This window comes from Homo sapiens, assembly GCF_000001405.40.
Source record: "Homo sapiens chromosome 3 unlocalized genomic scaffold, GRCh38.p14 Primary Assembly HSCHR3UN_CTG2".
Lineage (NCBI taxonomy): Eukaryota > Metazoa > Chordata > Mammalia > Primates > Hominidae > Homo > Homo sapiens.
The window spans coordinates 1-144,179 of NT_167215.1; the positions used below are offsets into that span (position 1 = coordinate 1).

At 38.9% G+C, this 144,179-nt stretch overlaps 3 long non-coding RNA genes across 26 annotated transcripts; 2 read left to right on the plus strand and 1 right to left on the minus strand.

The window, feature by feature from the left end:
* Window positions 1–96: 96 nt before the first annotated feature.
* Window positions 97–15,764, plus strand: LOC105379426 (putative ankyrin repeat domain-containing protein 20A2). Its single transcript, XR_001756105.2, has 6 exons — window positions 97–1,668; window positions 1,760–1,832; window positions 7,801–7,871; window positions 11,919–12,082; window positions 13,446–13,640; window positions 14,793–15,764. It is a non-coding gene; the product is annotated as a putative ankyrin repeat domain-containing protein 20A2 (long non-coding RNA).
* Window positions 4,089–80,038, minus strand: LOC101928669 (uncharacterized). Of its 14 annotated transcripts, none has more exons than XR_007068510.1 (5): window positions 79,828–80,022; window positions 79,228–79,420; window positions 77,753–77,811; window positions 73,798–73,857; window positions 4,089–4,543 (listed from the first exon to the last, which is right to left on the minus strand). It is a non-coding gene; the product is annotated as an uncharacterized LOC101928669 (long non-coding RNA). The 14 variants fall into 14 exon arrangements; XR_007068512.1 differs by lacking the exon at window positions 4,089–4,543 and adding an exon at window positions 13,900–19,406; XR_001756118.2 differs by lacking the exons at window positions 4,089–4,543; window positions 73,798–73,857 and adding exons at window positions 22,300–22,648; window positions 23,651–23,747.
* LOC124905316 (uncharacterized) lies at window positions 28,768–47,631 on the plus strand. Of its 11 annotated transcripts, none has more exons than XR_007068517.1 (5): window positions 28,768–29,504; window positions 30,841–31,061; window positions 35,683–36,597; window positions 38,228–38,706; window positions 47,594–47,631. It is a non-coding gene; the product is annotated as an uncharacterized LOC124905316 (long non-coding RNA). The 11 variants fall into 11 exon arrangements; XR_007068516.1 differs by lacking the exon at window positions 47,594–47,631 and adding an exon at window positions 43,642–46,710; XR_007068519.1 differs by lacking the exon at window positions 47,594–47,631 and having other exon boundaries at window positions 38,228–38,400; window positions 38,554–38,888.
* Window positions 80,039–144,179: the final 64,141 nt, after the last annotated feature.

A 144,179-nucleotide genomic window follows, 5' to 3' on the forward strand; every position in this document is an offset into this window, starting at 1 on the left:
GAATTCGTTGAGGAGCTTCTGGAAAGTGCACATTCTGACTCAGCAGGTATTGGAGTCTGCATTTCTCATGAGCACTTAGGTGATGTTTGTGCTGGTCCTTGGACACAGCTCTGAATAGCAAGGGAATAGCTTTCCTTTAGAGAAATCTGGAAAAAGAACCACTGGAGAGCAATTTAAAAAATAACAGAATCCAGGGAAAGCTTTAATTTCCTTTTATTTCTGAGCATGATTCTAGCCACAGGGGAAGGAAAATGAGATGAAAAAAGAGAGATTACAGGTGTATACTACTGCTGAATACAGATGAAAAAAGTGGTCACAATCATCCATAAAAAGCAGTTAGGAAGGGAAGCATCAGGATGACAGTTCTGATAATCATTTTTTCAAAGGAAGAGGGATGGTGAAAGGACACAAAAGGAGGAAAGAAGGACATTTGCTGGGGTCTTGGGAGTTAAAGCCAAGTAAACTTGAGACAACTCACTTCCAGTTGCTTCAGCATATGCCCAGTCTCACAAAAGAGGTTATTGCTGTGGAGAGTACTGGAGACAGGAGGGAGTGCTAGAGTTGGGGTAAACCACAGCAGCTCATTTCACTTGATAACTGTCAGGCCTCAGGGAGAGAAGTTTAACTGACATGAGTGAATAAGATATGATTAAGTTGCATATAGATGCTTTGGCGAAATTTTTTTGAGACAGCCAGTTCTTTGATATGATAGCTGTTTTATAAAAGTCCTTTACAGTGTAAGATAATATACCAAACTTAGTTAATTTTAGAAGTAATCATAAAATTCATTCCATGAAAACCAAAATTATCATTTTCAATAAATACTGCACTGATTTTGAAATATAAATATGTATTAATATCCAGCAAGTCTGTGGTCATTCAATGTTTTCTTTTTTGATAAATATTTTGATATCAGAAGCTTATTCGACATGGTTTATTTGATGTGTTTTATGGACCACCTTGCATGAGTGGATCAAGGAGCTCTAATTCAAGGCCAAATGAGGGGATAGGAGAAATGTAGGTGCTGCAGTAGCCCATGTGATCATGGGAAAAATGAGTAGTTTGATTAGCTGTTATTTCATAAGTGTGTATCCTAGCTGATCAATGTAGAACCCTTTCTTTGATGAGAGGTGAATCCCACATTCATCTGAACTGTCATCCCAACTGCGTATTTCCTCAGTGACAAGACAAGGGGAATTTATTTGTGCTGTGCTGGCAGCAATGCCTCTGGTGTGTGGAGTTAAAATACTCTGTACATTCACCATCAGCTTTGACATTGATTCTCTCAGGTTTGATTTGCCCCTCTGTTTAATGGTCCCTTTTCTCCTCATCAGTCCACGTGTTCACGGTTATATCAATGCTTTTCTATTTTAAGTATAGGCATTTGAAACATAATCTCACTAACGAAATGTAAACTGTGCATTTTGGGAATCCTATATTCCTATTTTCCTCATTGTGTTTCTGTCATGTTGCTGTCCTAGGCAATGAAAAGAAGAAGCCAAGAAGAACCCTCAAAACCTTAAGTAATTATTTTTATAGCCAGGCCTGAGAATTCAGCTCGACAGTAACACTGCATGAATGTTTGGTTGGCCCTGTCATACTTACATATAATTGATGACATATCCCCTTTGCTTTGCAGGGCCTCCTGCAAAACATCCTTCCTTGAAGTTAATTAATTATGTATATTTTTGAATCACTAACTCCATGTTGTATAAAATATATATGATTTATGAATCGTTTTCTTTTAAAACCCATTCAGCCTAGCACTGAAGTGGAAGATCCTGCTGTGAAAGGAGCAGTACAAAGAAAGAATGTACAGACATTGAGAGCAGGTACATTTAATGGAATACTGTAAATAAAGTACATTCAATGATTGGATGTACTCATATTATTCTTATTCCTAATTCTATTTGTTCAATATTGAACAGAAGGCTTTGACATAAATGTTATTGTTGGTATCCATATTTGAATAAAAACAAATTTAGAAGCATAAAAAAGATTTTAAAAATGTAAGCTTTAGGTCAGATGTTTCTGTTTTAATGTTTTGAATAGCATGAAGTTTTCAGTATAAAATTTTTATACTTGTCAGGGATTCAAAGCAGTGAATTTTGAGACTCTTAAGATATTTCCAGTGAGTTAAGTGCTAGTTGGAGTTCTGATCTTTACCTAGAGGAAAGCTTTACTTATTAAAGTGTCAGTTTCTGTTTTAACTTCAGAGGCTTGCTGCTAGTGTTATTACACTGATGATCTGAAGCCTATCAGATGTTCTAATGAGTAAGACTGTGTGTGTAGGTGTATATATAGATGTGTGTATGCGTGCGCTTGTGGCATCTTTGACTACTACAAATGATGAAAGTAATGATTCATTTATGACTGGTAGACACAGCCTTTTAAAATGGTGATTTTGAGCCTTTTTGGTGTTAAAGTTTTTAAAACATGATTGCATAGAGGCTACCAACATCATAAGTCGGTTGTTTTTCATTTCAATGCCCTTTTGAAATCTTTAACTACATTGTGATGCTCAGAAATAATATGCAGAATTTTTTGTGTCCTAAAATGGTATGTGAGAGGTTATACAGTTTATATACCTTTCTGCCACTTTCTTTGGTGTGTTTTGTATTATACTTTCCACTTGTACCCACATTGGTGTGATTATCTCTGGTTTAATTCATTTTACACTGTTCATTGTATTCCCTCATACCACTTTACCACATTTAGTTAGACTCTCCTGTTGCTGATAAATGAAGAAATAAAAAGAAAAATAATGTCAGATTAAGAGGGCTTTTCTTTAATCGGTTTGTATCTATTAGCATTTACTATATGAGAGTTTAAACCTGAAAAGTTCAGAATACAAGCATGCACCACCATATTTTATTAATGCCCTTAGAACTATGACTCATGAGCCTTTAGCCTATGAAGTTAGGACAATTCATTTCTCTGAAGAAGAATGCTGGGCTGTTCTCAGAAAAGAAAACTGAAAATAGCAAATGATATTGTCTTATTTTACCTCTTGGACATCCTTGAATGAAACTGCTACTAAAGGGATACTCGGATCAAAATTCAGATCTAATGTTTTGAACAGTATAGTTTGTGAATGTCCAGTGATCATGAGCCCTTGATGGGGAAATGACCTTTCGAGTTTCACTTTTGCATTTTTTGCTCTTTTCGTTGACTTGTCTTGAAAGCTTAAATTCAACTATTTTATTTTTACAGAAACCAGGAATATAACTTTTAAAATATATGTCTGTCCTGTCTCACGGTGTTGTGTACTCTTCAGATCTTGTATGAACATAGACTTATATGGGAACAATTAGGTTTTTTGTTTGTTTGTTTGTGTTTTTGAGGCAGAGTCTTGCTCTGTCACCAAGGCTGGAGTGCAGTGGCTCAGTCTTGGCTCATTACCACCTCTGCCTCTCGGGTTCAAGCAATTCTCCTGCCTCAGCCCCTCGAGTAGCTGATACTACATGCACGTGCTACCATACCCTGCTAATTTTTCTATTTTTAGTAGAGATGGGGTTTCACCAGTTTGGCCAGGCTGCTCTTGAACTCCTGACCTCAGGTGATCTGCCCACCTCGGCTTGTCAATGTGCTGGGATTACAGGTGGGAGCCACTGTGCCAGCTAAAAATAAGATTTTTAAGGCTATTATATTTTATACAATTCTTTGGTCTATGTGAATTCTGAAGGTATTCATGCATTGAGGGAAGATTATCTCAGTTTAATGAAAGCAGTTTTTAATTTAACGTATATTCATTAAATTTTTTTTGAAGTTTTTGTCTCTAGTACACAGAAACACACAATAATGTCATGGGTATTTGACCTTAATGTGTTTATGCACAAACTTAGTTATTCAAATATTTTCTTATCCCTGAAGAATCTTAATTACTAATAAACAAATTTCTCATGGAAAACAACATATATAACAGAGATGGTTGAGTGATTGAAAGTAAACTGTAGTAAATACCAGAAGCTTAGAACAAGTTAAGTAAACTTGTCTGAGTTAATAGCAATTACAAGACTTTTAAAATACATTAGACCACGGGGGAGTAGTGCATTTGTGGGGTAGAGGACAACATGGTACTGCTTCAGTGAAGAAAGAACTTTTACACTTTATTACAATTTGTATTATTATTTACATTCTAATAAATAAAAACTTTATTTTCAGATATTTTACATCATGTTTCTACTAGTTGAACCATCAATAGTAAGACTTTTCAAAGATTTGGGAAGTTGTGAGTTGATGATAAATATCTGTATCACCATCAGTGATCAAAAATCAGACAGCAACTACCACAGATTTTGGACACGCGAACTTCATAGTTAAAGAAAGGATTAATCTTGGAGCTGTGTTTCTATCAAGGAATTACACTCTTCATTACCTGTGTGAATCGCAGTTATTAGAGTAGAAAGAGAGCAAAGAAGGAAAAGAAGCATAGAAAATTTTATTGTAGATTACCTCGTTTGGCTTCATGCTACCGTAGTTCTGACTTTTAAAGAGTCATTTTGTGGTCAAATGTACTTTGTGTTCACTCCCCTTATGCAGCCTACAACCAAACAGAATGGTTCTTAGCAAGGCATTTGTATTCTTCCCTTAAGGAAAGCAACATATAAATAACAAAGAGAATGAGAAGAAAGAGTGATTTCATTGAGGTTGGTATTTAACATAAATTTGAGTGCAGGTACCATGATTATATTTAGAATTTTGTGGCTGGATGGGAAAACCAGCTAGATGTCTATAGATTTCCTACTCAAACAAAATGTGCCTTTGTTTTACTTTTACGTCTCTAATTTAGCAATTATTAGGTACAACTGTATGCAGTGTCACTAAAAATACCTCCCAAAACCAAATATTAAATAATGTCTATGGCTTTCTGTTTTATAGTGTTGATTTTCCCAATATTAATGGGAACCACTGAGCATTTGCCTTGTGGTGTCTCCTCAGCTGTATTCACATATTCCATCACCTTTTCTTAATGGATAATCATGCGCTATGAGTAAGGGTTTTCAGAAAAGCTGTGTCATTTAAAGATAACACAGGAGCATCAAATTTAATTCTGCTAGGACGCCTGGTCTACTGATTAACTGCAGCTAATATGAGGTCTACTTCACATCCAAGTTAAATTCAGTGCCCTTAATCAGTCATATGATGAGGTCAACAGTAATAAATTATGCAATATTTTTTCACCCACCCCTATAGTTTTAATTTCTTTTTCCCCTTGTGTCTGTGTTTAACATTTTGCTTTGCAAAACATGATGATAATCTTCTAGAGTAGTGAGGACAAGCTATAAATCCAAAGTTTCTTACCTATGCAAATGACTTGTTTGCTCTATTTTCTCATGAGCTTGGTAGATCCAGGAAACAGAACTTTTAAAACAAAATCACCATATGTTGCTGGGTGCGGTGGCTAGTGCCTGTAATCCCAGCACTTTGGGAGGCTGAGGCGGGCAGATAACCTGAGGTTGGGAGTTTGAGACCAGCCTGACCAACATGGAGAAACCCATCTCTACTAAAAACACAAAATTAGCTGTTCATGGTGGCACATGCCTGTAATTCCAGCTACTTGGGAGGCTGAGGCAGGAGAATCGCTTGAACCCAGGAGGCAGAGGTTGCCATGAGCTGAGATCACACCATTGCACTTCAGACTGGGCAGGAAGAGTGAAATTCCATCTCAAAAAACAAAAACAACCACAACCACAACCACAACAACCACCACAAAACCCAAATGCATTTCCTTGGCACAGTAAAACTGAAACAGAAAAAGGGTAAAGTAAATACAAGTAACTGAAAGAGTTTATGTATATTATTTTACTTCTCATTTGATTGATAAAATTTGTAAAGTAATGAGCGAGTGTATTTCTCCAGGGACCCAGATATATACATTTATTTATTCAATAGAAATTCATTCTTATAATGGCCACTGATACCTATATCCTAAATATTTCTGAAAACATCTCCTCAGGCCTGCATCATCTTTGCAACATTGCCTTATATTTTATCTTTGTTCATTGATTTATATGCCTCAGAATTTTATGCTCCTCACAGTATTTAGAGTGAATTATCCCTAATGCAAATAGATCCGTGAACCGTTCCTGAATACCTAATGTCCAAGCATCTTAAAGGTTTATATAAGGATTTCAGAAACTGACTTCTGGGTAGGGCACGGTGGCTCATGTCTGTGATCCCAGCACTTTGGGAGGCTGAGGCAAGTGGATCATTTGAGGTCAGGAGTTCAAGACCAGCCTGGCCAACAAGGTGAAACCCCATCTCTAATAAAATACAAAAATTAGCAGGTGGTAGTGGCACGCACCTGTAATCTCAGCTACTCAGGAGGCTGAGGCAGGAGAATTACTTGAACCTGGGAGGCCGGGTTGCAGTAAGCTGAGATCATGCCACTGCCCTCCAGTCTGGGAGACAGAGTATAACCTTGTCCCAAAAAAGAAAAGAAAAGGAAACTGATTTCTGCCCAAATCTCCATCTGTATCCCTTTCCCCATCTGCCTTTTTCTCTGGAATTACCGAGCTGCTGGTAATGGCCCCCTCACCATTCCTCTTCTGCAGAGAAATACATACTCTCTTGGAGGCTTCTTGTCTTCTCTTGTTGCTGCCTGGCATGTGCTCACCCTTTCCTGCCCTCTGCCTCGCTTAATCTGGCTAACCTCACTCTCTAAGTCTCAGCTCATGGATGATCTTTAGGAAAGCCATCCCCGACAGCTTCTATTTTCCTTCCTTATTCCCCAGTGCCTAACACTTAGCAGGAACTCAATAAGTAATTATTTAGCAAAATTAAGACTGTTTATACAAAGATGATTCAAAAGATTGTCCTCTACAGTCTAGCAGCAAAGGGGTCAACATGTAAAGACATGATGTGCAGGTCAGGTGGTAAAGTGACACTAGAAAAATTGACAAGGTACTAAGGGACCCCAACGAAGCAGACACCTGTGTGTGTGGAGAAAGATAGCTAGAATCAAGGAAGATTTCACAAAGCATTCTGAGCCTTTTTTTTTCCTCTTTTTGGAGACAAGTTCTTACTCTATCACCCAGGATTGGAGTGCAATGACATTATTGAGACTCACTGAAACCTCAGACTCCTGGGCTCGAGGGATCTTCTCATCTAAGCTTCTTGAGTAGCGGGGACAACAGGAACATATCACCATACCTGTCTAATTTTTTGTAGAGTCAAGGTTACCTATGGTTCCCAGGCTGGTCTTAAACTCTTGGCCTTGAGCAATTCTCCCATTTTGGCCTTCCAAAGTGCTGGGTTTACAGATGAGAGCTATTATGCCCAGCCTACTTTCTGAGTCTTAAAAGATGAAAATAAATTTTTCAGAATAGCAGGGGAAAACATTTGTGATGTAAAAAATGGGGTGCACACTAATTGAGGTATAAAGAACAATAATTTTGCAAATTATTAGTAACTGCCAACTCAATTAGTGTCTTGTTAAAAAGATACTGTTATGAAGTATAATAAAGCATTACATTGTATATTTTGACTGTATTTCAAATTTCTGTTTTGTTTCTAACAGTTTTGTTGACTTATGTTGGGTGGAACAATTTGTGAGTGACCCTGAGATTTTGCATGGCTTGAATCTGGTGATATCTGGTGTCTCCCCAAGTGGTTTGTTGAAGTTTTGGATAATTAGAAGTATTTCTTACAGAAGTAAATATTTCAGTAAACATTGTTTCATTCAAACTCTCAAAATATAAAATACAAAGAAATGTTATTCTCTATTTATTTTTATAAAGATTATAGTCTTTAACTCTTCTTAGTTCATTTGAACTAAATCAATGAATTTGTCAACAGAACAAACCTTACCAGTGGCTTTAGAGGAAGAGCAAGAAAGGTGTGAAAGAAGTGAAAAGAAGCAATCACAGGTATATGAAAATTTAAGTTCTTGTTTAATATTAGGTTTTTTGTTTTGCTTTACTAACAAAGCATAGTCCAAATGACATGACCTTTCAGACTATACCTTTAGAACCCAATAGATCATAATTTTATATGTAATTTTTAAAACATCTTAACCAGTTATGAAACTTAAGATATTCTTACTATCTCTAGTAACTATTAGTTATTCTAGTAATTCTTAGTATCTCTAGTAACTCATAGCTGTCTTTACCCTTGGAATTGAGGCAAGAAATTTTCAGAATTATCTTGCTGTTTTATTTATATAACCTTACTCATAATACACAAGGTAACATGAAGTATTGGGTCATATTACTGAGGAATAGAAATTATGAACAGTTTAACAACAATGGCCACTGAGTTAAACTAGTGTTAAAGGAGTCATCATTGCCAGTGCTTCAAATGTTGCAGTTTTATATTGCTGGTCACCAGTGCCGAGGTTAAAGATTTATTCTGTTTTGTGGTCACCAGTTGACTTCTGTGTCTGTGTTCAGGGAGTGAATGGGGTCATAAAAGTCAATGCAGTTGCCTATTAAGAGAATCCTACCTTGCAGAATGGGATCTTTGGTGTCAGGGTGTGAACAATAACTTTATTTCAACATAAATACATAGTAAACATTACTAAAATTTAAAAAATCCAAACCCTATCACTACCGGAACTTAAAATGTATTAGAAGCGGATATAAGCAGAAATTCTATCTAGATACATAACACTATCATAGTATATCATTTGAATTAGAATTTAAAATTTTGCTTCTCTTTCTTATTGGTGTTCAGTTTAGCTCTTAATAATTTAGTGTTTGCCTAGTGCTCTAGTTAATCTTCAGAAATAAACATGCACTGTAGGGGCTCACTCTTTCTGGTATGCTGAGGTAAAGTCTTTGTAAGAGAGGAAGCTTTTATAATACTACCTATCATCTTTGAATTCATTTCTGGTAGATTTTACACAAATGCATTAAGTTTAGTCCAAACAGACACTGAGAGTTCAGCTTGCTGGTTCATGTTTCTGTCCTATGTTAAGCCAAGGCAAATTATTTTTCACTTTTTAGTTACAATCCCATAATTTAAGAGTAGCAACACATAGATTAAGTTTCACAGTTAAATTTTAATTATTTTCTAATATTTCTTTGTTTATACTTGATTAAAGCTAATTTTAAAACATGCACTCTGACAGAAAAGACATCTGAGAAACAAAACAAGCAAATTTGTTTTCCATTTTGCACCTGCCCTCCACCAAAAAAAGTCTCAAGAATCAGAACTGGGTAAGAACAGTGATAAGGGGAATCAATCTATATATTCATGACTTTCTTTAAAATTCATTACAAACAAGTTCAAGCTGAATATTGGTAAAAGTTCTGAAAACTCCAAAATTACTGCTTGCCCTGAGGAAGAGCTCCTATATGGTAACTCTAAAGAGGGATGAACAAAAAAGGAGTGCCCTCTAGTCTGATGAATCATGTCCCTGATTGTGAGGAGAAAAATGTATCTGGAGGGTCTAGCTCTGTGGCAGTCCAGGCAGCGCCTGAACAGAGGAAGCCCATGTCAAATGTCTTTTTATTCCATTCACACTCCAGGTCCCTGAAATACACTTACCAGTCATCTTCTAAGCTTCATTTAAATTAAAATAAATCAGACTATAAAAATGATAACAAACCAGACACACAGCTTGTTTCTAACACAGATGATGAAAATTTTTGTTATGATATAGAAACTGAAAAGGTAAGGAACCCAGTAATTATGATTGAAATGAAAGATGATTAAGAGTTTGACATGCAAATGGAAAAATATATAAACCCAAATACCACTAATTGGAAATTAGACATTAGGCATTGGTCTCAGTCTAGAGATCCAGAAAGTCTTTTTGATTTGTGGCTTACCCACCCCAAAGAAATGAAGCATATGATTCAGATAGAAAGCCACAGTATTTCTGCTGCTACAGATACTTATAAAAACAGAAAACCAACACAATGCTTATTCCAGAAGCCACTGAATGACAATCCCAGTGTTAATAACTACAAAACCATGAATCTTGAATTATAAAATCCGGGTTATTATTTGCCACATAGTGAGAGAACATCAAAAATATAGCTAGAAACTTACAGCAAGATATTTCAAGGTCACTAACATAGCACATGTATACATATGTAACAAACCTGCACATTGTGCACATGTACCAGAATTTAAAGTATAATAATAGTAAAAAGAATGAGGTAGGCATGTTACAAGTAGAGTTCCTGGCTTTGGAGAAAGAGAAAGTCCAACTTCAAAAAGACAGAGGTTCACTTGCTGCTTCTTTTTTCTCTTTATCAATTATTTGATTTAGTCATATTTTCTATTCAAGAAAATCCCATGTGTACAGTTACAGCGGGGTTTTCTAAATGTGTAATTATGTGTCAAAGTAGACTAGTCCTGCTATCTAAACAACGGTTCTGGAGAATGTTCTCATAATGTTTGTTCATTAATCAACCTAATTCTCACTCTCAGTCTTCCAAGTGGCATATGAGCTGGGAAACTAATTCAGCCATATACCATGTGACCTTCTGAACCAGATCAACATAAAGAAATTGCTAAAGAAATAAGTTTTAGATTCTAGATTCTTTTTACTATAGTCATTTAGAGATGAATTACATTTATTTAATGATAGAATGGGAATACAATGGGAGGGAAGCAATGACTGAGATGAGCCACAAAAACACTTCTAGCCTTGAGAGTTGCAATGAATATTCCCAGCCAAATGAGTCTGTTTAATGTGTTTTCATGCATGCAAGTTTATCTGCTTAGCTCAAACTGTTTGAATTTATAGTTCCATCATGGTTATTTCTAATATTTTGAAAACAAATATATACTTCCACATATTTTAAAAAATCACCACTCCAATATTTCTGTTGAATCAGACCTTACATTATGTTGTTTAATAAAGTATGGTAAGTTTTGGCATGTATGATTTTTATCATGTAAGAAGCATAATTTCTTAGCTAAAAATTTAACCTTTGACTCTTTAGTAGAAAGTTGAGTTCTGTACACTGTGTTCTAAAGATAGACAAAAATCTAGAGATTTTCTTCTTTCAAAGTAAAAGTAGATGAGGCCTTTTTCCACCCTCTGAGGTGTTAAATTGCTTTGCTCAAGTTAGACTTTTAATATATCTGACTAATTTGATAAATTTATCTGGTAATTTATGTAATTCGGCAACATGGAATTGTATCATGTTATTTGGTGCCATGAAATGCTAGGGAATGCCGCCTCAAGAGCTCTGGATGAAACATTTCATATGTCTTGGTTGGTTTGACTCCCGTTTTCAGTAGATAATATGGCTTAAGTAGATAACTGTACCATATGTGTTCCACCTATAAACATTTGTGGTAATTGAATGTGAAATCTGGGAAGCATCTCGTTTTCCAGAATTCTGCACTAGAAACTCAGCAGTTTCACTCTGCTTCTTGTGTTGTGGCAAACAAACATTGGTTCCCATAGTTCAGGGAGAACTTTCACTTTTTTGATATCCCAGGATTCAAAAAAAAAAAAAGAGATAAAAGGCAGTGGGGAAAAGAATAGCTCAGTGCAGAAAAGGGAAAACTTCTTTACTGTTCTTGAAGGCCTACAAGGTTACATCCTCTTAATCTGGCTATTTCATGTAAAATCCATGTGGCAATGACAGAAGATATATGTTATGCCTGTGTCTTTTTATTTCTCTGTTTCTGCCAGTCAACTAGCATAAACATTTATATCAGATAGCAAAGAGTGGATGCGAATAAAAGCACAAAATGGAGAAGAGTCCTTTTTGAAATTTTGGAAAATTCTTCCATTCACTCAAACAGAAATGAGCAGACTTGACAAAAATTTCAATGATAAAATGATGAGTATCTTATAATTATTATGTATAATGATAAAATTAAAGTAAGCACAAAATACTTTTATCATTAAAATGGCGATAGTTAACCTGAATCAAGTTAAAAAATCAGGGAAAAAGTTTTTTTATTGAATAAAATAATAATTATTATTCATATTACTTTTATTAAAGGTCAAAGAAGGAAATAATACAAACAAAAGTGAAAAAATACAACTATCAGAAAATGTATGTCATAGTACATCTTCTGCTGCTGCTGACAGATTAACCAAAGAAAGAAAGATTGGGAAAACGTATCCTCAGCAATTTCCCAAGAAACTGAAGGAAGAGCATGATAGGTAAGTAAGCCTATAGCAGTTTTTTTTTTTTTTTTTGAGATGGAGTTTCTCTCTTGTTACCCAAGCTGGAGTGCAATGGTGTGTTCTCACCTCACTGCAACCTATGCATACTGGGTTCAAGTGATTCTCTTGACTCAGCCTCCCTAGTAGCTGAGATTACAGACATGTGCCACCATGCCTAGCTAATTTCTTGTATTTTTAGTAGAAATGATGTTTCGCCATGTTATCCAGGCTTGTCTCGAACTCCTGACCTCAGGTGTTCTGCCCACCTCGGCCTCCCAAAGTGCTGGGTTTACAGGAATGAGCCACCGTGCCTGGCCACCTATAGCAGTATTTCTCAGCAGATAATTGTCATTGTGCTATAAACTAATTCAAAATTGGACTAATGTTCATTATGATTAAAAAGTTTTATAGTTTTACCAGGGATATTTAGCCCTGCCTGGTAATCAGAAAAATGCAAATTAACATAAAATAAGATATATTTTGTAAAGTCATGCTGATATTGAAAAAGTAATTCCTACCATTGAAAATGAGAGGAAAAAGGCATTCTCATACACTGTTGGTATATGAAATTGGTAAATTATTTCTGAAGGGTAACTTAGTGCTGTTTATCAAAATTTCAAATAACCTGACATCCCTTTAACTCAACAACTCCACTTCTGGGACTAGATTTCACAGGAAAACATAACTTGTGTAAACATACACACACTTATTAAGGGCATTAATTATATATTACACATAATGAACAATAGCTTAATAAATATATAAAATATATGTAATAAGGTGAATTGGAAGTATTAAGAAAGAATTAGAAAAAGTGTGGGGTAACAGATGTTAGACTCTTTAGCCTAGTTTTAGATGACAATAATCTGCAGATATAGTTTGTGTGAGAGACATCTTACTCTGTAAATCATTTGGAGAGACACCTGCAATATTTCATAGAGATGAAAACTTATTTCTAGTGAACTTATACGCTTGTCAATAAATAGTAACTTTAAAAATTTAGTTGATTGTAAATGACCTTTTCTAATCAGGTAGTAATTATGACTGTGTGATTTGAAAAGGTAGTTTTGAACTTCTAACTATACTGAATTATTTCCAGTATCTTTTTGTATAATACATACTAGAGTGACTAGTAATAAAAACTTTAGCAGAATATTCTTTCCTTACTACTTTTCAAGTATATGCATTCGTTTGAAGATGTTGAAGTGAGAAATTAAATATTTGAGAACTACAAAGGAAAAATAATCCAGAACATAGAAATTTTACTAGGATGATAAAGAGCATCTGCAGAGGTAGATCACAGGATGATCTCTTTATTTTTTAACAAAATGAATTTTAAGATAAATGTCTTTGTCTGCAGATGCATCTTAAGACAAGAAAGTGAAGAAAAAACAAACGTTAATATGCTGTACAAAAAAATAGAGAAGAATTAGAAAGGAAAGAGAAACAATATAAGAAAGAAGTTGAAGCAAAACAACTTGAACCAACTATTGAATCACTAGAGATGAAACCGAAGACTACAAGAAATACTCCAAATCAGATAAATCAATCTTTGGTAAAAATTCTATATTTTAAACTTTATTTTATCAATGTTACTTATAATATCCTCTTGATTTAATATATAATATTTTGGTCTAAAACAAACCAGAAATGTTATCTCATTTTTAAAAAATGAATGATGACACTTACAGGTACAATTATTTTTATTATAAATCTTGGCATCCACATAGGATATTATTTTATTACAAAGAGCTTTTGAAAACAATAATATGCCATAATATATACTTAGTGATAACCTATTGATAAAGATTTTGTTCCCAGTAAAATTGTTCCTTGTACTTCCCGCCATTTCATATTGATTACTGTACCTAATACTATAAAGAGGAAACAAATTATTGCAATCACAAATAATCTCATGATATTCTAAGAAGAGCTCTATAAATTTTATCTTATTTACCATTGGTGTTTTGAAATAAAAGTTTTCTTTCGTATTGATACATTTACACCACAGAAGTAACTGTGATCTGTCAGAGAACTAGAAGTAGAGTAAGAAGTCCTGGGGAAAATCCTGTAGCTTGCTTATATTTTTAACATTTCTTTTTCAAATTTGTGGTAACTAGATGAGTTCATCAATGAATGTATATAGGAGTGACTAGTATAATGTCTAGATTTATGATTTAGTAAATGTAATTCTTTCAACTGACTATAAAAGTGTTAAAAGAGTCAAATTAAAATAGAATGTTATCAGTGAAACAGAACTGTAATAACTCTGGGAAATTTTATCTGTCCAAATATGTGTGAAATAAGGTTCTTACTATAGGGTGGTGTATGGGTTAGATATCAAAGTGTAAATGCAATTTTTGATATATTTTAATTTAGTCAAATTTGTTAATGCTTTAATTTATGCTTTTGAGTTTGTTGTAATTCAGGGAAAGGCTTTTCCAATTCTGAAATTCTTAAAAATTCTCTGGTGTGCGTGTGTGTGTGTGTGTTTACTTTTATAAATTCATTGACTTTAAATAAATTTCTGAACTTTTTGGAACTTATGCTCTATAAAGTACAAAGTTTTGCTTCAACTTTTTCTCCAGTTGGATATCCACTTACAGTAACCTTTTTAGTATATGGATGTGCAGGTTATTCTTTAACTTCAGAGGTAATCATGATATTTTATTGAGTACTAGCTAAAACTTTCTTTTGTTTTATTTAGGATTTTCATAATCAGGAAGAAATGAAAGATCTGATGGATGAAAATTGCATTTTGAAGACAGATATTGCTATACTCCGACAGGAAATATGCACAATGAAAAATGACAACCTGGAAAAAGAAAATAAATATCTTAAGGACGCTAAAATTGTTAAAAAAACAAATGCTGCCCTTGAAAAGTATATAAAACTCAATGAGGAATTGATAACAAAAACAGCATTCCGGTATCAACAAGAGCTTAATGATCTCAAAGCTGAGAATACAAGGCTCAATTCCGAACTGTTGAAGGAAGAAGAAAGCAACAAAAGACTGGAAGCTGAAATTGAATCATCAGTCTAGACTGACTGCTGCTATAAGTAAGCACAGTGAAAGTGTGAAAACAGAAAGAAACCTAAAACTTGCATTAGAGTGAACACAAGATGTTTCCGTACAAGTAAAAATGAGTTCTGATATTTCCGAAGTAGAAGATAAGAATGAGTTTCTTACTGAACAACTTTCTAAAAAGCAAATTAAATTCAATACCTTAAAAGATAAGTTCCGTAAGAAAAGAGATACTCTCAGAAAAAAGTCATTGGCTTTAGAAACTCTCCAAACGACCTAAGCCAAACACAGCAGCAAATAAAGGAAATGAAAGAGATGTATGAAAATGCAGAAGCTAAAGTGAATAATTCCACTGGAAAGTGGAGCTGTGTAGAAGAGAGGATATGTCAACTCCAACATGAAAATCCGTGCATTGAACAGCAACTAGATGATGTTCATCAGAAAGAGGATCATAAAGAGATAGTAACTAATATCCAAAGAGGCTTTATGGAAAGTGGAAAGAAAGACCACATGCTAGTAGAGAAAAATAAGAAGCTAATGAATGAATGTGATCATTTAAAAGAAAGTCTCTTTCAATATGAGAGAGAGAAAGCAGAAAGAGTAGTAAGTATCAAGGAAGATAAATATTTTCAAACTTTTAGAAAGAAAATTTAAACATTTGGTTCTGGATACATGTTGAACTTAGTTGAATATAAAAATCAATGGATAAAAAGTGTGTTTACCATACTGTATAATTCCATTTACATGAAGCATCCAGAAAAGATAAACGTATAGGGACAAAAAGTAGACTAATGTTTGCAAAGGGCTGGGGCTGAAAGCTGGTAGTGACTGCTAATGGGCGTGAGGGATCTTGCAGTGATGGAAATGCTGTAAAGTTGGATTGTAGAGATGGCTGCACAACTCAGTAAATGGACTAAAAAATCTTTTAACTTTAAGTTAAAACAGATACATTCTATAGTATGTAAATTATATTTCAACAAAGCTGTTTTAATAAAAAAAAGGAAAACCGTGTTTACTATACCAGCTTAGAAACGTGCCCCATTTCTAGGAAATAAAAGGTAGAGGTGAGAGATGATTTACTTTGAGAAAAGACATTGTGTCACCTATGAAATTTTATTAGGCACAGAGTCATATTTTAAGGTAGATAGTTCTGTACTGGTGAAATAATAATTTTAATGACTTTATGTTGCCACATGTTAAGACCATAATGTAAGTATAAATGGAAATGTTTACACCTGAAATGAGTATTTTCAAATTAAAATTTAATTGATTTTCTTTGACACTTAATTCTAGATTTCCCAGATGAACTGAAGTGTATTGCTGTGTCTTGTAATACCTTGCTTTAAGTAGCTTTTTATGTATTTTAGTTGGTATATCTTTGTTATTAATCATATTAATTTAACAAATCTGAAAATATGTCAAATTACATATTTTTATGACTATGTAATGTTTTAAAGGCACCTACTTGTTATAAAATCATAATTTAGGATACATGTGGTAATATTTAGCAAAAGTATATTTGGTTTAGTCTTCCCACTGGTATTTATAGTTTACTTTGAATATTTATATTAATAATTAGCTCCTAATTTTTATTTCAAGGCTCAATGGCTATCATTGGAATATAATTTTGTTCAGTACAAAGATACTTGTAGCTGCCTGTGATTTATGAGTAAGGCATTAGATCCCTATTTTCAGACTGAGGGGTGGCAGGCTTCACGTACAGTGGGAATGGAGTAATTACAGAAGGGAGTTGTAGGAGCTTTGAAGTCAGAGAGGGAGGTAGAGACCTGTTTACCTAGGACCTCAAAGGCCATTGGAATTTTACTTTTATTCTGAGATAGGAATCTGTTGGAAGGATTTGTACAGGTGATTGAATATGTGAGGAACTTTGAGGTTGAGTTGAGCTTCTAAGATGATTGAATGGTGGGATGAATCTGTTATGTAAGTAAGAGAATACCAATTTGGCAGGAAGAGAACATATTGTGCATCCCTCACTGAATTCAGTAATAAATAAAAATGTGTACATGTGATTAAAAGAAGGTGAATCGATATGTGTGGTGATAATTTTCAAAGTACGTACGTTAGAGTTAAATATTATTAACATAATTTAATAATAAGGCAATTTATAAAATCAGTAACAAAACTATTTTCTCAGGTGGTTGTGAGACAACTTCAGCAAGAAGCAGCTGACAGCCTAAAAAAATTAACTATGTTAGAGTCTCCACTGGAAGTATATCACATTATCACATTAATTTGGATGAGACACAGGTCCCAAAGAAGAAATTATTTCAAGTGGAAAGTCAAGTATGTATGGAACTTAGCATGTCAACGGTTATTCTGTAGCTAGTTGAATTACATAACATGTTTTAGGATACTAATTATGGCAGAAGCTTGATTTTTTATTTTCATTACAATGAATTATTTCCATTTTACTATCTCTATAATGTACTTATTTTTTTATATAGTGACTTTCATTCTACCATTTTGAAAAACCATTGCATACCTTTTCTTTTACAATATGTACCCTTGGAAAAGTTGAGAATTATACATCATTCCTCATAGAAAACTGACTTTTGTCCTGTTAAAACAGTATTTTTAAGTAATTTTTGTATTGCTCTGATGAGGCAGGCCAGATTAAATCAGAGAAGAATGTTTCATGGAATGTTCCAGAAAATTGTCTTATTTCTTCACTTTTGTGAGTGGACACAGAATCTGTGTCTATTTATTTCACAGATTCTAGGTTAACTTGTACAGAAAGGCCATTATACTATTCTTTTAAAAGTGCATGTTTTAGGTTAATTTACAAACTATTTGAAATGTTAGGCATTTTCTTTATCTTTTATTTAAAATATACTATAAAACTGTGGAAATATTTAAATTTGAGATAACATGTACATCAAAAATTGAGAGTTGAGAAAATTATCTTGATCCTGCCTTTGGATTTTAAAGACAGTTTCACTGAGATATCATTCACATTTGAGAGAGTTCAACCATTTAAAATGTACAACTGAGTATCTATTAGTATATTCACAGCATTTTCATCACCTGAAAAGCAACCCCACATCTCCTAGGCATGACTGCAGCCTTCCTCCATGTCCCTCCACCTACCTCTGTTGTAGGCAACCACCATCTATCTACTTTTGTCTCCATATGTTTACCTGTTCTGCTTATTTCATATACATAGAATTATACAATACGTAGTCCTTTGTGACTGGCTTTTTCACTTAGCATAATGTTTTCAGAATTCACTTAGCATAATGTTTTAGCACACATTGGTAGTTTATTTCTTCTTATAGTTAAGTGATATTCTATTCCATGTCTATACTGGTTTTCCATTCATTCATCGGTTGATGGACCTTTAGGTTAGTTTCCACTGTTTAGCTCTTATGAAAAATGCTGCTGCGAACATTCACTTACAGGTTATTATGTGGACAAGCGTTTTTATTTCTCTGCCATTGGACTTTATCCTCAGAGTTAATTGGGCAGATTTCAGCACTTGTCTTGCTCATGCTATCCTTTCTGCCTTCTCAGTTTCTATTCATCTAGCCTCATTCACTCAGACGTGGCAGACAATTTATTGTTTTCATGAAGCTTTCTCTGAGTGTTCTCTCATTGACCTCATGTGTTAGCAATCGTTGTCTAGTCTGTGCAGAAAAACTTAGTTCTTAATTTTACATGGCTTTTATTTTTTTATGGAAGATAGTTTTCTCTCATTATAAATTTGCTTAATGGGGGAATAATATATAATATGTATGCCACCTATCCTTGCATACATTGAAAATATTTTAGCTTAGAAGTTTGTAGCATACAATTCAATACTTTATACCATACCAATTATTTCTTCTTTGAGACCTTGACACAGTAAGGTTTGTATTCTAAGTGTGTTTTTAGCAATTAAATATCAAAGCCAACCCAATTAGTCTAATACAGGAGACTCGTTCAATCACATGTTTATGTTTTTCTCTCTATGAAAAATAATCTAAATTGGCCTTTTTTCACTATGCAGCAGAACTGTGTTTCTGGACTGGTACCAGTTTGTCAGCTGAACAGTTCTGGGTGCAGCTTGTCCGATGACGGATAGCACAGCCTCTCAATCTGAGTGCTCAGCAGAGTGCTTGTGAAGGCAGCACCACAGCAACAGTTGCTCAGAGGGAACGGATTCAGGAGCCTTGATTTAGCAATAGAGTCCAGGGTTTTCAGCTCAGTGTCTTTAGCCTGTCTCTGCTGGTCATGTCAGTTATGTACTATTCAATCCAGGAGGTGCTGTTTACATTGTAGTACATACATAGTCATTGCCTAATGAGTCATACAGAGAGAAAAGTAAGTTACAAATTATGTCCCCCATTTGCTGCAACTCTCAGTGGTAAGAATGATTCAGTGCAGCTATAGGAGAGTACTTCCATTGGCATGCCACCTGCCTAAAATACACAATTTTGTTAAGATATACAATAAAATTATTATGCTAATAGCAAATATTTTATGTAGCTCACTATGTTCCACGTAGTCTTCTAAGTGTTTCATGTTAGTCCCCAGTTAAACACCTGGTTTTGGAAGGCTGAAGCAGTAGGATCATTTGAGCCCATGAGTTTGAGACCAGCCAGAGCAATATAGTGAGACCCTGTCTCTAAAAAAAAAAAAAAAAAAAAAAAAAAAAAAAAAAAAAAAAAAAAATTTAAACACTTATCTGAGGCATGGTGGTGCACGCCTGTAGTCCCAGCTACATTGGGAGGCTGTGGTAGGAGGGTCGTTTGAGCTTGGAATATTGAGGCTGTAGTGAACAGTGATCAAGCCGCTGCGCTCCAGGCTCGGTAACAGAGGGAGACTCTGTCTCATAAATAAAACGTTTTGTATAGATTCCCTTAGAAGTGAGTTAGACATCAGTCATAGAATTATTAGCCACTTTGATGTCTACCTTGGGAGTAAAACATATAATAAGGGGCAGCGTTAAACCATCTCAATCACTAGCCTCCAACTTCTCAAGAAGGTTCTTATTTCATGAATTTCTACACAAAAGACTAACTGGATTAAGACATTTGGTGGACACCATTTTGAGATGAAGAATCTTGAGTGAGAAGAAGGGAGATCTCTACTTACTGAAGCTTCCCAATGACATAGTTAAATGTCCCCCAAAAGAAACTTTAGAACAAGACTTTCATCATGCCATATCTCTATGGAAAAGGAATTTCTTTAAAAGAAAACAAAGGCAAACAATTGATAATATGATTCTCATGGGAAAGTTTTCATCATAAAAGAAAAAGAGGGCTGGGTGCCGTGGCTCACGTCTGTAATCCCAACACTTTGGGAGGCTGAGGTGCGTGGATTACCTGAGGTCAGCAGTTCAAAAACAGCCTGGCCAACATGGTGAAACCCTGTCTCTACTGAAAATACAAAAATTAGCCAGGTGTGGTGGTGTGCACCTGTAGTCGCAGCTACTTGGGATGCCGAGGCAGGAGAATCACTTGAACCCAGGAGGTGGAAGTTGCAGTAAGCCGAGATGGTGCCACTGCACTCCAGCCTGGATGACACAGTGTGACTCCATCAAAAAAAAGAAAAAAAGAAAAACAAAAAAAGGGACAAAGTATACTGGTCCAAAAAAGAAGAAAGCAAGAAAAAAAGGACAAAATATACTGGTTAGTATCATAACAGTGAGATAGTCCCCCTTTGAGATTAGAAAATAACAGTATACTCAAAGTAACATTAATGAGAACCAACATAAAATAGACAACATTCACTATCTACAAAAGTAATCTGCACCAATTAGCAATGTATGAGCATGTGGTTGAGAATATTTTCTATAATATGGGTACTAGAAGGAAGAGACCTCAAGAAAATGGTCAGAGCTGGAAATGTAGATTAGGGAATCTAGGTCAAAGTTTTGAGATTTTAGGAGTCCTGAGAGAATTTAAAAAGAGAAATAGCCACCAGGCATGGTGGCCACACCTGTAATCCCAGCACTTTGGGAGGCCAAGGCAGGAAGATCATGAGGTCAGGAGTTCAAGACCAGTCTGGCCAACAAGTTTCTTATATAGGTAAACGTGTTCCATGATGGCTTGCTGCACCTATCAATCCATCACCTAGATATTAAGCCCTGTGGGCATTAGTTATTGATCTTGATGCTCTCCCTCCTGACCCCAACAGGCCCCAGTGTTTGTTGTTCCCCTCCCTGAGTCCATGTGTTCTTATCGTTCAGCTCCCACTTATAAGTGAGAAGATGCAGTGTTTGGTTTTTTCTTCCTGCATTAGTTTGCTGAAGATATCAGCTTCGGGTTCATCCATATCCCTGCAAAGAGCATGATCTCATTCATTTTTATGGCTCCATAGTATTCCATGGTGTATATATACCACATTTTCTTTATCCCATTATCACTGATAATGTCCATCTGTGTTGATTCCATGTCTTTACTATTGTGAATAGTGCTGCAGTGAACATGCAAATGCATGTATCTTTATAATAGAATAATTTATATTCCAACGTATGGTACTTTTAAATCAGTTTTGGTATTAAAAATCATGCATTTTGGAAAATATTGATAATGGAAAAATCCAAATTCTGCCAAAATATGTTGAGAAAATAGAGAGTAAATATATCTTTTCAAACTTTAAATGCCTCAGGCTCTTAGTTAATCTTCCCCAGATCTGGGAAGACCTAGAAGGGGAGATTGGGCTACCTTAATGAGGGCCATTTCAATCTCTTGGCCCTGCAGCAGCCATTTCAAAATAAGTCAAACAATATATTTGGGGGTAAATTATTTTGATTTCCTTCAGCTTCTTCTCTCTGTGATGTTGCACCAGAATCAGATTAGAAAGGAAGCCACATTATAAGTGTTAATAAAACCCATCTGATGAGATTTGATAGTTTGAAGGGTGTGTTTCCCAGACCCTTTAGATAGAAATTAGGGCCAAGGAAAACAAGGTTTTATTCCTCTATATAAATCTGTCAGTGCTTTAAGCAGTGAAAGAAAGATTTTTCATTGAATTTTACAGACTTGATACTAATGAAAAGGATAGCTTGTAAAATATAAATCTATTTTTTTATAAAAAGGACATGTTGTTGATTCTCTTAGACCTTGAACCCTGGCCAGTGATTTGAAACCAAGCAGTACCTATCTGCAGATCTCTAGTACCAAATTAATTTGGGGTGGGGGGTAACAGGTTTATTGAGAAATAATGAACACGCCATGCAATTCACTCATTTAAAGTATAGAATTCATTAACTTTAGTATTTTCGAGAGTTATGCCGTCATCATTACAATTAATTTTAGAACATTTTCATCACCCTAAAAACAAACCCCACATCATTTAGCCATCTTCACTAGTTTTCCCTTCCTCCCTCAGCCCTAGGGAACCACCCACCTTCTTTGTATAGATTTGCCTATAAGCCTCTGAAATAAAAAGCAAGTGGTCTGCTGGGACTGGCTTATTTCACTTAGCATAATTTTTCATGCTGCGTCTGTGCTGTAGCAGGTATTGATGCCGGGTTTTTGCTCCTTAGTTCAGCTACATCTGTGTTCTTCTCTCATGATCAGGAAAAATTAAGCCTGCAGACACATTGAGGAGGGCAGAATTTATTATGTGAAAGCACAGCTCTCAGCAAAGAGAGGGGTCCTGCAAAGAGGTTTCCACCTCACAATTGAATACCAGGAGCACATGAGCTGAAGCGGCCAGGCTCCTCATCTGCATAAGGTGTGAATTCCTGGTGACTCCACCCCATCCCCCCACTGCATGTGGGCCTCCAGTCTGCTGTGGGCATGTCCAGGCAAGACAAGTCCAGGTTCCCTTATCTGCACATAACATCAGGTGTAAACACTTGTGGGGCTCGTTGGAGATTCTCCGGGGACCCTTCCGTATCTGCCTAGGCATTTTGCTGTCTCCTTCTAATACGGTATCTGTACTTAATTTCTTCTTATTGCTGAGTAATATTCCATTGTATGGATACATCAAACATTTTATTTATCCATTCGCCAGGTGATGGACCTTTGGGTTCTCTCCCAGCCAAAGGTGACAGACGTTCTGGTTCTTTCCACCTTTTGACTACTATTAATAATGCTGTTGTAAACATTTATGTATGAGTTTTTGTGCTTGCGTATGTTTTTATTTTTCTGGAGTATATACTTATGACTGGAATTTGTGTGTCATATGGTAACTTCATGCTTAACCCTTTAAGGAGCTGCCAGTTTGTTTTCCAAAGTGGCTGCATCACTTTACATTCCCAGCGGCATTAGATAAGGGTTTTAATTTCTTTACATTTTTCCTAACACTCTTTTTTCTTGAACAAAGATTTTATCCTGTGGTGTGAAGTGATACCACATGTGGTTTTGATTTACATTTTCCTAATGACTAATTACATTAAGCATCTATTAATGAGCTTTTCCATCTTTATATCTTCTTTGCAGATATATCTATTCAAAATCTTTGCCCATTTTTTAAAATTGGCTTATCTTGTTATTTATTAATTGCAAGAGTTATTTATATTTCCTATATATGTAAGTCCCTTATCAGATACACACTTTTCAAATACTTTCTTCTACTTGGCGTCTTACCTTTTCATTTCTTCATGCTGTCTTCTGAGGCACAGCAGTTTTCAATTTTGAAGTCCATTGAATCCATTTTTCCTTTGGAGTCATAGCTAAGAAAACACTGGCAAATGCAGTCACAAAGATTTATGCCAGTGTTTTCTTCTGAGGGTTTTATAGTTTTAGCTTTTACAGTTAACTATTTTATTTTGAGTTAATTATTAAATAAGATATTTGGTCGAAATTTATTTATTTTTTGCTTATGGATACCCAGTTGTCCCAGCACCATTTGTTGAAAAGACTATTCTTTTCCCATTTTGTTCTTTTGTTAAGCTTGTATAAAATCAATTGACTGTAAAAGTGCAGGCTTATTTTTAGATTTTCAATTCTTAGCTTGTTTATGTCTATTCTTATGTCAAGGCCCAATCGAATTGAATGAGAAGTTTTTTTCAATCATGTTGCATATTACCAGTTGTCTTATGTCATAATAAAAATTAAATTTAGTGGAATGTCTGTAACTTCACCTTTTGTGTCACAAAGGAGTCTCTGGCCAGCTTATACCTTACTTCCTCTAAGACATGATCAGACGCCAGGCTTACAAGACACACTTAATTTCTTTTTTTCTCCATTCAAGCCTTTAGTCTCTTTTCCATTGCCTCCCACTATAGTTATATTTTCAGTAAGTTTTGGTTACAGGATCTGCTGACATAGTCTAATATTCAGTGCATTATGTTTTACTAACTCATTATAATTCATAGAACCTTCCATAGATGTTTACCATCTAGGAAGGAGAAGTTTAAGTCTGAGCCGCCAGCTTTCCTCAGTGGAAATCAAGTGAAGTCATCATCTTGCAGTTTACAGACCCTCTTTTCTCCTGGTAGCTGGTTCTCTTGGGTAGCACTGTGGCTAATCCTTTTATTAGTGCAGATCTTGCATTCTCAGAAACCACAGTTCCCTATATTGACCTCCTTTTACTGAAACAGAGATGCACAGCTCTGCTTTCTAGCTCAGTAGAGGATTCTTGGAATAAAACGTTTAACTCATTCCAAGAAAAAGTCTTAGGAGTGCAGCACTTCAAAGTCAGGTAAGGTTCAGGCAATTTATCAGAGACACATAGTAGATTAGTATTTTGACTTTCAAAATTTCAGAGCCAAGTTGTGTGCTATAGAGAAGCATTGTGGCGTAACATAGAGATGGGATGGTCTTAACTTCTCCATACAAACAAGCTTGGAGTAAGGTAAAGGAGAAATTGCATTTGTGTCTTAACACTCAAAACACACTATGCTTATTTTACTTCTGTGAAGAATAAAAATCATTCCATAATATTCTCCTTATTTCCTCATTTAGAAAAGAAAATGAAAATTGAATACTAGGTTGATTAATAAATACTCAAAACTTCTTCTTTTAGAATTTTAGTTAATTGAAATCAGGTAAATGTCTGATTTTGCCTATGTCACCCAGTATTTCTAGTTGTTTTTCAAATCATACATCTTCTTGCTTCCCAGTCTTACTTCCTAACCTGAGGGGAAATTGTAAGAAGACACCCTTGCCTTGTTATCAGCGTTCATTATTGAAGTTGTTTTAGGAAAATTCCTCCTCAGCAGCTTATGTCTCTCTCCTGGTTATCTACTGCTTCTCAATAATGTTTGACATCAATAAATAAATATCAACCTTTATTAGATCCTGCTTTAAAGGAGACTCTTTTCTGCTGCATAAGTTATGTTTCCTGTTGTCTCTTTTTAAAACTTATTTTCCTAACAATTACCCAGAGTCTTGTGGCTTGAAAGAAAAACATTTATTTTATTCATGAACCTGTGGTTTGGGAAAAACTTGGCCAGGACAGCTTGCTCTGCTCCCTTCAGCTTCCCTAGGAACAGCTGATCAGTTACGGAAATGGAATCCTCTGAAGCTTTGGTCACCCACTTGTTTGATGGTTGATGCTGGCCATCGGCTGTAAACTTGGTTGGGACAGGCAGCATGAACACTGACACAGGCACTTTCAGGCTCTCTTTGTGGCCTGATGGCTCTCACAATAGGGGCTGGGTTCCAAGGGAAAACAGTCTGAGATAGGGAAGCCACATGGTATCCCTTTCACTACATTCTACTCATTAGAAGGAAGTCAGTAAGGCTGGCCCATATTCTGTTTTTTAAATGGGATGAATGTAGCTTCTCTTTTGTTTTAATTGACACATATATACATAATTATGGGCTATAGAGTGATATTTTTATACACGTATATAGTGTGTAATGATCAAGCTAACTAGCACATTTACTACTTCAACCATTTTTCATTTCTTTGAATTGTGAACATTCAAAATTTTCTGGCTTTTTAAAAATATACAATAAGTCATAGTTAACCATATTCACCCTACAATGCCACAGAACACCAGAACTCACTCCTCTTATCTAACTGTAATTCTGTATCCATTAACCAGCCTCCCCTCCACTACTTCTGTGAGCTTTTTTTTTGTTAAGAGACAGGGTCTTGCTAGTGTAGTCTGGGCTCTGGGCAACTGTAGTCACCCAGACTGGAGACAGTGGTTTGATCATAGTTCACTGCAGCCTCAAACTCTTGGGCCCATCTGATCCTCACACCTCAGCCTCCTGAGCAGCTGGCATTATGGGCATGCACCATTGCACATGTCTGATTTTTGACTTTGTAGAGATATCTCCCTATGTTTCCCAGGGAGCTCTGGAACTTTTGGCCTCAAATGATTCTCTTGCCTTGGTCTTACAAAGAGCTAGGAAATTACAGGCATCAGCCATATTGCCCAGCCTTCAATTTTCCTTTAGCTCCCACACATGAGTAAGAATGTGCAGTATTTATCTTTCTGTGTCTGCACTTAACATCCATCAGACTGATCCACGTGGCCACGAATAACAGGATTTAATTCCTTTATATGGTGAATAGTATTCCACTGTGTTTGTGTGCCACAGTTTTTCATCCATTCATTTGGTGATGGACATGTATGTTGATTCCATACACAAGCTGTTGTGGATAGTGCTACAGTAAACATATGAGGACAGATATCCTTTTGATCTATTGTTTTCTTTTCTATTGCCTGAATACCCGGTAGTGGGGTTGCTGGATCCCTCGGCAGTCCCATTATTAGTTTTTTTGAGAAAACCTCCTGTTGTTCTCTATAGTGGCTGCACTAATTTACCTTCCCACCAACAGCATGTAAGAGTTTACTGTTCTCTGGAGCCTCACCAGCATTTGTTATTTTTTTTGTCTTTTCAATGACAGCAATTTATTCAAATTGAAGCAAGATTATATCACATTGTAGATTTGATTTGTATTTCCCTGAGGATTAGTGATACTGAGCATTTTAAAATTTATTTATTGGCTATTTGTATTTCTTTTTCTAAAAAAAAGTATAGTTAGATATTTTGCCCAATTTTAAACTCAGATTTTTTTACTGTGATGTTGTTTGAGTTTTTTTGTATATTTTGTATATTAGTCCCTCATTAGGTGAATAGCTTGACAATATTTTCTCCTATTCTACAGGTTTTCTCTTCACTCAGTTGTTTGCTGGACAGAAGCTCTTTAGCTTAATGTAGTGTCTTTTGTCTATGATTTGTTGTTTGCCTATGCTTCTGATGTCTTACCCATAAAAATCTTTGTGCAGACTAATGTCCTCAAGCCTTTTCCTTATATTTACTTAGAGTAGTTTGATAATTTTGGGCCTTACATTTCAGTCTTCAATCGATTCTGAGTTTATGTTGTTATATGGTGTTACATAGGAAGCTAATATCATTCTTCTCCATATGGATATTTAGTTTTCCCAGTGTCATTCATTTGAAGAGGCTGTCCTTTCCCCAGCGTACGTTCTTGGCATGTTCGTCCAAAATCAGTTGGCTGGAAATATGTGAATTTATTTCAGGGTGCCATATTCTATGGTCTTTACCCCAAGAATCATTACTTCTTAAAATGCAATTCAAATTAGCATGAAACATTTGCAGTTTAAGGAAAGGCTTATAGCATCAGAATCCTTAATCATAGATTTCATTATTTTGTGTTGTTTTTTGAGATAGGGTCTTTGTCTGTCATCCAGGCAGAAGTGCAGCGATAATAATTCACTGCAGCCCTGAACTCTGGGTACAAGCCATCCTTTTGCCTCAGTATCCCAACTAGCTGGGTCTACAGGCATGAGCCACCATGCCCGGGTAATTAAAAAAATTTTTTTTTTGTAGAGATGGGGGTCTCACTATGTTGCTCTGGCTGATCTCAAATTCCTGGTCTCAAGTGATCTTTCTGCCACAGCTTTTTAAAGTGCTAGGATTACAGGCATGAGCCACCATGCCTAATATAGAGTGTAATATCACTTTCAAAGTCTTATTCCTAGACCCATTTATTGACTTTGGCCTAAATAACTCAATATGATATCTCTGAAACTTTTTTTGACATACTGTGGGGAATGATAATGAAGGAAGGGGGTTAGACACTTTTTACTAGGAGATAACTTTGTGCCATTTAAGGAGGAACAAAAATGAATTATCAGAAAAATAAAAGTAAAATGAAGTACAAAAATTCTGTGGCAAAGATGATGATAGTAAAGAATATATTTTTATGACTCATGGTAGCTTTAACTTTGTTCTTAAAATTCTGAGTAATTTAAGGGTTCACATTTGAAGAATCTGCTGCATTACAGATAACATTTTATTGCAAGTAAATGCATTTCAAAATTTGCTATTGGTTTTGTATTAGATTATTCTCAGCCTACTTCATTATCAAGCTATACTATTTTATTCATGCAGTTTGATGATCTTATGGTGGAGAAGGAAGCTGTATCTTCAAAATGTGTCAATTTGGCTAAAGAGAATCAAGTTTTTCAACAGGAGTTATTATCTATGAAAAAAGTACAACAGGAATGTGAAAAACTTGAGGAGGATAAAAAGATGTTGGAAGAAGAAATATTAAATCTTAAGACACATATGGAAAACAGTATGGTAGAACTTAGTAAACTACAAGAATATAAATCAGAGCTAGATGAAAGGGCAATGCAGGCAGTAGAAAAATTAGAAGAAATCCATTTACAGGTGAGTTGTTTAAATCAGGTAAGTTTACTTGTAATGTGCTTTCATTTATTTCACTGCAAATTATATTTTGGAGATATATATATATATATATATATATAGAGAGAGAGAGAGAGAGAGAGAGAGAGAGATTACCTCTCTTGTAGCAATCTGCTTTGTAGAGTTCTAGAAAAAAATGGTATCTGTTTTTTCTTTTAAATATTTAAATTTCCATTATTATTATAACAAAATCAATCTTTCAGAGTAATGATTCTCATTATGGAGTAATTTGATGATTAAGACCAGTTGGCATAGGAAAAAATTGTGATTTAGAAATTATGTGATAATTATGAATTGGTCTTAAGCTACAGTGTTCATTGATCACTTTTTAAAACTATGAATGGATTCTATTACTTTTTATATGACCAGATTACATTAATACTAGCATAATTATGATTTCAAATTTTTACAAATCAGACTTAATTCTGAATTCAGTTATTAGTTTTGATATTGCTGAAATATTTTAAACTTCATCCTCTTTTTTAACATATTCAAAAATACTCTTTGAATCGCTGACTCAAAATGAAAGGCAACAAACATAATAATTAGGTTATAATTGTTTTAAAAGTGTATTCTTTTCCTCTGTTTTAGGAACAAGCACAATATAAAAAACAATTAGAGCAGTTAAACAAGGATATAATACAGCTTCACTAAATAAGAAGGAACTCACACTTAAAGATGTGGAATGTAAATTCTACAAAATGAAAACTGCTTATGAAGAGGTTACAACTGAGTTAGAAGAATATAAGGAAGCCTTTGCAGCAGCATTGAAAGCTAACAGTTCCATGTCAAAAAAATTAACTAAGTAAGTCAAAACATACACTCATAGAAAATGAATTAAGCTCATTAATTTGTTTCAAAAGCATAATTTTTATTGAGATGGCTTCAGATTAGAAGGAAGTGAATGCTAATTTGACAATGTAATTTTGAAAAATAATGTTAGTAAATAATTTTACCTTTAAAATGTTAGTCAAAGATAGTTTTTGTCTCTCCTCTCATTTTTTTTTTTTTGCTTTTGTATGGCTTTTTTTCCTGAAAAGTCTCATGTAATTAACCTGATCTGTTAGTTTTTTTCACTAAGTATTTTTGAAGCTTTATAATCAATGAAGTGACCTTGTTATAAAATTACTTGTCAGAATTTCCCTAAATAGAAATATTAATGTGTTTAATTTACTTTTCAGTGGATCACAACCTAAATGCAAAGTGGTACTTCTACTCTGGGCACAATTGTTTTTGATTGTGATCTTTAGTATTATCACCAGAGGGTGCCGCAAGAAAGACTATTTGTGTAACATATTCAAGATGTTACAGAAAGGCACCCTTGTGAAATAGGGAATAATTATCACAGGAATTTAAAGAAGTGTAATTCACAAAGCGGTTAAAAAATAACACCTTGTTCAGCCTGAAGCGGTGTGTGGAAGGCAGAAAAAACATGCCCCACCTCCAGGGCCTTGGTCACAGTGTTGGGGACTAATTGTCTTCAGAGATGCTTTAATTCTTTTTGATCACCAACCAGACAATCTAGTTCTCCCCTAGGAGTTGTTGCTCTGAATTATTCCTCAGTGCCAAATGTTTAATTGGTCCTAGATAATGGGTGAAATGTACAAGAGTGAAATCTAAAACTGGTTTACTAAACACAAGTGTTCCTAGATTTTTTTTCGTTCATTTTAGTTTTCTTAACCTACATTAAGGAGTACAACATGATGTTTTGATATAATTATTTCTAGTGAAGTGGTTCTTATAATCAAGCAAATCAACATATTCATTTTCCCACATTATTACCCTTTAAATACAAGTATTTCTAATGGAATCTTCAGAATCTTCCAAGTACAGCCATTTTAGAAGGCAGGAAGTTTTACCTGTTGAGCCATACATTACTGATAGCCATTTCTCTTCCCTGTCTACTTTGTTTGAACTGCTAGTTCAGTAGAAATCACCTTAGAAACAATGGTGCTTCTTTAGAATGATTTTAAAATTATAATTCCTTACAACAGGTATGCTCTTACACATCTTCTGTGTGAAAACACTATTTAGTGGGTAATTTGGTTTACTCTCAGGGTAAGTTTTTAAAAACTGCAAGTCATTAAGAATCATTTAAGGAAAAATGAAATATTAAGCATTTGTCTTTGCTACCTTTACAGATTGAATAAGAAAATAGCAATGATCAGTATCAGCTCTTTATGGAGAAAGAGCAGGTGAAATATTTTCTCAGCACTCTTCCTACAAGGCGAGGTCGAGAGTCACCTTGTGTTGAAAATCTTACTAGTATAGGACTCAACAGAAAATATATTCCCCAAATGCCCGTAAGAATTCCTACTTCAAACCTCAGACTTCAAATAACTGCCAGAACTACTTGACTGAGGTTAGTTATATGACCGTTTCTCTTTAGGGTTTCATTTCTCTAGCGTAATTCTTGTTTATAATTTGGTGAAATACTGAGTTGTTCTGTTGACTTTTGCATGTGAAGTAAAGATCATAATTAGCTGTGTTAACACAGAAAGGAAATGGGAACTTTACATTTTTTAATTCCCTGGAGCTCTCATTTTCAAGAGATATCCATTTGCTAACTTTATTCAATAAATGTGACTAAACTGACATGTTTGAAATGTCTTTAAAAGCTGCATTTAAGTTAGGTTTTAGAAATTGCATGTTATTGCCTGATAAGTGATGATATACTTTGAGATGGTCTGGCTTACTCTCTAATTGATTATAGTTTAGCTGTGGTTCATACCACATTTTTTTTTCTTTTTTTTGAGGCAGTGTCTCACTCTGTCACCCAGGCTGGAGTGTCTTGGTGCCATCTCCACTCACTGCAACCTCCACCTCCCGGGTTCAAGTGATTCTCCTGCCTCAGCCTCCTGAGTAGCTGAGACTACAAGCACCCACCATTACACCCAGCTAATGTTTGCATTTTTAGTAGAGACAGGGTTTCACCATATTGACCAGGCTCTTCTTGAACTCCTGACCTTGTGATCTGCCTGCCTGAGCCTCTCAAAGTGCTGGGATTACAGGCATGAGCCACCGCACCCGGCCCATGCCACTTTTAAAGTTTCTTTGCACCAGCCAGGTGTGGTGGCTCATGCCGGTAATCCCAGCACTTTGGGAGGCTGAGGCAGGTGTATCACGAGGTCAGGAGTTCAAGACCAGCCTGGCCAAGATGGTGAAACCCCAACTCTACTAAAAGTACAAAAAAAATATTAGCCTGGTGTGGTGGTGGACACCTGTAATCCCAGCTACTAGGAAGGCTGAGGCAGAGAATTGCTTGAACCTGGGAGACGGAGGTTGCAGGAGCTGAGATTGCACCACTGCACTCCAGCCTGGGTGACAGGGCAAGACTCCATCTTGAAAATAAAAAAAAAATTAAAAAAGTTTATTTGCACCATCTCAATTCTTCCCACCCATAATCACAACTGAATGATTAGCATCCACTTTGCCACATATGGATGTTTATTATTTAGTAGAATCCAAAATAATTGCATTTTATGAATTAAACAAAACACTAAAATGTTCATTTCCCTTTTTATTTTAAAAGCTTTGTGCTTGGCCAGGCATGGTGGCTCACACTTGTAATCCCAAAATTTGGGGAGGCCGAGGCAGGTGAATCACCTAACGTCAGGAGTTTGAGACCAGCCTGGCCAACATGATGAAACCTGTCTCTAGTAAAAATACAAAAATTAGCAAGGCGTGTTGGCAGGCATGTGTAATCTCAGATACTCAGGAGGCTGAGGCAGAAGAATCACTTGAACCCAGGAGACAGAGGTTGCAGTAAGCCAAGATCATACCACTGCACTATAGCCTTGGTGATGGAGACTCTGTCTCAAAACAAAACAAAAAAAAGGTTTGTGCTTTCTTTACATAAGAGTACATCTTCTGACTATAAAAATCCTGGAAAAAACCTAGGAAATACTCTTCTGGATATCATATTTGTCAATTAATTTATGGCTAAGTCCTCAAAAGCAATTGCAAGAATAACAAAAATTGACAAGTGTGATCTAATTTAGCTAAATAGCTTCTGCACAGCATGAGAAACTATCACGAGATTAAACAGAAAGCCTAAAAGAATGGAAGAAAATATTCACAAAGTATGGATATAGCAAACGCCTATTATCCAGAATCCATAAGAGACCTAAACAAATCAACAAGCAAAAAATAAATAAGACCATTATAAATGGGCAAAGGACATGAACAGACAGTTCTCAAAATAACACACGTAAGTGGCCAACAAACATTAAAAAATGCTTACCATTGCTAATCATCAGAAAAATGCCACACAAAACATCAATGAGATACCATTTCACACCAGTCACAATGACTTTTGTTAAAAACAAATAATAAATAAAAACTTAAAAAAGGATGTTGGGGAGGCTGTGGAGAAAAGGGAACACAAACGGTTTGTGGCAATGTAAATTAATTCAGCTACTATGGAGAGCAGTTTGGAAATTAAGTACTAAGAATGACTGTTGGATGCAGCAACCCCATTACTATACTAGGGGTATACCGAAAGGACAATAAATCATTGTAACAAAAAGATGTATACACATGTATGTTCATTGCAGCACTATTCACAATAGCAAAGACGTGGAGTCAATCCAGGTACATCCAAGGTAGATTGAAAATCCAAGGTAGATTGGAAAATTCCATATATACCATGGAATACTATGCAGCCATGAAAAGAACAAAATCACATCATTTGCAGCAACATGAATACAGCTGGAATCCACTCTCCTAAGCAAACCAACGCAGAAACAGAAACCAAATATCTCATGTTTTCACTCATGTGGGAGCTACATATTGGGTGCACATTGTCATAAAGGTGGGAATAATAGACACTGGGAAATAAGAATGGGGAGGGACAGAGTGGGCCAGGGTTGAAAAACTACTTCTTGGGTCCTATGCTCACAACCTGTGTGATGGGTTTAATTGTACTGCAAACCTCGGTATCCCTCAATATGCCTTTGGAAGAAACTTACAGGGGTACCACGTTAATTTAGAATACAAACTAGAAAAAAAAGAGAAAAGTTTACTATAAGTAGAGAACAGAAATTTCTTTTTAAGATAAAATTTATTGAAGTAAAAAATGGATTAAACTTTTATAAAGGGCAGAGTTTTCTAAGAATTTCAAAGCAATGCATTCATTGCAAAAGATGGCTTTAATTACTTAATCTTTTTTTTTTTTTTTTTTTTGTGAGACAGGGTCTCACTCTCTCACCAGGCTGGAGTGCAGTGGTGCAGTCTTGGCTCACTGCAACCTCCACCTCCTGGCTTCAAGCAATTCTCCTGCCTTAGTATCCCAAGTAGCTGGGACTACAGGTGCACATCACCACGCCCAGCTAATTTTTGTATTTTTAGTAGAGATGGGGTTTCCCCATGTTGGCCAGGATGGTCACGATCTCCTGACCTTGTGATCTGCTTGCTTTGGCCTCCCCAAGTGCTGGGGTTACAGGTATGAGCCACCATGCCTGGCCATTGTTTAACCTTTGTACTAATAAAACACTACCTTTCTAAAATCATGTATATGCAATAGATCAATATTAACTGCATTTTTGTCAGATTACTCTAAACAGCATTACACATATACATCCTCTGTTATCTAAACTTAAAATAAGTAGAAATTTTATTTTATTTATGTGATTATTTTTCTATTTAAGCAAACTTCAAGTTATGTCTAGTCACTAAAAATACTAAAGGCCACATTTTGTAAGTGATACATGATTTTCATGATAATGTTTCTTGTTTAATTTAGACATTATTATTATTTTTACTTATTTTAGATGGGGCTGGACTGTGTAGAATAAATAATTAGAGAAACAAAGAGAAGTACGTTGACAAAATTTATTAATTAAATTTAGGTTTATTTTAGAAATAAAGTGTAAATAGCAAATGGCATTCCTTTTCATTCTTGGGTTAGTAGATACTACATCAATATTTTTTTCTTACACACATCTAATGAAAGATGTGAAAACAAAAACTTTCACAGAGAAGACTGTACTTATGCACCATAAATTCATCATGTTCCTAAGCTTAAACAGTTCCCAAGAAGTCTGTGCATCTCTTTTTCACTGGCTCTACAGTTTCTTAAGTTTTGCCATCCTCATGGAACTGTCAGCCAGCACACTGAAACGATTCTCAGAAAACAAAAGCATCATCAAGTTCTCAGGGTTTCGGTAGAGATTGAAGGCCAACAGACCTAAGACTCATTCAGAAATACTTAGCTGAGCAATAACCCTTCATAAACAGTCACTTGACAGGTGACATTTTAAATCTCCTCTAATTTACTGTGTCATTGGCTTACACTTGTTCTCAGGAAAAGTTCCAAATTTTTCACCATGAAATAAAAACACCCATGTCAATGTAATTCTTGCCAAGTTACTCAGCCTTGTTTCTCACCACTTACTGCACTCTGCCCTTTGCTCTAGCACCAAACTGGATGGAGTGGAACTCTGCAGGGCTCTTCCTCACCTCAGGCTCTTTGTCTTTGCCTCTTTCCTCTATCTGGGAAGCTTTTCCTTGTCCTTCAGGTATCAACCTATGTTATCTCCTCCACCAGAAAGCCCATGATATTGACATAAAAGTGGGTAGATGTCCCTTCTCTGTGTTCCAGTAGTGCCCTGCTGTATACCTGTCACGGTATCTATGACTCTATATGGACATTGCCTGCCTGTCTGTTTTTTAGGTTATAGCTTATGACTGTTGAGAGGTGGACCATGCCATCTTCATCTTGTAATTCCAATGCTGGTTCTAGTACCTTAGCATGTGGCTGTTGATTACATGAATGAAGACTGAAAAAGTTCTGATATTTAAACACAATTAGAATTAATGCCATGTGTAAATTATTAAATAGTAATTTTGTATTGTAAATGTACATACATATTTCTCATTCTTATTAACTCTGATAAAGTTCTCAAGTCTTTAGTTTTTAAACTCACACTTAGTTAACTGAAGTGTTTTAGGTAAAGAACAAAATTCTTTATTTTTCTTTCCAGCTGTTGCTGTATTGGACACTTGCTCCCATCTACTTTCTTCTCTAGAATCCACGGGTAAGCCACATCTAATGAAGAGAATATTTAACCATAAAGTCTTAAGGAAAAATTCTATGATGATTTAAAAGATTATAAAACTTTATTACTGGGCTATTTACACATTTTAATTGTTTCTCATAAAATATATAACATTCCAATATTTACTGAAGTAGGATATTTTTGTATCATATGTATGATTATAATTTATAGGGTATTTTAAATGATGTTTTTTGGCCTCCTTAAGTTTTAAGTGGATCTTGCAAATGAAAACCAGTATTATTGAGTTTGACATACTCAAATTGCCCAAATGTCAGCTGTTTAAACAACCAAGTCATCACTGATACTTTAGTAAAGGTTAGTAAAGGTCATCGAAGGCTTATTTGCATTTTACAGTTTTTATTACTTAGGAGAGTTAAGGAGTACCTGCCAGGTTTGTCCATGCTAATGTTACAATTTTCTTTTTGTAGTTCAACTGTATTTTGTATGGAGATACTTTGAGGCTCTGTAAATATCTGGTTACTCCTCAGAACCCACTAGATTTAGCATTTCATGGATGACTTGTGTTTGAACAATTATTACTATGATGGTTACCAGATGATTATTTTCTTATTCTCTTCTTTGTTCTACATGGAGAAATAAAACCAATAAATAAGGGAGAAGGAAAGCTCATGATTCTGATGCTCCAATTCCCCAAGATTAGGCCAGTAGTAGACATTCCAAGCTGACTTTATGTCTCTTTGATTTGTCTCCATTACTCTGTCGGCACTTTTTTACTTTCTGGCAGAAGATGTTCTAAGCTCAGCTTGTATTTTCTCTGCGCCAGCTCTGGAATGAGTCATTTTTTTTAGAAGCAGAGGTGGAGCCACTGAGGAAGCACAGGTGAGCCTTCCCCAGTGTGTACTCACTGGTCCCCAACAGAAGAACCACTGCCACATCCACTGAAGTACCAAGAAACTAGCAAAGGGCCTTCTGGCTGTCTGGGGAGAGTCCTCATGTGGTCCCTGGCTGTCTCAGAGGTTCTGGATTAGTCTTCCTGTAGCCTCTGTGTTCTGTCTTTAGATCGGGGCTCTGTGGGAAGGGCCCTGAGAGACCCAACAGCACAGCGTGCCTTATCTGCCAAATGTCCCTCCCTTCCTCACACCCTGACACTCAGGAATAGGGTAGATGGTGTGTCCAGGCAGTATCAGGCCACCTCACTTTCTCCTTTGAGACGGGCCCAGAGGGCCTTTGGGGTGAGTGTGGAGCTGGGAACCTGGAGCCTGAGGCCAACTGTCTCTCCCTGTGTCTTGGAGGAAAGGCCACGTCCCAAAAAAAAACCCCAGGGCCTGACCTCTGGGCACACATGCAGGGAGGGAGGGTCTATGAGCTGAGGGGGACATTGTAATGAGACTTTGAACCCCGTTGCTCCGGGGCCTGGTCAGTGGACCATGGTCAGAGATGACCTGGTCATCAGGACCTGGTCATTTGGGACCTGATCAGCAGGGGCCTGGTTAGTGGCGGCCTCCTCAGTAAAGGCCTCATCAGTGGGGACCTGGTGACCTAGTCATTGGAAGCCTGGTCAGTGGGGGGACCTAGTCAATGGTGGCTTTATTAGTGGGGCCTGATCTGTTGGAACATAAACAATGAAAAACTGGTTGGTGGGGCATACACAATATATCATGGGCCTGGTCAGTGTGGGGCCTTAGTGGCTTGGAGCCTGGTCAGTGAGGGCCTGGTCAGAGGGGGCTCAGTCAGCTGGGTACTCGTTCATGGAGAATTGTTCAGTGGGGGGTCGGTTGAGCAGCAACCTGGTAAATTGTGGTCTTGTCAGTGGGAACCCTGTCTTGTCAATGGGGACCAGGTCAGTGGAAAATTGGTCAGTGGGGTCTGGCCCATGAGGCCTATTAAGTGTGGGCCTGGTTAGGAAGACATGGTCAGTGGGGACTTGATCAGTGGGACCTGGTCAATGGAGGAGTGGTCATTAGGGGTCTCATCACTCATCACTGGGAACCTGGTCAGGGGCAGTTTGTCAGTACCTGGCCTGCTGGCCACTATGTGACCTCAGGCAGGGGGGTTGTCTGTGGAGTCTCCTTGCCTCCATCTGCAGGGAAAGTGAGTCGGGGCACCCTGGAGGGTGGCTGGAAAGAGAAGGTGAGAAGATGTGTTGAATCCAATACTGCTTGGCAGACCTACAACTTTACAAATGACCTGTGTTCCACCTAGAGAGGGTGCCAGCCCTCTCAGCATTATGCAGTGCCCCTCCTCTGTCTGCATCCCCAGGACCACCATGGGTGGGGAGGGCAGAGATTGGGGAGCACCTATAGAGGCTCTAATGCTCTAAGGTGACAGTGATGAGGACCTGGGTGCACCCATGAGTGGAGAAGCTAGGCCTGTCCAGAGAAGCAAGACAAACACACACATACACACTCACACACACACAGGCACATATGCATACACAAATACATTGCATACACACATGTCAGTTCAGGGGATAGAGGACACTGACTCTGGGCCCTGTTGACCCAAGCAGACTCCCATGGTGGTGGGTTGTGTCACCCCACAATGTCACTGTTGCTGAGTCCCCATCGCCTCTGTGTTGTGGAGCAGTTAGAGACACACAGCAGTGTCTGTGAGTAGCTCTGCGTGAAGGACCATTTTCTAGATGAGAGGCACATCTCAACACAGCTCACTGATCAGATTCAGGTGAGTGGGACCTGCTCTTTTCTCTTCCTTCTGGCTTGGGAAAAGTCACTATCAGGTGGATGGTTTTGGTCTCTGGGCAGCTACTGAGGGTAATCCCTGAACACTCACCAGCTGCCTGTTATGTGCTGACAGTCATCTCATTCATCCTCGCAGCAATTCCATTCTGCATCTTTTCTGATCACCTCCGTGACCACACAGGACAACCCCATCAGGGCCCTGTCACCAGGCCCAGTCTAGCTCCATGATAACCAAGACACAGGCCCAGAGACAATCGTCCTACATTGTGCCTGCATCTGACACCCCTTGGTAGGTAGTGACCAGCACAACATGGAAGAAGCCAGAGCAGCATGCAGCCAGCTGCTCTGCAGCCCCAAATGGCTCCTGGGCCTTGGGAAGTCACTCATAAAGGGGAAGCTGGTCACTTTGAGGTCCCTGAAGGGAAGGGTGAACGTGCATCCCAACAGCCCTGGCAGCCAGCAGCATGCCATACATATTTTCACCCAACGTGTGTGACAGAGGTCCCCTCCTGGGGCACAAGTCCCATACCTAAAGCATCTTTTCCCAGTCGGACCTCATCCTGAGCCCTGGGAGGGGAGGGGGAGCATGGGCCCCCCTGCAGCAGCCAGGATTACCACCCAGGGGACTCGGCCTTCTGTGGTCCTGGCCAGACTTAGAATTTGGCCCAAGACAAACTTACTCGGAGCAGCTTCTCAGTACCTGGGGCCTGTGCATACCAGGCAAGGCCAAGCTGGCTCAAAGAGCAACCAGCCACCTCTGCAAGGGTATGCCAGTAGCAGGTGGAGCAGTCACCAACCTCACGCACTCAAGGAAACAGGGATGGCCAGTTTCCCACAGTCTGAGTGACCACCACCTGACAGCTGATGGAGTGGAGGCCTGAGGAAAAGCAGATGGCACTGGGGCTCCACCTCCAGGGCAGAATAACTGATTTACCCTGACTGGCAGGGAGTGACGTTGGTGGCTGGTCCACTGGCTCCTGGCACACCCTTGCAGAGGTGGGTGGTTGCTCTTTGAGCCAGCTTGGCTTTGCCTGGCATGCACAGGTCTCAGTGCAACAAATGTGCTGCAAATGGAGCCACATAGAGGAAATGAGCAGCAGGCTCAGAAGTGGGGTGTGTGCCGCCTTTGGGGCTCCAGTCCAAGCATCGGGGCTTCTACAGCACTGTGGGCTTCTCGGGTGCCAAGAGGCAGACCACAGGCCATCTTGAGGAGGACTCTGGTAAGAGCTTCCTTGTGTACGTGGATGATGTCCAGAATGTTGGCCTGGTGTCCCTGAGATAGCACTAACAGGTCCATGACTGGGTCCAGATCCTGCCTGGGCTGATGGGCAAAGAGCTCACTGACAGTGTGGAAGGCATCTATGGTGAAGTGGATCTATGTTCAAGTGCAGAAAGGGCCCAATCTTGTAGATGAACCACACAGCCAGCTTCTGGATGCAGGTGCAGTGCCACATTTTTTGTCACTTCCTGATGTGCCCCACCAGCACTGAAGAGATAGCCTGGAGACAGGGCAAGAGGAAGGCTGAGAAGGATGAGATGGTGAGTGCCAGATTCTTCCTGGCCCTGAGCCCACCCCCAGTGTGACACTCAACTTTTAGGAGTGGGAGAGCAAGATTGATGGCTTCAAGTGCTTCACCAAGAAGATGGACAACAGGGCACTCAGGTCAACTTCACAGCCAATGAGTGGTGGCAGGCTTTGAGAAAGAGCATCAGAAGCCTGACAGTTCTTCTTCAGCCTCAGCCAGGCCTTGGAGCTGGAACAGGCCATCCACTTCAGTATAGATGCCTTCCACTCTGTCAGTGAGCTCTTTGCCAGTCAGTCCAGGAAGGACCTGGACCCAGCCATGGACCTGTCAGTGCTGTCTCAGGGACACAAGACAAACATCCTGGACATCATTTACATACACAAGGAAGCTCTTACCAAAGTCACGGAGAACAGACAACATGTGGCAGAAGGGAAGACAGAGGTGCAGAGGCTGATGGAGTCATTATCACAGGAACAGGATTTCTTTGGCCACTTTGGCTGAAATTCACCACTTCCATCCAATTCACTCAAGTGAGAGACTTGAAATCACAGATGGAGCATTTCTTGCAAAAAGAGATACTATTTTTTCAAAAAGTCACCTAAAATTTGATAGTGTTGAATGACTAGCTATTCGAGTGTGGACTTTTTCCAGTTCACGGGTACTTTCTACAGCAGAATGATAACAGTATCAAAGAGCTGGTGCCAGCTATCGGTGGTAGTACAAGGATGACTTTGTGCTCAACTGAAACCCAGATGAATATAGAATTGTGTACGAAAGTGTTAATATGGTGATAGAATAGAAACAGTAGCAAATGAACTAAATCATACTATGAATGCCTACACTACCATTATAACTTTTTGAAGAATGATAATACCACTTACTTTATTGTCTTTTGAAGTAGGAATATTTTAGTGGATATCCTATAGATCTGAAACCCTATAAAGAATCCCAAAGAAGCTGGCTGGATAAAGCCTGCTATGGATGTCTTTATACTCAAAGACTGATGAGGCAATTCGAATATGTGTCCCCACCAAATCTCTTGTTGAATTATGCTTCCTAATGTTGGAGGTGGATCCTGGTATAAGGTGATTGAATCATGAAGGCAAATTTCTCATGAGTGGTTCAGCACCATCCCCTTGGTACTGTCCTCACAATCATGAGTAACTTCTCGTGAGATCTGGCCACTGAAAACTCTATATCACTCCCTACTCTCCGTGATTTCCTCTTGCCATGTGAGACAATTCACTCTTTCATTACCTTGCACAATGATTGAAAGATTTCTGAGGCCCCCCAGAAGCAGAAGCACTAAGCTTCCTGTCCACTCTGCAGAACCATGAGCCAATTAAACCTCTTTTTCAAGATAAATCTTACCAAAAATGGCAAATGAGGACTGGAGCATTGCTATAAAGATACCTGAAAATGTGGAAGCAACTTCGGAACTGGGTAATGGGTAGAGGTTGGAAGAGTTTGGAGGGCTCCAAAGAAGACAGGCAGATGAGAACATTTTTGGATCATCTTAGAGACTGGTTAAATGGCTGTGACAAGAATGCTGACAAAAACATGGACAGTGAAGGCCAGGCTGAGGGGGCCTCAGATAAAAATAAGAAGCTTTCTGGAAAATGTCTCTCTTTTGGATATGGAAAGCTTACACAATGCCTGTACCATCATTGTACCTTAGACGCAGTGAACTTGCTTTTTATTTCAGAGACTTGTAGGCAAAAGAGAATGTAGCCTTGACCCAGATGAGACTTTGCACTTTGTAACTTTGAGTTAATGCTGAAATGAGTTAAGACTTTGGGAGACTGCTGGCAAGGCATGACTGTATCTTGCAATGTGAGAAGGACATGAGATTTGTGGGGTCAGGGACAGAATAATACGGTTTTTCTCTATGCCCCTTCCAAAACTCATGTGAAAGTACACTCTCTAATGTTAGAGTCGGGGCCTAGGTGGAAAAAGCTTTAATCATAAAGGAGTGGGAGTGGATCCTTCACAAATGGCAAAGCACCAAGCCCTTAATGCCATCCTCCTGATAGTGAGTGAGTTCTCATGAGATCTAGTAGTTTAAAAGGCTGTGGAACCTCTTTCCTCTCTCTGTCTTGTTCCAACTTCTGCCATATGAAACATGTCATTGCCGCTTGGATTTCCAGTGTGGTTAGGAGGGGCCTGATCAGTGTGGGCCTGGTCAGTGGACCTAGGTCAGTGAGGACTATTTAGTGGGATAGTGGTCAGCAGGGGTCTGCTTAGAGAGGGTCTCATTAGTGGGGTCTAGTAGTGGGGGTTTTGGTGAGTGGGGACCTATTGGCTGCCAGTTGTTTGGTGTCTGGTCAGTGCAAACCTGGGCTGTGGGGCTTGATCAGTGGAGACCTGGTCAGCTGGGGCTTAGTGCTGGTCTGGTCAGCATGGGCTGGGGCACTGGTGACCAGGTCAAGGGGTGCTACTCAGTGCAGGACTGGGCACATGGGACCTAGTCAGCAGACCCTGGTGGGCGTGTCCTCATCAGTGAGGCCCTTGTCAGTGGGGCCCTGGTCAGGGCAGCCTTGTCGGCGGGACCTAATCTGTAGTGTCCTGGTCAGAGAGGACTTGGTCCGTGGTGACTTTTGTAGCACCGGGCTACAGGGTGACCTGGTCAGCGGGAATCTCAGCATTTGGTGCCAGTTCAGTGGGGTCTACTCACTAGGGTCCCAGTCAGGGGCATCTGGTGACATAAGGCCTCATTATTAGGGGCCTGATCAGTGGCAACCTGTTCCCTGGAGGCCTGGTCAGTGGGGCCTCATCTTTGGGCCAGGGAATGAGTTCATGATCAGTGGAACCTGATCAGTGAGGCCTTGTCAATAATGACCTAGTCAGTGAGGACTTGTCAGTAAGGACTTGGTCCGTGAAGCCTTGTCAGTGAGGCCTTGTCAGTAAGGTCCTGGTCGGTGGAGTCCTTGTCATTGTGTGCCTGGCAGTGGGGGCCTTGTGAGTGGGGCCTGGTCATGAGGGTCTAATCAGTGAGGGTGTCATCAGGGAGGACCTGATGTGCGGGGTCTGGTCAGCAGGGACCTGGTCAATGTGGGCTGCTGAGCACTGCTTGGATAAGCCAGGTGCAATGTGCATTATTGAAGGCCCTGTGGACAGCTGGGATAGCCCAGTGATGCCCAAGGGCCTAGTCAAAAGTGGACAAAGCACGTATTTGGATGGACCTGGGAGATCCTGCTCAGAGATTCTGACAGGACAAAGGTAAAGGAAGGGCCAGAGTGGCTGGAGAGATGGTCACAGTCTATGGGCTGCACAGGATGGAGGAGGCCAGGGAAAAGGCAGGGTGGGCAGTTGGGGTTCAGGGAGAGGCAGGTGCATGCTGGGAGGTCAGACCCTGTGAAGGCTTTGGGGGCGTCAGGTTGGGTAGGCTCCAGGCACTCTCACTCACATAGGATTCCAGAACACTGCTACAAGGCTCTGAGTGTTTGTCCCTCACATAGGATTCCAGAACACTGCTGCCATTGTCTGAATGTTTGTCCTCCACATAGGATTCCAGAAGTCTGCTGCTGGGGTCTGAATGTTTGTCCCCCATCTAGGATTCCAGAACACTGCTGTGAGGGTCTGAATGTATGTCCCTCACATATGATTCTAGAATATTGATGCTAGGGTCTGTATGTTTGCCCTTAACATATGATTTCAAAACACTGCTCCTGGATTCTGAATGTTTGTCCTTCTCATAGGAATACAGAACACTGCTGCTGGAGTCTGAATGTTTGTCACTCACATAGAATTCCAGAACACTGCTGCGAGGATCTGAATGTTTGACCCTCAAATGGGATTCCAGAACACTGCTGCGAGGGTCTAAATGTCTGTCCCTCACATAGGTTTCCAGCACAATGTTACGAGGTTCTGAATGTTTGTCCCTAACATAGGATTCCAGAGCACTCCTGCTGTGCTCTGAATGCTTCTCCCTCACATAGGATTCCAGAACACTGCTATGAGGGTCTGAATGCTTATACCTCCTATAGGATTCCAGAACACTCCTGCTGTGCTCTGAATGTTTGTTCCTCACATAGGATTCCAGAACACTCCTGCCGTGGTCTGAATGTTTGTCCCTCACATAGGATTCCAGAACATTCATGCTGGGGTCTCAATGTTTCCCTTAACATAGGATTTCAGAACACTGCTCTTGGGGTCTGAATGTTTGTCCCTCACATAGGATTACAGAACACTGCTGCTGGAGTCTGAATGTTTGTCAGTCACATAGAATTCCAGAACACTGCTATGAGGGTGTGAATATTTTTCCCTCACCTAGTATTCCAGAACACTGTTGCAAGGGTCTGCATGTTGGTCCGTCATATAGGATTCCAGAACACTGCTGCTGTGGTCTGAATGTTTGTCCCTCACATAAAATTCTGGAACACTGCTACAAGGGTCTGAATGTTTGTCCTTCACATACCATTCCAGAACACTGCTGCCGTGGTCTGAATGTATGTCCCTCACATAGGATTCCAGAACACTGCTACTAGGTTCTGAATGTTTTTCCCACACCTAGGATTCCAGAACACTTCTGCTGGTGTCTGAATGGTTGTCCCTCACATATGATTCCAGGACACTGCTATGAGAGTCTTAATGTTTGTCCTTCACATAGAATTCCAGAACACTGCTCCCGTGGTCTGAATGTTTGTCCCTCACATAGCATTGCAGAACACTGCTACAAGGGTTTGAAAGTTTGTCCCTCACATAGGATTCCACAACACTACTGCTGGGGTCTGAATGTTTGGCCCTCACATAGGATTCTAGAACACTCCAGCTGGCTTCTGAGTGTTTGTCCCTCACATAGGATTCCTGAAGACTGCTGCTGTCGCTATAGTCGTTGAGAGTGTCTGAATGTTTGACCTTCACCAAACACCAAATATCCTGGCCCTTTAGTCTTGTACTTTCCAGCCTCCAGGTCTGTGAACAATAATCTCTGTTGTTTATGAATTACTCAGTCTGAAGTATTTTGTTATAGTAGCCTAAAGAGACTAAGAGAGCATCACCTGCCCTGTCACCTCATCACCGCATTACTGAAGCTATACTAACAGCAGTCACTTTTAGTGGGTACTTCATGCATCAGAATAAAGGGAAAAAATTGCAAGGCATACTAAAATCCAAAAAAAGAAAAAAATACAATTTGTATCAACAGAGCAAGCTTCAGAAGCAGACAAAGATATGATCTTGGAATTTTTTTTTAAACCTCTGGAGAATATGCTAAGGGCCTAATGAATGAAGTAGACAGTATTCAAGTGTAGACGGGTAATGTAATGAGAAAGACAGACATCGTAAGAACTTTCAACATAATGTAGTGATGAAAAACGTGGTAAATAACTGAAGAATACCTCTGATGGCTTATTAGTAGACTGGACTCAGCTGAGTAAAAATCTCTGAGCTTGAGGATTTATCATCAGAAACTTCAAAAACTAAAGAAAAGAAACACTGAAAAGAACAGAAGATGATATTCAAGACTGTGGGACAACTACAAAAGGTGAAACAGTAATGAGAATACCAAGAGGAGAAGAAATAGAAGAAAGTTCTGCAACAACCATGTCTGAGAACTTCCAGTATTAATGTCAGACACCAAACCAAAGATCCAGGAAGCTCTGAGAACACCAGGCAGAATAAATACCAACAACCTACACTTGGACATATAATTTTCAAACTATATGAAATAAAAGATAAAGGAAAACTCTGAAAGAAACCAGAGGTGGGGCAGAAAACACCTTACCTACAGAGACACAAAGATAAGAACTGCATTCAACATTTCAGAAACTGTGAAAGTAAGAAGACAGTGAAATGAAAAATTCAAAATGTTGACAGAAAAAACCCACCAACCTAAGTTTCTGTACCCACTGAAACCACCCTTCAAAAGTGAAGGAGAATTAAGGCCTTCCTCAGAAAAATAAAAATTCAAGAAACTTGTTGCCAGGAGACCTGTCTTGCAAGAAATGTTAAATGAAATTCTTTAGGGAAACAAAAGATATATAACTGAAACCTGGATCAACATTTTTTTAAAAAGAGCATTAAAGAAAGAATTGTGGTACAATAAAAACCTATGTATTTATTCTTAATTGATCTGACCAAGAAGATCATAGACAATAACAAATACAGATATATTATGTATGCTTATATACAATTGAAATGAGTAACACTAATACAAGGAATGGAATGGAAGGATGGTAGGGAGGCATTGTGGTACAATAAAAACATGTATTTATTCATAATTGATCTGACCAATAAGTTTGTAGATAATAATAAATACACACAGATAGATTATGCATGCTTATACACAAGTGAAATAAGGAACAATAATACAAGGAATGGAATGGAAGGATGGGAGGGAGGAATCAGGTGTTTTCTTTGTTAAGCAGGTAGTCACCCGTGAAGTGGGATAGTGTTATCTGAAAGTGGACTTGAATTGGTTGTAAATGTATATTGAGGAATTAGGTGTGTTCTTTGTTAAGCAGGTAGTCTTATTTGTGGGATAGTGGGATAGTGTTATGTGAAAGTGGACTTGAATTGGTTGTAAATGTTACTGAGGAATTAGGTGTTTTGTTTGTTAAGCAGGTAGTCTTATTTGTGGGATAGTTGGATAGTGTTATTTGAAAGTGGACTTGAATTGGTTGTAAATGTATATTGCAAATTCTGTGACAACTAGTTAAAAAAAAGTTTTAAAAAGAGAAGTACGTACTAAGAAAGACAGGGAAAATGGAGTCATCTAAAATCATCAATGAAAACTGCAAAAGGCAGAAAAAGAGTCGTAGACAAAAGAATGAAGACTGAGGAGAATGAATAGAAAACAGTAACAAATATAGTAGATATTAATCCAATGATATCAATAATCACTTTGAATGTTAATGGTATGAATGTACCAATTCAAAGGTAGAGATTGTCAGAGTCTATCAAAAGACAGACACATCTTGTTTCACTGCACTTTGCTTTATTGTGTTTTGTGACCATGTGTTTTACGTATTGAAGGTTTGTGGCCACCCTGCAATAAGCAGGTCTCACTGGCACCATTGTTCCTACAGCACGTGCTCACTTCACGTTTCTGTGTCACATTTCGGTCATTCTCACAGTATTTTAAGATTTTTATTATTGACTCTGTTGTGGTGATCTGTAATCAGTAATCTTTAATGCTACTGTTGTCATTGTTTTGGGAACCACAAATCACACCAGGATAAGACAGCAAACAATTGACAAATGCGTTTGTTCTGACTGCCCAACCAACGGGCCATTTCTCTTTCTCTTTTTCTCAGGCTTCTTTTTATTAATATTAAAATGTGGCCAATTAATAACCCTACAATAGCCTCTATATGTTCATGAAAGAAGAGTTGCATGTCTGTCACTTTAAACCAAAAGGAAGAAATAATTAAGCTTAGTGAGGAAAGCATGCTGTAAGCAAAACAGGCCAGTAGCTAGACCTCATGCAACAAACACTTAGCCAAGTTGTGAATGCAAACGAAGTGTTCTGGAAAGAAATTTAAAGTACTGCTCCAGTGAACACATGAATGATAAAAAGCTAAACGATCTTGCTGCTGTTATGAAGAAAGTTTAATTGGTCTAGATAGAAGATGAAAAAAAAACAAAAAACATTCCATTAAGCCTAAGCCTAACTTTCTTTTTACTTTTTTTTCTTTTTTTTTGAGACAGAGTTTCATTCTTCTTGCCCAAGCTGGAGTGCAATGGCGTGATCTTGGCTCATCGCAACCTCTGCCTCCCAAGTTCAAGCCATTCTCCTGCCTCAGCATCCCAAGTAGGTGGGATTACAGGCAAGCACCACCACACCTGGCTATTTTTTTGTATTTTTAGTAGAGACGGGGTTTCTCCACGTTGGTCAGACTGGTGTCGAACTCCCGACCTCAGGTGATCTGCCCTCCTCGGCCTCCCAAAGTGCTAGGATTACAGGTGTGACAGCCACCGCACCCGGCCTCTCTTCAATTCTATGAAGACTGAGAGTGGTGAGGCAGCTGCAGAAGGAAAGTCTGAAGCTAGAAGAGCTTGTTTCTTGAGGTTTAAGGAAAAAAGTCATCTCCATAACATAAAAGCGCAAGATAAAGCAGCAAGTACTGATGGAAAAGCTGCAGAAAGCTATCTAGAAGATAACTGATTAAGATGGCAACACTAAATAGATTTGCAATGGAGACAAAACAGCCTTCTACTAGAAGGAGATGCCATCTAGGATGTTCCCAGCTAGAGAGGAGTTGATGCCTGGCTTTAAGGCTTCAAAGGACATGCTGACTCTTTTGTTAAGGGCTAATGCAGTTGGTGATGTTAACTTGAAACCAATGATGATTTACTATTCTGAAAATCCAAGGGCCCTGAAGAATTATGATAAAACACAGCTCTGTCTGTACTCTACAAATGGGAACAAAGCCTGGATGACAGACTATCGGCTTACAAATATGGTTTACTGAATATCTGAAGCCCACTGTTGACACCTACTGCTCAAGAAATAAGATTCCTTTCAAAGTATTACCGCTCACTGACAATGCCCCTGGTACTCAAGGGCTTTTACAGAGATGTACAAAGAGCTGAATATTGTTTTCATGCCTACTAACCCAACATTCATTCTGGTGCCCTTGGATCAAAGAATAATTTCAACTTTCAAGTCTTATCACTTAAAAATATATTTCATAAAGCTATAACTTCTCTAGAAAGTGATTCCTTTGATGGATCTGGGCAAAATAATTGAAAACCTACTGGAAAGGATTCACCATTCTAGATGTCATTGAGAACATTCATGATTTAAAAAATAAGATCAAAATAGCAACATTAGGAGAAGTTGGGGCCGGGCGTGGTGGCTCACACTTGTAATCCCAGCATGTTGGCAGGCCAAGGCACGTGGGTCACGAGGTCAGGAATTTGAGACCAGCCTGGCCAACATAGTGAAATCCTGTCTGTACTAAAAACACACAAAAAATTAGCTGGGCCTGGTCGAGGGTGACTGTAATCCCAAACACTTGGGAGGCTGAGGCAGAATTGCTTGAACCTGGGAGGTGGAGGTTGCAGTGAGCTGGGATCGCATCACTGCACTCCAGCCCAGGCAAGACTTCATCTCAAAAAAAAAAAAAAAAAAGAGAGAGAGAGAGAAGTTGGGAAGATTATTCCAACCCTCACAGATGACACAGGGGTTCACGACTTCTGTGGAGGAGGTAACTGCAGATATGGTGGAAATAACAAGAGCACTAGAATCAGAGACAGAGCCTGAAGATCTGGTGAGACTGCAGCAGCCTCCGGAGAAAACGTGAGTGGATGAGTTGCTTCCACGGATGAGCAAAGAAAGTGGTTTCTTGAGATGAAATCTACTCGTGGTGAAGACAGTGTAAACATTGTTGAGATGACAACAGATTTAGAATAAACTTAGTTGGTACAGCAGAAGGAGGGCTTGACAGGATTGACACAATGATTTACAATAATACATAAACTTAGTTGGTACAGCTGTACGAAGGTTTGACAGGATTGAATCCAATTTGAAAGTTCTACTGTGGGTAAAAAGCTATCAAACAACATCGTATGCTACAGATAATTCTTTTGTGAAAGGGAGAGTCAATTGACACAGCAAACTTCAATGGTGTCTTATTTTAAGAAATTGCCACAGCCACCCCAACGCTCAGCAACCACCACCTTACATTAAGGCAAGACCCTCCATCAGCAAGAAGACTGAAACTTGGCCAGGTGCAGTGGCTCACACCTGTCATCCCAACACCTTGGGAGGCCAAGGTGGGTAGATTGCTTGAGCCCAGGAAGTCAAGGCAACATGGCAAAACCCCATCTCTACAAAAAAAAAAAAAATACAAAAATTAGCTGGTCATGGTGGCATGTATCTGTAGTTCCAGCTAGTCAGGAGTCTGAGGTGGGGGTTTGATTGAGCATGAGGTTGAGACTGCAATTACTCTAGCCTGAGCCACAGAGTAAAACCCTGTCACGCACACACAAAAAGACTGCAGCTTTCTGAAGGCTCAGATGACTGTTAGCACTTGTTAACAATAAAGTATTTGTAAATTAAAGTGTGAACACTTTGTAGACATATGCTATTGCACACTTTATACAACACAGTATAAACATACTTTTACATGCACTGGAAAACCAAAAGAAATTGTATAATTCACTTTATTGCAGTGGTCTGGAACCAAACCCACATATATCTCTGATGCATGGCCGTCCTGTATTGTACACTTAAAATAAAACTTAAGAGGGTATATTTTAGGTGAAATGGTCATCTCATTTTTTTTTTTTGAGACGTAGTCTCACTCTGTTGCCCAGGCTGGAGTGCAGTGGCACAATCTCAGCTCACTGCAAGCTCTGCCTCCCGAGTTCATACCACTATCCTGCCTCAGTCTCCCAAGTAGCTGGGACTACAGGTGCCCGCCATCACGCCTGGCTAATTTTCTGTATTTTTAGTAGAAACGGGGTTTCACTGTGTTAGCCAGGATGGTCTTGATCTCCTGACCTCGTGATCCACCCGCCTCGGCCTCGCAAAATGCTGGGATTACAGGCGTGAGCCACCACTCCCGGTCTCATTTTTTAAAAAGGGTCAGAATGAGAAATATATGGGGAGTGATGGTCAAGTTTACGGCATTATTTGTTGTGATGAGTCCTGGGGCGAATACTTATCTCTAAACTCATTAAGATGTATATATTCGGTGTCACACGCCTGTAATCCCAGCACTTTGGGAGACCGAGGCAGGTGGATCATCTGAGGTCAGGAGTTCGAGACCAGCCTGGCCAACATGGTGAAACCCTGTCTGTACTAAAAAAATACAAAAATTAGCCGGGTGTCGGGGCGCACGCCTGCGATCCCAGCTACTCAGGAGGCTGAGGCAGGAGAATTGCTTGAACCCGGGAGGTGGAGGTTGCAGCTAGCTGAGATCGTGTCACTGCACTCCAGCCTGGGCAACAAGAGTAAAACCTCCGTAACACACACACACACACACACACACACACACACACACACACACACACACAAAGGTATATATTAAATATGTGTAATTTTTGTATGTCAACCACACCTTAGTTTTATTTTATTTTATTTTATTTGAGACAGAGTCTCGCTCTGTCACCCAGGCTGGAGTCCAGTGGTGCAATCTCAGCTCACTGCAAGCTCCACCTCCCAGGTTCACACCATTCTCCTGCCTCAACTTCCGGAGTAGCTGGAACTACAGGCACCCGCCACCACGTCCGGCTAATTTTTTGTATTTTTAGTAGAGATGGCATTTCACCGTGTTAGCCCGGATGGTCTCGATCTCCTGACGTGATCTGCCTGCCTCAGCTTCCCAAAATGCTGCGATTACAGGTGTGAGCCACTGTGCCCAGACAATTTTTATTTTTTTGAGACAGAGTCTCACTCTGTCACCAAGGCTGGAGTGCAGTGGCACTATCTTGGCTCACTGCAACCTCTGCCTCCCATGTTCAAGCAATTCTGCTGCCTCAGTCTCCTGAGTAGCTGGGACTACAGATGCATGCTATCACGCCTGGCTAATTTTTTGATTTTTAATAGAGATGAGGTTTCACCATGTTGGCCAGGCTGGTCTCAAACTCCTGACCTCATGTGATCTGCCCACCTCAGCCTCCCAAAGTGCTGGGATTACAGGTGTAAGCCACTGCACCCGGCAATTTTTAAATATATATAATTAAAAATTAATAAAAAAAGGTATTTGCAAGTTTCCGTTTTGTTATATACTTATTATTCTTTATCTTTATGTCAGGTTGCTGTGTCAATACACTTAGGAGATCATAGTTTCTAAATTGAAATACAAATAAATATGTCTCAAGTTTTTTCTTTTTTCTTTTTTTTTTGAGATGGACTCATTCTGTCACCCAGGCTGGAGTGCAGTGGTGCAATCTCAGCTCACTGCAACCTCCGCCTCCCAGATTCAAGTGATTCTCCTGCCTCAGCCTCCAGAGTAGCTGGGATTACAGGCACCCGCCATGACACCCAGCTAGCTTTTATATATTTTTTTTCTATTTTTAGTAAAGACAGGGTTTCACCATGTTGGCCAGGCTGGTCTCCAACTCCTGACCTCAGATGATCCTCCCACCTCGGCCTCCTCAAGTGCTGGGACTACAGGTGTGAGCCAGTGTGCCTGGCCTGGAATTTTTTTCTAAAATTTACATTTCTGAGTTAAGAATGCTTAAAATATTATAAAAACAGAAGCACAATTCATTATGTGTTTCATTAATTACCTCTATTAAAAACAACACAATTATATTACAATAGGACAAAAAAAATGTTTAAGCAAATGAAAACAAAACCATGACATACCCAAACTCAGGAGGAGGCAACAAAGGCAGTGCTAAAGGGAAGCTTACAGCCGCAGATGCTTAAATTAAAAAGAAGAAAGATCTCAAAGCCATGCTAAAGGGAAGCTTATAGCTGCAGGTGATTAAATTAAAAAGAAGAAAGATCTCAAATCAATAACCTAACATTACACCTAAAGGGAAAAAAAAAAAAAACTAATGACAAACCAAGCAAAAGGAAGAAAATAACAGATTAGAACAGAGATAAGCAGAATAAGACCAGAAAAAAAGGAAAAAAAAACCACTGAGTTTGTTTTTTTAAAGATCAATAAAAATTTTAAAACTCACAGCTATATTAAGAAAAAAAGAGAAATCTCAAATACTAAAATCATAAATAAAAGAGGTGACAGTACAACAGATTCCACAGAAATGAAAAAGATTACAAGAGACTAATGTGAGCAACCATATGCCACAGAACTGGGCAACCTAGAATAAATTTATAAATTCCTAGAAACACAAACCACCATACTGCATCATGGAGAAATAAAAAATCCAAAGAGACCTGTAACTAGTAAGAAGATTCAACCAGTAATCAAAAACCCCCCAAAAAAGAAAATTCCAGGTCCAGATAACTTCACTGGAAAATTTTACCAAACATTTCAAGAAGAATTAATGCCAGCCCTTTGCAAAATATTCCAAAAATGTTCAAAAACCAGAAGGGGACATTCCAATCCATTCTATCAGGTCAACATTTATCTGGTTCCAGAGCCAGATGAACACCTTTTGTAATAAAAACACTCAAAGAATTAGTAATATATGGAAACTCCTCAGTAAATAAAGATTATACATGAAAAGCTCACAGCTAACATCATACTGAATGGTGAAAAACTAAAATCTTTTCCTCTAGGATCAGGAATAAGATAGCAACATCTCTTCCTGCCACTTCTATTCACCACAGTACTGGAATTTCTACTCAGAATAATTAGGCAAGAGAAAGTAATAAAAAGCATGCAAATTGGAAAGGAAAAAGTACAAAATTTTGTTCACAGACAACATGATGTAATGTGTAAAAATCCTGAAATTCCACAAAATACTGGTAGAATAATGAAATTCAACAAAGTTTCAGGATACAGTAACACACACAAGTCAGTTCCATTTCTATAAACTAACAATGAACAATCTGCAAATAAAATTTTAAAAAGAGGCCAGGTGCAGTGGGTTACAGTTGTAATCCCAGCACTTTGGAAGGCCAAGGCGGGTGGACCACCTGAGGTCAGGAGTTCGTGACCAGCTGGGTCAACCCCATCTCCAATATAAATAGTAAAACTCTATCGCTATTAAAAATACAAAAATTAGCTGGGCATAGTGGCAGACACCTGTAGTCCCAGCTACTTGGGAGGCTGAGGCAGAAGAATTGCTTGAACTTGGAAGGTGGAGGTTGCAGTCAGCTGAGATTGTGCCACTGTGCTCCAGCTTAGGAAACAGAGTGAGACACCGTCTCAAAAAAAAGAAAGAAAGGAAAGAAAGAGAGAGAAAGAAAAGAAAAGAAAAGAAAGAGAAAACAAAAGAAAAGAAATTTTTAAAAAGAATGACATTTGGCTGGGTGCAGTGGTTCATGCCTGCAATCCCAGCAGTTTGGGAGGCCGAGGCGGGCAGATCACCTGAGGTCACAAGTTCAAGACTAGCCTGGTCAACATGGAGAAACACTGTCTCTACTAAAAATACCAAAAAGTTAGCTGGGCATGGTGGCGCGCACCTGTGATCCCAGGTACTTGAGAGGCTGAGGTTGGAGAATCGCTTGAATAAGGAAGGTGCAGGTTGCAGTGACCTGAGATAGTGCCACTGCACTCCAGCCTGGGAGACAGAGCAAGACTCCATCTCAAAAAAAAAAAAAAATTATATTTACAACAGCATTATAAAAATTAGAAATAAGCTTAACCAAGAGGGCAAAAGATTTGAACACAGAAAACTACAAAACACTGTTAAAAGAAATTAAACACAAATAAATGAAAAGAAAAGCTGGGTTTGCAAATTAGATGATTTCATCTTGGAATGATGTCAACACTACTCGAAGTGACCTAGATTCAATACAATCCTTATAAAGATTCCAATGACATTTTTGATAAACAGAAAAACCTATCCTAAAACTCATATGGAATCTCCAGGGCCCATGAATAGGCAAATCAATCTTGAAACAGAACAAAATTAAAGGTCTCAAAGCAATTACAAAACTGCAATAAGCCAAAAAAAAAAAATGTGGTCATGGCATAAAGACACTCTTGACACACTTATGGACCAACACAACAGAGACCTCAGAAACCAACCCTGGCATATATGGTCCGATGATCTTCCAGAAGGATGCCAAGACCACTCAATGGCAAAGCACAGTTTCTTCAACAAGTGGTGATGGGAAAATTGTATAACTACATGCAAAACAATGAAGTTGGACTCTTACCTTACACCACGTTAAAATCAATTCAAAGTGAATTATAAACCTAAATGTAAAACTAGAACTATCAAACTCCTAGGGAAAACAAATTTGGAAAATGCTTTATGACGATGAATTTGTCAATAATTTTTAGGATATGACATTAAAAGCTCAGGCAGTAAAAGCAAAAATATATCAAACCTAAAAACTTCTGTACCTCAAAGGTCACAACCAACAGGGTAAAAGGCAAACTGTAAAATTAAAAAAAATACCAGTTGAGTGTCCCTTATTTGAAATGCTTGGGATGTGTTTCAGATTTTGTAATATTTGCATTATTCTTACTGGTTGAGGATCTCAAATTCAAACACCTGAGTCTGAGATGCTCCAATAAGCATTTCCTTTGAGTGTCATGTTGGCACTCAAAAAGTTTCAGACTTTGGAGCATTTGGGATTTCAGATTTTTGGATCAGAGACATTCAACCTATAGTTGCACATCATGTATCTCATAAGAAGTGAACATTCAGAATGCGTAAAGAACTCCTACAGAGAGACTACCAGAAGCAGAGAGGAGCAAACACATTTTCACACTAGGGAACCTGCTATCTCTCCTGGATTCCAATTAGGGCAGAGTAAGTGCTAGTTCTCTGCCAACCCAGGATTAGGCCCTGCAGCTGCAGTGAAAATAATCACAGAAGAAAACTAAGAAATAAAAAATGGAGAAAGTGAGACATCAAACTAGAATTACTAGAAACCTCCAGGAAGAAGGAAAAAAAATCCAAGAAAACAGAAAAACAATCAAACCAGTTAATTAAACCTTGGTGTGACCAGAAGATCAGGGTTTCCTAAAGGAGTGGAAATTTATTGACTTGAAGGCGATTCATTGATTACTGATTTGAAGAGGAAGAAAACCATGAATGGTCTAAAGCAAAAGCCTAGTGTCTGAAGAAGTCAGTAGGGTGAAAACAAGAGCTGGCCAGAATGTCCACAGATGGTGACAAGTTTGCAAAGCCTTTACTAGACTACTTGTGAAGCTAACTAGAGGCCAAGGAGCCAACACTGCCCCTGTCCTTACAGAGAGACCCTACACAGGATTCCCAGATATACATGGAAGGACAACATCTTATCAGGTCCTCTCTGTGCAGATGTGGTTATCATTCCAAATAATGAGCTCCAGCCCCAAGACTGTTCCATCCTCAATTGCTTTGAGTGGGCAATGTAGGCTCTCCACACACGAGCTACATGTAGGTTCCTTGGGTACCCAGATGGGAGCCGTGAAACATAAACCCTCCATGGTCAGGTCAGTATCTGTTTCCTGCCTTTTTCCCAGCAATCCCCAGGCCTCAGCAGCAGTGGTCTACCTCTGCTGATTCTCATTCAGAATCTAAACTTAGAAACAATTAGAACCTAGACCCGAATTCTACCTGAAAGTAACAGAATAACATAATCTATACCCTGCAGCATGACTGTTTGCCCAACGTAATGAGGATGAACTGAGAGATAATGAATGATCATGACCCTGGCCCAAGTAACAAGAATGAACTGTGAGATAAATGAATGCTCATGACCAAAAAACCCAGCTACAACACAACAAAATAAAGTGATTAAAAAATGGACAAAGAACATTCATCCAAAGATGCAAAGATGATATACAAATAGCCAACAGATACATGAGATATATGAGAAGATGTGTAACATCACTAATCATTAGAGAAATGCAAATAGAAACCACAATGGGACATCACTTCAAACCCAACAGAAAGTAACAAGTGCAGGTGAAACTGAAACACTTGAACACTGTTGGTGGAAATATTAACTGGCTCCTCAAAAAAATAAAATAAAATGACCATATGATCCAGCCATCCAACTTCTACAGAGACAGAATAACTAGTAGCAGGACCTCAAACAGATATGTGCACACCTGTGTTCACAGGAGCATTACATAGCCACGAGGTGGAAGAAACCAAAACGTCCATCCAGGAATAGATGGATAAACAAAAGAATATACATATATATATATAGAGAGAGAAAATATATATATATGAAGAAATATTATTCAGCCATAGAAAGGAAGAAAATCCTGACACATCTGCACATAACATGGAACCTACTTAAAAAACAAATATTATAAAACCCTAGGTATATAAGCCAAATTTTTAGAAACACAAAGTAGAATAGTACTTGCCAGGAGGTGGAAGGAAGGGGAAATTAATAGTTGTTGAATGGGTATAGAGTTTTCTAAGATAAAAAAAAATCTAGAAATCTGCTACACAACAATGTAAATATTCTTAACTCTACAAAACTGTATACTTACAACTGGTTATGATGGTAAATTTTAAGGTATGTGTTTGTTACCAAAATTCGAAATTATAAATTATTTATAAAAAATGATCTTTTTTGACACACGGTCTTACTCTGTTGCCGTGGCAGGAGTGGAATGGCATGATCACAGCTCATTGCAGCCTCAACCTCCCAGGCTCAAGCAACCCTCCCACCTCAGCCTCCCAAATAGTTAGGACTACAGGTGCACACCAAGATGTCAGGCTAAATTTTGGTTTGGTTTTTTTGTAGAGAGGGTTTTGCCATGTTGCCCAGGCTGGTCTCAAACTCCTGGGTTCAAGCAATCCACCTCCCTTGGCCTCCCACAGAGCTGAGATTATGAGCATAAGCCAACATGCCCAGCCTATAAAAAATTATTTCCAAAAGCCAAAAGATTAATCAAACTGGAATATTTAGAAATATTTAACCCAAAAGAAGTTAGGAAAGAATATATAGAAGATCAAAAGACAGACGAAGGCCAGGCATGGTGGCTCATGCCTGTAATCTGAACACTTTGGGAGGCCAAGGTGGGTAGATTGCTTGAGCTCAGTAGTTCAAGACCAGCCTGTGCAACATGGCAAAACCCTATCTCTACAAAAATATAAAAATTAGCCAGGTGTGGTGCCATGCACCTGTAGTCCCAGCTACTCAGGGGGCTCAAGTGAGGATTGGTTGGGCCTGGGAGGCAGAGGTTGCAGTGAGCCAAGATTGCACCATTGCACTACAGTCTGGGTGACAGAACAAGACCCTGTCTTAAAAAAAAATAAACAAACAAATAGAAAATAAGTAGAAAAATGGCAGACCTAAATCCAACCTTAGCAATGATTAGTTACAATGTAAGTGGACAAATACTCTACTTAAGACAGAGACTGCCAGACCTGAGAGGAAGGCAAGACCCAACAATATGGCATCCACAGAGACACAATTTAAACACAAAGACACAAAGTATGAGAAAAAATATGCTATGCAGATGCTAAACATAAAAATATGCTATCCAGACACTAATCATAAAAAGCTTCAACAGAGATGTTAACACTAGATGAAAGAGGCTTCAGAACAAAATATATCACCAGAAATAAACAGGGTAATTTAATAAAAATAAAAGAATCAGAGAGGATGATGTTACAATTATAAATTGTGCCTCAAAGTGCACACAAACTACACACACACACACAGAGCCTCAAAGTATGTGAATCAAAAACAACAGAACAAAAGCAGGAAATTGACAATCCAAAATTATAGCTGGTGAATTAATACTGCTCTCTCAGTAACTGACGGAACAACCAGATAAAAATATAGGAAAAATACGGATCTAAATGACAAAATCCTGACCCAAATGGTACTTGGCAGTGCCAAGATAGACTGTATGTCGATGGATTGAGAAAAGGTTCAAGCCTGAAATAGTATACAAAGGATGTTGTCTGAACACTTGAAATTAAATTAGAAACCAACAACAAATTGATATCCAGAAAAGCCTCAAATGTCTGAAAACCAAGTAATAAACTTTGAAATACCCTGTGAGTCAAAAAAGTATTCACAAGGGGAACTGGAATGTATTTGGAATAAACTTGTTATAAAAATCTCATTTCTGGTAGACTAAAGGTGACAAATTCTTTCCTGCTCCTCTCTCTGTGAGAACCAATTCCCCTTAAACCTTGACCAGACTACTGACTTATTTGGCCAACAGAAGGTGACAAAGGTGGTATTTGGGGACTTCAGAAGCCAGGCTGAGAAAACAGAACACTTACCCAGGAGAAAGCCAGTCACCAGGCAGGAAATCCCACTCCCCTGAGACCTCATGATGGAAACCACAAGGCCAGTCCATGACTAGCTACATGCATTGACATCCCCCACTGAGCCTCCAGCAACACTGACTCCCAACAACTAGTGAGCCTCCAGCAACATCCACTCCCAACCACTAGTGAGCCACCCTGCACACCACCCCACTGTGCTTTCACACAATCCAGCTTGGCTGCAACTGTGTGTGAGATGAGCTGGCCACCAAGACTCTCTAAGCCAAAAAACAAGTAATAATGAGTTGTTTTACTTCAGAATAGATAACTGGAACAGAATATGGCAGCTGGAAATGAGCTGCTGTGGTAATCAGAAGCTACAATATGTGACACGACTGTGAGGCTGACCTGTAACTGGGCCTCAAGGAGACCATTCATGCAACCTGGAAGGGCATCAAGACTCTTGGTCAGGGCCTGAAGGACGGTGAGAAAATGTCATTGGAAACTGGAGAAAAGGTCTGAGAGTTACTTGCTGAGGGACTGTGGGAAAACTATGGCCACAACATGGAAACTGAAAGGGCACTGCACCATCTCAGGGATCTGCCTAAGGAGACATCTGGGAAGAACATGGAAAGTGCTACCAGCCTCCCCTAACTGTCACTGAATAAATATGACAGGAGAGGGACATGATCTAAAGAAGAAGGTTCAGTTTTCAAACAGAATTTAGAGAAAATATAAAGAAATAATTTCTTGTCTCAAAAGGCCAAAGTAAAAAAAAAAGAAAAGAAAAGAAAAGGAAAAAAAATGAAAAAGAAGCCATTGAATACCCTATTGACCATAAGAAAAAGGCAGGGAAAGCTGGTCAACGGCAACCCAGGCACTGAAGGAAAAAGAACATGGAGAATGACAAAAGCCCAGAGGGAGGAGTAAAAGGACACAAACACCATTCTCAGGGACCAGGACTGGGCGCCGTTTTCAGGGACCAGGACTGGGCACTAATCACAGAACTGTAACAGGCGCCCCATGGGAATGACCAACTGTTAGACGGGGCCTGCAGGGCAGCACTTCCCTCTTGCCTCCCACCAAAGCTTCTAAAGGGAAATGTCGACTGTTTTCACAGCAGTCCCCTCACTGCGGCTGAGTTTGTGGGCTCAGATGATAGCTCACAACAACCTGATTCAGTCCCCACTGTGGCTGTGTGTGGGGGGTCAGATGACAGGCCACCACAACCTGATTCAGTCCTCACTGCAGCTGAGTGTGTGTGGGTGCAGATGACAAGCCACCACAACCTGATTCAGGATTCAGTTGGGCTACTAGCCAGTGCCATAAGGAAAACCATTCTGGGGCTCTTGAGAGGGGCAAAGCATAATTTGCATGTGGGAGAAACGTTAATAGTTTGTGGCCAGAGGACAAGCTGTGGTTTATTAAAGACTGCTGCAGGTTCCTACTATGCTTCTCATCAAGAGGTGGAATCTAATCACCTTTCCCCCTTGAATCATGGCTGGTCTCAGTGATGAGTACAACTGGACAGTGTGGCAGGAGAGATGCTCTGGGACTTCTGAGGGATGATCATGAGAGACCTTACAGCTTCTGCCTGGGCCTCTTGGACACACACCCTGGGAGAAGCCAGACAAACCTGACTACCTGATGCTACCAGACTGGAAGGAAGTCCGTGCTGGCCACAAAGAGAGGGCTGGGTGCCTGCTCCGTGTCCCCAGCCACTAGAGTCCTTCTGGGTGCCTGCTTCACGTCCCCAGCCACTAGAGTCCTTCCAGATGAGACCAGGGACATCATGAAGCAACCAACCCACACCGCTCTGTCCAGTGTCTTGACCCAGAAAATTGTGACATGTAAAAAGAATAAATTCCTGGTTTAAGCCAGTAAGGTTACGGGTACATTGTTACATCTCAGATAATTAAAACCTTGAAAAACTCATGAGAGATCACAAGTAGAACCTTGATCTGAAACATGGCATGTGGCGATTTATATTGAGTATTAGGTTAAAAATGCAAGAATGGAGCATAGTTAATATTTTACATTAAAGCTAAAACCATAATTGCCTACTTAAAATTTTCAGTTAATTAGGTTGTCACTTTTTGTTCTTAACCAAGAAATCAACTAGTTTTAGTCCATAAACAGTTAGAACTGATGCACACATCCGTTTTTCCTTACTCATTTTAAACAGCTATCTGAAATAGGAAGTGTAATATAATCTTTAAAGAATCTGAAAACATGACAGAAATGTTTAAACTATAAACATATATTGTATATGTTAGCATATTGTATACATTGCATATTAACATAAGCTAGAATCATTGACATAAATTTATATAAACAAAAGGTATAAAATATGATAATGTTCTTCTTGTTTTTTGTCTTTGCATATTTCTTTATTGGCCCTTGTCAAACATGACCCACTAACTCCTGAATGCTTTGTCTCTCCCCATGGATTCCTAAGGATGTCACCACAGTGTTGGCCAGATGCACAGGTCACAGGGGACTGAACCTCATCACCCCACAAACATACCATTCAGGTTTTGCCAAGAATGACACTGTAAATGTAACAAAGCTTCTGTGCTTGTTAGTGAACACCAACTCAGCTCCTCTCCTGTATTCAGAAATCAGGATGAGATGAAAACAACAAGCAGGCCAGGCACGGTGGCTCAGGCCTGTAATCCCAGCACTTTGGGAGGCCGAGGTGGGCAGATCACCTGAGGTCGGGAGCTCGAGACCACCCTGATCAAAACAGAGAAACCCCATCTCTACTAAAAATACAAAATTAGCCAGGCGTGGTGGCAAATGCCTGTAATACCAGCTACTCAGGAGCTGAGGCAGGAGAATTGCTTGAACCCGGGAGGTGGAGGCTGCAGTGAGCCGGGATCACACCACTGCGCTCTAGCCTGGGCAACAAGAGTGAAACTCTGTCTCAAAAGAAAAAAAATTAAAAATAAAAGAACAAGGAAACAAAAGTAACAAGGCTTGACACCAGATGAGCCTGAATCTAAGCAAGAAAAGCCCAGAAAAAATCCCATTTTGGGTCACTGGCTGCATGGTAGTAATACCATACACATAAGGGAAGAGAGGAGGATGTGGCTTTCACTTTGAATTTTTTTAGCTTAAGGTAACATTTGCGTAGCTACAAATAAGAATTCAACAGAGAGTTAAACCTATGATGGAAAGATTGAAGGGGTCCAAGCTGTAGAGAAACAGGACTGCAAACCACAAAGGGCAGAATCAGTCAAGGAGAGCTGCAGGGCGGGATGAACAGGGACCAATGGAACATTTGGACAAGCTGTTGAGAAGAAAGGAAAATTCAGAGAAAAAGAACTGTCAGTGAGGTCATAATAGGAACTGTTACAGTGAACTAAATATGGCCTGGGAAGGACTCTGTACTTCTAGATTTGAGTCCCTGTGGACAAACTGCAACCTAACTTAATAGGTAGAAAGACTGATAACCTAACTTTGGAGTATGCACCTGTAACTATAGCTGAGTCCTGGCCAATCCCAACAGCCAAACTTCTGCCACTCACACACTGCTGAGTGTTCAGCTGTGTTCAAATAAGGCAAATGCTGAGCACTGTAACCAGTCCAGTTGTTTCTGGACCTCACTGCTGAGAACTGTAACGGACCCAGTTGCTTCTGGACCTCACTCCTCACTTCAGATTTCTGTACATCACGTTCCCTTTATTGTCTATAAATCTTCCACCATGTAGCTGTGCTGGAGTCTCACCAAATCTGCTGTGATTCTGGGGGCTGCCTGATTCGTGAATCATTCATTGCTCAATTAAGTTCCTTTAAATTTAATTCAGCTGAAGATTTTCTTTTAATAGATGGTGTCAGAAGTGGGATCTGTGGGAGCAGGACTGCTAGGGCCTCCGGAGCTATAGTGTGGTGAGCAGTGTTGCTAGGGCTTCTAATGACCCCCAGGAGTGCTGAGGTACAAGAAAGGCACCTGCAAGGACCGCTCTATGATGGCAGCAGTGGCCCATGTGGAGCAGTTGCTACGGAGACACTGGCTGCAGTGGGGAGGAGTGGCTGGGGCTGTGAACTCCTCAAAGTTAGTGGGAGCCAGGAACAGGTGAGAGACCCACCCCTTCTAAATTGGCAGGCAGGAGCCCCACCCTCCCAGGCACAGCTGCAGCCATCCACCCATGACAGCAAACCCGGGCATCTTTGCACTCTCAGAGGCCCAGCAAGCCCCCCTGCCCCCGCAGACCCAGTCATACCTGCTCCCACCACCTGGCATGTCTCCGCTCCCAGAGCCCACTCCAACTTCGGATCCAAATTGAGGTTGAACCCAGGCACAGTCGCAACCCAGCCCAGTTTGTGCAAGCTCAGGGCAGTGCTGACATGCCAGCCCCCTGCCACCTCGGCCCCCTCCACACTTTGGGAACTGATGAGCACAGGAGGGACGTTGAGGTGGGGCTAAGAGTGGCTCAGCACTGGCTTGAAGGCACTCCTCAGCTCGAAAAGCCTGGGCACTGTGGGCATAGCTAACCACCATGCATCTCTCTCAGCTGCTGAGAGCTGAACAGACATTGGGATGACCTGCCTGCCGAAAGGAGCTACCCACTGCACGTCTCCTCTGAGCTGTACTGTTGCTCAATAAAGCACCTCTTCACCTTGCTCACCTTCTACTTGCCCACATACCTCATTCTTCCTGGACTCAGGACAAGAACTCGGGACCTGCCAACTAGCAGGGCTGAAAGAGGTGTAACATAAACAGGGCTGAAACGCACCCCTTGCTTGCCAAATTGCAGGCAAGAAGAAGAGAAGAGAGAAGGAGAGAAGAGCTGTGGCCCTTCAGGGAGCCCAGACCTAGGAGCTCCCCAAGCCAGGGCTGTGACACCTTATTTGGGGCTCTGCAGTTCCTGCATCTCGAAGCTTCCAGGCACCGCTGCATTCCCTGATACCCACAGTGGAAGCTGTTTGCAGTCAGCCTGGTCCAGCTGCAGCCTCACAGGGAGCTGGCACCTGTGGCGGTGCCTGGAGCTGCCCACCCCACTGCAGCTGGCATGCTTGGCTGTGTGCAGTGGCCAGATCCCATGCTCGCTTGCTCACACACCCTTCACTGCTCTGTACCCAGCTCACCCTTGGCAGGTGTGGGATCCAGACCACTAGCATGAGCCAAGTGGACAGAACGAACCCAGTGGGCCCGAGCAAAACACAGGTAAAGGCGCCACCAGCCAGAGGTTTCAGGCAGAAAAGTGACGCCTCAGGATTCTGTAACACTTGTGCCCTTTGACCTCTCAGAGCATCTGGGGATCGTGGTAAATTCTCTCTCGGATTTCAGAGCTCCATGAATTTGTGTTTTGAGCTGAGTTTCTCTGAGCAAATTTCTGTTCCAAACTGCTATCCAGCCATGACTGGCTGGATGTTTTAGAAGTTATGACAGAAACGGGACCGGGTCCAGGATCAGATTTGATCCAGTAATTAACTGGCTTGAATCCAGTTCCAGTTAGAGGCCTCCTACATCTGAATGGGTCAGAAGGAAAGTGGTAGTAAATGATAATATTGGAGGGTTGTAAAATTTGGCTTTTGGAAATTCACGGGGATTTTTGTGTTCTGCCCCTTTGTTTCATTTTCCTCACACGCTTAGGTAGGAAAAAAAATCATTGGCTAAGTCAATCAAGGGAACCTGAGAGTAAAGCCAATATATTAGGTAAAAATAGGATCCTTAATTTCTGGAAAACTAAGTTCTTTCTGGCTAATTCATTAGGCCTGGGAAGCAGCAAAGTCTTACAGAAATGGCAAAATCTTACTAAAGATAACTTATAGTGTAACATTCCAAATGAATAATGCCCTGAAGTGCATTTAAAAATGATGGCTCCCAAATTAGTCTCATCTAGGGATGCCTATTAACATGCAGAAGCTTCTAAAAAGATTTAGAGATGGCATGGCCTATCTGGGAGCAAGTTTGAGTCTTACCAGTTTGACACTGGGTGCTAAGCAAAGTGGCTCGTGTCTATGTTTTGTCACATATATTTTGCTCTGAGCAGAATGAAAAATGTTAATTTGGTTACTCCAAGCAACCCCTTGGGCAGCATCTTGCAAAGCTAAGTGGATTCTTCCTGTGGCTCCATGATTTCCATTGTGATGCAGCTTGGCCCCCAGAGCTATAATGTGGTGAGGAGGGTGACAGAGCAAGACGCTATCTTTAAAAAAAAATGGCCCGGGGCAGTGGCTCACAGCTGTAATCCCAACACTTGGGGAGGCCGAGGCAGGTGGATCACATGAGGTCAGGAGTTCAAGGCCAGCCTGACCAACAAGGAAAAACCCCGTCTCTACTAAAAACACAAAATTAGCTGGGCATGGTGGGGCATGCCTCTAATCCCAGCTACTCAGGAGGCTGGGGCTGGAGAATCACTTGAACCTGGGAGGCAGGGGGTTGTAGTAAACCGAGATCGCACCATTGCACTCCAGCCTGGGCAACAAAAGGGAAAATCCATCTCAAAAAAGAAAAGAATAATAGATTTGCCTGTAAGGTTTTATGAAAAAGTGGGTGACATTTGGCTTTCTCTCTTTAAAGAAGATTTTCAGAAAATATTAAAAAATAATGGGAGGAGGAGCCAAGATGGCCGAATAGGAACAGCTCCGGTCTACAGCTCCCAGCATGAGCGATGCAGAAGATGGGTGATTTCTGCATTTCCATTTGAGGTACTGGGTTCATCTCACTAGGGAGTGCCAGACAGTGGGTGCAGGACAGTGGGTGAAGTGCACTGTGCACTAGCCAAAGCAGGGCAAGACATTGCCTCACTCGGGAAGCGCAAGGGGTCAGGAAGTTAGTTCCCTTTCCTGGTCAAGGAAAGGGGTGACAGATGGCACCTGGAAAATCGGGCCACTGCCACCCTAATACTGAGCTTTTCTGACGGGCTTAGGAAACGGCACACCACGAGATTATATCCCGCACCTGGCTCGGAAGGTCCTATGCCCACGGAGTCTCGATGATTGCTAACACAGCAGTCTGAGATCAAACTGCAAGGCAGCAGCGAGGCTGGGGGAGGGGCACTGGCCATTGCCCAGGCTCTCTTAGGTAAACAAAGCAGCCTGGAAGCTCGAACTGGGTGGAGCCCACCACAGCTCAAGGAGGCCTGCCTGCCTCTGCAGGCTCCACCTCTGGGGGCAGGACACAGACAAACAAAAAGACAGCAGTAACCTCTGCAGACTTAAATGTCCCTGTCTGACAGCTTTGAGGAGAGCAGTGGTTCTCCCAGCACGCAACTGGAGATCTGAGAATGGGCAGACTGCCTCCTCAAGTGGGTCCCTGACCCCTGACCCCCGAGCAGCCTAACTGGGAGGCACCCCCTAGCAGGGGCAGACTGACACCTCACACGACCAGGTACTCCTCTGAGACAAAACTTCCAGAGGAACGATCAGACAGCAGCATTCGCGGATCATGAAAATCCACAGTTTTGCAGACACCACTGCTGATACCCAGGCAAACAGGGTCGGGAATGGGCCTCTAGAAAACTCCAACAGACCTGAAACTGAGGGTACTGTCTGTTAGAAGGAAAACTAAAAAACAGAAAGGACATCCACACCAAGAACCCATGTGTACATCACCATCATCAAAGACCAAAAGTAGATAAAACCACAAAGATGGGGAAAAAACAGAACAGAAAAACTGGAAACTCTAAAAAGCAGAGCGCCTCTCCTCCTCCAAAGGAATGCAGTTCCTCACCAGCAACGGAACAAAGCTGGATGGAGAATGACTTTGACGAGCTGAGAGAAGGCTTCAGATGATCAAATTACTCTGAGCTATGGCAGGACATTCAAACCAAAGGCAAAGTTGAAAACTTTGAAAAAAATTTAGAAGAATGTATAACTAGAATAACCAATAGAGAGAAGTTCTTAAAGGAGTTGATGGAGCTGAAAACGAAGGCTCGAGAACTACGTGAAGAATGCAGAAGCCTCAGGAGCCGATGCGATCAACTGGAAGAAAGGGTATCAGCGATGGAAGATGAAATGAATGAAATGAAATGAGAAGGGAAGTTTAGAGAAAAAAGAATAAAAAGAAATGAGCAAAGCCTCCAAGAAATATGGGACTATGTGAAAAGACCAAATATACATCTGATTGGTGTACCTGAAAGTGATAGGGAGAATGGAACCAAGTTGGAAAACACTGCAGGATATTATCCAGGAGAACTTCCCCAATCTAGCAAGGCAGGCCAACATTCAGATTCAGAAAATACAGAGAACGCCACAAAGATACTCCTCGAGAAGAGCAACTCCAAGACACATAATTGTCAGATTCACCAAAGTTGAAATGAAGGAAAAAATGTTAAGGGCAGCCAGAGAGAAAGGTCGGGTTACCCTCAAAGGGAAGCCCATCAGACTAACAGCGGATCTCTCAGCAGAAACCCTACAAGCCAGAAGAGAGTGGGGGCCAATATTCAACATTCTTAAAGAAAAGAATTTTCAACCCAGAATTTCATATCCAGCCAAGCTAAGCTTCATAAGCAAAGGAGAAATAAAATACTTTACAGACAAGCAAATGCTGAGAGATTTAGTCACGACCAGGCCTGCCTTACAAGAGCTCCTGAAGGAAGCACTAAACATGGAAAGGATCAACTGGTACCAGCCGCTGCAAAATCATGCCAAAATGTAAACACCGTCGAGACTAGGAAGAAACTGCATTAACTAACGAGCAAAATAACCAGCTAACATCATAATGACAGGATCAAATTCACACATAACAATATTAACTTTAAATGTCAATGGACTAAATGCTCCAATTAAAAGACACAGACTGGCAAATTGGATAAAGAGTCAAGAACCATCAGTGTGCTGTATTCAGGAAACTCATCTCACGTGCAGAGACACACATAGGTTCAAAATAAAAGGATGGAGGAAGATCTACCAAGCAAATGGAAAACAAAAAAAGGCAGGGGTTGTAATCCTAGTCTCTGATAAAACAGACTTTAAACCAAGAAAGATCAAAAGAGACAAAGAAGGCCATTACATAATGGTAAAGGGATCAATTCAACAAGAAGAGCTAACTATCCTAAATATACATGCACCCAATACAGGAGCATGCAGATTCATAAAGCAAGTCCTGAGTGACCTACAAAGAGACTTAGACTCCCACACATTAATAATGGGAGACTTTAACACCCCACTGTCAACATTAGACAGATCAACAAGACAGGAAGTCAAAAAGCATACCCAGGAATTGAACTCAGCTCTGCACCAAGCGGACCTAACAGACATCTCCAGAACTTTCCACCCCAAATCAACAGAATATACATGTTTTCAGCACCACACCACACCTATTCCAAAATTGACCACATACTTGGAAGTAAAGTTCTCCTCAGCAAATGTAAAAGAACAGAAATTATAAGAAACTATCTCTCAGATGACAGTGCAATCAAACTAGAACTCAGGATTAAGAATCTCACTCAAAACTGCTCAACTACATGGAAACTGAACAACCTGCTCCTGAATGACTACTGGGTACATAAGGAAATGAAGGCAGAAATAAAGATATTCTTTGAAACCAATGAGAACAAAGACACAACATACCAGAATCTCTGGGACGCATTCAAAGCACTGTGTAGAGGGAAATTTATAGCACTAAATGCCCACAAGGGAAAACAGGAAAGATCCAAAATTGACACCCTAACATCACAATTGAAAGAACTAGAAAAGCAAGAGCAAACACATTCAAAAGCTAGCAGAAGGCAAGAAATAACTAAAATCAGAGCAGAACTGAAGGAAATAGAGACAAAAAATCCCTTCAAAAAATTAATGAATCCAGGAGCTGGTTTTTTGAAAGGATCAGCAAAATTGATAGACCTCTAGCAAGACTAATAAAGAAAAAAAGAGAGAAGAATCAAATAGACGCAATAAAAAATGATAAAGGGGATATCACCACCAATCCCAGCAAAATACTAACTACCATCAGAGAATAATACAAACACCTCTACGCAAATAAACTAGAAAATCTAGAAGAAATGGATAAATTCCTCGACACATACACTCTCCGAAGACTAAACCAGGAAGTTGAATCTCTGAATAGACCAATAACAGGAGCCAAAATTGTGGCAATAATCAATAGCTTACCAACCAAAAAGAGTCCAGGACCAGATGGATTCACAGCCGAATTCTACCAGAGGCACAAGGAGGAACTGGTACCATTCCTTCTGAAACTATTCCAATCAACAGAAAAAGAGGGAATCCTCCCTAACTCATTTAATGAGGCCAGCATCATTCTGACACCAAAGCCAGGCAGAGACACAACCAAAAAAGAGAATTTTAGACCAATATCCTTGATGAACATTGATGCAAAAATCCTCAATAAAATACTGGCAAACCTAATCCATTAACACATCAAAAAGCTTATGCAACTTGATCAAGTGGGCTTCATCCCTGGGATGTAAGGCTGGTTCAATATACACAAATCAATAAATGTAATCCAGCATATAAACAGAGCCAAAGACAAAAACCACATGATTATCTCAATAGATTCAGAAAAGGCCTTTGACAAAATTCAACAATGCTTCATGCTAAAAACTCTCAATAAATTAGGTATTGATAGGACGCATTTCAAAATAATAAGAGCTATCTATGACAAACCCACAGCCAATATCATTCTGAATGGACAAAAACTGGAAGCATTCCCTTTGAAAACTGGCACAAGACAGGGATGGCCTCTCTCACCACTCCTATTCAACATAGTGTTGGAAGTTCTGGCCAGGGCAATTAGGCAGGAGAAGGAAATAAAGGGTATTCAATTAGGAAAAGAGGAAGTCAAATTGTCCCTGTTTGCAGACGACATGATTGTATATCTAGAAAACCTCATCGTCTCAGCCCAAAATCTCCTTAAGCTGATAAGCAACTTCAGCAAAGTCTCAGGATACAAAATCAATGTACAAAAATCACAAGCATTCTTATACACCAACAACAGACAAACAGAGAGCCAAATCATGAGTGAACTCCCATTCACAATTGCTTCAAAGAGAATAAAATACCTAGGAATCCAACTTACAAGGGATGTGAAGGACCTCTTCAAGGAGAACTACAAACCACTGCTCAAGGAAATAAAAAAGGATAAAAACAAATGGAAGAACATTCCATGCTCATGGGTAGGAAGAATCAATATCTTGAAAATGGCCATACTGCCCAAGGTAATTTACAGATTCAATGCCATCCCCATCAAGCTACCAATGACTTTCTTCACAGAATTGGAAAAAACTACTTTAAAGTTCATATGGAACCAAAAAAGAGCCCACATCGCCAAGTCAATCCTAAGCCAAAAGAACAAAGCTGGAGGCATCACACTACCTGATTTCAAAGTATACTACAAGGCTACAGTAACCAAAACAGCATGGTACTGGTACCAAAACAGAGATATAGATCAATGGAACAGAACAGAGCCCTCAGAAATAATGCCACATATCTACAACTATCTGATCTTTGACAAACCTGAGAAAAACAAGAAATGGGGAAAGGATTCCCTATTTAATAAATGGTGCTGGGAAAACTGGCTAGCCATATGTAAAAAGCTGAAACTGGATCCCTTCCTTACACCTTATACAAAAATCAATTCAAGATGGATTAAAGACTTAAACGTTAGACCTAAAACCATAAAAACCCTAGAAGAAAACCTAGGCATTACCATTCAGGACATAGGCATGGGCAAGGACTTCATGTCTAAAACACCAAAAGCAATGGCAACAAATGCCAAAATTGACAAATGGGATCTTATTAAACTAAAGAACTTCTGCACAGCAAAAGAAACCACCATCAGAGTGAACAGGCAACCTACAAAACGGCAGAAAATTTTCGCAACCTACTCATCTGACAAAGGGCTAATATCCAGAATCTACAATGAACTCAAACAAATTTACAAGAAAAAAACGAACAATCCCATCAAAAAGTGGGCGAAGGACATGAACAGACAGTTCTCAAAAGAAGACATTTATGCAGCCAAAAAACACATGAAAAAATGCTCATCATCACTGGCCATCAGAGAAATGCAAATGAAAACCACAATGAGATACCATCTCACACCAGTTAGAATGGCAATCATTAAAAAGTCAGAAAACAACAGGTGCTGGAGAGGACGTGGAGAAATAGGAACACTTTTACACTGTTGGTGGGACTGTAAACTAGTTCAATCATTGTGGAAGTCAGTGTGGCGATTCCTCAGGGATCTAGAACTGGAAATGCCATTTGACCCAGCCATCCCATTACTGGGTATATACCCAATGGACTATAAATCATGCTGCTATAAAGACACATGCACACGTAGGTTTATTGCGGCATTATTCACAATAGCAAAGACTTGGAACCAACCCAAATGTTCAACAATGATAGACTGGATTAAGAAAATGTGGCACATATATACCATGGAATACTATGCAGCCATAAAAAATGATGAGTTCATGTCCTTTGTAGGGACATGGATGAAATTGGAAATCATCATTCTCAGTAAACTATTGCAAGAACGTAAAGCCAAACACTGCATATTCTCACTCATAGGTGGGAATTGAACAATGAGATCACATGGACACAGGAAGGGGAATAACACACTCTGGGGACTGTTGTGGTGTGGGGGGAGGGGGGAGGGATAGCATTGGGAGATATACCTAATGCTAGATGACGAGTTAGTGGGTGCAGCACACCAGCATGGCAGATGTATACATATGTAACTAACCTGCACAATGTGCACATGTACCCTAAAACTAAAAGTATAATAAAAAATAAAAATAAAAAAATAATAAAAATTTTTTGTCATGATTTTTGGTAAATGAATGACTTACGGTGATGTGGAATTCTATTTCATAACATCAAGTGTTTAAACCTTTAATATATTTAATAGGCTTCCCAAAATCAAATTTCAACTTCAAAATTGTCTTTTCTGACCTCTAATTTTGGGATACTACAGAGACCCCTGAAGCACCCAAAGGAGAGGTAAACAGGACTATTTAACATGTTAAGTCACATGGGTAGCACTGTCAAAATAAAAAATAATGTGGAACCTTCCTCAGGTTATATTTAGTGTGTGTCATCAATCCATTCTAAAATTGTGTAGGATTTCTAAAATTCTTGTATTTTTTTTTTTTCTGAGATGGAGTCTTGCTCTGTCACCCAGGCTGGAGTACAGTGGCGCAATCTCGGCTCACTGCAACTTCCACCTCCCGGGTTCATGCCATTCTCCTGCCTCAGCCTCCCGAGTAGCTGGGACTACAGGCACCCACCACCATGCCAGGCTAATTTTTGTATTTTTAGTAAAGATGGATTTCACCGTGTTAGCCAGGATGGTCACGATCTCCTGACCTCATGATCCTTCCACCTCGGCCTCCCAAAGTGCTGGGATTACAGGCATGAGCCACCACATCCACCCTAATTATGGTTATTAAGTTATTGTAGACCACAGAAATAACCAAATTTCCTTGTCAATTGTCTTTAACTATAACTAAAGTCATTTCACAGTTAATTGCTTAATGGTGATGCAGTTTCTAAAAACTTCACAAGCATGCAAAATTCTAGAGTATGGTGTCTCTTAGAAGATTCATGAAAGAATGAAAATGACCCTGAAAAACACTCGTGAACACAGATTTCTAATAACTTTAATATCATGGGTAAAAATTCCCCATAAGTTCCCCGATACCCCAAGAATTGGACTGGCTAAGAATTCTCAACAGTTAGGCTGGGTGCAGCGGCTCATGTCGGCAATCCCAGCACTTTAGGAGGCCAAGGCCGGTGGATCACTTGAGGTCAGGAGTTTGAGACCAGCCTGGCCAAAGGTGAAACCCCACCTCTACTAAAAATACAAAAATTAGCTGGGTGTGGTGGTATGTGCCTGTAATCCCAGCTACTCGGGAGGCTGTGGCAAGAGAATTGCTTGAGCCCAGGAGGCAGAGGTTGCAGTGAGCCAAGATTGTGCCACTGCACTCCAACCTAGGTAACAGAGTGAGACTCTGTCTCAAAAAAAAAATATCAAAAATTTAATAAAAAGACCAACTGGTTTGTAAAACTGCTAACCCAAGTAAAACAAAAATTGTATACCAAGGAAATATTTTGCCACATTTTCATGCTAAATCACCAATATTGAAATTGTTTAGATATATAATTTAAATAAACTCCATGGTCTAAATCAAATTACCTATAACTACTCATCAGTTACCAGTGCCATGCACCTAATTTGGAGAAACAGCTGGTATTCAAGAGGATGTAAGTCTGATGTTAATTAAGCACAGACCTATGAAGAACCAGGATGGCCACCTTATCCTTCTTAAGTCCTAAAAACTTTTGTTATTAAAAGTTCTGCATTCCATAACTCATCACAGAAAGAGAAAACGATCCAAATTAAATATATTGGTGTGGTGATTTCTAAACTGCTAAAATAGTTTATAACCAATGTTTGGTTTGTGAAACCTATATTCCTAGGAAAACAATCAAAACTTCAGGTACATTTGGTTATCTGATGAGCCATTTAAACATTTTATAAAGGGATTTCATTCAGTTGTCATTTTCAGTGCATGTTTTCTGATTGTATAAAAGCTCTTCCATGCGAGAGAGTTGATGTTAAAACAGTAGATTATTACCCTGAAGTGTATTTTCACCAGGTAAAGAAAGCCTTTTATGGTTCACTGAGGACAGTCAAACCCTTCAAAATCTAGAATCTGATGACTGGATCTTCTGAGAACATCAGAGAAGGACTGCCCTCGCCATCCACATGACAACAAAACTTTAAAACCTTAAACTTTGGGTTCATAGTCTCACAACTCAGAAGGGTCCCTCCACACTCAGAACCATATGCCTATTGGAACCCTTAAGGTAAAGCTAACACGGACAGTTCCCCCCAGAAGAAGATGGCATCCTTAATGTGAACAGCTTTTCCCAAGATCACAGATCAAGACTTCTCTACTATCATGAGACTCTTATCTTAAGTATCTGTGCAGCTGCTAACACTTACAGCATGTGGAGAAAACATGGGGTATTATAAAGATTTGGTTGTAGGGAATTAACAAAAAAAACCACTTAGTTAAGCAAGTAAACCCTTTATCTAATTCATTCTTTAATCTATTTGATTTTTGGTGGTTTGATTTATGGGGACCCTGAGTAAGGAGCATATACCACATCTTGGTGTTATCCCAATAGTCATAAGAGTCTCCCTGGTGTACTGTACTTACTCAAATGTTTCAAGAGTTTGCATGCAGCCATCTCTAAAATGTCAAATGGTATCTCTTCAACTGGAATGACAAGAGATTAAAAAAAATGTGCAACCATAAGGCCACCATAACCTATGAGTGACATGCTAAACTGGAAACCCAAAACAATGGGAGTGACATGCTAAACCAGAAACCCAAAACAATGGGAGTGACTTGCTAAAACTGGAACCCAAAACAATGGGAGTGACGTGCTAAAACCGGAAACGAAAACAATGGGAGTGATGTGCTTAAACTGGAACCCAAAACAATGGGAATGACCTGCAAAACCAGAAACCCAAACAGTGGGAGTGAGGTGCTAAAACCAGAACCCAAAACAACGGGAGTGATGTGCTTAAACCAGAACCGAAAACAATGGGAGTGACCTGCTAAACCAGAAATCCAAAACAATGGGAGTGATGTGCTAAAACCGGAACCCAAAACAATGGGAGTGATGTGCTTAAACCAGAACCCAAAACAATGGTAGTGACCTGCTAAAGCAGAAACCCAAAACAATGGGAGTGTCCTGCTAAACCAGAAACCCAAAACAATGGGAGTGACGTGTAAAACCAGAAACCCAAAACAATGGGAGCGTCCTGCTAAACCAGAAACCCAAAACAATGAGAGTGACATGATAAACCAGAAACCCAAAACAATGGGAGTGACGTGCTAAAACCTGGAAACCCAAAACAATGGGAGTGAGGTGCTAAAACCAGATACACAAAACAATGGGAGTGACATGCTAAAACCAGATACCCAAAACAATGGGAGTGATGTGCTAAAACCTGAACCCAAAACAATGGGAATGACGTGCTAAACCGGAACCCAAAACAATGGGAGTGACGTGCTAAAACCGGAACCCAAAACAATGGGAGTGACATGCTAAAACCAGAAACCCAAAACAATGGGAGGGTCCTGCTAAACCAGAAACCCAAAACAATGGGAGTGAAGTGCTAAAACCAGAAACCCAAAACAATGGGAGGGTCCTGCTACACCAGAAACCCAAAACGATGGGAGTGACGTGATAAAACCAGACACCCAAAACAATGGGAGTGACGTGCTAAACCAGAAACCCAAAACAATGGGAGTGAGGTGCTAAAACCAGAACCCAAAACAATGTGAGTGACGTGCTAAACCAGAACCCAAAACAATGGGAGTGACGTGCTAAAACAGGAACCCAAAACAATGAGAGTGACGTGCTAAACCAGAAACCCAAAACAATGGGAATGACGTGCTAAAACCGGAACCCAAAACAATGGGAGTGATGTGCTAAACCAGAAACCCAAAACAATGGGAATGACATGCTAAAACTGGAACCCAAAACAATGGTAACTAAGAGTGATGCTAAGGCCCTACATTTTGGTCACACTCTCAACTAAGTGAGAACTTGACTGAAAAGGAGGATTTTTTTTTTCTAAGACAGAGTTTTGGTCTGTCCCCCAGAGTGGAGTGCAGTGGCATGATCTCGGCTCACTGCAAGCTCTGCCTCCCGGGTTCAGGCCATTCTCCTGCCTCAGCCTCCTGAGTAGCTGGGAATACAGGCACCCGCCACCACACTTGGCTAATTTTTTGTATTTTTAGTAGAGATGGGGTTTCACCATATTAGCAAGGATGGTCTCAATCTCCTGACCTCGTGATCTGCCCACCTCAGGCTCCCAAAGTGCTGGGATTACAGGTGTGAGCCACCACACCCAGCAAAAAGGAGGAATTTTTAAAGCAAAATTATGGGAGGCCATTGTTTTGAACTAAGCTCATGCAATAGGTCCCAACAGACCAAACCAAACCAAACCAAAATGGAGTCACTCATGCTAAATGTAACATAATCAAACTAAGACTTTAGGGAAACACATAAATCCTAGAACAAACCAGGTTTTGTTTTTCTCCTGTAAACAGGATGTTCCAGCATAAGAAGATACCTTCTACTCAAGTCCTTGTTCCACCTTTTCAAATCTCACTGGTCTATTTCCCAGTGGGTTTCTAAACCAAGTAAGTACATTTGCAATGGTAATAGTGACACCAGTGACTGAAGTTTCGGCCAATCTCTCAAAATTGAGAAAATAACCAAAGGGAAGGCATTGTTAAAGTGAACTAAGTATGGCCTGAGAAGGACTCCATAATTCTATATATGAGTCCTTGTGGGTGAACTGCAACCTACCTTAATAGGTATACAAGAATGAAAAACTAACTTAAGAGTATGCACCTGGAACAACAGCTACATCTTGGCCAATCCCAATGGCCAAACTTCAACCACTCAGGCACTGCCAAATGTTCAAAATGTGTTCAAACAAGGCAAACGCTGAGTTGTTTCTGTACCTCACTTCCGATTTCGGTATGCCACTTCCCTTTTGTCTATAAATCTTCTTCCACCACATGACTGCACTGGAGTCTCTGTGAATCTGCTGTGATTCTGGGGACTGTCCGATTCATGAATCGTTTATTGCTAAATTAAACTCCTTTAAAGTTTTTCTTTTAACAGAACTAACACAGAAGAATTTCCAGATCATGAACAGACTTTTTGTAATACCCAACGTTGTATTAACATGAATAGACTCTTCCTTAGACAGCTAACCTTGTTTTTAATATGAATAGACTCTCCCTTAGCTGAGAAAACCAGACAAACTCCATTTGGCTCCTTCATTAACAAGACATCAAGGACTCCTTACCCACCCCCTTTCCTCAAGGACTTTAACTTGTGCAAGCTGATTTTCAACATATCAAAGCGTGCAATTAACTGATAAAGTGCTGAGACAAGAGATGTCCCCAGTTCCCAGCAATTTACTCAGAGATAGTATCATAAAGCCCCCACATTTGTCCGGCAGATAATGCCCAGAGCCCCCTCACCTATCACTTTGTGGTGAATTTAAAGACCCTACACCAGGAACAGTTTGTTTTCCTGTAACCATCTGTCTTTCTAAGTTTTTTGTCTGTTTTTTTCTTCTGTAAAGTTGCTGCAGCTAGAATCCCCCATCCCCTCTCTAAACCAAAGTATAAAAGAAAATCTAGTCCCTTCTTCGGGGCCGAGAGAATTTCGTGCGTTAGCCATGTCTCAGTCGCTGGCTAGTAAAGGACTCCTGAATTCGTCTCAATGCGTGGCATTTCTCTCTAACTCACTCGGGTACGACAGTTTCAACTATGGTAGAAGACTCGAGTAAGGCAAATACAGTCCCCCTAAATTTGACTATTATTCAGGTTAATGGTGAGTTTAGAAGAAATAAGGCTACACAGAGTGGGCTAAAGTGCAAATAAACACTGGAAATATTTCCCAGAAAATATGACTTTGAACAGGCTGCTGCACACCCTGCATGTAGAGATAAACTAAGAAAAACGTGTGGAGAGTTATTTAAGGACCTATGGTTAACTCAGTCCTCAAGATGTTCCAGGTTTCATCCATGAATCAAGGAGGACCTCCCAAAGGCTGTTTGGGACCACACTCTTTGAGCAAGGAGCATACATTACGATGGAAGCTGTGCTTTAGCAGCAGATGACCATTTCCGCTGCACAACACGCCGTGCTTTAGCGGAAGATGACCGTTTCCACTGCACAACACTACAAGTGTTTACTGCCAGGCCGGTGTGAAATATGTTCCAGCACATAATCTATGTCACCAATGAAGGTGGTGGTTCAGACTTGGTGCACGCAAGCTTTCCTGTCCCACAAGAACACAGCATGCTCTCTTCTCAGGTTCCATTCCAATCACATAACAAACATGACTGCCTTTTTTGTCTCGGCATCAGAAAGATCAGAGGAAAATTTGCACTCAACTTAGACAACTCTAAGCTCTTATAACCTGCCTATATCTACAGGTCAGCTTTATCTTATTTATGTATATTTCCTTCAACCTGAGTTTTACTTATTTCTACTTTTCCTTTTTAATTCACAGACACCCATAAACTCAGAAAATACAGTGTAAAACAAAGTGAAGAACAAATAAACAACTCACCAGAGATTTATTCGTTTCTTGTTGCTCTTGGAAACACCCAGAGGACACTGGAAACATAGCTGGGATAGAAGGCAAATGACGTGGATTAAGGAGAGAACTGGTGTGGTGTGGTCCCAGATTCTTCTGCCCAACACTCTAGACACATTACCTGGGAAAGCCCTCCTCCCTCCTGAAAAAGAAAAACTTCCCCAGGGGAGAAGAGTCCTTCACACCTCATTAGGGGCAGCAAAGACTCAAGTTAAGATAAGATACATCTACAAGTACATTAATTGGTAGACATTAGATGCACAATTTATTTTTGAATAAAAATATATATTACCTACTAATTTAGTAACAATATTATCTAAAGATATAATCTAATAATTTAATACAAAGAAACATTATAAGTTCACTAAAGTAAATGTTATAGTAATATACTGGGCTGTATTAACTATTTTCCTATTAATATGTAGATTCCACAAATAACTTCATATGAGTGTTCCCATGACAGTACATCTTGCTTTTCTATACCTGAACATCATGGAAAGTGCATCTTGCAAACCAGCAATTTTGGCCTACAATTACGTTTTTTAAAATGTACATAATATGTATTTCCTGCAGTACACCATTCTACTCATGTTTCCCAATAACACCTTTCCTTCTATCCAAGCCCTCATATTATGCTCTGACAATAAATTGGGCTTTTCCATCTGACTTGTCCAGTGAATGGAAAATGGAAAATGTGATGCAAATATCCATTGGTTCTTTCCTTTTTGGGGGAAATTGTGAAGAGGTCTGGAGCTACCCTGTTGGAGACACAGGGCCTAGCCAAGAGTCACCACAAACCACCAGATTGTGAAGGAAACTATCTTAAACCAACCAGGCTCAGTCAAGGCACCAGGTGACTGAGGCCTTTTTGTGATCCAGGCAACACAAATATATTAACTACCCAGCTGAACCCACCACACCAAAGTGCAGATCCACAGAACTTCAAACAAATAAAATGGTGGTTGTTTTTTATAAGCCAGTAAGGTTTAATTAGTTCCTTAAACAGCAAGTATTAACTGTTACACCTAAGTGAACAGAATTCACTTCTGTGTTTTTAACAAAATTACGTAGGGGGAGAAAATCTTAAATTACAAATCAAATACAATCAATAGAACTTCGCAATCTAATGTTAAATTTGGGGATGGACTAGGTTTAATATATCTCAGACGCTGGAAAAAACGAGCTAAGGTTGAAGGAATGGGACTGTGTTTGGAGAGTATTTTAATCCTCTCAAGTATGACAGGTCACTGCTGTACCCCAGACCACACTTTCAGGCCCCTTCAAATAAGGAATATTTCCTAAGTCCTTGCCTGTTCTTCTTAGCTGAATTCACCTCAACCTTCTGAAAGTTCGTCCAAACCTTCTACTATCACCTAGTCTTTGCAAATCGTGTGCATTCTAGGGAGTAGAATTAATATTTCCTGAGCAAGGAAAACTGGGATCTTCACCTGTGACCTTTTTTCCTCCTCTGAAGCACCAGTGAGAGGTTAGACCAGATGGCTGTTCTTTCAAGTGTGCTTCTTATTCATAGGGAACCCTCCCTTTCAAACTTTGTAACACACAGTTAAGACTGAAGTATCCTTAAGGCTGACGACCATCATCCATTAAGCCATCTCCCTCGCGGAATCAGTGAGTTCTTCCCTGGAAACTAGGTCTCGTATAAACTTCTGTAAATGCGACCCAGGAGGACTAGGCAGGTCACACAGTGAAGGAGGGAACCAGAAACTTCACTTGCTAAAGAGACACCAGGAAACCCAACTAATACAAACGCCAAGTTTAAGACTAGAGGCGCACGCGTTTCACACTACTCCTCTGGGAATGGGGAACGTCTCCCGAGAACTGTGTGTTACCACTGGGACAGATGGGCAAACTGAGCGTCATGCAGGTTGGTAACCGGGTCCCTCAGCGGCAGGACAGGAGCTTGGCCTGCAGACTCCGGGCCCAGGGCCACCGGCCTCTCCTACCTGCTCCTGCGCCTCTAGAACCCGTTTCACTGCCGGGACCCCACGCCTGTCCTCCCAGCCCCCGCCAGGGTCCACTGCCCGCACCTGCACTTCAGGCCCTGCCCGCCCGCAATGTGCCCACGCGTCTGCTCCCACAACTAGGGAACACTGGTCCGGCCCCCCGGGATCCCCTGAGGCCCACGGGTTCCTCTTCGCCCTTGCACCGACCCGCAGGGACATAGAACCAAGCCCCAAGCCGGCCCGGCTACAGGACCGCCTCTGGGTGCCGCACTTCCGGAGGAAAATGGCGGAGTGGGCCGGGCGGCGCAAGCGCAGAGAGAAAAGCTGGTTCCCAAGGTCCTTGATGGTAACATCATTGGAAGGTGACACTACAATTCCCATGAGGCTTTGCGGTACCCCGTTAGGAACCCAAGCCGGACATTCTGTTTTGCCCAGCAGTTGAGTCCAGTTACCCAGAGACCCGGACTTAATGGATCAGGACTGGTCCCTACCCAGGTGACACAGATGTGGCATTCTGGTTCTTTATTAAATCCTGGTTTCACAGCCTGGGACATTGTGAAAATAATGGAGAAATTTCAATAGAGGCCAATTGGTCTATGCTATGAATAAGTTTTTTTTTTTTTTTTTTTTTTTTTGAGAAGGAGTCTCACTCTGTCGCCCAGGCTGGAGTGCAATGGTGCGATCTCGGCTCACTGCAACCTCCGCTTCCCGGGTTCAAGCGATTCTCCTGCCTCAGCCTCCTAAGTACCTGGGATTACAGGCGCGTGCCACCACACTCGCCTAATTTTTGTATTTTTAGTAGAGACGGGTTTTCACCATGTTAGTCAGGCTGGTCTCCAACTCCTGACCTCGTTATCCGCCCTCCTCGGCCTCCCAAGGTGCTGGGATTACAAGCGTGAGCCACTGCGCCCAGCCCTCAAGTCTATTTTTTATAGATGCATTCGAAAGCATGAAAAAATAATGTCTCTATTTTACTTTAAAAATTTTAAAACACAACTAATGAATATGGTAATTCTCTTCCAATCCGTTATCTTTTCTCTCACTAAACTAATTTGTGAGCCTTCAATTTACACTGTTAGAAAATATGCTCTAGTGCACATACTAGGATAAAATAACAGGGTCATAAGACAGGTGCACTCCATAATCTTTGTGACAACTTACACTTCCAGTGTCTGATAAATATTTGCCCGTAGACTCCCAGGTTTCATCCATCCATCCATCAATCAAATCTACCTATCTTTATTTATTTATTGTGAGAAAGACCTGAAATTTGCCTTTCCTTCCCTGATGTCTGCCACAAACTAGGCAAGGAGTTCTGCCTAGGGGTTTCTCAGAGCTCCGGCTACCACCGAGGTTCCTAACAGGGAAACGCAGGCTTGAATGCTCAGGGTTGATGTGGGAGTGCGTGTGAAACGGGGATGGGGTGAAAGGGCAGTGACGTTTGTAGGTGGGCAGATGGGGGTGTGATGGGCTTTCAGGTAAGAGGCACGCAGGAACCTGGGAGAGGCAGCGAAAGCACCTCACGCCTCAGATCACCAGAAGACGCTCCCACCAGTGCCATGACAGTTTGCCAATGCCATGTCATCACGAGAAGTCCCCACCCCTTGCCATGGAAACAGATGGAAGTTACTGCCCATTTCTAGCTATTTCTGAATAACCCGCCCCTTAATTAGCATGCCATTAAAAGTGAATTATAAAAATGACTACAAGCCACCCCTAGGCTGCTGCTCTGGGAGCACAACCCACGGAGGGCTCCCTGCCCTGCCGGAGTGGACGCAGTGCTGTAACACCGCCAATGCCTCCGTAGAGCTGCTTTCTTCCACCACAGGCTTGCTTTTGGATTTCTTCCTAAACGACGCCAAGAACCTGCCCTTCCTCAGTGTGACTCTTGCCTAAAACCTATCCCTGGTATTCTCTTTTCCTAAGCATGCCCTGACTTGTTCTTTCATCTCCTCTGATCTTGCAATTGGTCCTCAGTGACTCTATTCTGCAGATCCAGAAAACTCAACCTTAATCTTCCCAGAGCCCTGTTGTCTCCAATATTGGAATCTCTAGCCTTGTTTTCTCAGACGCCTAGATTACAGGCCTCTCTCTTGAACACCTATTGGTATGGTATCTGGGGATCCTTTAAATACATGATGATTGGCAGGGGTTAAATAGCGGAAATCAGTGCCTGACAATTCGCCTTCCAGGATATGGACTGTCATTCCCTCTCTTGGTGGGCCTCAGTCTCTTATCCATAAAAGTAGAGATTGTAATACTCATTTGAATTGCAGATACCTCAACCCGAACCCACCTAAGATAATGTAAAAGCCAAGAATGCAACCCCTTTCCTCACCCCGTGAAGGTAAAGCCCTCAGAGCCAAGGAGAGAAGGCTCAGGGATGGTATCTGGGTGTTTCCAACGCTAACCATGTATTGTAGTTTTTAGTGTTCAAGTTTAAGCTTCCCCAGCTTTAATTCTATTGTAACAAGATTTATTTTTTTAATTCCATTTTTGGATTCTTGATTTATTGGTAAAGAAATACAGTTATTTTTGTATACCAATCTTATATAGTGTTACATTCTTAAGTTTGTTCATGAGTCCTAATACTTTTTAGTAAATTTCTTACGATTTTCTAAATGCAAGATCATGTCATCTGTACATAAAGATAACTGTACTTCTTCCTTTCCAATCTAGATGTTGTTTATTTATTTACATTGCCAACTTGTCCCAGCTACCACTGTTATCAAGTAAAAGGGTCTCACTGCCCAAAGCACAAGAAGCCGGTACCATGACACTGAGTTTTCGAGAAAAGAAAAAGTTTAAAGTCAAACCAAAACCTAGGGTACAGGCCGGGCGCACTCGGTGAAACCCCGTCTCTACTAAAAATACAAAAAACAAAAATTAGCCGGGCGTGAAGGCAGGCGCCTGTAGTCCCAGCTACTCGGGAGGCTGAGGCGGGAGAATGGCGTGAACCTGGGAGGCGGAGCTTGCAGTCAGCCGAGATCGCGTCACTGCACTCCAGCCTGGGCAACAGAGCGAGACTCCGTCTCAAAAAAAAAAAAAAAAAAAAAAAAAAAAAAAAAAAAAAAAAAAACCTATGGGATACAGTAAAAACAGTACTACAGTACTAAGAGGTAAGTTTATAGATAAAAGCACCTACATCAAAAAAAGTAGAAAAGCTTCAAATAAACAACCTAATAATGCATCTTAAATAATTAGAAAAGCAAGAGCAAGCCAAAACCAAAATTACTAGAAGGAAACATAGCAAAGATCGGAGCAGAAATAAATGAAATTGAAATTTAAAAATATAAAATATCAATGAAATGAAAAGTTAATATTTTTAAAAGACCAACAAAATCAACAAACACTTAACCAGACTAAGAAAAAAGAGAGAAGATTCAAATACATAAAACCAGAGATTAAAAAGGAGACACTATAACTGATGCTGTGGAAATTCAAAGAATCATTAGAAACTATTATGACCAACTATATTCCAATAAATTGAAAAACCTGGAAGAAATGGCTGGGCACCGTGGCTCATGCCTGTAATCCCAACACTTTGGGAAGCCAAGGCAGGTGATCACCTGAGGTCAGTAGTTCAAGACCAGCCTGGTCAACATGGTGAAACCCCATCTCTACTAAAAATACAAAAATTAGCCAGGCATGGTGGCATGCACCTGTACTTCCAGCTACTCTAGAGGCTGAGGCAGGAAAATCACTTGAACCTGGGAGGCAGAGGTTGCAGTGAGCTGAGATTGTACCACGCTGCAGTCTGGGTGACAGAGCAAGATTCCATCTCAAAAAAAAAAAAAAAAAACCTAGAAGAAATGGATAAATGAAATTGAAGCCGTAATAAAACATGTCCTAGCAAAGAAAAGCCTGGATTCAATGGCTTCACTGGCTTCACTGATTAATTTTACCAAACATTGAAGGCAGAATTACTATCAATCCTACTCAAACTATTCCAAAAAAACAGAGAAGGCTGTAGTATTTCCAAACTCATCCTATGAAAAAGACCATTCATCATGTCTAAGTGGGATTTATCCCAAGGATGCCAACATGGTTCAATGTATGCAAATCAATCAATGTGACACATCATATCAACAGAATGAAGGACAAAAACCATATGATAATTTCAATTGATGCTGAAAAGCATTTAATAAAATTCAACATCCCTGTGATAAAAAGAAACCCTCAAAAAAAACTAGATATAGAAGGAACATACCACAACACAATGAAAACCATATGCAACAGACCCACAGCCAGTATCATCCTGGACAGGGAAAAGCTGAAAGCCTTTCTTCTAAGATCTGGAACAAGACAAGAATGTCCACTTCCAACACTGTTACTCAACATAGTACTGGAAGTCCTAGCTAGAGCAATTCAGACAAGAGAAAAACAATAAAAGGGATCCAAATTGGAAAGAAGTAAAATTATTACTGTTTCTTGTTTGCAGATGATTAGCTCTTATATTTGGAAAAACCTAAGGACTCCACCAAAAAACTATTAGAACTGATCAACAAATTCAGAGTCACAGCATACAAAATCAAACTACAAAAGTCAGTAGCATTTCTAAATGACAAAAATGAACAATCTAAAGAAGAAAATCAAGAATGTAATCCCATTTACAATAGCTACAAATAAAATAAAATAACTGGGAATAAACATAACAGAAGAAGTGAAAGATCTCTACAATGAAAACTATAAAACATAGATGCAAAAAAATTAAAGAGGACACCAAAAAAAAAAATGGAAAGATAGTCCATGTTCATTTATTGGAAGAGTAAATATTGTTAAAATACCCATACTTCACAAAGCAATCTACAGATTCAATGCAATCCCTATTGAAATACTAATAACTTTCTTCACAGAAACAGAAAAAAAATCCTAAAATTTACATGAAACCATAAAAGACCCAGAATACCAAAAGCCAACCTGAGCAAAAAGAACAAAACTGGAAGAATCACATCACCTGACTTTAAATTATAGTACAGAGCAATTATAAACAAAACAGCATGGTACTGGCATAAAACAGACACATAGACCAATGGAACAGAATAGAGAACCCAGAAATAAATCCATACATTTACAATTAACTCATTTTCAATGAAGGTGCCAAGAATATACATGGGGGAGAGGACAGTCTCTTCAACAAATTGTGCTGGGAAAACTAGATATTCATTGGCAGATTTTTTTTTTTTTTTTGAGATGGAGTCTAGCTCTGTTGCTCAGGCTGGAGTGCAGTGGCGCGATCTGGGCTCACTGCAAGCTCCACCTCCCGGGTTCACACCATTCTCCTCCTCAGCCTCCCAAGTAGCTGGGAGTACAGGTGCCCACCACCACGCCTGGCTAATTTTTTTTTTGTACTTTTAGTAGTGACGGAGTTTCACCGTGTTAGCCAGGATGGTCTCGATCTCCTGCCCCCATGATCCGCCCACCTTGGCCTCCCAAAGTCATTGGCAGAATAGTTAAACTAGAACCCTCTCTTGCACTATATACAAAAATCAAATCCAAATGGGTTAAAGACTTAAATCAAAGACACGAAACTACTGAAAGAAAACATTAGGGAAACTCTCCAGGAAATTGGTCTTGGCACAGATTTCTTGAGTAATACTCCAAAAGCTCAGGCAACCAAAGCAAAAATGAACAAGTGGTATCACATCAAGTTCAAAAGTTTCTGCACAGTAAAGAAAACAATGGACAAAGTGAAAAGACAATCCACAGAATGGAAGAAAATATTTGCAAACTATATAACTGACAAGGGATTAATAACCAGAATATATAAGGAGCTCAAACAACTCTACAAGAAAAAAACTAACAATCCAATTATTTAAATAGGCAAAAGATCTGAACAGACAGTTCTCAAAAGAAGGCACACAGGTCAGGCGCAGTGGCTGACACAAGTAATTCCAGAACTTTGGGGAGCCAAGACGGGTGGGCCACTTGAGCCCAGGAGTTCAAGACCAACCTGAACAACATAGCAAATAATTTTAAAAACTACCTGGGCATGGTGATGCATGACTGTGGTCCCAGCTACTCAGGAGGCTGAGGTGGGAGGATTGCTTGAACCCTGGCAGTCAACACTACATTAAGCCATGATCATACCACTGCACTCCAGCCTGGGTGACAGAGTGAGACCCTGTCTCAAAAAATGAGCAAAAACAAAAAAGAACATATATAAATGGCAAATAGGTATATGAAAAGATGCTCAATATCATTGATCATGACAGAAATTAAAATCAAAACTACAAAAATATATCATCTTACCCCATTAAAATGGCTTTTATGCAAAAGACAGGCAATAACAAATGCTTTCAAGAATTTGGGGAAAAGGGAACACTCTTACTCTGTTAGTGGGAATGTAAATTAATATATTCACTATGGAGAACAATATGGAGGTCCCTCAAAAAATTAAAAATAGAACTATCATATGATCCAGCAATCCCACTGCTGGGTATATACCCAAGAGAGGGAAAATTAGTATATCAAAGAGATATCTGCATTCCCATATTTATTTCAGCACTATTCATAATAGCCAAGATTTGGAAGCAACCTAAGTGTGCATCAACAGATGAAGGGATAAAGAAAATGTAGTACATATACACAATGGAGTACTCTTCGGCCATGAAAAAGAATAAGATTCTGTCATTTGCAACAACATGGATGGAACTAGAGGACAATTATGTTAAGTACAATGAGCCAGGCACAGAAAGACAGACTTCGCATGTTCTCACTCATTTGTGGGAGCTAAAAATTAAAACAATTGAACTCATCAAGATAGAGAGTAGACTGAGAGTTTCCAGAGGCTGGGAAGAGTAGCGGTGTTATGGGATCTTTGGGGTGTTACTTTTCTGGACAGAAACCTCTATGACTGGTGGCACCTTTGCCTGAGTTTTGCTGGGCCCCGCACACTCAGCCTGGCAGGCTGTGCTCTGCTCATGCTACCACGTTGGATCCCATGCCTGCCAAGGGAGACTGCATGGAGTGGCAAGGGGTGTGTGAGTGAGCATGGGGTCTGGCCACTGTGCAGTCAGATTTGCTGGCTGCTGAAGTGGAGCAGGTAGCTCCAGGTGCCAACACGGGCGCCAGCTCTCCACAAGGCTGTGGCTGGACCACGGGCACCTCAAGAAGCTTCCACAGCTGGCACACTGGGAACACAGTGGCACCCAGAAGCTTGGAGATATCAGGAACCAAAGGCCCCAAAGAAGGAATCACAGCTCTGGCTCGGGGAGCTCCCAGGTCTGGGCTCCCCAAAGGGCCATAGCTCTTCTTTCCTTCTCTTTGCCCACAATGTGGCGAGCAAGGGGCATGTCTCAGCCCTGTTTGTGTTACAGCTCTTTCAGCCTCTTCCCTAGGATTTGTCATAATTAATTCCCATATCGTCTTATTTTTTTACACGTGTTTCAACTTCAGAAGATGTATGGATCTAAACACAACATGAAGTGTTAGCTAGCTGCCATATGAGTTTCTCCCTGTTTCACCACTATGTAGCCTAAAGTTATTCCGTCATCCATGACTATCCTGGCTAAAGAGTCTGAAGATCTTTATTTGGTAGCTATGGCTTCAGCTGGTTCATTTGCTAAGTTACCTAGAGTGGTTGACAGATTTCTAATTATACGTTCATGAGAGGTTACTCCCCACCATTGCAAGAGATTTCTGCCAAACATAGGCCAAAATTCATCTCCTTGGTTTGCAGGTACGGTTTGTCTAATCCTGGAAAATAATTTCGATGAACTACTTCAGCGTTCAGAAACATTGGAGTTATAAATAGGAAGAGGAAGAGCCACATAACCTAATAGACAATTACCTCTCATATGCCAGCGGTCAACACATTCATAAGCCCATGTGTGCTTGATCCAGGGACCACACAGGGTCCCTGACGGATTCTGAAATTTAAGGCTTTGGTTTACTGGTAACAGAGACAGGTTAAAGTACATGTCTTCAGTCTTGAGTAGAGTGCAATCAGTCTGATTTCTTTTTTTTTTTAATGAGACAAACATCAGGTAAAGACCTTGACAAGAAGGAAGATAAATCCCGAGATTCTATAATCATAATAATCGAATTGTAATTGCTAGTTTAAGTAGTCCTACAAAAATACATCTCATTACTGACAGGATAAAACAAGTTTTTTAAAAATATATTTTATCTGGGTTCACTAGGGAACACTTGGAGCCAGGAAATAATTCAGGATTCAGCCCAAATTATAGGCAAATAATAAAAACTCGGAAAAGAATGATCAGGGCTGGAATCTAATAGCATATGTCACAGTTTTCATTTGAAACATGAATTTTCTCTCTCTAGTCCATCATTTTATCAAAGACAAACCATAGTAGGACAAATTTCTGTGCAAAATAAGTTTTAGTCTTATCATACCTGGTCTGATTATTTGCATAAAGTGCAGCAAGAATATTTATTGACCATATAGGCTTCTTAAAATTGGCTTTGTTGGAACTTTCTAATAAGGAATCTTAGACTTTTAAAAGCCTTGAGGCTAGCCAAGTCAAAGATTTGCATCATACTGTGTCTGTAATACTTTTTTTTAACCTACGTTTTTATTATACTTTAAGTTGTGGGGTACACGTGCAGAATGCTGAGGTTTGTTACATAGGTATACATGTGCTGTGGTGGTTTGCTGCACCCATCAACCCATCACCTATATTAGGTATTTGTCCTAATGCTATCCCTCCCCCCGCCCCCAACCCCCAACATGCCCCAGTGTGTGATGTTCCCCTCCCTGTGTGCTTGTGTTCTCGTTGTTCAACTCCCACTTATGAGTGAGAACATGTGGTGTTTTGTTTTCTATTCTTGTGTTAGTTTGCTGAGAATGAAGGTTTCCAGCTTCATCCATGTCCCTACAAAGGACATGAACTCATCCTTTTTTATGGCTGCATAGTATTCCATGGTGTATATGTGCCACATTTTCTTTATCCAGTCTATAATTGATGGGCATTTGGGTTGGTTCCAAGTCTTTGTTATTGTGAACAGTCCTGCAATAAACATACGTGTGCATGTGTCTTTATGGTAGAATGATTTATAATCCTTTGGGTATATACCCAGTAATGGGATTGCTGGGCCAAATGGCATTTCTAGTTCTAGATCCTTGAGGAATAGCCACACTGTCTTCCACAATGGTTGAACTAATTTACACTCCCACCAACAGTGTAAAAGCAATCCTATTTCTCCACATCCTCTCCAGTATCTTTTGTTTCCTGACTTTTTAATGATTGCCATTCTAACTGGCATGAGATGGCATCTCATTGTGGTTTTGATTTGTATTTCTCTAATGACTAGTAATGATGAGCTTTTTTTCATATGTTTCTTGGTTGCATAATTGTCCTCTTTTAAGAAGTGTCTGTTCACATCCTTTGCCCACTTTTTGATGGGATTGTTCTTTCTTGTAAATTTGTTTAAGTTCTTTGTAGATTCTGGATATTAGGTCTTTGTCAGATGGATAGATTGCAAAAATTTTCTCCCATTTCGTAGGTTGCCCTTTCACTCTCATAGTTTCTTTTGCTGTCCAGAAACTCTTTAGTTTAATTAGGTCCCATTTGTCAATTTTGGTTTTTGTTGCCATTGTTTTTGGTGTTTTAGTCATGAAGTCTTTGCCCATGCCTATGTCCTGAATGGTATTGCCTAGGTTTTCCTCTAGGGTTTTTACGGCTTTAGGTATTAGGTTTAAGTCTTTAATTCATCTTGAGTTAATTTTTATATAAGGTGTAAGGAAGGGATCCAGTTTCAGCTTTCTGCCTAAGGCTAGCCAGTTTTCCCAACACCATTTATTAAATAGGGAATCCTTTCCTCAGTGCTTGTTTTTCTCAGGTTTGTCAAAGATCAGATGGTTGTAGATATGTGGTGTTATTTCTGAGGGTTCGGTTCTGTTCCTTTGATCTATATATCTGTTTTGGTACCAGTACCATGCTCTTTTGTTTATCATAGCCTTGTAGTATAGTTTGAAGTCAGGTAGCATGATGCTTGAAGCTTTGTTCTTTTTGCTTAGGATTGTCTTGGCTATTCGGGCTCTTTTTTGATTCCATATGGAATTTAAAATATATTTTTCCAATTCTGTGGAGAAAGTCAATAGAGTTTAATGGGGATAGCAGTGAATCTATAAATTACTTTGGGTAGTATGGCCATTTTCACGATATTGATTCTTCCTATTGATGAGCATGGAATATTTTTCCATTTGTTTGTGTCCTCTCTTGTTTCCTTGAGGAGTGGTTTATAGTTCTCCTTGAAGAGGTCCTTCACATCCTTGTAAGTTGTATTCCTAGGTATTTCATTCTTGTTGTAGCAATGGAGAATGGGAGTTCACTTATAGTTTGGCTCTCTGTTTGTCTGTTATTGGTGTATAAGAAAGCTTGTGATTTTTGCACATTAATTTTGTATCCTGAAACTTTGCTGAAGTTGCTTATCAGCTTAAGGAGATTTTGGGCTGAGACGATGGGGTTTTCTAAATATATAATCATGTCATCTGCAAACAGAGACAATTTGACTTCTTCTTTTCCTAATTGAACACCCTGTATTTCTTTCTCTTGCCTGATTACCCTGGCCAGAACTTCCAACACTATGTGGAATAGGAGTAGTGAGAGAGGGCATCCTTGTCTTGTGCTGATTTTCAAAGGGAATGCTTCCAGTTTTTGCACATTCAGTATGTTATTGGCTGTGGGTTTGCCATAAATAGCACTTAATATTTTGAGATACGTTCCATCAATACCAGTTTATTGAGAATTTTTAGCATGAAGGGCTGTTGAATTTTGTCAAAGGCCTTTTCTGCATCTATTGAGATAATCATGTAGTTTTTGTCATTGATTCCGTTTATGTGAGGGATTACATTTATTGATTTGCATGTTGAACCAGCCTTGCATCCCAGGGATGAAGCCAACTTGGTCATGGTGGACAAGCTTTTTGATGTGCTGCTGGATTCAGTTTTCCAGTATTTTATTCAGGATTTCTGTATTGATGTTCATCAGGGATATTGGCCTAAAATTTCCTTTTTTTGTTGTGTTGGCCTCATAAAATGAGTTAGGGAGGATTCTCTTTTTCTATTGTTTGGAATAGTTTCAGAAGGAATGGTACCAGCTCCTCTTTGTACCTCTGGTAGAATTTGGCTGTGAATTCGTCTGGTCCTGGACTTTTTTTGGTTGGTAGGCTATTGATTAATGCCTCAATTTCAGAACTTGTTATTGGTCTATTCAGGAATTTGACTTCTTCCTGGTTTAGTCTTTGTAGTATTCTCTGATGATAATTTGTATTTCTGTGGGATCAGTGGTGATATCCCCTTAATCATTTTTTATTGCATCTATTTGATTCTTCTGTCTTTTCTTCTTTATTAGTCTGGCTAGTGGTCTGTTTTGTTGATCTTTTCGAAAAACCAGCTCCTGGATTCATTGATGTTTTGAAGGGTTTTTCATGTCTCTATCTCATTCAATTCTGCTCTGATCTTATTTATGTCTTGTCATCTCCTAGCTTTTGAATTTGTTTGTTCTTTCTTCTCTAGTTCTTTTAATTTTGATGTTAAGGTGTCAATTTTAGATCTTTCCTGCTTTCTCTTGTGGGCATTTAGTGCTATAAATTTCCCTCTACACACTGCTTTAAATGTGTCCCAGAGATTCTGGTACGTTGTGTCTTTGTTCTCATTGGTTTTGAAGAACATCTTTATTTCTGCCTTCATTTCGTTATTTACCCAGTAGTCATTCAGGAGCAGGTTGCCCAGTTTCCATGTAGTTGTGAGGTTTTGAGTGAGTTTCTTAATCCTGCATACTAATTTGAATGCATTGTGGTCTGAGAGACTGTTTGTTATGATTTCCATTCTTTTGCATTTCCTGAGGAGTGTTTTACTTCCAATTATGTGGTCAATTTTAGAATAAGTACAATGCGGTTCTGAGAAGAAGGTACATTCTGTTGATTTGGGGTGGAGAGTTCTGTAGATATCTTTTAGGTCCACTTGGTCCAGAGCTGAGTTCAAGTCCTGGATATTCTTGTTAATTTTCTGTCTCATCTATCTAATATTGACAGTGGAGTGTTAAAGTCTCCCACTATTATTGTGTGGGAGCCTAAGTCTCTTTGTAGGTCTTTAAGAACTTGCTTTATGAATCTGAGTGCTCCTGTATTGGGTGCATATATGTCTAGGATAGTTAGCTCTTCTTGTTGCATTGATCCCTTTACCATTATGTAATGCCCTTCTTTGTCTCTTTTTATCTTTGTTGGCTTAAGATCTGTTTTATCAGAAACTAGGATTGCAACCCCTGCCTTTTGTTGCTTTCCACTTGCTTGGTAAATGTTTCTTCATCCCTTTATTTTGAGCCTATGTGTATGAGATGGGTCTCCTGAATACAACACATTGATGGGTCTTGACTCTTTATCCAATTTGCCAGACTGTGTCTTTCAACTGGGGACATTTAGCTCATTTACATTTAAGGTTAATATTGTTATGTGTGAATTTGATCCTGTCATTATGATACTAGCTGGTTATTTTGCTCATTAGTTGATGCAGTTTTTTCATTGTGTCAATGGTCTTTATAATTTGGTATGTTTTTGCAGTGGCTGTTACCAGTTGTTCCTTTCCGTGTTTAGTGCTTCCTTCAGGAACTCTTGTAAGGCAGTCCTGGTGGTGACAATATCTCTCAGCATTTGCTTGTAAAGGATTTTATTTCTCCTTCAATTATGAAGCTTAGTTTGGCTGGATATGAAATTCTGGCTTGAAAATTCTTTTCTTTAGGAATGTCGTATATTGGCCCCCACTCTCTTCTGGCTTGTAGGCTATCTGCCAAGAGATCCACTGTTAGTCTGATGGGCTTCCCTTTGTTGGTAACTCAACCTTTCTCTCTGGCTGCCCTTAATATTTTTTCCTTCATTTCAACCTTGGTGAATCTGATGATTTTGTGTCTTGGGGTTGCTCTTCTTGAGGAGTATCTTAGTGGTGTTCTCTGTATTTCCTGAATTTGAATGTTGGCCTGTCTTGCCAGGTTAGGGAAGTTCTCCTGGATAATATCCTTAAGAGTTTTTTCCAACTTGGTTCCATTCTTTCTGTCACTTTCAGGTACACCAATCAAACGTAGATTCAGACTTTTAACATAGTCCTCTATTTCTTGGAGGCTTTGTTCATTTCTTTTCACTCTTTTTTCTCTAATCTTGTCTTCTTGCTTTATTTCATTGAGTTGATCTTCAATCTCTGATATCCTTTCTCCTGATTGATTGATTCAGCTATTGATACTTGTGTATGCTTCTTGAAGTTCTTGTGCTGGGTTTTTCAGCTCCATCAGGTCATTTATATTCTTCTCTAAACTGGTTATTCTAGTTAACAATTCGTCTAACCTTTATTTTTCAGGCTCTTAGCTTCCTTGCATTGGGTTAGAACATGCTCCTTTAGTTCGGAGGAGTTTGTTATTACCCGCCTTCTGAAGCCTACTTCTGTCAATTCATCAAACTCACTGTCTGTCCAGTTTTGTTCCCTTGCTGGCGGGGAGTTGTGATCTTCTGGAGGAGAAGAGGCATTCTGACTTTTGGAGTTTTCAGCATTTTTGCACTGGTTTCTCCCCATCTTTGTGGATTTATTTACCTTTGGTCTTTGATGTTGGTGATGTCGATACTATTCCTTTCTGTTTGTTAGTTTTCCTTCTAACAGTCAGGTCCCTCTGCTGCAGGTTTGCTCGAGTTTGCTGGAGGTCCACTCCAGACCCTGTTTTCCTGGGTATCACCAGTGGAGGCTCAGTTGGAAATGCATGAACCACCTGACTTCTGTGTTGATCTCACTGGGTGCTGCAGGCCGGAGCTGTTCCTATTCAGACATCTTGCCAGCTCTCCTGTAATACTTTAATGAATGGGTGTAGTCCTCTCTTCTCAAGGTCCCCAAATATCTTGAGGTTCCTGGCCCATCAGAAAGTGACATTCTTTATTTCTTACCACAAGAATAGCAACTTTGTAAAGGACCTTTGTATACAGGACATCAAGCCAGTCATTCTAAGGGGCTTTGTATTGGTGCTATAAAGTCAACCTCAATTCCTTAAAGTGGTCTGGTTGTATCTGCCATTCGAGTTAAAGCCTTGATAAAACAAACAGTGTCTCCAATTGAATCTTGTTACCAAAAACAGATTCTTATTGAAATTATGCAAATAATTATATTGCCATAATTTAAGAATGCTCACGAATGGCTTCTGAATTCTGGAGAAATCAGCTAGAGAGACAGATAAATGGCTCAAATTTTTGTTCACAATGTAGTTTATCTAATGTATTGTAAGTTAAAAATAGCTGAAAAGAAAAAAAATTATTGACTTTGGAAAACAAAACATAAAGAGGATCAACAATGTTTCTAATGGGAGGGCCATGGATAAAATCTTTTCCTTCTTTTATAAGTTCACTCCCATGTAACTAAATCTTGTTCTGCTTGATTTCAAATAGCAATTCTCATTCAGTTTTTTGTGTTTTGCTTGATTTCAATTAGAAATTCTCATTCAGCTTTTTAGAGTCCTGGAAGATTTTCCTAGTCCAATGGTTTGATCCCCAAAGTTATCTGAAACCATATTTAAGAGAACTTGTCAGAATCCTTTCCATTAAAAGTAATTTAGATGATAGCTGATTGTAAAGGCTTTTTTTTTGAGACACGGTCTGGCTCTATCACTCAGGATGGAGTGCAGTGGCATGATCTTGGTTCACTGCAATCTCTCCCTCCCAAACTCAAGCCATCCTCCTACCTCACCCTCCGAAGTAGCTGGGACCATAGGCATGCACCATCATGCCTGGCTAATTTTTGTATTTTTGTAGAGATGGGATTTTACCATATTGCCTAGGCTGCTTTCAAACTTCTTAGTTTAAGCAATTCACCCACCTCAGCCTTGCAAAGTGCTGGGATATTTACACGCATGAGCCTCCATGCCCTGCACCATGCCCAGCACCGTGCCCTGCATGGCCTCCAGCACCGTGCCCGGCCTGTAAAGGGTTTTAGAGAAGAACTTTAATCAATCACCGTGGATGACAAAAACTTAGAATAGCCGTTGGTTAAAATCCAGTGGAAGTTCTCAAATCTCGAGAAAATTTAGTTATTTGTATTATATGTAGCATTTTAAGATAACAGCCAGAATCATGACTGATGGCAACACATCAGATCCATCAGACTTCCAGAAATTTTATATAATCTTTAGAATATTTATATTAATAATATATCTATACACATACAACTTTAGAAAATATTTAACATCATCAAAATTATGACTGAAACCCTATTAGATTTTTATAATTTATATAACTTTTAAAATATTTATATTAATAACATACCTATAAATGTAACCAAAAGAAGATTTAAGCTGGGCACAGTGGCTCATGCCTGTAATCCCAACACTTTGGGAGGCCAAGTTGGACAGATCATCAGAGGTCAGGAGTTCGACACCTGCCTGGCCAACATGGAGAAATCTTGTCTCTACTAAAAATACAAAATTAGCCGGGTATGGTGGCACTTGTCTGTAGTCCCAGCTACTTGGGAGGTTGAGGCAGAAGAATTGCTTGAACCTTGGGGCAGAATTTGCAGTGACACTAGATCATGCCACAGCACTCCAGCCTGGGTGACAAAGCAAGACTCTGTCTCAGAGAAAAAAAAAAAGAAGATTTAGTGTTACTTAACTTTTGGCAATGCTTCCCATACAATGTTATCAACTAAGTTTTAGCAAAGATGTCAAAAAATTGAAAACATTTGACCAAAACGGAATGGCAGTTTATTGTTTTTTATTTTATTATTTTTTTGAGACAGGGTCTCACCCTGTTGCCCAGGCTGGAGTGCAGTGGTGAAATCATGGCTCACTGCAGCCTCAACCTCCCAGGCTCAGGTGATCCTCCACCTTAGTCTCCCAAGTAGCCAGGACTATGAGCACTTGCTACCACACCTAGCTAGCTTTTGTATTTTTAGTAGATATGGGGTTTTGCCATTTTGCCCAGGCTGGACTTGAACTCCTGGGCTCAAGTGATCCACCCACCTTGGCCTCCCAAAGGGCTGGAATTACAGACAAGAGCCGCTGCACACAGCCACATGTCATTTTTAAATAACATTCATTTAATTAACATGACAACCAAAAGACATCAAAAGCAACATAGAAGGTTACATGGATGTGAAAACTGAAAACCCTCAGTTTTCCCAAGTAATTAAAAAAACAATAAAGGCAACACATGGATTATCTTGATAAAACCTAAAATCTTTATTACAGGCCAGTCATTTAAAGGGTAAAAGCTCCTGTGGCATAATTGTGTCTTCTTATGGGAAGCTAATTTAAATCACTTGGAAGTCAAACCGATGACACGGAGACTTGAATTTAATTAGACATAGAAAGAGTGTGTCCAGGGTCATGAGTGAGCATAATATTACAGAGGAATGTAAACAGGAAAACCAGAGCATAGAGCAGTGGGGATCCATAGCTCACAATGATAGCATGGAAGTTTCCTGCTGTATCCTGGTTACATGAAGTAATTAAGACATATTTAAAAGCCAAGAGTACAAAATTAGACCTGATGAAAAAGCTGAAGGAGTTATCATCCCAGCCAAGCAGGAAACCCAAGCCTTTTATTCCTTCTCAAGAAGAAACAGAAGACAATGATGTGATCTGTGAGTCATGTGTAACATGAAAGTACAGGAAACGTTGAACTTCTGATATACAAATCTGAAAAGATTTTATAGTAACAGATATCAGGATTAAAAGTCAATATTTATTACCTCTTATTATGAGCAAATACATGCATTAAGAAAACCTTGTTGTTTTAACCAAAATTTTTTTGTTTTTTATCACTATGTTTTTAATATTACAGCTAATTTAAATAAACTTTATAAACAATCTATCTGATCTCAATCAGTTTTGACCTCGAGGTAAGATTTACATAAACTTTTAATAACCTTGTATAATTTTTTCCATCTTTCCCAACTTTTTATACACATTTAGTTTTATCTATCTTTTTTATTCCTTCAATTTAAAATAATCCTTAAAAATCTCTAAGCGAATTTACTTTCTCTGAAACAAAAACCCGTATAGATTTTGCATACAGAATTGTTTCTCTTGTATCTAGTAGTCTTAATCACATATATCTACCAAGATATTAACACTTAGTAACCCTTATTTTAATAAAAAACTTAGGAAGAAAGAAATCTTGAATTGTCATATAGCAGTATCTTACATATGAGAATGATTTCATAATTTAGAATTATGTGTTCCTAAAACATATTTTTTAAGGTGGATTTTCGCTCTTGTTGCCCAGGCTGGAGTGCAATGGTGTGATCTCAGCTCACTGCAACCTCCGTCCCCCAGGTTCAAGCAATTCTCCTGCCTCAGCCTCTCGAGTAGCTGGGATTACAGGAACCCACCACCACACCTGGCTAATTTTTTGTATTTTTTAGTAGAGATGGGGTTTCACCATGTTGATCAGGCTGGTCTTGAGCTCCTGACCTCGGGTGAGCCACCCGCCTTGGCCTTCCAAAGTGTTGGGATTACAGGCATGAGCCATAGTGCCTGGGCTAAAACATAAGTTTTAAATTGGAAATAACCCAGATATTTAATGAGTATCTATTATTTAATTTAACATAACTAAAATTTCAAAAATAGGCTGGGCATGGTGGCTCACACCTGTAATCCCAACACTTTAGGAGGCCAAGGCAGGAGTATCGTGAGACCAGCCTGAGCAAATAGCGAGATGCTGACTCTACAAAAAAAATAAAAGTTAGCTGACCATGGTGTTGCATGCCTGTAATTAACAACTTCTTGGGAGGTTGAGGTGGGAGGATCCCTTGAGTGCAGGAGGTCAAGGTTGCAATGAGCTGTGATCATGCCACTGCACTTCAGCCTGGGTGACAGGCAGAGACATTGGCTCAAAAAAATTTCAAAAATACATTAAAATGTCTTGTATAGACATTTATCCATTTACATTTACTTATTTTTGACAGTTTATCTAGAGTATTTGTGAGAACTGAGGTATTAGACAAAGCTAGTCATCATTTCTAGGTTATTTTCTTGTTAACCATGTTATAGCCTGTGAATATCAGGTGTTCACATAAGTGAGGATTTCAGAGTTAAATACAAGGGTATTTTACCAATAACTCAGAAAATTCCATTATTTTTGTTCAACAAACCGTATTAAATTGGTCTTATGTATTTAAAAAATCACATAAACAAATATTCTTTTTTTCCTGTGTTTATAGCTTTATAACCTTCATGCCAAACCCTAGCACCTTAAAATATCTAGCAAATGTAAATATAAAACACAGTCAAAAATGTATGCTGACAATTCTGAAGACATTTCTATTTTTATTTTATCAGTACTTTTTAAATTATTTGCATTTATAAAAGAACTCTTTTGTCTGGGCACAGTGGTTCATGCCTGTATCCCAGCACTTTGAGAGGCTGAGGCAAGAGGATCACTTGAGCTCAGGAGTTTGAGACCAGCCTGGGCAACAGAGTGAGATCCAATCTCTACTAAGAATAAGATAAAAAATTGCCAGGCATGGTGGTGCATGCCTATTGTCCCAGCTACTAGAGAGGATGAGGCAGGAGGATTGCTTGAGCCTGGGAGGTTGAGATAACAGTGAGCTATGATCCCACTACTGCACTCCAGTCTGGGGAACAGAGTAAGACCTTAGAGTAAGACCTTGTCTCAAAAAGAGAAAAAAATAAAAAATTGTTTCATTCTTTTGTTTTTCTTCAGCCAAGTAACCTTGAATTGGTAACACCACAGACAGTAAGTCTTATCTCAACACCAGTAGACAAATCAGCAGATTCAAAGTAGGCAGGGAAAAAAAAAAAGATAGGCAAAAGAACTGAGACTTTTTCATTTTAGGGTTTTTAAAAATAGTAACTATTTGAGTTCTGAATTTTCTTTCATGTAATTTGGCCGTCAGGTTTAAAGTGTGCACTAGAGACCAGGTGCAGTGGCTCATTCATGTAATCCCAACACTATGGGAGGCTGAGGCAGGTGGATCACTTGAGGCCAGGAGTTTGAGACCAGCCTGGCCAACGTGACAAAACCCCATCTCTACTGAAAATACAAAAATTAACTGGGTGTGGTGGTGTGCACCTGTAGTCCTAGCTATTCAGGAGGCTGAGGCAGGATAATCGCTCAAACCTGGGAGGTGGAGGTTGCAGTGAGCCGCGATTGTACCACCATACTCCATCCTGGGCAACAGAGCAAGACTGTGTGTCAAAAAGAAAAAGAAAAAAAATATAAATATAAATATATAAATATAAATATAAATATATATATATATATATATATATATATAGGCTGGGCACAGTGGCTCATGCCTGTAATCCCAGCAGTTTGGGAGGCCAAGGTGGGTGGATCACTTGAGATCAGGAGTTTGAGACCAGCCTGGTCAACATAGTGAAACCTCATCTCTACTAAAACCACAAAAATTAGCCGGGTATGTTGGCGTACACCTGTAATCGCAGCTACTCAGGAGGCTGAGACAGGAGAATTGCTCGAACCTGGGAAGTGGAGGTTGCAGTGAGCCAAGAGCGCACCACTGCACTCCAGCGTGGGCAACAGAGCAAGACTCTGTCTCAAAAAAGTGTGTGTGTGTGTGTGTGTGTGTGTGTGTGTGTGTGTGGCTAGAATGGTCCATAATATATAGCCAGCTCGAGTCCCAGAAAACCTAGCAAGCTAAAGGTTAGAGCTTCTCATTTTGGCCTTTTCAAGATTAAATCTCCTTTAGTAAGCCCTTCCCCTCTAGGGAGGTACTTGCCGGAGCGCTGCCTGAAGTTGGTTTTCTGATGCCCTGTTGTACCTGTCCTGAATAGTTTATTTCTCATTATAAGAGCTCAGCAAAGCAGGCAGAGTTAAAAAGCAGAGACATGAAGGCTTTAAAATCATGGACTTCACTCCTACACTGAATCTCAGGTCCCCGGAAAGACAGAAACACCATGGGACCACAGCAAAGGCAGAAGGAGGAGTGAGAGAGGGAGGTGGACAGAACAACAAACAGGAGTTGGCTCTCAATTTTTCACGTGTGCCATTTTCTTTAGGTTTTTCTAGTTTATTGAGTCTCTTTGTTCCAATTGAGCACACAGATAAACTAGAAATCTCACAAGGCTTTTGCTGAGAACATCAAAGCCTTTAACCTCTGTTGGGCCAAATATTTAGACCAAAAATACAGATAGACACACAAAAGCCAGAACCAGACCAGATTGAGTAGCTCAGTAGCTACAGCCTTTATTCCCTTTATTCTTTAGGGTTCGAACTCAAACGAGATTCAGGATTCTAACCCAACCAGGACCCCCCTGGGGTGAAACTGAAACCCCACAGTCTAGACAAGGTTGAGGGTCTTTTTTTATTTTTTATTTTTTTGAGATGGAGTTTCACTCTTGTTGCCCAGGCTGGAGTGCAATGGTGCAATATTGCCTCACAGCAACCTCCCCCTCTCAGGTTTAAGCACTTATCCTGCCTCAGCCTCCAAAGCTGAGATTACAGGCTTGTGCCACCATGCCCAGCACATTTTGCATTTTTAGTAGAGACGGGGTTTCTCCATGTTGGTCAGGCTGGTCTCAAACTCCCAACCTCGGGTGATCCGCACACCGAAGCCTCCCAAAGTGTTGACATTACAGGCATGAGCCACCGCGCCCGGCCTGCTTGTTCTTTTCATTTCATCCTGATCTCCGAATACAGGAGAGTAGCTGATTTGGTGTTCACTAACAAGCACAGAAGCTTTGTTACATTTACAGTGTCATTCTTGGCAAAACCTGAAGTTTTGCCTCCCGGGTTCATGCCATTCTCCTGCCTCAGCCTCCTGAGTAGCTGGGACTATAGGCGCCCGCCACCTCACCCAGCTAATTTTTTGTATTTTTAGTAGAGACGGGGTTTCACCGTGTTAGCCAAGATGGTCTCGATCTCCTGACCTTGTGATCTGCCCACCTCGGCCTCCCAGAGTGCTGGGATTACAGGCGTGAGCCACCGCGCCCAGCCAGAAGCTCTAATTTCAATGATGATTGTGCTTTTTATCTCTTCCTCAGCATCTGACTCATGATAAAATTTCAGGTGTCTTGATGGTATCTAAATCAGTTGTTGATTCGGTCCTGGAGAAACACAAGCATAATCTCTATGCCAAGTTATAATTTTACCTATTTCCCAACTTTTTGTTATTGGATCTCTCCACCAAACCAGTTGTTCTGCTTCTCTCTTTGCAGCTAGTTTCTGTAGATGCTGTTCAGCTGCTGGTAACATCTGGCCTTTGGGCAGGCTCAAAAATTTGAAAGTTAATAATGATAGATTCAATTGTGTATTGGCTACCCGTAATCCCTGTTTCTCCCCCTTTTTTTGTTTTTATTATCAGTTGTTCATCTGTATGAAATCGTAACTGAGCATTTTCAATTAACTGTGTGGAATGAACCATGTATGAAGAATCAGAAATCACATTAACAGGCATATCAAAAGCAGTCAATACCTCAATTACAGCTACAAGCTCCGCTTTTTGAGCTGAAGTATAGGGTGTCTGGAAAACTTTACCTTTTGATCCAGAATAAGAAGCTTTACCATTACTAGACCCATCTGTGAAACAACGAAAACGCTTAGCAGGCTGCAGGTTGTTTACTGCAGGAATTGTAAATGCAAACCGTTCACAGTCTTGCTCAGCTAAAAGGGTAGTAAAGTAACAGTCTTTTAAATCTGTGACTATTAAAGGCCAATTTTTTGGAATTATAGTAGGAGAAGGCAATCCTGGCTGTTATGTTTCCATAGGTTGTATAACTGAATTGATGGCTCTTAAGTCAGTTAACATTCTCCATTTACCTGATTTTTTCTTAATTATGAACACTGGAGAATTCCAAGGGGAAAATGTTGGAGCTATGTGCCCATTTTCTAATTGTTCAGTAACTAATTTCTCTAAAGCATCCAGTTTCTCTTTGCTTAGCAGCCATTATTCTATCCAAATTGGCTTATCTGTTAACCATTTTAAAGGTATAGGTTCTGGAGGCTTAACAGTGGCCACCATCAAAAATGGTATCCTAATCTTTGGCAGGAACTTTGTCTTTCCGTTTGAAGCAGTTCTTTCAAACCTTGCAATTTTTTTCTACTCCTATACCAGGGACATGCCCCATTTCGTGCATCATATGTTGACTTTGAGGGCTGTATAATTGCTATGGAATTAGAACTTGTGCTCCCCATTGTCATAATAAATCTCTCCCCCATAAATTTATAGGTACAGAAGTTGCAATTGGTTGAACAGTCCCAGGTTGTCCATCGGTCCCTTCACAATGCAAAATATAGCTACTTTGATACACTTCTGGGGCTTTAGCAGTTTCCACTGTGTTAAATTGAGTGGGCTGAATTGGCCACATGGACGGCCAGTGCTGTAGAGAAATGATTGAAATGTCCACTCCTACCAAAAAAAAAAAATTGTATCTACCAAACCTTTAAAGTTCTTTCCCTGGATAGTTATTTCACAGATAGGATGTTTATCAGTAATTTGATTTACCCAATAAGCTGCCTTGCCTTTTTTATTTGTGCTTCCAAATCCTCCAGTTCATTTAATTTCACTTTTTCCCATTCCCACATACTTCACACTCAGGAGCTGTGCTATGCCCACTCCTGGCTGTGCTTTCCAGGGAAAAGAAGTAGATATCACAATTTGAATTTCCTCATTGTAATCTGAATCAATGACTCCAGTGTGTATTTGTACCCCTTTTAAACTTAAACTAGACCTTCCTAAAAGTAATCCCATTGTCCCTCCTGGCAACGGTCCACAGACTCCTGTTGGAACCTTTTGCGGGGGTTCCCCAGGCAGAAGGCTCACAGCTTTTGTGCAGCATAAGTCTACTGCGACACTATGGGCTATGGTGGGGGACAGATAATGTACGGGTGTGAGGGAATGGCCTGAGCTAGAAATGCCCTGGTTTAGAACAGGGCCTGGGATGGGCCCCCCAGGGAGTTTCCCGAAATCGGGTTCCCTTGTTTATCAAACTTAGAGTGACACTGATTAGCCCAAAGTTTTCCTTTTTTACATTTTGGAAATATTTCAGGATCAGCAGTTTTCTTTTTTCACCTATCTGGTGACCTGACTTGCTGATTTTTTTTTTTACATTCTTTTTAGTATGACCATGTTTCCCACAGTTAAAACAAGCTCCAGGAAATAGAGTATTTCCTTTATCCACTCTCAGTCCTGCCGTCGCCTGTGCCAACAAAGTAGCTTTATGTAGATTATCTCTGATATCATCACAGGCCTTGTTATAATCAACTAAATGTGCTTTCCCTCTGATAGGTCGCAGAGCAGCCTGGCAATAGGGATTAGCGTTGTCAAAACTAATAACTGCAACACTATATCCTAAGCAGCCAAATCTGCAATCATCTTTTTAAGAGACTCCTGTAACCAAGCTATAAAATGCACATATGGTTCTCTTGGTCCCTGTTTTATAGCACTAAATGAAGGGTATTGTTCTCCATATGAAGTGATTTTTTCCAAGCTCTAATGCACACTCCTCTAAGCTGTTCTATGGCATCATCCTGCTTGACTACTTGTGCATGTAAACCAGCCCAGCCACCAACCCCCAAAAGTTGGTCTGCAGTTATATTAATTTGAGGTTGGGCCCAGGCATTGCGAGCAGCCTGAATGGAAGCTTCATCTGCCCACTAAGTTTTAAATTGTAAGAACTGAGCAGGAGTTAGACAAGCTAGAGTAAGAGTGTCCCAGTCAGTAGGAATCATCCGACTGGAAACAGCAACATTCTTTAACAGTCCCATTTCAAAAGGAGAACCTGGTCCATACTGATTTATAGCTTGTTTAATTTTTTTGAGTAATTTAAAAGGAAAAGATTCAAATGTAGCTATAATATTTCCCTGTTGATCTGGGGGGTGTATTCAAACAGGGAACTGCCAAGCCTCTAAATCCCACTTTTGTCTAGCTTGCTGAATTCCTGCCTGAATAGAACTAAGCAGTCGCTCAAGGCGGTGCTCGAACAGTCACCAGGGCAACTACTTTTCACCCAGTGTCCTCCAGAAAAGAAAGATCTGGAGGGTCGTTTTCTTCAAAATAATAATGAGGGGGTGCAGAAGGGTAGGGATGAACCTCTCCCTCCTTTTCTGCTTTAGCTTTAGGTGGCAAATAAACCTGGTCTGTAACCTCTACTGTTACTTTGATATACTCTCCTTCCTCCTCATTATCAGTGTGAAAAAGTTCCAAGGTAGAACGAACCACAGCCCACACTTGTCCCATTGTTACCCTGATGCTTCCGAGCTCCCCTTCTGACTCACCACGGGGATTGCTTTAAGAGTACTCGGATGTCCTCCAGCTAGTTCCACATTCTCCAATCGTTGCTCCAGCGATCCTTTGACCTGTATTCGAGCCCCCATGAATGGGCACCACTTGCTGAGACCAGGTCGGTTGGGGAGACCCTAACCCAGCAGCACTAGAGGAATTAAAGACACACACACTGAAATATAGAGGAGTGAAGTGGGAAATCAGGGGTCTCACAGCCTTCAGAGCTGAGAGCCCTGAACAGAGATTTACCCACGTATTTATTAACAGCAAGCCAGTCATTAGCATTGTTTCTATAGATATTAGATTAACTAAAAGTATCCCTTATTCTTAAGGCACAGATCACTCATGCTATTGTTTGTGGCTTAAGAATGCCTTTAAGTGGTTTTCCACCCTGGACGGGCCAGGTATTCCTTGTCCTCATTCTGGTAAACCCACAACCTTCCAGCGTGGGTGTTATGGCCATCAAGAACATGTCACAGTGCTGCAGAGATTTTGTTTATGGCCAGTTTTGGGGCCAGTTTATGGCCGGATTTGTGGGGGCTTGTTCCCAACAGTTCCTCAGGGTAAGGGTGCCCTAACTCCTGTGGGGACCTTCTTTCGTGGCTCCCCAGGAAGTAAGGAGATGGGAATTGTGCTGTAGAGGTCTACAGCAGCACTGCTTGCTGAGGCGGGGGACAATTGCTGTACATTTGTAAGGGCAGTGGCTGTGCTGGGTATGCCTCAGTTTGTTGAGGGGCTTGAGGCGGGTCCCTCTTCCTATTTCCTCAAAGAGGTTGTCTATCTTTGCTAAATTTAGAATGACACGGACTTGCCTAGTGATTGCCTTTCTTACACCAGGGACATACACTGGGTCTTTTCTGTTGATTCATGGTAGTAGTTTTCGTCTTTTGAATTCCTTTCTACATTCCTTTCTTGTGTCCAATTTGCCCACAATTAAGGCAAGAGCCTGAGAAATGAAGCATATTTTTTCTTACTCTTAATCTAGCCATAGCCTGAGCTAAAAGAATAGCCTTATGTAAGTTACCTCCAATGTCATCGCAAGACTTAATATATTTAGTTAAATGAGCCTTCTCTCTCAGATATCTAATAGCAGTTTGACACTCTGCATTAGCATTATTGTATGCAAGAAGCTGTATTACAACATCCTGAGTTGTTTTGATCATTTACGGCTTTATACACAGCCTCTTGGAGCTGAGCAATAGAATTAATATATGGTTCTTTAGGTCCTTGTCAGACAGAACTTAAATAAGGATACTTTTCCCCTGTAACATTTATCCTTTTCTATGCATGTAAGCACATGAAGCACAGCTGAATAATGGCAACATCTTCCATTACTGCTTGATTCTCTAATCAACCCCAGTTAGGGCCAACTCATATTAACTGATCAAAGAAAACAGGCACAGGTGGCTGCACGTGTGTGTTTTCTTTTGCCTGAGTTTGAGTTCATCAGCCTACCAAGTTTTAAACTGCAAGTACTGAGATGGGAGTGAGAACAGGTTTTGTCAAAGTATCCTAATTATATGGTAGTAATGTATTATCAAGAGCCATATTTTTTAATAAAGATTGCACAAAAAGACAGTTCAGTCCATATTGACTAATGGCTTGCTTAAATTCTTTAGTAACTTAGAAGAAAAAGCAGGCTAATTAGCTATATTCTGTCCTACTTGCTGGATTATAGTAACGGGAAATTGCCATGCTTCAAGGTCTCCCTTGGCTTTAGCTTTTTGAATAGAATTTTGTCTAGCACCACCAACTGCTCCAGGTTTTAATGTTGTAACTACAGGAGCAGTAAGTTTTTCAGCTAATTTATTTTCTCACCCATTTAGGGGAGAGAGAGGAGGTGGCCATTCACTTAATTCAGCAGGTGGAGCCAACGGGCTAGTAAAACATACTTTTTAAAGTTTTTCTTTCTTTTCTTTAATCTCCTCCGGTAGCTGCTCCTCACACTCAGAATTTGAAGTTAGTTTTTTACACTCATCCTCCTCTTCCTCATCTGAATCTGCCTCATCATCTGTTTGAAATGGCTCAAGGGCTGCCTTTATTAGTGCCCACACTGACCATATATAAACTGGAATTTCTGCTCCATCTTTATATGCCTATTAAAAATCTCTTCCAATTCTCTCCCATTCATCCAACTTCATAGTCCTTTGTTCTGGAAACCATGGGCAAAACTGCTTTACTGTACTAAAGAGTAATAACAAATTCTAAGTACTAACTTTCACTCCCCATCTTTGTATGTCCTCGGGTGTCTTTTGATGATGTGTCCTCTGTTTTCATATGCTCTAGCCTTCCTTCACCGGGTCTTTGTCACCCTATGTTGGGCGCCAGGAATGTTGGGGTGATCAGACCCAACACTAGGTCATGGGGGTGATGAAGTCCGGCAGAGTCAAAGGAATGAGAAAAAGACAGTTTGAGAGAGAAAGTGGGACCAGGAGACCATCACGAGTATGGAGTCTGCAAAGTCCCCAAGCTCTGGGAGCCCACGCTATTTGTTGGTGCTCAAACAAAGAAACAGGTGGTGAGGATGTGGGGGTTGAAAGGAAATGGTGTATCAAGTGAATGAGAAACATATGGCCCTGCCTCAGCTTCTCTTCCAACACTCAGCTTTTCTCCCAACACATTCCCCTTATGAACAGGAATAAAATAGGGATGCCTGTTCTCCCCACTCCTGTTTAACAAGTCCTAGCCAGAGCAAGCAGGCAAGAGAAAGCAATAAAAAGCATCCAAATAGGAAATGAAGTCAAATTATCTCTCTTCACTGATGATATGATTCTACACCTAGAAATCCCTAAAGACTGTGCCAAAAGGCTCCTAGAACTGATAAAAAAAACTTCAGCAAACTTTCAGGATAAAAAAAAACAACATATAAAAAGAAGTAGCATTTCTGTTCACCAAAAATGTTTAAACTGAAAGGTAAATCAAGAGTGCAATCCTGTTTACAACAGCAACCCCCAAAATAAAATAAAATAAAGGAAGAATATGTCTAACCAAGGAGGTAAAGGATATCTAAAAGGAGAACTACAAAACACTGCAGAAAGAAATCATAGATCTCGAAACAAATGGAAAACCATTCCATCCTCATGGATTAGAAAGATCAATATTGTTAAAATGGCTATACTGCCAAAAGCAATCTACACATTCAACACTATTCCTATGAAACAACCAATGTCGTTTTTCACAGAATCAGAAAAAAAAATATTCTAAATTTCATATGGATTTTTAAAGAGCCCAGACAACCAAAGGAAATCTAAGCAAGAAGAACAAAGCTGGAGACATCACATTACTTGACTTCATACTATACCCTAAGGCCACAGTAGACAAAATAACATGGTACTGATATGAAAACAGACACAAAGACCAATGAAACATAATAGAGAACCCCAAAATAAACACATGCACCTATAGCCATCAGCTTTCTCAGGATAACACAAAGAGAGCCAAGTGGCACCTGCACATTACACTGTGGAAGAAAAACCCAAGCTCAAGAAACCCCAACTTGTGTTATTGGAAGTTCACTTGGCTGTATGCTTCCCAAGAGGGAGAAATTATCTGCATTATACTAGACAGTAAATAAACTTTTCCTTTGTTCCAGAAGGAGGTACTGGTTTTCTATTCCAAGGCTGTTTTCTATACAAACATGCTTGAAAACAATCATTTGGAACAATAAATTCAGCGTCCATACTTGCAAAATGTGCGTAAATTAAAGACCCAAAAATTGTTTCTCTACCAATTTCTATTTTTTAAAAATCAAATTTTCCCCATATAATATGCTTTTAATATGTGATCATATTCTGAAATTGTCTTAGCATTTACTCCCATTTCTGAGTCCAGAAGGATACAATAGATTTAATTTAATTTAGTAACACTTCAAATAGTAGTGATTGTAATAGCAGAGCTAGTTTGTAGCATAAAGAAAAAATAATAATATTATTAGGTGACACTTACAAATAATGCTAGTCACCATTTCTAAGTGTCTTGGGAAGTACAGTGATTATTTTCTTTCTTTCTGACTCTTTTTTACTTTATTTTTTATTTTTTTCCATAGGTTATTGGGGTACGGTGGTATTTGGTTCCATGGGTAAGTTCTTTACTGGAGATTTGTGAGATTTGGGTGCACCCATCACCCGAGCAGTGTACACTGCACCCTATTTGTAATCTTTTATCCCTCGCCTCCCTTCCTATTAAATAATAGACCAGAAATAATGGGTTTAGAATAAATGAGTTCAAATGAATTGTCAAACGTATGTGGGAAAAGTGGAATCAGTTTTTGAGAAAAAGCAAAAAACTCAACAGAAATGCTGATAAAGCATCATCCCTTCATGGCTAGAGCTGCCAGTACCCCAGAACACCAAAATCAGCTAGGGAAATTTTGTAGAAGTCCCAGATGTACTAAATGTTCTGTGAATACACAGAGATATAATTATAACTGTTACCTGCATGTAGAGTAAAGATGAGAAGGCATTGGTCATGGTGGCAGCTACCTCAGGAGTTACAAAGCAGACGTGGTCCCAGGACAGTATATGTCAGGGCAAAGCTGTCCTCGGAGGCTATTAGGAGCTGGTTATGGCACAGACATTGTAAGTCAGATGGTCTCATTACTTTCAATGACAAAACCAAAATTACTTTTGCATCAGCCAATACAACGGCCTGGCAAGAGCACAGAAAAAGGCCCTGTGCTGTTAGGTGGGGACCTCTGATGCAGCACAATTCCTTCATTCCCTTCTCCAAAACCCCCTCTTCCAATTCCACTGAAGAGAGAATCTGATGGAAGTGCTGTGTAAGCAGGCTCAGATATATCTACCACTATAGATAGTAGAGGTGATTCACAAATCCAAGCCTATCAAATACATCATAAATAAGTTACACGTTTAATTTTTTTTGAAATTAGGGATCATGATATGAAAGTTATCAGAATCAAAACTGTCACTAATGTTTAAAAAGAGAAGAAGAAACCTGAACAAATAGATTCAGAGAAGGCCTTGAAGAGAGGGTTCTCATGCTTCTAGGCCTGATAAAAACTATTACAAAATACCACAAAAACCACAACCTTGCACAAAGGCCATAGCAACCTTACACAAAATACACTTCTGTGAGGACATCTATCCAGCAACCGCCTGCCCAAACTTCAACTGATATTGACCTTGTTGTTGATCTTTATAGTCAAAGGTAACTATATCAAAACAATTATAGAAGCCTCTTCATTTTCCCTTATTTATTTTTTTCTACTCCCCCATACTTCCAGGTTGATCATTTTTCTTTTAAAGACCTTGTCTTCCTTTACCATTTGAATCTATATAGTTTGCTTTGTCATGCATATTCCCATCGCAGTGCCCTCCTCCCTAAGATGTGTCTTTTTCCTTTAGAGAGCCTTTCTCTGTTTGTTATTTAGGTTTACAATGAGAAGGCGTGTAAAGTATTTTTACTGTCTTCCTAGGAAAAAATCACTGACTTACAGTATTTATATTTATTTATTTACATTCCTGGGGATGAGGAATTAAAGATTTCACAAATTTTCTTATTGAGAAGATCCAAGTTTTCATGTGAGCAAAACTGAATATGTAAATTGATATGTAAATTATGCTGCAGATAATATGGTCAAATGTTTACTTGTATATAATTTGTTACACATGAATATTGCATATGTAAGATAATATACTAAGAAATTATCACATTTAATGAAATGCTTTAATCAAATTACTGATTGAACTTTTGATATCAATATCTTTTTCATTGTTTAATCCATCTTTAGGGTGAACAGGGCTTTATAGGCCAAAGTTATCACTTCTATCTAAATTGTCTGAGTTACAGAACTTTTTGAATTTATTATGTTGTCACAGGAAGTTTCTTATTGCTGTTTAAAGGAGTGTCTCTCAATATGATGCAGAATGCAAACTCACTGAAGGGCATATATCCTGAGTTTCTGTTACTGAAGCCAAAGGTTGCCAATTTCTTGTAGATCCTGCTAGAGTTAAACTTCATTTAAGTAATCATTAAAAGCTGCATTTATTCCCTCACTTGAAATTTTGATTTCACACTATTAGGACTAATCCTCTAAGTCTTTGCTAAGTTATGTTCCTCTTTTTCTTGTAGCTTGACTCTGATGATCTCTATATGCAACATCAATTGACATAAATTAAAGTACATTCAGGGCAAGAGAGTTTCTTTAAATATTACTTTGTTATTCAAAATAATCACAAAAGCACTCATCGTAGGAAAACTTGTGAGGACTCAAATATAGGGAAATACTTTTTCTTTCTAAGGCACAATTCTCTAAAGAAGTTCACCTTAATTTGAATATACATGGGAAAATATCCTTGTTCACTAATAGTCTATATTCACTCTGTTTTCTTCCCTCATAGACTAGCCGGTTCACTATTATTCTCCAAATGATGTGTGCTTCTCTAGAGTCCAGGCTATCTGCATATCTAATTTTTCCCACAAATTACTGTTTTGAATTGCACTGAATTCAATTCAAGGGGATGTCATTTATAAACAGTGCAAATATATACTGCACGAGGGATCTTAGAAATCATACACATGGTTTGATCCATAAGCTCATATGAGCGTGCAATGTCAACTTTTTTCATGTTTTTTTAAATCCACTTAAATTCTATTTTAAGCCATCATCTGCCTGTGCTGTTAGGGCAGTTAGCCTTCAATCATTTTAAGATGCTCCCCTCTAAGTACTGTGATAGTGATAGAGATATCACCAGTCAGGTGTCCTAGGAAGCCGACTCCGAGTTGGAGATTTGCATGCAAGGAGGTTGAAATGATATTCCCAACACCTGTGGAAGAGTGAAAGCAATAGGATTGGGTGGAGCAGGAAGTCGGCTGGAATGCAATCACTATCATGGCCGCAGTCCACTCTACAAGATCTTGGTGAGTTTACCTAATGACCTCGAATTGGAGCAAGAAAACCAGGCCATTATATTTCTGTACCAAGCAGTTCTCGGATGTGGGATGCCTTGAGAAGGGACATGAACTTGGATGAAGGAACTTTACTGTGCTGTGAGTATTGTTGCCAGGAGTCAGCTGTCAACACTCCCAGGAGACGGGAAATTATGCTTTAGTCACTGAGGCGGCATGTAGTGTCAGACCACAGCCTTGTTAAACAGAGCCAGAATTTGGAGGATGGTTGGTGGGTTTAACATTTGGGGCTTGACATCTTGTCCCCACAAGCTGCTGCTGGCCTCTTCCATGTCCATTTCTGTGTGACCTGTTAAGGAGCCCCAGCTTCCTGCTTCTTCTTTACCATATTTGGAATGCAAAAATCTACACGTAATTTGGCCCATGGACCCTTCTGCTTAGACATATCCTTGTAGCTATTTTTTTTTTAAAAGATGACTATGCCTTCTAGAATATTTCTAAGAAACTGCCTAAGTCACCACTGCTCACCAAGAAGCCTTTGTTTTTTCCTCTTCTTAACCATGGGAAAGGAATGTAGGAGGGTAGGGAGTGGATATTTTCTAACCTGGAAAAAACTCATTTTACCCTATATGATTTTTGTTAACAAATTCCTTCTTTGCACTTACTCCACAATCTTTCCAAATTCTCCCAAATGCTCAAGCTTTTAAAAAACAAAAGACAGAAAGCAGGTTATTAGGTTTTCCAACAAACCTTTTCTTTCTATTCCTTTACATCAGTGGGCTTAGAATAACTCTGCTCCTGGAACTGGGAAAGGCACTTGGGAAAAGAAAGAAAAAAAAAGCTCTCAAAGTTTAACATCACAAAACATTATAGTCACTGCTATTTTATTATTTATTTATTTATTTATTTATTTATTTATTTATTTATTTATTTTTAGATGGAGTCTTGTTCTGCCACCAGGCTGGAGTGCAGTGGTGCGATCTCGGCTCACTGCAACCTCCGCCTCCTGGGTTCAAGCGATTCTCCTGCTTCAGCCTACTGAGTAGCTGGGACTACAGTCATGTGTCACCACACCCAGCTAATTTTTGTATTTTTAGTAGTGACGGGGTTTCACCATATTAGCCAGGATGATCTCGATCTCCTGACCTTGTGATCCGCCCGCCTTGGCCTCCCAAAGTGCTGGGATTACAGGCATGAGCCACCGTGAGTGACTTTGTTTTGTAATTTTTACATCATATATCCCCTGTGTTAGACCAAGAGCTTGTAAAAACCAGAAGACATACACCATTTATAGTTCAATTAGAGATGTTCACTGATAAAACTTATTCTTCCATCTGAGGGTGGTATTTGTAGTTACAGTAATGTAGATGACAATCTAAGTTATGTTCTATGAACTGTGTCACTGACATCTCAATCTACAGCTAACTTTAATTTTTTAAAAGCAGAGGAGTGGGTTGTATAGGTTTAGAAATACATTCATCAAGCTAGTTAAGTGAGATATTCAAACCTTCAACTCACTTGAATATTTACCAAATTGACTATTCATTAGCTAAAGGAGCCATATAAACAAGGTACTTTTTAAAATTCAAAATTATGTAAGGTTTTGTTTCCTTTTTATGCTGTTATGAATTGGATTGTAGAGGTTATAAGGTAAAATAAGGTTACTTTTACAGTAAAGCATACAACACATTGTCACAAGAGGGCAGCCTTTGAACATGAATTTCTTCTCAGGCATTCCTTGAAATTTTGAGACAGTTACTTTAATTAACACAACTAAATAATAAAACACTACAGAGGATCTAAGAAGATACTTTGACTTATGCATATTGTTACTTTTTTATTACTGCTAGTGGAAGATGTAATCTACAAGGAAGGCAAGGGCTGAATTTGTTTTATGTAAGAAGACAAATTTCTTTGGGTTTTAGCTTTCAAACAAGATAGTAGGTCAATGTCTAAATGAGTGTATCAAAGTTCTCACACTAGCACATGTAAATCCACCTCTTATCTACCCAAAACTCTAACCAAGCAAAGGCAAGTTGGAAGAATCAGACAAATGTAAGTGCCTAGGATACATAAATGCCACTGGATTTTATGTTTTTAACTTGCAACCTCCCAAGTTTCACTAAGAGACATGTTATTTGGAGAGGTTGCTAAAGTGTAGTTGTATGATGTCTCTGTGTATGGTTGGTCTGGACCTCTTTCTGTCCAGTGGTTGCCCTCAATTGATTAGAGTCACCTGTCTAAAGATCATGCTTACGTCCCTGGAGCAGTCCACAGCACTATCAATGTCTGACCTCCACCTTTTTCCAATTAATATTTCTGTACTTACTGAATTGGAAAACATACAGGTGTTTTTTGCCTGGTCACTTGTGGTTTTACAACACTCCCCCCGCTTCCGCACCACTGCCCCAGGTGATTTTGTTGCCAGCCAAAGTGTGAGAACTACTGGCAGCTGCTGGCAGACAGCAGCAAAGGCCCAAATCCTCGGTGTGATTTCAAGACCCCTATCTAGTTTTCAGCCATATTTCCTTCTCCTTCTCACAGCTGAGCCCACTCCTCCTGCCTCACCACCTGTAGGCTATGCTTTCCAGCCTGTGTCCAGGATTAGTCCTGATGTAAGGCACGTGGGGTTTAAGGATCTCTCTCTTCAGTCTTATTTCCGCACCATCGCTGACACATATATTCCAGTTGTAATCATGGGGCTACCTCCTTTTCTTTCCAGTCCCATGCTCATTTTCTCTATCACATTCTACCTTGTAATAACCTAAATCTTCTGGTGGGCAAGCTTCTTCCTCAATCAAATTTGTGTTTATGATTGTGTTGGGGATTGGCTTAGTAATCCAGGTACTGCTGCTGCCTTGAAAGCGGAGACTGCATCCTTCTGTCTGGATATCTTGAGTTTCTGGATTGTAAACCTTATTAGGACCCATTTTTCCTAGAATTGGAGCCTCTACTTTGTTCTTGCTACTTTAGTTCACCCAGAAATCACGATCTCTGCCTGAATTTCAAAGTGTTGGCTAGCTTAAATATCCTTTTGTGAGACTTTCATCTTCCAGCGGGGTGATTTTTTCATCTTACATACCATTGCTAATCTTTTTATCTTGAATGTAATTGAAATAGTTTTAATCTGTGTTACAAGCAACAAGAACCCCTTTTATGAGATGAAGAGGCCAGGTCAGTCTCATAACATGTGTCCCCCTCCGTGTGTTGAATTTATGTCAGAGCCAGGTTCTTTCCTATTTGACGTCTCTCACCAAATTCCAGTGTTTATGTCCTAGGAGGTGCCCAATAAATTCTAGAGTTGATACAAGCTGCAATTTTAGAGAAATTAAATTAGCAAGTAAAATTAGATTATATACAACCTAATCAACTTTTTTTTTTTTCTGAGGATGACCAAGATTTGGGCTTCAGTGACAATAGTTGTCCCCTAAATATTTATACTCAAAATCTAGGATCACCAGTACAATGTTGAATAGAGGTGATGAACACACACATCCCTTTCTTGTCCTAATCTATGTGGTTTAAACATTTACGCTTTCACCATTAAATATAGTATTGTTTATATGTTTTGTTGTGGATGCTTTCCATCACTTCGAGAAAATTTCTTTATCTAGCTTGCTGAGAGTTTTTTTTTTTTAAATCAGCAATAGATATTTCTCCAAAGAAAATATCCACATGACCAACAGATACATGAAAAAAATGCTCAGCATCACTAATCAGGGAAATGCAAATCAAAACCACAAAGAGATATTGCCTCAAGCCCTTTAGAATGGTCTTATTAAAAGAAAAAGATAACGAGTGTTAACAATGGGGAGAAATTGGAACACTTCTACAGTGTTTCTGGGAAAGTAAAACTGTGCATCCTCTATGGAAAACAGTACGGTGGTTCCTCAAATAAATTAAGAAAGTAGAACTAGCATATGATCTAGTAGTCTCACTTCAGGTTATTTATCTGAAAGAATGGAGATTGGGATGATTCTCAGGCTCATTGCAGCATTATTTACACTAATTAAAATGTGGGAATAAGGTTAATGTCTATTGGCAGATGAAAAGATAAAGAAAATGTGGTATATTCATACAACGGAATATTATTCAGCTTTAAAACAAGAAAGCCCGTCAATATGCAACATGGATGAACCTAGAGGACATTAATGCTAAGTAAAGTAAATCAGTCACAGAAGGACAAACTGTATGATTCCACTTGTATAAAGTATCTAAGATAGCCAAATTCATTAGAATCACAGATTAGAATGGTGATAGCTCTTTAAGTTGAAGTCAATTTTGCATTCCTAGGTTTTGTAATTTTGGTATCAGGATTCTGACTCATAAAACAAGTTTGGAATTTCCCCCTTCTTTATTTCTGAAATAATTTAAAAATTTTATTTTTTTAAAACGTTTGAAAGAATTCACCAGTGAAATTCTTTAGATCTGGGGTTTGCTTATTTTTTTATTTATTTAATTTTATGTTTTTATGTGCAGGTATTTTACAATTAATTTAATTACTTTAATAAATGTCAATTACTTCCTATGTTCCATTAAATCTTGTGAAATTTTTTATAAGTTTTTTTCAAGGAAGTCACCCTTTCATCCAAGTAATGAAAATTTGTATATAATGTTTCACAATATTCCATTATCTTGTTAAAGTCTCTTGTGTCTACAACTGTACAATCTCATTAATCCCTGATATGTATAATTTGCGTTTTCTTTCTTTCTCACAGAACTAACTTTTGGCCATGTTGATTTTCTCCTGTTTCTGTTTTCTGTCTCATTGATTTCTAATTTCTGTTTTATTTCCTTTCCTCTACTTGTTTTGGACTTAATTTGCTCTCTTGTTTTAGATTTTCTTTTTAAGGTAGAAATTAGTTCACTTGTTTTGAACTTCTCTTTTCTAGAATAAGCATTTATACAAAAAATTTACTCTGGGTCTGCTTAACTTTATCCCATACATTTTGATATAGTATATTTTTATTTGTATTCAGTTCAATGTATTTAAAGGTGTTTCTTATGATTTCTTCATTGAGCTAAAGGGCATTTTAAGGTGTATTTAAATCTTCCAATAGTGTAGACTTTCCTGGGTAGCTTGTTTTTACCCATTTCAACTCATTTTCATTATGGTCAGAAAGCATACTTTCCATGATTACAGTGTTTTGAAACTTCTTGAGAGATATTTTGTGGTCTATAGCCTATTGATAAATGTTTCATGTGTAGCATAATAGAACATATATTCTATTGTCTTGGTCAATATCGATTAGGTCAAGCTGTTGTCAAAATTATTTTATCTTAATTTTCTTTAGTTATTCTGTCAGCAATACAGCATTATGTCTTCATAATTACTTGACATTTTGTCATTATGAAATAGCTGTCTGTTGTAATATTGCTCGTTTGGAGGTCTACTTTTTCTTATATTAATATAGCCACATAAGATTTCTTGTCCTTGTTGTTTCCTTGGTATACTTGGAAATTATTTTACTCTCAACTTATCTATACCATAATATTTGGCATGCATCTCTTATAGGTACTTTTATTATCCAGTTTGACAATCTGTGTTTTATTTGGAGTATTTAAATTACATTTGAAATAATTACTGAAAAGGTTGGATTTAAGCCTACTATTTTTTTTTTTTTTTTTTTTTTGAGACGGAGTCTGGCCCTGTCACCCAGGCTGGAGTGCAGTGGCGGGATCTCGGCTCACTGCAAGCTCTGCCTCCTGGGTTCACGCCATTTTCCTGCCTCAGCATCCGGAGTAGCTGGTACTACAGGTGCCCGCCGCCATGCCCGGCTAATTTTTGTATTTTTAGTAGAGACGGCGTTTCACCGTGTTAGCCAGGATGGTCTCGATCTCCTGACCTCGTGATCCACCCGCCTCGGCCTCCCAAAGTGCTGGGATTACAGGCTGAGCCACTGCGCCCAGCCTATTTTGCTCTTATGTTCTATTTGCTCCATCATTTTTTGCTCCTCTTTCTTTCATGCCTTTTTATATTAACTGAACAATATTCAGCGTTCCATTTTAATTCCTTTATTGGCATTTTAGAAGAATATCTTCATATAATGTGGTGGTTCTCTAGGGATTATAATAAACATCCTGGGCTTATCGCAGTCCACTTAGTGTTAATAGTCAGCGTTTTCATGTAACATAAGGAAAAGTTGCGGCAAAATTGTTGCGTTTAGTCTCCTGTCAGAGCTATTAATTTAGAATATTTTACACACATTATCAATAGTACACTTAATTTTTTATTCAAAGCATCAGTTGTTTGTTATAAAACTAAAAAAAAAAGCCTTAGTTTTTCACGTTTATGCACATGCCATTCCTAGAGCTTCTCCTTGCTTCCTGTAGGTCAGAATTTCCGTCTGTTGTTATCTTTCTTTAGCCTAAAAAATTTCCGTTTGCATTTCTTGTATCTTGGTCTGCTAATGACAATTGTTTGAAGCTTTCTTTTATCTGAATAAATCTTTCTTTTCTCAAGAATTACTTTATCTAGTTATAGAATTTGGAGTTGACAGTTTTCTTTTGAAGATGTAGTTTCATTGCTTTTTAAAGTGTCATTTCTGATGATAGGTCATCTGTCTATTTGTTTCCACGGATGTAAATTATTTTCTCCCTCCCTTTAGCTACTTTCAAGATTTACTCTTTTTTTTGCCCAGTGGTTTGACTATGGTATGTCTACATTTGGTTCTCTTTATTTTTATTCTGTTCTTTGAGTTTCTTAAACCTGTAAGTTGATATATGCTGACAATTAGGAAAACTTTTGGTCTTTACTTTTTCAAATAGCTTTTTCTGTCTCATTTACTTCTCTACTCTTTCTAGGACTCCAATTATATTAGTGCTAGACTGGCCCTATTTTTATTATTTTTCTTCGTTTGTATTAACTGTATTGGGAAATTGTTCTTGATCTGTTTTTAAGTGCACTGATAATTTTTTGTGCCATCTTTAATTTACTGGTATGTACATAAAATGACATTTTTATATAAGATACTCTGTCTCTCAGTTCTAAAATTTGTCCTATTATCTCTTTATCATTTTTACTTCTCTGTTGAGATTCTCCATATATTCCCTCTTATGACCATCTATTCCTTAAATCCTTGAATATGCTTATAATAGCTTATTTTAAATTTCTTATATTCTAATTCCAGCGTGTGGGCCATTTCAATGTCTTAATCCATTGTTTACTTTTTTTGTTATGTGTCATATTTTCCTGGTTCTATGTCTAGGCAGATTAAATTATATGTTAGATTATGTGTATGATATTTTGTAGAGATAGGTTTGTTTATTTTCCTTTGAAGAATGACTCTTTTCTAACATTAGTCTTCTTTCCGTAGTCAAACACCAAACTTTCACTCCTGAGCTATATGCAATGGTTGAAATCTCTGCTCTGTACTAGCAATTTAGCTGTTGTTTTCTGCTGGATTCTATGGAGTCTCCTTTTATGAATGTGAAATTTAGCAGCCATCATATATTTGAATGAAGTTGAAGTGCTGATTTTAGATTTTTACTCTGTGATATTCTCCTCTGTGACTTTCAGTTGTGTGAGATGTCCTCCCATGTCATTCAAATTTCCCAGTTCCTCTTTTCTGTCAGCCTGGAACTCTGTGCTCTTATTCCTCAAGCTAGTAAAACTCACCGCTTTACTCGTAGACATCTAATTTTGCACAGACTGGGAAGCGTCATCAGGTGTGAAGTTGCCTTGATGCAAATTTAAATCATTGCAATTTTCTTTATTCAATGGTCAAATACTTCATCATTAGTGGAGTATTCTACTATTTCTGCCTGTTTTCTGTTTCTCATTACCATCAAATGTGTATTTAATTTTTTTAGAGTTAATAGTTTTTTCCCTGCATTTGGTTTAGACCTGAGCTACTACCATATTTTGTAATTCAAACTTTTTGTCTAACAATGTTTTAGAAAACTCTTTATTTGGAGGGAATTCTCAAACTTCTAAATACTCTACAAACATTAGGATCAGGGCTCACATTCCCAGTTTCCCTTGTAGCCAGATGTACATATGGAACATGGCCTCAGCTAATGAAGCATACCCACATATTTGAAAGTAAGAAAAGTGTTAAGAGGAACTGTAGATATCATTTTAGTTGATGCAAGGATGGAAAAAAATAACCAACTTTCACTGGTGAACTTTGTCTTCAATCATTGTTTTCCCGTGGGTAAGTGGCTAATTTTCTGGCCTAGAGGTGGAATTGGGGTGTTGGTAACAATTGATTTGATGATAACCTGCTTTTGTCTTTTTAAAAATTGCTAATCTACCATTGTTTCTGGTCCTGTTTTATATTTATGCAGTGTATAATGTCTCATGCAAAATTTAGTTCTTTGTTTCTCAGCTTAAACTGGATTTTGATGGGCAGTTTTCACCTTCAAATGAAAGAAATGGCTTTGGTTGATGTTAGACAAAAATAACAAGAAGAAATTAAAGAAATATGTTTGTCCTCTTGTAACATTAAATAAATGAAACTGAAAATTCAATAATTCTGCTTCATAAAAAAATAGAAAGTTTCTACTGGTTTTCATTATTTTTGAAGCTGTATCATTAAATGAAATTTCTGCCTCATGGAAGGTTTTTAGAACTATGTAATAATACCATACAGACCATTAGGAGAGAAATGAATAAAGACTGAAAGAAGTAAGCACTGTGTGGTAACATAGATGGCGCACAGTTGTGTGCGTGGAGCCCTAATACATTTGACCATGGAATTTATACAATAAATGTTAGTTTCCTGTGAACCTGCTAATTAATATGACTTTTGCAGACATTTCCTTAACCTAAACAGTTTGGGTTTCCTGTATATAGACTGCATGTATTCTCACCTTTAACCTTTCCATAATCTTCCCTAATTACAGATGTCATTGGTTCTTAACAGCAAAAGAACAGCAGTAGCTTATAAAGTTATATTATTTGTTTTTTACTAATATGTGAAGTGATTTTGTCTTTCATTTCACCTGTAGAGCTAATTATGTCTTCTAGGTTAACAAAAATTCCAGATCATACCATCATTAGTTTAAACTTTACAATGAAATCATTATTTCTATTTATTACTAGCCTGCATTATAGCAATATTTAGCTAATGAATTCTCAAAATATTTCTTGAAAGGTGAAAGAGTACCTCAAGTAAATGGTGTAATTTATTTATTTATCAGAATTTTAAATTAATTGTTCTGTTTAATCTCAAAGGGGTACCAATGAAGTCAGGGCATAAGGAGTCCGTGGTTAATAAAATGGCAAGAATTAAAAAGGATTATTACATTTTTTCCTCATACTATGATGCCTATAATTTTTTAAAACAGTAGAAATGTTTAATTTTTAAAGGCTACTAGTGTCTATTTCATTCAAAGATGTGAGCTCTTCAGTTCAACTTGTTGTTTGAAATTTGAAAAGCTTTTTCTTGCTCTTGTTCAATACAGTTATTTAACAGTCCAGGCAGGCCTCTGGAGTTACATATATGTATGTGGCTATGCGTGTATATATACACAGAAGTACAAATAGCATATAAACAATTTACATAAGACTTTTGCTTTTGATGAAAATTCTTCTAAAAGTGAATATAAATTAATAGCATATGGAGCCTACAAAAATTGTCTAATAGGGAACTAGGAAAAGATAATTTGTGCAGAAAGAGTTCGCTAAAACAGACTTTTTATTTTTACATGTAATAACATTATATTGAAGGGTTTCCAGAAGTATAAAATGTTATAGGGCACTTATCCTGAGACACACGAAGGAGACAAGGGATAGAGCTAGGATGGAAGTGAAAATAAAGGACAAATAGAGATAGATACTTAAGTGGAAATGAAACACTGCATGTTCTCACTCATAGGTGGGAATTGAACAATGAGAACCCATGCACACAGGGAGGGGAACATCACACACCAGGGCCTGTTGCGGGGTGGGGGGAGGGGGTAGGGATAGCATTAGGAGATATACCTAATGCTAAATGACGAGTTAATGGGTGCAGCACACCAACATGGCACATGTATACATATGTAACTAAACTGCACGTTGTGCACATGTGCCCTAAAACTTAAAGTATAAAAAAAAAATCATCAAACAGGTGGTAATTTCAAAACATGGCTTTTTCAGGCAGCAAATTTTCTGAATGTATCGCAAAAGAAGATAAATTGCATGTCTATGTAGATCATGTCAATGAAATAAACAATAAAGTTACTTATTCGAATATTGAAAGTGGTTGATAGTAAATAAATTATTTATATTTATGGTAAAAGCAATAAACTTGATTTTTAGGGGGTTCAATGACTTCCTGAAAATATCCTCTCACAGATTTTCTCAGAGTGTCTAGTTGGCAAAAGCGCAGCTCCAAATAGCTATTTCTGTCAACGTCTACAGAACATTTACAGTTTGATTTCCAAAAGTTTCCATTTCTACTGACCTTACAAATTTGTAAAGTGAATGCCCACCATGACAAAATATTAAGTGATAAAATTAATTGCATCCTACAAGTGAAAATCTAGGCAAGGAAAATCTTCTTCCTTCTTAATGAATGATTTTTATGTCTCTTCATTCTTGTCCTTCTAGGTAAAGCAACACTCTGGAGACCTTCTTTTGAGGCATTTCACCACCAGAGTAAGTGTGATGTATGAGTAATTAGTCCACCCACAGGGAGCTGGTGAAATTAAATGGGAAGTTATTTCCTAACTGGCATATCTTGGAGTAAAATTAATCTAATAACAGCTTTCATAAGAGAACATAAGCTTAAAAGACAACATTTTTCATTCAACTTTACCAAACAAAGTGCAAATTTAGGTGTCCAGTTGTGAAGTTTGGTTGTGTGTGGATTGTACGGTGAAGGTACCAGTGGACAACAGTTCCTCATCAAGCAAGTTTATACAAAAGCTTTTGGACAAGTCCAACTCTAGATAAAATTCGAAAGTATTTCATGCTTGTGTTCAGAGTTTCTTTTTCTCTCTCCAAGGTAACCCACATATCAAAAGACATATGGGTTGTGGGTAGAACTTCCTAAAATTGCTGGTGAGAAGTGTGCCATGCATAAACATACTTCACTAGCTTGAATTTTCTGTTAGTCTCACAGGCAACAATTACAATCCTGTATGTTTTTCTATCTCCAGACACTCCTGAACATAAAAAGACCAAGTAACATCCCTGGTTAAGATGTGTACAGGTTCCAAGACATGTCTAAATATATTCACCAAGAGGTTTATTATTTTCACAGTGGCATTCACTAAATCAGTTGTCAGTGTAGCATTACTCAAGGAATATGCAGGGTCTTTAATTTATCAAAGTTTGGAGTGCACCCCAAGTTGGATCACTGAAGCACATAACTATAGATAAGGTCACTCAGAAGCACAAATCCAGGTAATAAATATCCACTAGTAGTTTATATGCATTTAGCAATTTGAATGCTGTGAAGTGTAGCCCAGAAAATCAATCGACATGGAGCTATTAAAGAGGCATTCATGGCACCTGCACTTTGAATCTCTTCAGACTCAGGTTAAACAGGAGACATGGTAGCTCATATATACTGCAAAAACCCTTCCTCTTTCCCTTTTTATCTATGAACCTGCCCTTTTCAATGTTATCTAGATGCCTGAAGGTATGAATACCCTTGATCTTGGTAAAAAATGGTACCACCCATCAGCAAAATCTCACTGATCAGTGTCTATGTTACCTCACTGAGTTAGCCTTTTGTGTTGTTGTGGCCCAGAATGACAATGTTGACACAATCCAAACCAGTAGTTGGAAAGTTAATGTTGGATGCATCTTTGACAATTGATGGAATGACCTGAAATCAAATGTGAGGCAGTGGAAACACAAGAATGCTATTCAGGAAGTTAATGATCTGTGGAGGTACTAAATGAAATATCTGGAAGGAATTGTAATCTTGCAACTATGCTTTTATGTGTTTTTTGACATAAACAGTTTCTATTTATGGTGGAGCTAGAGTTTCCATTTCCCATGAAGTTCCCATAGTGTTAACTAATACAGTCATGTGTCACTTAATGACAGGGGTGTGTCTGAGAAATGCATTGCTGGACAATTTTATTATTGTATGAACATCACAGAGTTTACTTACACAAACCTAGATGCTATAGCTGATTACATACCTAGGTTAGGTGGTATAGCCTATTCCTCCTAGGCTACAAACCTGTGCAGCATATTACTGTACTGAATACTGTAGGCAATTGTAACACAACAGTCAAGTATATCTATACTTACTTATATCTATACAGTAAGTGTATCTATACATGTCTAAACATACAAGAGGTACAGTACAAATACAGTGTTATGATTTTATTGCACCACTGTCATACAAGTGCACTATCCTTGACCAAAATGTTGTTATGTGATGCATGATTGTAACAAAAGAATTAATTAAATATAATATCGAAGTGCCTATTGAGATTTCAATGAAGAAAGGAATATTTGTAAATTCTGATTACCTTAAGTGGGAATTGACTTTCTTCCTGTTTCCATGGCTGTTCTTGTGAAAGAGCATAGCTTTCCAAAGACCTGAAATCTCTGACAAATCTTGTAATTCTCTATAGCCTGCATTATGAAGGTCACCTGGTATCAAAAGGGGCAAAATGGTAGATTATAAAGACCTGTACTTTCTTGTCACTTCCTAAACATAGCAAGCATTGGTCTATCTTGAACATTTCTGCAGTTATAAATGAGCCTTGGGTCATGATTTTCTGCCTTTTTATCATAGACAAGATTTAATTTAGGAGATGTCCTTTTAATGTGTAATGTGAATAGTAAGTGACACTTATGAAACCTATTTTCTTCCAGCCATTTTAATTGTCAAATCTGTCCAGTCAAGATGCAATGTTAGAGGCTTCACTGACAACACCGTCTCTCTCTGTGTGTGTGTGTGTGTGTGTGTGTGTGTGTGTGTGTGTATACATACATATGATTGAGCAGGATTTATTGTAAGTCAAAACAGTCTCAAATTTCTTAGGACAATACAGCTTCCTTGGCCATTCCCTTGGAGCTCTGAGTTGAGGAGCTGGTGATGTGTATTTCTTTTGCATGTTCTCCACATTATCCCTATGCAGGCCTTCCATGGGCTTGGTTTTGGAACCAGTGATGAAGAAGATCATTAGAATTGTTGTTCTCAAAAAGATTCCTCCATTCTTCTGTATAAGCAATGGCAATTTTCCCAGACCAATATTTCTTCTTTTGAAATGGTAAATTTTGAATATTAACTGGTTAGTATAATCCCATAAAATAACAAAGTTTGAGCCCTATGATCTGTGTTTTAGGCTCAAGTTGTGTTTTATGCTAAATCATCATTTACTCCTTGTATGATCTTTTTTTTTTTTTGAGACAGAGTCTCACACTGTCACTCAGGCTGGAGTGCAGTGGCACAATTTTGGCTTACAGCAAGCTCCGCCTCCCAGGTGCACACCATCCTTCTGCTTCAGCCTCCTGAGTAGCTGGGACTACAGGTGCCCGCCACCACACCCGGCTAATTGTTTTTTAAGATTAAGGATGAAATAAAAGCTGCTCCCCTATATTACATTCATAAATCAGAATTATTAAAGCAAGCTATTTATTTATTAGAAACACATACTCCAAATTTAGCATCTAAGACATGACAGTCTTTCAAGAGACATCAATTTACTTTTTAGGGACTATAGCTGTATTTGTATTCATGTTATTGGTGTCCATAATATTTCATTAGATGTTCTGGGTAAATTGATAAATGAAAATAATATATGTGATAAGGAGAACAACCTAGGCCTCCTGGAGGGCCCCTTACAACTCAGCTGGTGTTAGCAGAAATGCCTGGGAGTAACAGTGAGAAACAACCTTTCAAAAGTGTTGAGCAATTTTTCAGGCAGAGGACTATATATACCAATCCAGGCAGCAAGATAAGTGGAGGTCAGTTAAAAGATCAGTATGTGATTACATTTTTTTTTTTAGGTTTCTACTGAGAGGAAATATAACACTCAGTTATTATTTTCTCCACATATCTCTGGTTATTTTGTCACAACCTTTTATGTAAGCTACTACCAAACACTGGTTTATCCAAGATCTATGGGTCGTATTCAATATTTGCTTTTCCCTCAACTACTAACACATTTGATTCCGTTTGTAACTTTCTCCCCTATTTCTCCTTTCAACCTGTTTTCTCCAACCACACTGAGTTAATAAGCCTCCTATATACTCTCATACCCTGTTTTATCTAAAGAGATTTCCTTTTTCTACTATTATACCCATCTCATTCCCTAATTTATTTATTCTTATTTCTCACTCTATTTTTATTCTTTTAGGCACAGCTCATGTCTCATGACTTTCAAAAAGTTTTTCTTCTGATATTCCCAGCTCGAATTAGGTACATCCCAATCAGTTTCCTTAGACTTACAACTCTGCATATTATTGGCTTACAATCTGTCTTAGGCTGGGAATTAGCTCCTTGTAGGCAGGGGCTAGAATTTATTTACTCTTATGTCCATAATGCCTGACACAGGAACTATTCTCATATACAAATTGTAGGGTCATAATTCCTGAGAACATATGTACATTGTAGTGACTCATAAAGGCTTGAAATAAATTTTTAAAATGATTAATTGGGAAGTCCATGAACTTGACATCTTGATGTAGAAGAAAAGCAAGGGCAGATGAAGAAGTTATACAGGATACTTGAAATACCAGAAGAATATAATCAGAGAGCAATACATTAATCCTAGATTTTTAGATGTGAAGAAGTTCTGAGAAATATTTGAAGACATGGCTCTAGGGATGAGTACATAACAGAGACCAGTAGCCAGAGTCAGAGCTTTTCAGAGTGAAGAAATTGCATTGCGGGGGGAAGGACTCTTGTATACTAAATAGAAATTGTCATTAAATGGAGACTAAGCAAGAGGCTGATGATCTGTGGATGACAGACGCAGAAAGGTGTGGAGATAGAGGTAAATGCCATAATCTACAAAGAAGATATTTTTGTGCCAGAAAGAAATAATAGGTCTAGAACGTAATAAAAGATAAATAGTTAACTACATTGCAATGTGGTCTGAGAACTCACTGAAGGCATAGCCATTGATATTAACTTCCACTTCGCTTCCAGACAAAAGATTTTAAATATCTTAAAAATTCCATTTGATATTGTATGATTCATCAAGACAGAAAGTAAAGCTGTAGTTGCCCTGGGAGGGCGGGGAATGGGGAGTCACTTTTTAATGGATACAGGATTTCAATTTTACAAGACAAAAAGAATTATGGAGATGGGTGGTGGTGATGCTTGCACAACATTGTGAATACATTTAATGACACTGAATTGTATACTTAACAGTGGTTAAGATGCAAATTGTTGAGTGTGTTTTGCCACAGTTAAAAAATGGAAAACAATAGTATTTGAAGATATAGCCCATTTCATCTGGTAGCTAGCTGTATGTGTCTGCTCAGCTGTGGATAGATATTTATGCTGTTTCTGAACTGGAGGTTACTGGTATTCTCTAAGATATAGGAAAATTGATCTTATGTGGCTAACTGAGGTGGATATAGTTGTATCAGTCAGACAGTAATGATATAATCATGATAGTTTACATTTAACACAACTTACATGTGTTATACTTTAGAAAGCACTTCATTCATATTATTACTTCATACCATTTTCCCCTTACCATATTTGTCTCTCCTTTCTCTGCTGACTTCAGAAAATGTCTCTTCCACACTACTCAATTCATCTCCTTATTTTGTCAAAATTTTAAGTCTCAGAGTCTCCAAAAAAAAATTCCAGACAAGTCTCATCAGCTTTCAGTCATTGATTAATCGATATCCTTAGAGGCTTTCCCTTCCCCTTCTCAATTTAACATAGCTTCCAAATACACTTGCCAATAAAACAAAGTTGTTTATATGGTTTTGTATTTCTTCCTGCTGAATTATGAACATTTTTTCATATTGACATTGATTTCCATCTGGCCATGAAATACTCAAGGTGAAGAAAATGAAACAAAATTGTTAATATTTATCAAGAGCCAGGCACTGTTTTCAGTGTCCTAGAAGCATAAACTAGTGTAACGCTCACCAGATCATATGAGAGGCAAAAATGGATGAAACTATAAAATCAAGACACAGAGAGTTAAGGGAAATTTCCCAAGATCACACAGCCACTGAGGATATGAACTAGATTTTGACTTCAGGCTATTTATCCCAGAACCTGTGCTTTCAACCATCATTTGTACTGCTTCCCTAAATTACTCTTGAGTACACTGTGACATCATATTTCACCTATGACACTGATTATCTGGGGATCTTTGCAACTTATTCTGAATGTGATTCAGTTTTCTTTTCTGTACAGAGATAAAGTCAGTATATACTCCATAGATTTGTTATAAGGATTATATGAAATGACACAAGAGAAGGCTTTAAAAGGACTTGGAAAGAAATAAGCTTTTTTGTTTTCAATCATTTTTCAATAGGTTATCAGTGTTGTGAATGGTTCATGAAAAATGACTTTGGGCTCAGTGAGTAACTGAAATGTTGTTGCTTAATAGTGTGTTTAATATTAATATAATAGTAACAAATGTTGTTATTGTTGAGTAATACTTATTTGGTTTTTCACTGCTTTTCTTTTCTAGTGTTTTAGTCAGAGACTTCTTAAGTCTCCTCAAGTGTGTACACATTTCTTAAATTTGTTGGAAAGTACCAAATTTAAGATATCTTGCATTTTTTTCTTCCTTAGTAAACACTAAATTCCATCACGCAGCAGAAAAGGGGCTCTGTTATTGTTGGTACAATGGCTTAATATTCACTTTTATTCCCTGTATCGTAGTTCTGATATAATTGCTATTTAGAATAAAACTTGTTCCTTATTATATGCATTCGTAATTATAAAATTTGTGTTTTAATGCCTTCTACACATATACTGTGTTTTTCTTTATTTCCTTATATCTCTTACTGTTTCATGATCCTGGTATTTGAAATCTCATTAAGTGTTGTTTGGGGATTTGCTGGGAATGTCATCTACATAGTAATGTCTCAAGTTTGTAGCATCTTTAAAACATAATAGGAGGTGCAATTCACAGCAGAGTAATAACCATCCCACTTTAGGCAATGTATTTGTGATTGGTATGACTTTGTTCCCAGAGGGCAGTTAGCAACACAATATTAAGGCTATGTGTACAAGGAAAACAAATTTTAAAAATCTCCTTTAAAAAAAAACAGTTCCCGATCCTAACCAGTATCATGCACAGAATCCGTTTCCACCTCTTCATATGGAAGCAGCTCTGGGTGGACATCTAGAAAGTTGGATAACTATTTATCACATATGATCTGTAAAGGGAGAGATTTACAAGAAAGTGTTAAATTTAATCCATAGGAAAGCAAAATCAAAAATCAATGAATTTTCCATTTGTAGTTTTCCCTAGGGGCTCCACTCTCTAGATGGCTTAAATGCGTTAGAATTAAATGACTAGGCACAATTGTTTGTTAGTGACATAAAAGCAAGGTAAGCATTTCTGCTTTATGAGTCCAAGCACAGGGACACTTGGTTTTCTTTGGAAGGATATCATAAAGGCAATGTTTATGAGTAATCCCTCATTGTCTTTCCTTCTGTAGCATTCAATGGTATGTACTATAATTTAGAAATGAAAACTACTTAAAGACCACTTGCTAAGTTTCATGTATTTCAAATTCTCAGATCCTGAGTGTTTAAATATGCCTATATTTCTTCATGAAAAAAAACATAATCTTTGCCAAGTTAGAAAAAGAAAGTCATATTCCCATTTTTAACTCAATGTAATCAGAAATTTGGACAGTTTATAGCCTTCAATACATTATGTAATTTAGGTAACAGGCTGAATAAAAGTAAGGAACCTCAGTTAAATTCAGAGAGAAGCTAGTAATTATTTCTAAGACTCAAATGTATAGAACAGATCTCTGATATTAAGGATAAGACCCTCAAGGTGACCCAAAATGTGTAATTGTGGGATTATTTTGGGAGGAATCATCATAGATTCTTACTGCTATAAATACAGTCAAATGTCAGATAAATATACTCCACTGAAATGTTTTCTAGGAATGATGTTGGAACCAATGTTGGTAACTTTGAAAGTCATGGAGAGGATTTCAGATGATAGAAGTCGGGCAACTATCCCAGGTTTAATAAATAAGCAAATGGTGAGTTCCAAAAATGCTGTATCAATGAGCCTCATATTGATCCTGAGCACAATTTCAGGAAGGTCCATTAAATGGGTCTTTGGAGAGCACTTAGGATAAAAGGCTGGCAGCAGGGATTCACTAAGAGCAATGGTGCCAAGCTTGCCTCTTTGACATTGTTATCTGACTGATAAAGGTAGGCTATAGCGGTACACAATACAGATATTTCCAGGGTAAAGCTGTTGAGCTGCTGTAATTTTCCTTGCCTCTTCACTATCTTCTCCTATAGTTGACTCCCAAGGAAAAGATAGTTGACCTTTAATCTAGAAATGTATGTTAATTGGAAAAACAAACAAATGAAACCAAAAACTATCCTTTAGGCTTCTCTCTGCTCAGTTATTAGATCATATGAATGTGCCCTTAGGAAACACAGAAGGCCCACACTATTATAGAGACAAATTTCTTACATTCTCTGCTGTTTAATGCTCTTCAAAAGACTTACCATACTTCGCTAATTTGATTACCAACTACTTGAACACAGGGACCAATGTGCTTATTAAAAATTTTGCATATTATGAGGGCATTAACTTTTAAGTATTCGATTGTTAAGACAATGCATATTATTATAAACCATAGAAGGCACACTTATTACCTCCTTAAGAACCAGTCTCTATTTCTCTGGTTCATAGAACTCCAAGGTCATAAAGGGATTGGACATTTGTGTCTTCAATTGGCCCTCTTCAGCCCTAGGATAAATAGTGATTAATCTAAGCCAATGGTTTTCGTCTCTGTCTGACCCAATGCCTCTACTTCATAAGAAATTCTTCAAAGACCCCTTCACTATTCTAAACTATTAGTGAGAACACAATGTATGCATTCAAGTTGTTGAAAATATTAATGTTATGCTGAAGCTAACAAAGGAGAAATAATTTACTGTCAATATATGATCCAAAATGTATATAATTGTGCCAGAACATTTACATATCAAATAAAATAGAACATAATGATATTTTCATATCTTCGCCCATACCTTGAAACATTGTAAATAAAAAACTACAAATATAGTTTCATTGAATAACCAAATGCCAAAACTGCCATTTCTGTTTTTGACATGATTGATCTGCATTGGTAAATGTAATAGATACTTTCTGTTTGGCCCTTGTCCCCTGTTATACTCCCCTATTTACTGGCTTTTGTCCAAGTGGAATGGTCCATGTTGAATATCTCAATCTGTTCCCTTGCTCATTGCCTTCTATGCATGTTCATGAGATTAAAGGGAAGGAGGAAATGGGATTGGGGGTTATTGCCTAAACTCCCTCTCTGCTAGGTCTCCTTGACCAATCTTTTTCATAAGAAAATTAGTGTTTCCTTGCGTGATCAGGGAAGTTTACTCCCCAGAACTCTGCCTGCTGCTACTAACCCAGAGTTATTGTGGGGTGTGATTTCTGTGATTCCTTCACCCTTCTCCCCTGACATTTTCGTAAGTAGTCTCTTTGGAAATAAACCCATGTTAAATTATCTTAGTTTGAGTGTGTTCTGTTTTTCCTATTGAGACTCTGAAATGAGTATCTAAATGAAAAAATCTACCATCTTTTCTCATATACATAGTAGTTTCATTCTTGCAAAATTCATGGCATATTAAAACCATGCAAAAGTACTTGGCACTTAGGCAGTTACATTTGGGATTGTATAATTAAACAAAGCAGGTTATTCACCTTCATTACATTAGAAAGTCATTCAGGACATACAGCAATCCTTAATTAGGAACGGCTATCCCATGTTACTGGACATATGGCATCCCTGTTTTCCAATCCTTAAAGTTTTTCCTTAAAGTTCCAAAATGCCGTCACTTATTATTTCCTGCCATTGGATTTTGTCACATGAAGTTGTAAGGCTGGGAATGCCATAGCCATCTTGAAAACATAGGTAGAAAGATAAGAGAATCACAAAGTGGATCATGTTGAATTAAGTAAGCATTGATACCATCTATTTGTTGTGCGATTTGGTAAAAGTTGCTCCTTGTTTTTTTCTTTAATTAGTTGACTATTCTGTTACTTGAAGCTGAAAACTTTTTTTCTTTTCTTTCCTTCTTTTTTTTTTTTTTTTGACAGAATCTTACTCAGTTGCCCAGGCTGGAGTGCAGTGGCTTGATCTTGGCTCACTGCAACCTCTGCTTGCCTAGTTCAAGCAATTCTCACACCTCAGCCTCCCTAGTAGCTGGGAATACAGGCACATGCCACCACACTCAGATGATTTTTGTATTTTTAGTAGAGATGGGGTTTCACCCTGTTTGCCAGGCTGGTCTCAAACTCCTGACCTCAAGCGATCTGCCCACCTCAGCCTACCAAAGTGCTGGGATTACAGGTGTAAGCCACTGACCCTGCCCAAAAACACTTTAACCAATAGCAAAGCACATTATTTCATTACATTTTTTCAAAAGTTGCCAGTAATTTCAATTAAAAATATATATAACATGTTTAATGCAATACAAATGCTTTTCAATGTACAATGGGGTTAAGTCTTGATAAGCTGATTATAAATTGAAAATACAGTAAGTTAAAAATGTATTTAATACCTAACTTACTGAATATCACAGCTTAGCCTGGCATACCTTTAATGTGCTCAGAACACTTACATCAGCTGACAATTGGGCAAAATCATTGAATACAAAACCCACTTTATAATAAAGTTTTGGATATTTTATGTAATTTGTTGAATATTGTACTGAAAGTGAAAAGCAGAATGGTTATATTCTATTCAAAGCTATCACTTTTGCTTCATCATAAAGTAAAAAAAATCATAAATTGAACCATTATAATTTGTTGACCATCTGTGTATATGTATGTGTGTGTGTACCTATATAAACATGTATGTTTATATATATATTTGTGTGTGTATATATCCTCGGTGTGTGGGTATGTATGTTTGAGAGTGTGTGTGTGTATGAAATTGTAGGAAAGTAAAATTTCTTATCTTATAGATATAGCATGTTAACATGTTGGTACCTATCTTCCTGAGATGTAAAATTTTACATGGATAGATGTGTACATTTACTGTTGTACACAAAGAGAAACATATTCTGTAGGCTCTTTGTTTTTCTGTAATTTCATTCAACACTATGTGGTTTATATGGATGATTACATATATAATGCTAGGATGAAGGTTCTTCTCTATAACTTTGAAACTTCCTTGATTATCAACCCTTGGTATATTCTTAGAATAGGATTTTATTTTAGAATTAAGATCCTTGTTTCAGGACTCTAGACTGTTAACACACAGAGTCAATAATTATTCAGAATGGTTGGGTTAGTTCACATTCCCACAGATGAGACATCAAATGTCCAGGCTGCACAGCCTCATTAACACTAGATTTTCTGGACATTTTATGTAGTATTTCATCTGATATAAAAAGTAGAATTCTAATTTAATTATGGTTGCTAATTTATTTTTATCTTTTTAGTCATTATGAAAATGTTTAACTATATGAAAAGCTAGGAAAGAGTTTTATTTTTTAAGGTAGTACTTCAGAAATATTTGTGATACTTAATTTTTAAAAATTAACTCTAAAAAATCTTGAAATGTCTGTTTAATGAAATAGGACATAAATACTGGTCACATTAGTGAAAAATATTTGTTTAAAATTAAAATATCTGTATCAATCCTGTAGATATTAATAATTTTTAAAGAATGACATCTTTAAAATATAAATGTTCTAAACTTATAATCAGTTAAATATGTCTCTATTAATACATATAGATACGTATATCTAAATAAATTTGAAGACTTCAAATTCCAGGTACAATATAATTCTTTTCTATCCTGTGATTTGTCATTCAGTATTTTGTAATTTGAACAGAAATATTTTGCCCTAACCACATGTCTGTATTTTCTCTTACCTAGAAATGTTATTTTATGCAAAATTGTTTTAAAGGTCAGTTTGCATGTTTGAAAACATCTTGTAGAATGTTACATAATATATTGCATATTTGGTTACATTGTTTTAACTGTGAAAATATGGTTTAAATCTATGATGCTCTTTAGTGCTGATCATGATGCAAAGCAAATTTATCTGTATAAAAGTCTCCTGTTAATTTTTTTTATTATTATATTTTAAGTTTTAGGGTACATGTGCACAACGTGCAGGTTTGTTAGATATGTATACATGGGCCAGGTTGGTGTGCTGTACCCATTAACTCGTCATTTAACATTAGGTATATCTCCTAATGCTATCCTTCCCCCCTCCCCCCACCCCACAACTGTCCCCAGTGTGTGATGTTCCCCTTCCTGCATCCATGTTTTCTCATTGTTCAATTCCCACCTATGAGTGAGAACATGTGGTGTTTGGTTTTTTTCCTTGCAATAGTTTGCTGAGAATGATGGTTTCTAGCTTCATCCATGTCCCTACAAGGGACATGAACTCAACATTTTTTATGGCTGCATGGTATTCCATGTTTTATATGTGCCACGTTTTCTTAATCCAATGTATCATTGTTGGACATTTGTGTTGGCTCCAAGTCTTTGCTATTGTGAATAGTGCCACAATAAACATACATGTGCTTGTGTCTTTATAGCAGCATGATTTTAATCCTTTGGGTATATACCCAGCAATGGGATGGCTGGGTCAAATGGTATTTCTAGTTCTAGATCCCTGAGGAATCACCACACCGAGTTCCACAATGGTTGAACTAGTTTACAGTCCCACCAACAGTGTAAAAGTGTTCCTATTTCTCCACATCCTCTCCAGCACCTGTTGTTTCCTGACTTTTTAATGATGGCCATTCTAACTGGTGTGAGATGGTATCTCATTGTGGTTTTGATATGCATTTCTCTGATGGCCAGTGATGATGAGCATTTTTTCATGTGTCTTTTGGCTGCAAAATGTCTTCTTTTGAGAAGTGTCTGTTCATTTCCTTTGCCCACATTTTGATGGGGTTGTTTGTTTTTTTCTTGTGAATTTGTTTGAGTTCATTGTAGATTCTGGATATTAGCCCTTTGTCAGATAAGGAGGTCGCAAAACTTTTCTCCCATACTGTAGGTGGCCTGTTCACTCTGATGGTGGTTTCTTTTGCTGTGCAGAACCTCCTTAGTTTAATTAGATCCCATTTGTCAATTTTGGCTTTTGTTGCCATTGCTTTTGGTGTTTTAGACATGAAGTCTCTGCCAATGCCTATGTCCTGAATGGTATTGCCTGGTTTTTCTTCTAGGGTTTTTATGGTTTTAGGTCTAACATGTAAGTCTTTAATCCATCGTGAATTAATTTTTGTATAAGGTGTAAGGAAGGGATCCAGTTTCAGCTTTCTACATATGGCTAGCCAGTTTTCCCAGCACCATTTATTAAATAGGGTATCCTTTCCCTAGTTCTTGTTTTTGTCAGGTTTGTCAAAGATCAGATAGTTGTAGATATGTGGCATTATTTCTGAGGGCTCTGTCCTGTTCCATTGGTCTATATCTCTGTTTTGGTACTAGTACTATGCTGTTTTGGTTACTGTAGCCTTGTAGTATAGTTTGAAGTCAGGTAGCATGATGCCTCCACCTTTGTTCTTTTGGCTTAGGATTGACTTGGCAATGTGGGCTCTTTTTGGTTCCATATGAACTTTAAAGTAGTTTTTTTCCAATTCTGTGAACAAAGTCATTGGTAGCTTGATGGAGATGGAATTGAATCTATAAATTACCTTGGGCAGTATGGCCATTTTCACGATATTGATTCTTCCTACCCATGAACATGGCATGTTCTTCCATTTGTTTGTATCCTTTTTTATTTCATTAAGCAGTTGTTTGTAGTTCTCCTTGAAGAGATCCTTCACTTCCCTTGTAAGTGGTATTCCTAGGTATTTTATTTTCTTTGAAGCAATTGTGAATGGGAGTTCACTCATGATTTGGCTCCCTGTTTGTCTGTTATTGGTGTATAAGAATGCTTGTGATTTTTGCACATTGATTTTGTATCCTGAGACATTGCTGAAGTTGCTTATTAGCTTAAGGAGATTTTGGGCTGAGACGATGGGGTTTTCCACATACACAGTCATGTCATCTGCAAACAGGGACAATTTGACTTCCTCTTTTCCTAATTGAATGCCCTTTATTTCCTTCTCCTTCCTGATTGCCCTGGCCAGAACTTCCAACACTATGTTGAATAGGAGTGGTGAGAGAGGGCATCCCTGTCTTGTGCCAGTTTTCAAAGGGAATGCTTCCAGTTTTTGCCCATTCAGTATGATATTGGCTGTGGGTTTGTCATAGATAGCTCTTATTATTTTGAGATACATCCTATCAATCCCTAATTTATTGAGAGTTTTTAGCATGAAGGTTTGCTGAATTTTGTCAAAGGCCTTTTCTGCATCTATTGAGATAATCATGTGTTTTTTGTCTTTGGTCCTGTTTATACGCTGGATTACGTTGACCGATTTTCATATGTTGAACCAGCCTTGCATCCCAGGGATGAAACCCGCTTGATCATGGTGGATAAGCTTTTTGATGTGCTGCTGGATTTGGTTTGCCAGTATTTTATTGAGGATTTTTGCATCAATGTTCATCAAGGATATTGGTTTAAAATTCTCCTTTTTTTGTTTTGTTTCTGCCAGGCTTTGGTATCAGGATGATGCTGGCCTCATAAAATGAGTTAGGGAGGATTCCTTCTTTTTCTATTGATTGGAATAGTTTCAGAAGGAATTGTACCAGTTCCTCCTTGTACCACTGGTAGAATTCGGCTTTGAATCCATCTGGTCCTGGACTTTTTTTGGTTGGTAAGCTATTAATTATTGCCTCAATTTCAGAGAGTGTTATTTGTCTATTCAGAGGTTCAACTTCTTCCTGGTTTAGTCTTGAGAGAGTATATGTGTCAAGGAATTTATCCATTTCTTCTAGATTTTCTAGTTTATTTGTGTAGAGGTGTTAATAGTATTCTCTGATTGTAGTTTGTATTTCTGTGGAGTTGGTGGTGATATCCCCTTTGTCAATTTTTATTGCATCTATTTGATTCTTCTCTCTTTTCTTCTTTATTGGTTTTGCTAGTGGTCTGTCAATTTTGTTGATCTTTTCAAAAAACAGCTTCTGTATTCATTGATTTTTTGAAGGGTTTTTTGTGTCTCTATTTCCTTCAGTTCTGCTCTGATCTTAGTTACTTCTTGCCTTCTGCTAGCTTTTGAATGTGTTTGCTCTTGCTTCTCTAGTTCTTTTTATTGTGATGTTAAGATGTCAATTTTATTTCTTTCCTGCTTTCTCTTGTGGGCATTTAGTGCTGTAAATTTCCCTCTTCACACTGCTTTGAATGTGTCCCAGAGGTTCCGGTATGTTGTGTCTTTGTTCTTGTTGGTTTCAAAGAACATCTTTATTTCTGCCTTCATTTCCTTATGTACCCAGTAGTCATTCAGGAGCAGGTTGTTCAGTTTCCATGTAGTTGAGTGGTTTCGAGTGAGTTTCTTAATCCTGAGTTGTAGTTTGATTGCACTGTGGTCTGAGAGACAGTTTGTTATACTTTCTGTTCTTTTACATTTGCTGAGGAGTGCTTTACTTCCAACTATGTGGTCAATTTTGGAATAGGTGTGGTGTGGTGCTGAAAAGAATACATATTCCATTGATTTGGGATAGAGAGTTCTGTAGATGTCTATTAGGTCTGCTTGGTGCAGAGCTGAGTTCAATTCCTGTATATCCTTGTTAATTTTCTGTCTCGTTGATCTGTCTAATGTTGACAGTGGGGTGTTAAAGTCTCCCATTATTATTTTGTGGGCGTCTAAGTCACTTTGTAGATCACTAAGGACTTGCTTTATGAATCTGGGTGCTTCTGTATTGTGTGCATATATATTTAGGATAGTTAGTTCTTGTTGAATTGATCCCTTTACCATTATGTAATGGCCTTCTTTGTCTCTTTTGATCTTTGGTGGTTTAAAGTCTGTTTTATCAGAGACTAGGATTGCAACCCCTGCCTTTTTTTGTTTTCCATTTGCTTGGTAGATCTTCCTCCATCCCTTTATTTTGAGCCTATGTGTGTCTCTGCAGGTGAGAAGGGTTTCCTGAATACAGCACACTGATGGGTCTTGACTCTTTATCCAATTTGCCAGTCTGTGCCTTTTAATTGGAGCATTTAACCCATTTACATTTAAGCTTAGTATTGTTATGTGTGAATTTGATCCTGTCATTATGATGTTAGCTGGTTATTTTCCTCGTTAGTTGATGCAGTTTCTTCCTAGCCTTGATGGTCTTTACAATTTGACATGTTTTTGCAGTGGCTGGTACCAGTTGTTCCTTTCCATGTTTAGTGCTTCCTTCAGGAGCTCTTTTAGGGCAGGCCTGGTGGTGACAAAATCTCTCAGCATTTGCTTGTCTGTGGAGTATATTATTTCTCCTTCACTTATGAAGCCTAGTTTACCTGAATATGAAATTCTGGGTTGAAAATTATTTTCTTTAAGAATGTTGAATATTGGCCCCCACTCTCTTCTGGCTTGTAGAGTTTCTGAGGAGAGATCAGCAGATTGTCTGATGGGCTTCCTTTTGTGGGTAACCTGACCTTTCTCTTGGCAGCCTTTAAAATTTTTTCATTCATTTCAACTTTGGTGAATCTGACAATTATGTGTCTTGGAGTTGTTCTTCTCGAGGAGTATCTTTGTGGCATTCTCTGTATTTCCTGAATTTGTATGTTGGCCTGCCTTACTAGATTGGGGAAGTTCTCCTGGATAATATCCTGCAGAGTGTTTTCCAACTTGGTTCCATTCTCCCCGTCACTTTCAGGTACACCAATTAGACATACATTTGGTCTTTTCACATAGTCCCATATTTCTTGGAGGCTTTGTTCATTTCTTCTATTCCTTTTCCTCTAAACTTCTCTTCATGCTTTATTTCATTCATTTCGTTTTCCATCGCTGATACTCTTTCTTCCAGTTGATCACATCGGTTACTGAGGCTTATGCATTTGTCATGTAGTTCTTGTGCCATGGTTTTCAGCTCCATCAGGTCCTTTAAGGACTTCTCTGCATTTGTTATTCTAGTTATCCATTCGTCTAATTTTTTTTCAAAGTTTTTAACTTCTTTGCCACTGGTTCGAACTTCCTCCTTTAGCTCGGAGTACTTTGATCTTCTGAAGCCTTTCTCTCTCAACTCGTCAAAGTCATACTCCGTCCAGCTTTGTTCCATTGCTGGTGAGGAGCTGCATTCCTTTGCAGGAGGAGAGGCACTCTGATTTTTAGAGTTTCCAGGTTTTCTACTCTGTTTTTTCCCATCTTTGTGGTTTTATCTTCCTTTGGTCCTTGATGATGGTGACATACAGATGGGGTTTTGGTGTGGATGTCCTTTCTGTTTGTTAGTTTTCCTTCTAACAGTCAGGGCCCTCAGCTGCAGGTCTGTTGGAGTTTACTGGAGGTCTACTCCAGACACTATTTGCCTGGGTATCAGCAGCGGTGGCTGCAGAACAGTGGATATTGGTGAACTGCAAATGCTGCTGCCTGATCGTTCCTCTGGAAGTTTTGACTCAGAGGGGTACCCGGCCATGTGAGATGTCAGTCTGCCTCTACTGGGGGGTGCCTCCCAGTTAGGCTACTCAGGGGTCAGGAACCCACATGAGGAGGCTGTCTGCCCATTCTCAGATCTCAAGCTGCATGCTGGGAGAACCACTACTCTCTTCAAAGCTGTCAGACAGGGATATTTAAGTCTGCAGAGGGTATTGCTGTCTTTTGTTTGTCTGTGTCCTGCCCCCAGAGGTGGAGCCTACAGAGGCAGGCTGGCCTCCTTGAGCTGTGTTAGGCTCCACCCAGTTCGAACTTCCTGGCTGCTTTGTTTACTTACTCAAGCCTGAGCAATGGCGGGAGCCCCTCCCCCAGCCCCACTGTAACCTTGCAGTTTGATCTCAGACTGCTGTGCTAGCAAACAGTGAGGCTCCGTGGGTGTAGGATCCTCCAAGCCAGGTGCTGGATACAATCTCCTGGTGTGCCATTTGATAAGCCTGTTGGAAAAGCGCAGTATTAGGGTGGGAGTGACCTGATTTTCCAGGTGCCATCTGTCACCCCTTTCTTTGACTAGGAAAGGGAATTCTCTGACCCATTCTGCTTCCCAGGTGAGGTGATGCCTTTCCCTGCTTTGGCTCATGCATGGTGCGCTGCACCCACTGTCCAGCACTCCCCAGTGAGATGAACCTGGTACCTCAGTTGGAAATGCAGATATCACCTGTCTTCTGCATCACTCACGCTGGCAGCTGTAGACTGGAGCTGTTCCTATTCGGCCATGTTGCCTCCATCCTCTAATTTTTAACTTTCAACTGATTAGATACATTTACCCTCTTCTGAATTTTAATTCCTGATGAAAAGATTGTGAAATCTCAAGAGGATAATGAATCAGCTTCTGATTATATTCTGGAATTACGATTTGATCACCCATCCAAGAATGCGTATTCACTTTCCTTTACATTACACACATGCATAATACCATGCTGAGTGATGCTGGAAAAAGTGAGTCTTCAGTAATGCCCTCATGAAATTACAGTCTCACTACACCGAGGTATTTTCTTTTTAACACATTTTTCTTTTCTGCTGTGAATATGTGCCTTCTAAGAGGTGAACAACTGGGAAAAACTGAAAAAGAACCTTCATCTAATTCAGTAACTAGCTTTTGTATCTTCTAAGAATTTTTATCTCCAGAAAGCTCTAATCTTCATTCCTTTACAAGCTTTATTTCTCTCTCCTTTCCAACACCAGACTTTTCTCTGTTTGTTTTCTATAACTTTTTTAGAGATGCCTACAATAGAAAAACACTATGACATATTCAATACATCTGAAAAGTTTGCATTGCCATAGATAAGAATGAATTATCTGTTTATAAAGAAAAAAACAATAAAAATATGAACCAAGAAAGCACAGAAGGTAGTAACCACATTTACATGTTTATCATGGAATCATCTTTATAATCCATCTGTTACAATTCCACAGAGCAAATTACAAGTAATTGTGAAGTTTCCCCTCATTTTATAGGTTTGGTCTTATAAGGCATACAACACAAATTTTAATTACTTTTCTTTTTGGTATTTGGATCTTAATTTGGTGAAGTGGCCACTGGGTAGATGATGGAGCCTCTTGAGACATACAGTCTTCTTCTAGCTTTGTTGATGTAAATATTACTGTGTAGTTTTCATTCACTTATTATTTTACAAGGCATGCTTCATTAAAAACATGTCAGCATCTCATTGACAAATCACAAAATTTAAAAGGCACAAGAAAAAAACAATTTATTTGAAACATTCCTGTGTAAAAGTAGTCACCACTCTTACTATTCTTCAAATATTTTTATTATATTTAAACACAAGCCTAGTTTTATCTTGAGTGTCTCACCTTGATGATATTGTACACTTTAAACTTAGAAAAACTTGAACTCTATTGGAAATTTCCTACAGATCAGCTTTTCTAGATGCCAAGCGCCTTGTTTCAGCTGTGGTGATGACAGCAAATTGGGTTCTCAGGGATTCTGGCCTCTGGCATCATCTCAGTTGTTTATAATTGAAGTTGGCTCTGATGAGAACTCAGCTTAGATGCATGGTTGGACTGCTGGGCTTAAGGCTGGCCTGCCAGCAGGTTGCATTGAGGTGTAACTAGGCAAAGAAAGAAGGAGTTTATTGAGGAACTACTGACAATAGCAAAGACTTGGAACCAACCCAAATGTCCAACAATGATAGACTGGATTAAGAAAATGTGGCACATATACACCATGGAATACTATGCAGCCATAAAAATGATGAGTTCATGTCCTTTGTAGGGACAAGGATGAAGCTGGAAACCATCATTCTCAGCAAACTATCACAAGGACAAAAAAACAAACACCACATGTTCTCACTCATAGGTGGGAATTAAACAATGAGTACACATGGACACAGGAAGGGGAACATCACACACCGGGGCCTGTTGTGGGGTGACGGGCTAGGGGAGGAAAAGCATTAGGGGATATACCTAATGTAAATGACGAGTTAATGGGTGCAACACACCAACATGTCACATGTATACATATGTAATGAACCTGCACGTTGTGCACATGTACCCTAGAACTTAAAGTAGAATAAAAAGAAAAGAAGGAGGTTGGGCAAAATTACCAACAATCTTCAACTATGAATTTTTATGAGTAGGGGCTTCCCACACCATCAGGCACTCCAAGTTGGAGAAACAAGGGATGTTGAATTGAAAGTTTAATTTTTTAGGCTTGATAGTCAGATTAGGGAAGTTTTGGGTACAGCTTTCCCACTCTAGAGTCCTCTCCCTAACTCACGGCCAATTTGGGACATGGGCTCAATGGAAAAGAGTGCCGAGATCAATTAGAAATATCCTTCATGAACATAGGAGGCAGGCATTCTGGCCAAGGGGTGTGTCTTCCCACTTTGTAATCCAGAGTGCGATTTCTTCTTGCTATCTGTCCCTCCGTAAATAAGCGTTGGGTGAAGGACAAGGTAGTTACAACTGAGGATGGAATGAGATTCTAGCAGAATTGCAAAATGAACTGAGAGCCACGAAAGTGTTCCTCTGTGAACCAGCAGAGAGATCTGTGGAAGGCAAAGGAAGTGGAGCCAAGAGGCCAGATAACATTCCTGCTTCCCCTACATTGTGAGAGTGAAATTATCAGCAACGTATATCAGTAACTAACCAGAGGCTTTTTGGAGAGTAAGACTTCTGATACATACCTCAATAGCTGAAGTTGCTCTTCAGTACTGCACATAACCTGTGGACAGATTTTCATCATTATTAATTCATTTATTCAACAGATAGATATTAAATTCAAGGCATAGTTCTAAACTATGCAGTCAATTACAAAAAAATAATGAAGGGCATTAGCTGTGCCTCATAGGACGTTAAAACTCTAGGTGCTGAATGAGACAAATAGGGTTCCCACATCAAGTGCCTGGGCTCCTGTTATAACCTGGACTGTGCTTCCAATGACTTCTCTTGTTTCTGTTTTGGTAAACCCATCATTTGGCTTAGTCCCTATCCTTGCCATGCTCACCCACCAGTAGGTGGACTTCCTTGACCATAACTACAGGTATAGATCTTTGAGTTTCTTTTCAAATGTTTGCTTACTTTAGAGCTGCAGTCAAATGTTGTTTGGACCATAAGACTCTGAGGATGTGTGTGGTTGAAACTGTCTTGAGACTCAAAGAGCTATTGAGGAAGGGATTTGGTAGCTGAACTTTTTTGAAGTTTTTCTCTGTCTCTCACAATCTGGGTCTGAATAGCTTAATATATTGTTTAATTTCTACATCAATGATAGTTTAATAGGCATTCATGAAAATCAGTTCTGCTGGGAGTTTATTATCCTACTCCAATAGCAAGTAATGCATTCCTTAAATTTAATGTATGTATAAATTCTACATGGTAAGTGAAGCTGTCTTTATGAATTGCTGCTATAGAATATACTAGATTGTGTAGGTTTTAGTACAATCCAGGTAATTATCAAGCCTTTGTAATATTTTCAGGAAAGTGATCCTTTCACTTCAGTTTATGGAACTTGGAAAGTTTTCGGTTGTCACCCACTTGTTAGATCATAAACTTAATTATATGTGTCTGAATTTATTTTTCTATTTATAAATTTATCTGGATGTTTTCTCAAAGGTTTCCCAGATTAAAAACCTATGGCTTTGTAAAATTGAAACAGAAGTAATAAGAATTGTGTTAAAAAACAGAATCAGGCCAAGCATGGTGGCTTATGCCTGTAATGCCAACACTTAGGGAGGCCGAGGTGGGAGGATCATTTGAGGTCAGGAGTTCAAGACCAGCCTGGGCAACATGGCAAAACGCCACCTGTATTAAAAAAATACACAAATTAGCTGGCGTGGTGGTGAATGCCTTTATTCCTAGCTACTCAGGAGGCTAAGGCAGGAGAATAGCTTGAACCCAGGAGGCTGAGGTTTCAGTGAGTCAAGATAGAGCCACTGCATTCCAGCCTGGGTGAGAGAGTGAGATCCTGTATTAAAAAAAAAAAGAACAAAAGAAAAGAAAAATAAAGAAAACTAGAATCATACAATGAGAGAGATTGTATAGCCCTTTTAATTGTCCATAATGGATACATTTCTTTTTCTGTGTAATAGTTTATCAGCATGAAAATTTTCTTTTTCTGCGTAATAGTTTATCAGCATGAAAAACAAAGAGTCACTGAACACTGATAATTTTTTTTCTCTCTCTCTCTCATTTTTTCCTTTTTTTGGAGATGAAGTCTCACTCTGTTGCCCAGGCTGGAGTGCAATGGCAACATCTCTGTTCACTGCAACCTTCACATCCTGGGTTCAGGCGATTTTCCTGCCTCAGCCTCCCAAGTAGCTGGGATTCCAGGTGCATCCCGCCATGCCTGGATAAGTTTTTGTATTTTCAGTAGAGACGGGGTTTCATCATGTTGGCCAGGCTCGTCTCAAACTCCTGACCTCAAATGATCTGCCCGCCTTAGCCTCCCAAATTGCTGGTGATGATTTTCATTTAATGGTGTTCTACAAAGTGAGTTTAGGCAATGAAAGCACACATGTCATCTATAGTTTACCAGAAAGTAGTACCGGTCACTAGCATTGAAGCATACTCCTAACACTGGAAAATTTCTTCAGCAGCTAGAATTAATCTCAAATTTCGAGACTGGAGCAAAGACAAATTTGGTATGTGTTCATTCAGATTAGTAAATCTCCATGGTGTTTGAACTGTATATTATCAAATCTAAAATAAGTCAAAAGAGTTGAACAATATCTCATCTCTGAGAAAAAAATGCATTATTTTCAACAGATTTAAGACTGAATTTAAAATCCAACTGCCTATTCCAGTGTATGTTTCTCTAGAATAAGGCCAAGCCCTACAAATTTTGGATAGTGTCTTCCAAGTTGTATTTAAGTGATAATTGATAAATCTATGGTTTAGATACATATGGAATTCCATATAACTCTAGCTCCAGCCTTTGTGAGTAAAAATTGGCAGTGATCATGGCCTTAATGGGGGCATGTGGTTAATTGGAATTTTCAGTACCAAAAGTCGTCTTCTTACTAGTTTATCAGGGTACCCTATAATAGTATCCATAACTCATTGCCCACTTGTCTGTTTTGATTTCTTTTTTAAAAAGACAATTTTAAACTTAGAGGATTTGTACCTCAAGTCACATATGTGGCACATTTATAAAATAATCATGCCTTTGCATATTTTTCCTTTGATAACTTAGCTATATATCCAAGCCATTTATGTTTTTTAATTGCCACAAATATTGCACTGAAATAGAGCACTAGTTGCAAAAATGCCTGGTGTAACATTTCTTCTTGTTCTTGAAAGTTATTTTAATACCCCATGTTTAAGATATTCCTAGACAACTATATGT